The sequence below is a fragment of the Haliotis asinina genome, chromosome 2, assembly GCF_037392515.1.
Source record: "Haliotis asinina isolate JCU_RB_2024 chromosome 2, JCU_Hal_asi_v2, whole genome shotgun sequence".
Lineage (NCBI taxonomy): Eukaryota > Metazoa > Mollusca > Gastropoda > Lepetellida > Haliotidae > Haliotis > Haliotis asinina.
The window spans coordinates 49557590-49701768 of record NC_090281.1 but is presented as its reverse complement, the minus strand read 5'-3'; the positions used below and the strand labels follow the sequence as shown (position 1 = coordinate 49701768).

The window sequence follows — 144179 nt, the reverse complement described above, 5'->3', positions numbered from 1 at the left end:
TCGTCCGAGCAAGAGAGGCTTCCCCGTGACCTCAAATTCCAGTGACTTGCAGATTGACACCAACTTAGTGGTGCTGATTAGTGCTTGTCCCTGGAGATAACAACGGATGTCTGAAAGGTCGTCCGGCTCCATAATCGATTTCTGCTGGACAATCGACGATGTGGAAGCCGCTCTGTTTCTGACACGCCACTAGACATGAACGGAAGAAGTCCTGTGATTCCCGAGTAGTTGTCACTCGTGCTCGACCTGAACCCAGACTGCCCATAACGTCAATAATTCGCTGGTGTTTTCTTGTCAGTCGTCTGATAGTCGAAGGATGACAGACAACCAACATCTCTTACAATATCATGCCAGCAGTCTGCATGCCAATATTATCATATTCATATTGTCATTATCAGCAATGAAATCAGCTGATTTCCCAAGTTATCGAGCAGTTTTCTCAAAACTGCACCTATTGCACATGATGCACGCCTTGGATCGTAGCACGTTGACGCCTAAAATCAATGTATGGTGCGCCCAAAAAGTCAATATTAGCATACGAACAAGTGAGTGAGTTTGATTTTACACCGCACTTAGCAATATTCCAGCTTTAAGGCAGCAGTCTGTAAATAATCGAGACCACACAATCCAGTGATCAACAGCATGAGCATCAACCTGCGCAATTGGGAACCGATGATACATGTCAACCAATTCAGTAAACCTGACTACCAGATCCCGTTAGTAGCCTTTTACGGCAAGTATAGTCGCCTTCTGTGGCAAACATTGGCTGCTTATAACCAATGCTTCACTGCTCTCACACAAACACAAGTAATTATAATATGGATATAAATGGCCATGTGGAGGTTACATCATAGGTACGATACGTTCTTAACACGTTTTACATTTACCTAAATAACGTGTATAGTTTTAGCAATATTACAATCAACGTGCAATGGGGTTCGATTCAGGGGGTTTGACATCGACACCACCACTAACCACCGATACAGCTTTGCAATATATTATATATGACACAATTGCCTGTCAACGAAACACTTTCCTCACGTAACTACATTTTTCTGTTCTTTCAACGTCTTTCCATACTAAGGCTTTAGCTAAGAAAGTTTAGTTTTTGTTGTTTTCACCCCGACTGTCGTCGTCCGCGCTGACATCGTACGTACTCAAAATCATGATAATACTGTACTCTCCGACCAAAGGTGCTTTGTGGATATCCTTGTTCTTCTCCTTGCAGTCGTCAGCCCAATGCCTCTGCCCTCAGTCCGGTTTCCTGAATATGTTGCTCTGGCGATTTACAGCTGTCTTTACACAAAGAGCGGCGGTGCAACATACCCAGGAAACCGGACAACTCTGTCAAATATATTTATTTATACTTAACCAGACCATTCAACAAATTACATATTTTTATCAATATTTTCATTTAAGTCAGCAAGTTAAATGAAATGTGGGGCTCGTTAGTGAGAAAATATCCTAAACCCAGGAAAACTATTTCTTTTGTTTACATTTTTGTTCGTCTTCGCGTGCTTCTGTCTAACCCCAAATATCAATAAGGTCACTTGAATGATTAAAGGTTTATTTCATATATCTCAGTGTCACAATTGCATATCAATAACCTTGTACAGAATGGGTCGTTGCAGGAAACAGCAGTATTACCCAGCGAATACATAACTTCTATATGATTGTAAGAGGCGACCAAGTGGTCGGGTGGACAGATTCATCGACTTGCTTCAGACTTCACCTTATCCCTATTGCGTAGATTGATCCACGCGCTGTTGATCACTGGATTGTCTGGTCCACACACGACTATATAAAGGTATATATCTGGAATATTGCAGAGTTCCATTGCCATTCCATTGTTCCTTGCGTATGGTTGGTGATTTTAAGAGGACGGGGGGGGGGGGGGGGGGGTCACCCATTTTGTTCTAGGCAGATGGGGGATCAGCAACTTTGTACATGTTCTGGAGAGGGATTCGTTGACTTTGTACATGGCAAGCATTGGAGTTCACTTGCTCTGTCCATTAATTTTAGAGGGAGTCATTCAACATTGTACATGTAACTCCATAAAATCATCAAAACGCGCTCGCGCGCACAGACCTAAGCATAAATATTCATTGATAGAGGGACGAGTTTTCTTACAGATTAGGCCTAACGCTAGAGGCGAATGGTGACGAATGAATTTAAAAGATTAACTCACTCAATTGTTTTGCTACTCAACCTAGAATTTGTTATTCAAGAAATAAACGCGAGGCTGAAACGCAAAGCACAGCAAACATTGAGAAGTTTTTCTTAAAATAGCAACCAATAGAAACGCATGTAACAGAACCATTATTTTATTCATCCACAGCCATCGTCTCATTGGCCTGTACCGACTCACAGAACGCGAACCGGGAGACGGGACCCAGCTTATGCAGTTCGTAGATGAGCTAGCTAGCGACATTGACACACGCTTGTCTGCACAAGACTCGCTTGTCTAGAAGTCTTTGAGCTTGTTGGGTATGTATATTTGCATGCATTATTGTAATGATGTGGGGCCATGATGTGTGTTGGCGAAGGGATTGTAAGTTAGAGGACTATTAATATCTGACGATTTATGTTAGACAGAGGCGAGATGCTGGCTTTGTTCTCGACTAGTTAGCAAACTATGATGCGACAATCGAAGCGCATTTGTCATTTTTATTCATACTGTGAGGTCTTTCACGAACGAACTAGCGTTAACATTTAAAGGTCTTGGAATTAATAAGTAAACGTGGGTATATGTTCGCCAAGGCCCGCTAAATACAATGTATATTCATGATGTTAATCATCCCAAAACACACTCGCGTGATAACCTATGTAATACCTATAGTGTATTGGGAAATCAGAGGTAGATAACAAAATTATCATATCTCCATTTTTTTAAAACCTCATGCTACGGGTTCCACTTTAAATCAGATTTAAAGCCATAATAATTTCATTATGTACCTCATTTTCCAACACAGTCTGTTTTTCTCCTAATTATATACATGTTCTTTTAGTTGTGGAGATCTTGACATATGCTCTATGATACTGTGATACTTTTCCATATACTCCAGGAAATCAGTGTGAAAGCAAAGGAAAAAATTGGAAAGACTTCAGCCCATTCCCCCCACCACCCCCTAGCCCTAAATTTTAACAAAGAGGAAACATAACTTTTAGTGACATTTAGAACTCTTTCTGTATGTTAAGTTACAATTAAAGAAGCATGTTAACATGATTAAAACTCTTTTATCAGATGAGCAATTTATTCAGGTGATATGAATTGACTACAACGAAATTTAAGGAGGATACAGGCAGAAGTCGTTCCCAAAAATTAGTTACTCACTGCCCAGTGCTACAGCAGATTTGCTTGTCTTTTCACACTTAACATAGTTTGCCCCAAGTTCTTTATGTTAAGACAAAGGTGGTGCCATAGTGGTTAAAACAACAGGTTTGATTCCCCCCATGGTCACAATGTGTGAAGACTATTTCTGGTGTCCTCCACCCTGATACTGCTAAAGGTTAACGTAAGACATAACTTATGTTAGACATTAGAATTCCATTTGGCGTGCTTTGAAATCTAGTACTTTAGTTAGTCCTTTATTTTTGACAGACTCAGACTTGCGATGCCTCGGCTGTCTAAAGAACAAAGAGAGGAAGCAAAGGAAATGCTAGACAAAGGCTTCTCCCAGAATGAAATTTCCAGAAGAATGAATACATCTCGGAAAACTATCCATGATTTGGCTCGCAGGTTAAAAACCACAGGGTCAACTGATGACCACCCACGCACAGGACGACCTCGGATCATTCCCAGTCGAGATGAAACGTGGCTAGAATGTGCTGACAAGGAGAGGCCATTTGTATGTGCAGAGTGTGGCAAAACTTTCAAACGCTTCAACAGTCTGAAGAGGCATATAAAGACTCACCAGGATGAACGGCAATACAGATGTGATCAGTGCGGCCGGGGCTTTATTAGTGCTGCTAATTTCAAGCGACACATGCGTACTCATACTGGAGAAAAACCCTACATTTGTGAATACTGTGCTCGAGGTTTTGCCGACTTGGGTTCTGTAAGGATACACATTCGTACTCACACAGGAGAACGTCCTTACAAATGCCACTTGTGCAGCAAGACATGTGCAACAGCTGGTAACCTCCATGCTCATATGAAGGTACATAGAGATAAGAATGGGGGAGAGGTACCACAGCCATTATATGTGAAACCCCCGAGATACAAATCTGTCCCAATCTTTCCACAAATGGAACTTTTGAAAGCTAGAAACCAAAAAGCATTGAAAGAAGCATCTGATAATGCTGAGAATGGTGAAGCATTTGATGAAGATATGATTGTCAAAGAGGAGAATGAATCTGATGAGGATGTCCAGGAGAACCACCAAGATAAGGACAGCCTTGAGAACAACCAAGATGAGGCCAGCCTTGAGGAGCATGAATTTGATGACAATCCCCATATGCTCAGTGCAGATGTGTCTTCCAGTTCAATAACCAAATTTCAAGAGGATCGGCCAGCAGAAATTGAAAAAGTCCCTGATGCATTTGAGGATAATATGTATTTGAGTCAACCTAAAGACATGGACTTTCAGAAGAGGTTCTGTCAAGCAGTTGCAGCATCTACTGAATTTGAACTGCCTATTCCTGTTGACCATATCAAGAAAGAACCTGACTTTGATGAAGAAAGAAACTGACCTGTACATGAGTGCCAAACATTGCTCTGGTCATTTATGTCTAGTTCTGAGTGACTGCAATATGCTCTATGGTCTTGTAGTTCAATGCTTGTGGGTTTCTTTGAGGCGCATTACCAGCATTACTGAGGATGTAATCCAGAATTATGCTGCTACCTCTTGATATAACAGAGACATCTGCTGTAAACAGAGCATCTGTTCCAAGTGCAGGAGCAAGCCATGTTACACCAAAAACTTATTATTTCCTGTTTTGTTTTGCATGCCCTTAATGTCATGATCATGGAGGTGACATTTGCAAATTGTTTTCTGTGGTTGTTGAATGCTGCAATAAAATATTTCAGTTATGCCCCTTCAGGCTGTAAAATATTTGTGGTAAGGTGATAGTTCATATGCTGATGAAGAATATCCCACACCATCAGACAAACCAGTTGTTAATGACATGCTGAATCAGGACTTGATTTATTGCTTTGTTACTTGCACTGGTGCAACCCAATGTTACAAAGTGCAACCTACTTATGAGTCTAACCTGAACAAGGTGCAAGTCAGTTTTTGAGAAATAAGTCAACAATAAATCTAACATAAGCATACACATAAATACGTCAGCTCAATTTTGAATAGCTATGGCACCAAAACATCACAGCTATGACAGCTCTTGTGAACCATGATCAGCAGTGTCTTTGTGTAGCTTATGTGCAGGGAAGCCTCCCACGTTTTAAAACACTACGTTGCAACTAGAATTTTGCTGGTGCAGCTAGGTCTTTATCTTACATTGCGCCTGCTGCTAGTAGGTTAACATATCTTTAATGGAGTCTGTGAGTGTTCCATACTGTCAGACAAACATGTGGTTAATGACATGATGAATGTCCCACACATCAGAGAAACATGTGGTTAACGACATTTTGTGGTTAATGACTTTAGTCACCTGGTCATTCGTCTATGCGTCTCTAACAAAGTAAACTTAAGTATCTGTATGTCGTTGAAGGAAAATAGCATTTTGATTGTGTCATTCGGGGATCCGTCTATGCCTCGCTTACAAGGTAAACTATTACATTTCAGTAACTGTATGTCGTTGAAGGAATACAGTATTTTGATTGTGTATGACGTCATAATTGCATCATGGCGACGCCATTGTTCAGGTAAGAAAAGTCGGAGCGGCGCGTGTTTTCAAACAGTTCTCATCGTTTAAAGCCGTCACGTAAACTGTTGCAGTGAAGGTAGGTTGTGATGGTCTCCCCCAGACAATGCATCTCTGATTGTAAACACAGACGTTTCTCACCGAGAGTCGAGTTTTAAACTTGCAACGCCTGCTATGACCTAGCTCACTAACAACGTAGCTGGAACATTCATGGAGACTGGAGAGCACGGGCAACACATGACCACGTGACCTGTCCCAGATGAGCTTCGGACCTTGAGAAAATTACACGAGGTCGCTCTTACAGAAAATATCATTATATTTCAATTGAACAGAGAAATATTCAATGCCCAATGTATGGTATGTTTTACGATTAGAGCAGGACAGATTGTATGTACATACGAAGTTATAAGTACCTAGTTTCAAGAAAATGTATGTAATAAGGCAATTTGGAGTCCACCACACGATGGTCCAGAGTTCAGAAGGCCCATTTATGAATTAAAAATCATCGTTGTTAACACAATTATGTCATCGTAAATGTTATTCCCATTAGTTAAGATTGACTTCGGGCGACACTTTCTAGGCGATACCCGTGAAGGTCCGGAGTAGAACAGGCCGTCAGCAACCCATGCTTGCCATAAAAGGTGACTAACGGATCAGGTGGTCAGGCTCGCCAACTTGGTTAACACATGTCATCGGCTCCCCATTGCGCAGATCGATGCTCATGCTGTTGATGACTGGATTGTCCAGACTCGATTATTTGCAGATCACCGCCATACAGCTGGAATATTGCTGAGTGCGGCTTGAAACTACTAAACTCACTCACTTTCTAAGCGAGTATGTCTCGTATAATTCGACCATGAGTAGGAACCAGGGAGAAACCAGTCGAGGCAGAGAGTACAGAGCAAACCGATGACAACTTAAATGGTAAGTTGTATCAACTGTTTTCAAAAATTATTCGTCTGTTGTAACTTTTGCAATCTCAAAGACTCCAGGAAACTGTCTCACTCGCTGAGACTACTGAAGATCCGAGCTAGAAATATCTTCAGCAACAAAAGTTCAAGGTCACTGTGCCAGCGTTACCGGCACCCCAACATGGCGTCAGGTAAGATCGCCTGGCGATTATTTCCCTCGAATCGGCATACAGTAAACAAAGAAGTTGTCATCAACATTATTTGCTTTTTACTTCTATGCCAACTTCTAAATACTTCTCAAGAATCACCATTTGTTTTGAAGTCATCTGTTCGCATATTCCCCCAGTATACCACCACTTGTTTTGAGTCATCTGTTCGCCTCCACCTCACAATATACCGCCACTTGCTTTGAGATCATTGCTCGCGTTCTCCCCGCAATATACTACCATTTGATTTGAAGTCATCTGTTCGCCTACTCCCCTCAATATACCACCACTTGTTAATAGGTCAGCTGTTCGCATACTCCCCTCGCTATAACACCGCTTTTCTTCAGGTCACCTGTTCGCCTACTCCCCTCTATATACCGCCTCTTCTGTTCAGGTCACCTGCTCGATTGCTCTCCTCAGTATACTACCTGTTCTGTTTAGGTCACCTGTTCGAATATTCCTCTCACCCCACTGTCATCCCAAAGGTTGACGTTCCCCGTCTCCGTCTGCAGCCGACGCTCAAAGCGAGACTTCGCAACATCGCCCACAACCTCTTCCGATGTTGAGCAATGAAACAAAACAACCAATACACTTCGGATTAGAAACGGGTCATTTTTGTTCTCGTTATTGCCCCCAGTACCACGCGCTTGTCGTAAGAGACGACTAAATGATTATCGAGTGGTCACGCTGTGTGAGCTGGTTGATTGTATGTCACCGTACCCCAGTAGCGTGGATAGTTGGTCATACTATCAACCACTGGGTTCCTGTTCAAGACTTAATATCTGCCGTGACACAGCTGTAACATGTCTGAGTGTGGCCCTCAACAACACTTTTGCTGCTTCTGTGAGTCATGACAGAGGATGAAATATAACTGTCACTTAAATTCATTTAAACGTCAATCACGCTTCAGAGGAAATTTGAAGGTGTGTGCATGCACGCAGGTACACAAGCCTACCCATCCCCAACACGTGCACATGCATTCGCACTCAAGGATTTATTGTTGTTGTATGTGTTTGTCACATACTGTGATCGTAAACAGAATCATCTAAGGGCAAAACAAATATTTTTATTGGTGTATTTTGTTTATTTTCACCAATAAAGAATATAGAAAACATATAGGCGATATGAAGGCGATTTGTCTCGACCACGGGCTGACCATCAAGGGAAATGTGAAAGGAACGAACCATACTCCATATAGTATTCGAAAACTGGAAGCATAATTTGGACCACAATTCTACTGCTTTCCAGTGTGTATTCGTCTCATCTATTTCGTAAATACACTGGACCCATTTGCCAACATAGCTTCAAGTCATTTATGATGATGAAAATTATTATTGTTCTGGGTTACTTTTCAATTGACTATCTGTGCGTTGAGCGAGCGTCCTAGCAACTAATGTAATCAAGTGATCGCTGTTGGTCTTTCTATTGTTGTTGGGTCTTTTTGTAAGCTTTAAGAGGCAAATTAAACAAAACATCGAGATTTTTTTTCTTTAAATTTGGCATTTTAAAAATGTTTTGATGTTCTAGAAGTCAGGTTATTGTACCCTGGCTTACGTTACTGTCAATGCAGTTATGTCATACTGACTGTCGAGGTCTCTTTCCCCTTATTGCCATGAGTGAATGAGTTTAGTAATTACGTCCCTTTTAGCTATATCATGGCGGGGGACACCAGAAATGGGCTTCACGCATTGCACCCAGGTAGGGAATCGATCACGGGTGGCTTCCCCTTAATAATATCACGCGCAGCACGTAGAAGGCACTGCCCGAGTTTTCCAAGCGCCATTTTCCAACTGAAGTTGCCTCGAATAGTGTGAGGCGAAGGTTCCCAGGCACAGTCGACAAAGCATGATCTGAACCTCTGACTGTTTCGGAAAGAAAGTTGTCGCTTTTGGAAACGGAACCAAGAGGTGGGTGCACCTGTCACTTTCCACGATGTTGAGTTACTTGAGTAAGTGATTTAGTTGACAGACGCGTTCCAAAAGTTAAACTGAATTCGTACCTTGACCTACAGTCAGAAACGGACCGATGAATTGCAAATTTTATCATTGTTCAAAATTGCCACATAAATATAAACAGTACACGTTTATCATTTACTAATACCCAACAGCTTTCTGATATTCGAACATTTTCCGGACTACACCAAAAAACTGTCACCACTGAAAACGCATATATGAGTTGTTTCCTGTCCTGGCGGGGTAAAACCACAGAATCGGAACAGCCAGTCATGGCAGGGGACATCTCAAAATCTATTCCGATAACCTGTCGGTTCCTTGTCAGTCGTAGTGTCAGAGGGAGTAGTTAAAGGGATAACAAGTGGTGCCACAGTTGCCAGTTGTAAGCCATCCCGAGACCAATAACCTTGTTCAATGATGTTAACAACCTTGTTGACACAGTTTTGCCAAGTTTCAGTCGTGTGTTTGTAACAGGATTCCTTAACCTAAAAGGTCTCTTAATCTGAAAGTTGTGTTTGATGTGACAACATCTCCTTTGACAATAGCCCGTATCATTTCAATGGTGTTAAGGTCACAGTGACAGGTTGGAAGTCGCAAAGTATTGTGACCCTTACTTTTTATGTAACAGTCAACCTTGTAGAAAGGTCACCTTTGTGGGCTTTTATGATCTCATATAGCTTAGGCCTTGTTGCCTTTGAAGGCCATGTGATCTGAAATAGGAGCAACCAGCATGGAGAATGATTAGTCTCCTTTCCCTATTAGCAGTTTCCAACGTCACCCCTTACCACCCTCATCGGGTACCCCCTGAATGCTGATAGTGTGCGAGGTATTGACCCAGGTCTTGTTGACACTGGCTCGAACCCTTCCTCGCTCTTCTCCATTACCCTGAGAAATTATTTTTCAAGCAAACGATATCAGGTCATTCAGAGTACTGACCTGTTCTCCGCCTAAATTTTCTTAAAATGATACCCCAAAGAGTTTAAGTATCGCCAGAGTGTGTACTTTGATACTCTGAGGTTGTGTTCTTTATACAAATGCTATCTTAAAACTTTTCAACACCATGTATTTGTATTCAGAATAGAGTTTGTTGATAGACTTCCTTACAATGTTCTTTGGAAAGTTGTCTAAATGTTTTAATTTGTGTGATTTTGACATGACCCCTACCTGCTTCGCATCGCCCTCACAATGTTTGTGTTCCAGAACATTTGTCAGTGCTCTTGCTGATACATGTACTCTTAAAGCTTTTGATGCCTGCATGTGGAATTTATTAATGGCATAAAATGGTTGCCCCCTTTCAGCTTCAGTTTGGAACTATCATACTATTTAATCATCAACTATTTCTCGTCAGCATTCAACTTCATTTTTCATTAGGCATGTGTATCCCATGCACAACAAGATAGTAGCTGTTTCGTTTCTGCGGAATGAATATATTCTGTACACATTTTAAAATTTTTGTCATATCTAACAATTTTATAGCATAACAGGTATGCAGCAATTATTTATCAATGTATAGTTGGAAATTTTCTGTGCATATTTTACCCAGATACACAGCTTATCTGGGCCTTTTGTGTTCAAGCAACTATGCTAAATAATAACACAAGCCTTATTAAAGCATTTCATGTAATCTACTCAAAAGAAGTACAAAAGAAGTAATTTTTCCTTGTAATTTTTCAAATAAAAATAACGAATTTGGAAGAATTGGATCATCATGTGCGACAGCATGACCCTCAGCCAAAGACGTTAACTGCTCTGTTTGTGGCCTTGAGGGAAGAGTACAAACTCATTCCTAGGCACTCATTCTGGAATCTGGGACGCAGACTAACAACTTGTTTCTGAAATGAACGTATTTTACTGAAAAATCATTCATAGTGAAAAAAAAAATAATATAATGAAGTGGAGCCCTGAGACTTTCTTCATTTTCAGAAACTATGGAAATCTAGACTTGCGTGGGCTTTCTTGGATATATACTGAACATCATTGAAAACGCACCACCTGTAAATTTTGAAATAAGGCAATAGAATCTTTTGGAAATGGAAAATTAATGGTGGGAATTTTGATAATAACACACTAGATCGTAAATAACGCTCTACAGTAAAAAACGGATCGTTCGAACACATCATCGAACACATCACATGAAAACAACAAAATTCATGCACATCACACACGAAGGGCACAAATTGCATGCAGAAAGCATGCTGTTCAGGGGTATAAATGACCTTCGGCACAAAACCGTTCTCATTTTCGCAGTACTTTCGTAAGTAAAGTTTTTTCGCCATGCCAAGATTGTCACCAGAGGAACGAGAACAGGCCTTGGGTATGGTGCAGGTCGGCGCTTCAAGCAGAAACATTGCACGACGATTTGGGTGTCATCATTCGACCATTCTGAGGCTTGCTAACAGATACCAACAAACAGGAACCAGCAGGGACCGGCAACGCCCAGGTCAGGCACGTGTTACCACCCCTCGTCAAGATCGAGACATTGTACGGCGCCATATTCGGGATCGAACCTTGCCCGCTGCCAGAACCGCCAACGCTGTCCAGGGTCGACGTGGTTTGGTCAGCGCTTCCACCGTCCGACGCCGTCTCCGTGCGGCAGGGTTACGTTGTCGACGCCCTTACGTTGGACCCATCCTGACTGACAGGCATCGCCGTGAACGCCGACAATGGGCTGAACAGCATCGTGTGTGATTGTTACGACGTTGGCATGGTGTGGTGTTCTCCGACGAGTCGCGTTTTCACTTGCGAAATGCTGACGGGCGTCTACGGGTATGGCGTCGACGGGGTGAACGTTATCATCAGGATTGTGTTGTGCAAACCGATCGGTGGGGTGGAGGCAGCATTATGGTGTGGGGAGAGATAAGTTATCACCACAGAACCACTCTGATTGTTTGTCGTGGCAGAGTGAATGCCGTTTACTACCGTGACAACATTCTTCAGAACAACGTCGTTCCCTTCTTTCACCAGCATCAAGATCTGCACACATTTCAACATGACAATGCACGAGCCCACACTGCACGTGTTTCGATACAGTATCTGGCTAACAACAACATTCCTCTACTTCATTGGCCTGCATTGTCACCAGATTTGTCACCCATCGAACACTTGTGGGATTACATCGGCCAACGCCTCGCACGTCGTCCGCAGATCAACAACCTTGGGGAACTCGACAATGCCTTGCAGCAAGAGTGGAATGCAGTGCCTCAGGACTTTATTCAGAGACTTATCCGTTCAATGAGGAGACGTTGCACAGCTTGTGTTGCTGCTAACGGGGGTCATACACGCTACTGACTTTCCATTTTGACCCCATCTTTATTTCATTGTCAGCTGCATTAAATCTTCACTGTTTTGCTTGATTGTTTTTTGCTTCTTTTCTTTATCAAACATTGGTCTACACAAATATGTAAAATTTACATAGATTGCTCACTTCTGCTCTTAGAAATCCACAATTTTAGGGGTGGTGCGTTTTCAATGATGTTCAGTATATAGTCTGGTTCATAATTATTGAGAATTTTTCTTCTTACTTTGAGCTATCCTAACACCTCAACTGATTCACTGATACTTAAAACTAAGTAATGGTATAAGGGAGGTAACTCATCTTGGCCTACTGAGTATAGTACAATTAGAGTTACCTCCCCTGAATTTGTAGCAGACGTCATTTTCCTCAGCACTGTCAACAATGTCTGCTGAAGATAAAAGAAGGTTGATTTTTGAGTTGTGTAATCAAGGAACTGATGATGTAAATACACTGGCAGAGAGAACAGGAACTCCTCTTTCTACTGTGTATAGGATTAGGAGGAATTTTAAAGAGGGAAAGGATTTTGGGCATCAGAAAGGAGCAGGGAGACCCAGAAAATTGGACTTCTCAGATCGCGTCCGGCTGGGAATTTTAGCGTCTAAAAAGCAAAGGGCAAGCATCTCCAACATCAGGTATGAAATGATAGAAAGGGGATCAACAGTTGAATCAAAATCTACAATTAGAAGAAATTTCATTGATCTTGGATGGGAGAAAAAGACTGGAATTCTTTCTCCTCTCATGAAACAAGAACATAAAGACAGGCGTGTTGAGTGGTGTTTGGCACATGAAAACTTTGACTGGGAAAATGTGATTTTTACTGATGAAAGCTCAATATGGGTATATCCCAATAATGTGAAAATATGGACAAAGTCTGCGTCAGCACCGTTGTATCGACGACCTAAATACAGCCCAAAGTTTCATGTATGGGGAGGGATATCCTTATTAGGAACGACCCCGCTGTGTGTGTTTGAGGGAAATCTGACAAGTCAACGCTACACTAACATATTAGATAATTTTCTGCTTCCAAGTGCACATGTGTTTTATGGAAATGACTGGATTTTGCAGCAAGATAATGATCCTAAACACACCGCAAAACATGCCAAGCAGTGGTTTCAGGAGAAAAATGTGACTGCATTACCATTTCCTGCATATAGTCCTGACTTAAATCCCATTGAGAACATTTGGGGGATGATGAAGGAATGTGTGAATCAAAAGGGGTTGACAAAAATTGAAGACATGAAGAGAGAAGTGGTCCGATACTGGGTCAGCATAACTCACGAGACACTAACCTCTCTGATAGGAAGTATGCCTACCCGTCTTAGACTGTGCCGTGAAGCTCAAGGAGACTTGATAAAATATTAAATTGTTACCTACACAACATGAAAAGGTCAGTTCACTTTCACAATACATTCAATTTTATCTGATTTGTTCTCGTTTAATAATATGAAATGCTTTAGCTATTCTCAATAATTTTGAACCATACTGTATATACTTTAGGGTCTGTACGACAGACTATATGGGATGCTGATGCGGAGCAACACAACATACTGACTGCTTTGTGACAGTTTCTTGCAGCATTGGACCGTTAATGTTCATTCAGGTTTTCTTCATGACTGCAATCATCTTCAGTTTGTGTACATACGTGCGATTTCTTTCAGCTTTCCAGTTATCAAATGATATCTTTTTTAAAAGGGCACTAATCCAGAGCAATTTCCATGGACTAGTTTTATTATTGTCTTTCTCCAGTGAGTACCCAGATGATATCCCAGAATTCTTTACTGGTTCGTGACCTCTGCTGGGCCACCCACATGCCCAATTGAGAGTAAAAGTATAGATTGATCAGCAAAGATGAAATCATTTTTATTTGATATGTTCATCTCCATTAATATTATTATAACAAGTAAATACATTTTGAAGTTTATCCATCTGCCAGTTGGTTATAGGGTAGAAAATACAGGAAGTCAATGTGCATCTTTTTATTTTGTCTAATAATCCTAATTAGTTTATTATCATACCTCCCTTGTCAGAGGTTTGACAACGTAAATCTAAAACAATTTGTATCTTTAATATCATTTAAACAGAGCTCCAGGTCAGCTGCGTATTTACGTATGTGTTGAAGAAAAGTTGTCATAGTAACAATGCGTATTTGCCCAATACATCAAAATCATGTTGTGGATCATATCATTTCAAGCCAATTGGAACAAACCCTCAGTTTTTCCATCTCAAATTTTTTGTGCTTAAAATAGTCTTGGATAATTGAAAATGCAGTTAAGATGCACGACACGGAATACCAGTCATGGTTTGTTAACCTTTCACGGATTGGCCCATCTATAAATAGTGACCAATTAAAATAGCAGATGTCTTTCTACATCTAATGTAATCAAAGACCTTAATTTGACAGACAGGTTTACAAAGGTGTAAATAGATCAGTTACCTCAGGGGTCGTGTAAAAATCAAAACCAGACAAGAAACACAAGCTGGATAGACTTGATAAGGGTGTCATACGCTGTGCAGTGCAAAATGCAAATATTAAGCTTAGTTATAGGAGCAATGTCAGGCTATTACCTTGTTCGAGGAATGTATCCATCAGTATCCACAAAAATGAGTGATATATAATTCCTCTGCAGATTTCCCAAGTGATGTGTCTTTTAACAGTCTAACATACGAAGACGTGATGTATCGTTTCAGTTTTTTCACATTGCTGTATAGTCTCATTGGTCACCCAAGATAGCACACCTGGCAACTACTTGCATAATGTGCATCATTCTTTAAAAAGAGTTATTTAGTTAGCCAATAATGAGCAATCAATCAATGTATTGGCGGTTAATCCTTTGAAAGAAGGGTGTTGTTTTTACATAGGCACAGATACGACAGTGTGTATTCAGTGTAGATTAGTAAATGTACAGACATAAACACTACCTTTTGACAAATCCCCCATTTAAATCCGCATAGAAGTAATTAATCAATCAGTGTGTTATCAGTTAATCCTTAGATCGATCCCGACACAAGAAAAGCCAAATGAGGGCCCCTGTCGGGTAATCTGAGTGGCGTTACCACTAATTATACTTGTTAAAAATTCATTAACTGAGCATCAAGTGAATGATGACAAATAACGTGTAGGTTTATGCAACACGGATTCCAACCTAGCAACACCAAGTGATTTTGACAGAATCATCTATAAAAACAAGGGTTGTAACTACAAAACTAGGCAAAGCAGGAGACAAAATTAAAACTAAATGAAAGTAGATTGTGAGAACATATAGCTTTCATTTTTCACAACAGCTGTCGCGTTTGTGCAAATCTGTAAACGAAATAGTTTACCCCCTGAAATGTAGATGAATTCTGCATAGACCCTCATATCTATACCTACAATTACGCCACAGAGACACACCACTCTGATTGGTTGAAATTTCGTTTGCGTTTGAGAATTGTGTACTGATGTCAAAAAGGTCAATTTAAGGTAATTGAAGATCGGAATGAGCAGTTTTAATGACAGGGTTTCAGTTATAACGATGTCAGTGAGTGATTTATGCATTTTCACCTCCTAGACTTGTGATCTTTAAAATACAAGATGAGATCAAAGATGCAATAAATGTCTTGAAAACAACACTCACTGCTTCTCCGATAGAAATGGGGCCCAGGTACACCAAAAGGCAAGATGACAGATCTGTATTTAGAGAAAAGTACTCAGTCCTATCTATGTGATCAGCTTATCTCAGAACAGTTGAAGAACACAATTTGGAGTTTCAAATTGTATACCTTGATAAAACCTGTTGTAGTAAATATCACTTAGCCGACCAGATGTGGCTTCTTTCAGATGGTTCTAAGGCAACAGTGTTGCCATCAGGTAAAGGTAGACAGCTGATCATCTTGCATGCTAGTATCTGTAGCAAGGAACTGATCAGGGACTGTGACTTTTTGAGGCCAAGGAATCCGAATTACCGTAGCCAAATGAAGGGGCAGGTATTTTGGGATCGATTCAAACATCAGCTGATACTGCAGTTGGATGAACCAATCATTATCATTTCGGATAACTCCAGTTAAGATATCCGACGTGTCCCTGGTACCATTACACCTACTATGAGCAATTTTAAGGCTCAGTTACAAGATTTTCTCGCTTCCTGCAACGTGCCTTACAGGCAATCAGAAATGAAGCCCCAGCTCATAAAAAGAATCGGGTAGCACATAAAGCCTGTCCAGTTCATCAGTGGCAAAGTGGCAGCAAAACAAAGTTCTGTCTACACCAGTACAGCACTGGGAGCTCAATCCCTATGAGCTGATCTGTGGTACCTGTTTTAATTTCTTGACCAGCAGTGTTACTGACATGTAATATTTTAAGATGGTCCCTGACATATACTGCCAGTGCATTACATGAATGTTATCTCCCTGTCTGCCTGCCGTCTGTGTCACAATATAGTTTTCTTAGAACTAGAAGTTTTTCAATATTTTGCCAGTAATCATTTTGGTTAGCGAAAGGTACATTGTGTTACTCATATGCCATATTAGGTCGAGGTGGTATGAATGATTATATATGAGTTCTAAAAGTTTTTGAATCTGAATTATCAAATAATTGCCAAAATGAAGTTTCCAAGCATTTCTGACATTGCTTTAGTTCGTTATATATTTGTTATATGCATTTTGACTTTCTGGAGCAGAACTTTATGCCTTTCAGTACTCTACTTCCATTTTACTGTATACACGCCAAAACATTTGATTATCGTAACTCGTATTTTAAGAGTATTTTGCTATTGCAATGGATATTGATGAACCTGACCTTTTGTTTTGTATAGTTTCAGTTTAAATTTATTTTAAAACCTGTTACCTATCTGTCTCATAATAATCAATGATTTTTTTAAAGCAAATATGTCGAAAGCTATTTGTCTAGGGGAGATTTAGTTATATATGAGAGCACTGCTGTTCAAGGTGGATATGGCAGTGCAAGCTGGACTTAAATCAAGTACAAGTGATGTATGCATGTGGGAATTCCGCTTATAGAAAAGAGGTGTGTACAAGTTGAAGCTGTCTTAAAATATAAAACAATATAAAAGCCACTAAATTAAATAAAAAGTTAGCAGATGTTGGGCTCTTCTTTGTTTAAGAGTACTATGATGTTTGCTGTGTTTGTATGACCTATTTCCTGTTTAACATGTCTGATGTCTGTATTCCACTTAAGTGTGGCGCACACACGCACGCACACACGCACACACGCACGCACACACGCACACGTGTTGTCATCTTCATCCAGTCTCGGACCAGTGAAGGTCCCAGGGTAAAACAGGGCTTGACAAATATGCTGGTCTACTAGACATTGCACCAGTTAATTCTTTGTTGGACCAATGTTTTGATTTTTCTAGTGCTCCACTATGATAGTTGGAAAATAATTGATTTTTTTTCATAATACCAACCTTTTCTGACAAACCCCCCCCCCCACTTTGAAAGTATATTATCTCAAATTTCATATTTAACATGACAAGCAATACTAGTGTGTCTGTTTAATCAGCAACTCGGTTTACATTGATGAAATTCGAGATAAGATAAATTGGCATCTGAGGTTCCGAATCACTTGTCACATGGCATTCCTTTTCCTGGATTTTGGCTCCAGTGTAAAGAAAACCCAGACCAACAATCAAACTGGAAACTGGCAACAAGGCACTGCAAAATGCTTCAACCTGGCAGAAAAGTTCAAAGGGGTCAGTTAGAACCTGACTTTAAAAGTTTCCATGGTTGGAATATCATGTTACCAACAGTTCTTAGTGCTATGTTTTGTCGACCATTCAGAAAGTATGAGGTTTCCGGTACTTTCGGTACAGATGTTGAGGATGTTCAAAGAAACACTGCTGCAGGTGTGGAATCTTCAAACCTCTCTGACTACTCTCTACTCAGATGATTCAGATCATGACAATTTTAATCTCCAGGAGGAAAGAGCATAGGCCCTTAAGCGAGAGCATATCATTTCCTTGACTATGCCTAACTGTGATGTTCACCATGAGCATGACGAATAAAAATTGTCTCACTTGACAATGTGATCAGAGTGTGTTCACTTAAGACACTGTAATGTTAAGTTAAAGTTGACTCTTAGTTCAGAATTCAAGTTAGAATTGACTGTTAGTTCTGAATTCACTGTTCAAATTTTTGGTGACAACAAAACAGTGTTGAAATGACTGTTTGGCTTGACAATGAGACCAGAGTGTGTTTACTATATTAAGTTAGTGTCAATATGACACTGTAATACAAGTTCAGTTGTAGGTGGCTGTCAGCAAGTTCTGAAGTCACTGTTAAGAACTTGAATACTTGTGATAACTGCTTAAATAGTGTTAAAATATCTGTTTGACTTGACCTGGTTGACCATGAGTCTAGAGTAAGACCAGAGTGACACTATGTGTTTACTGCAACTTACACTTACAGAGATAATATTAAAGTTAGTGTCATAAAGACACTGTAATTTATGTTCATGCAGTTGTAGTTGATGGTTAGGAGTTCCGAGTTCACGGTTGTAATCATTGGTGACAACTGCTGAAACAGTGTTAAAACAACTTATTCAGTGATTTTTTTTTCATCTTTCATTAAAAATAAAGAGACTTGTCAAGCAGATATTGGTGTTTCTTATATAAATTTATTTTTGACAAGTGAAATTTATCATGGACCAGTACTTTCTAATTGGCACTGGTCCTAATGACTATCAGTTGTGTTTTCAGTTTGTCAAGCCTTGTAGAGTAGGCCTTCAGCAGCCTGTGCTTGTCGTAAGAGGCGACTAACGGGATCGGGTGGTCAGGCTCGCTGACATGTTGATACGTGTCATCAGTTCCCAATTGAGCAGATCGATGGATTGTTCATCCAGACTCAATTATTTGCAGACCGCCGCCATATAGCTGGAATATTGCGGAGTGCGGCGTAAAACTAAACTCATTCACTCACTCACTCACTCACTCGTCCAGTCTCAATAAGTGAGGTTCAGTTACTCTTTGGACGGAAGCAGGCAGTGAAGACTGTCAGCTACTGGTTGAGTTCCACTTCCAGGTGTAGATACCCTACTGTGACTGCAAGCTATCTGCCCTGATGCTGTGTTTTTCAAGACCATACCCCCTCTGGATGAAGAAAAATCTGTCAGTGCTGATGGAGAAAAGGATATGAAGTCATTCCCACATTCACTTACAAGTAGAGAATGTAATGCTGATGACTTGTAAAATGACAATTTGGTTTCCCTGAGGCATGAAAATTTAGATGGTCATAAACAGAAGGGACCAATTTGTATTTCATATTTTTCTTAAGGGAGATAATTATTACTGTCAGAAGTGTATATTTGTTGCACCATTGACTTTGACATTTTAGGCATTGTTTTCATCATAATTATGCGATTTTGATATCTATTTTTTTCAATATTTCTCGCAGGAATCTGTTCTTAATAATATTGTTTCATTTTAAATCTTTTGTGCAAAAAAAACAAATGGAATCAGTATTACTACCTGTCAATTAGTCTGTTGTGATATGAACTCAGGAGATTCTGTATCTTTTGGACTAAAGCTTATACATTCCTGGTTATGAAAGACTCCACTGTTGCCACAACATGGTCAACAGTATTATGGCACATAACACCAAAGACCTTACTGAAATTAATCCAATTGCAAGGGACATAGACACTGAGCACTGAGCAGGACAAGGCCCGCTAATGCTACTCAGAACATCCGTCTGGACACCATTGGGACTGAAATGCACGTCTGCTGGAATATTGATCAGTGCCACTAAGGCCGAATAAAAAAATAACATTTCTGATTACACATCTGTAAAATTAAGAGTAGGAAGGTAGGATTTGTATTTTATTTTTTCCCTGTTTATAAAGAATTAAATCAGTTAATTAGTGAAACTTGAGGCTATCATGTCAACTTTCTCTATCAAAATGAGCAATGTCCATCAGCACCAGGGAGGAAACATTAGTACCTGAAAGCTTATTATATTCATACTGCAATGAAAAATATAAGGTGGCACTAGAATTCAAGTGGCGGAAATTAGAACCACAACCTTTATTTTCCCTTGATGGAGCAGTTAGCTGTTCTTGTTGTGGAAAAGGCCATCATGAAGTCAAATGTCCACACAAGCACAGAGACTCTGATATCAGCATGGCAACTAAGCATGGATAAGTTGATGTAGAAGTAACGACATAAATATTGCACTCAAGTTCAGTTGCAAATGTATGTCCTTGATGTAAGTTGTGATTCGTGGTGTCTCCAACTATAGACACGGTGACAGCTTGAACACCTTGTGAAAATTTCTTTCTGAAACATGTTCTTCACAAACTGGTTTCTCTCAGAATTGAGAATTCAAGGCCAAATACAGAATGTGATGCTACTAAAGAGGAATCTGAGAAGTGTTTGTGTCAGCGAGAACAGTATGGACTAATGATTGTGTGTGAGGGTTCTGTTTGTACACATGGTTCCTCTATCCTTGTGTGAGCATTAGGGCTGCAACAAATACACAGTGTATCTAATAGGATATGCATCGCAAATATTGGGTAACGAATACAAATAATTATTCACGAATACATATTGTAGGTAAGTGATTGATGCGCAGGTTGAAACCCCCATGTTGACAGTGTTAATTTGTCATTGTAATAATCAGTGATCACATGACACTCACATTTGGTATGTAATAGTTACGGTCGACAGTACCATGTGCAGCCTTAGTTAGCTAACATGATTTGTACTACAAGGCTAGTACATATTCCATTCTTACATATCTCACTCATGTAAGAGAGGGCATAAGGGCTCAAGTAAACCAAGCTCCATTATGAATCATAATTATTCATTCACATTTGGTTCTGGTGACCACAAATAACTAATAATTGAAGGGCTACGGTTCGATTCATAGAAAATGGAACTTTTTTTCGCAAGTGAATTATAACAGCCTTAGTGAGCATCTGTTTAAAACCAAAAGGACCTAGTTACGGGTTGAAATGTAAACTCCAGTTGTCTATTGAATACACAATGTATTTCATTCTTACGTATTTGTTGTATTCCACCTATGAAAAGGGAGAGTAGAAGACTGAGAGTGGTCTCTCCTGGAAAAGCCTCTCAGGGTATGCCTTGGTGTGCCTTGACTGGTCATGTGACCAGTTTAGTCAATATGTAGAAGTTAAGTCACGTATTCTGTCACTTCATTTGAAGTCAAATAATTGTTACTGGTGTATTAGTACAGGAGGTTTGTAGTAATGTTTCAAGTTGGCATGTTGTAGTTCACTCACTTTTATTCGCAGTGTGCAATGACGAAAGACTAAATTCTATTGATAAATTCTTCTTTCACATATTTGTTTTATATATAAAAGGGAAATATACCTTTAGTCGAGTGTTTGTGATATCAAGTCAAAGTGATAGATTTGATTTTAGGAAAATTGGTTAGATTTGATGTGTGTGAAAAATGACATATCACTGATCTCACCATTGATGCTTGAGTGTTACAATTCTGTAACTACTTTCTTTCTTGTTGATCTTATTTGACAAAACTGGAAAGGTCTGTCAAGCTTTTTGATAGTTTTAAACTGTCTGTATTTGAGGTGTGTGTGACAGTCTCAGTTAACATTCTGTCAATGTCCATGTCATTCCAAACAAGATATCTGAAGAGTAATTACTAATGTAGACGTAAAAAAAAGGCAAACAAATTGACAGCTGATGTTAACATGTGTTCTAGCGATAGTTTTGTGTTTTTTAAAATGGTTGGGGAGGGATGACCGGGGTGTCATTTATTCTTTTATTCATTCACATATGTATTTCTTTCTTTTAATTTATATCATCCCTTGTCGCCCATTTAGCGTGATGCAGGGAATATAGTATTATGTTCTGTTGGCCCGCTCCTACATACGAATTTAAATATCTTTAGAACCATTGACTTAATTCTTTTCATACTTGGTGTCTATGTTAATCATAGCGTAGAAAATGTCTTAGTCAGGTTTGGTGACTTTTATCTTCATTTCAAGGTCACAAGTCAGCGATAATGTTTTACCATTCCTCTCGAGAATGGTTCACTGGATTTGTTTTTCTTCATATTTGACACCAAGCTTCATCTGGATAAGACTCCGGCCCACTCAGTTTCATGGTCCTTTTTGTCAAGGCCTAATTTTCAAGGTCCCACCAACACTTTGAAGATTTCTGCATGGTAACTTGGATGTTAAGCTTGTCAGCGAGATACCTGAAGAACCATACACTGGATTTTCTTCATGTTTGACACCAAGCTTCATCTAAGGAAGGCACAGGACTCTGTCGATTTTGGTGACCTTCATGTATTTTTTAAGGTCATGGCTACACTTTGAAGATTTCAGCATGTTAAAATTGTCAGCAAGATATATCAAGAACGCTTCACTGGATTTTTTTCATGGACTTTGAAGACTTCTGTTGAATGTGTTTTGATAAGCAATTCTTTATTACTATTTTTTCACTCATTTACAATGTAAAGTTTGGAAAATAATTACTATTGTTTAGAAATTGTGAGAAAATGGCAACGGGAAGTCATAAGTATTCAATGAACAGGAAAGCAGTGAAACATGGCGGGACATTTAATTTCATAGCAGATCATTTCAAACATGTGATAATAGCACTGTACACATCTGTGTAACTATTGAAGAAAATATGCATGATCATATTGACAGTATAGTTTATGTTTGCAAAAAGTACATCTGACAGGGCTCCCTCCAATATGTGCTGTTACATGCAACTACATACAAAGTGTAACCTGTTAAGATTTCCTTGCACCAGGTGCAAGTCAATTATTGAGAAATAAATCATGAACATTACAGACATAGAAATAAACTTTTTTCTTTCACTTGGTCTGATTGTATTTCTTTAAAATAACAAGAGTTATAAACATTTGCACACCTGATAACATTTTTAACACATCAGTTTGTGTCAATTTGTTACGATGATACACAAGATATACATCTCATATTGGATAAACTTAGTGACCACAGTGCTGAATAATCACAGTAACAGAAAAGCGCAGAACAGAGCAGTGTCTTGAGACAAGTTTTTTGTCCTATAGAAACTACAAACTGCTCTTGACTTCTACCTTAGCTTTCAAAGCTTTACTCAAATCTCTCTCCAGCTTTCTTGCCATTGCATGTGATCTTACCTTTGGAACCTTTGGACAATCTCTTCCAAGAGTTAGATACTGTTGTCTGTGTGTCTCCTACAAGAGAGTTCCAATACGTATTCACCAAAACTTAGGGCTGGTTTACTATTTTACCAGTTTTAGCTACTAGAACCTTCCTGGCTTCTGTCTCCAATAGTCTGCCAATGAGAAAGAGTCACAGGGTTGTTGGGGACCACTTCTCCACTTTCGCGAGAAATTTTTTCTTCTTGGAATCTGAAATCTTTACTAGCTTGTTTATTGCTGACATTTTCTCCTTGTCCTGTTTGGCACTTTTCTTGACAGAAAAGATTTTTTAAAATCCTGCAATCAAATGTAGTACACTCTTTCTTAGCTTTTAAAGCTTGGCTCACCTCTCTCTGCATTTTTTTTTTTTTTTTTTTTTTTTTTTTGCCAGTACATGTGATCTTGTTTTCAGGAACATTTGGACAATCACTTCCAAGGTTTGACTGGTGTTGTCTCTCCATCAAGAAAGTTCAAATACTTTACCAAAACATTTGTTACGATGGCCTCTCTTAAGGACTGGTTTACAATCTGGCCAGTTTAACCCACTGGCAGAACCTTCCTGGCTTCTATCTCCAATAGTCTGATAATGAGAAAAAGTCACAGGTTTGTTGGAGACAATCTCTGTCAGGTGCATTTGACCACTTCTTTTCATCAGCAAGAAAGTTTTCCTTCCTGGAATCTGAAATCTCGACTAACTTACCTGTTGTTGACATGTTGTCCTGTTTTGCTGTAGATTATTGAAAAATACAGGTGTTCTACTTTTTAATATCTTCATTTGTACAGCTCCTCTCCTCTTAATCTAATACAACACTTAATTCATAAGTCACTTCATCCAAAATGTTTGTGAAATCATTAATACTTAATTTTACCATATCATATTATATTTCAATTATTATGTACATATGACAATACCACAGTATGAGAATTATTTTCCATATACACATTCTTGTCTGGCATTCCTCTCATTCCACAACTTTTGGAAGAATATTAGTGATGTCACTGCGGATTTAGATTATGCTACCGTATGGGGCAGCATGCTGATTTTCTTTGTGGTACTTAGAGTTTTAAAGCTTTTCAGTCTTTCAATGGTCTTTTCAATATGTATTATAGTCTCACTTGTATAATAGTCTCTTCAATTTCCCATTTGTAAATGCTTGAATAGCAAGCTGTGCTCCACATACAGATTGTTCATCTGAAATAACAAAATACAGGGGCTGCAAAAACCAAATCCCCCATGCTCTTGAAATCCAGATTGTTGTGTTGTCACCTTGTCTGATGGCCTGCCTCCAAATGCTGTAGACACAAAAGTAGTGGATCCATTTGGACATATTCCTACAAGAGTGAGTGAGTTTAGTTTTACGCCGCACGCAGCAATATGCCAGCTATACGGCGGCGGTCTGTAAATAATCCAGTCTGGACCAGACAATCCAGTGACCAACAACATGAGCATCAATCTGCGCACTTGGGAACCGATGACATGTGTCAACCAAGTCAGCGAGGCTGACCACCCGATCCCATTAGTCGCCTTTTATTGCAAGCATGGGTTGCTGAAGGCCTATTCTACCGCGGGACCTTCACGGGTCTATGCCTACAAGAACCTTATCAGTGTTGTGACTTTTGCAGTTTGACCAGTTTGCTGCAAAACAGTCATTGGTAACCCTACATTTTCGTAAGTCTTTAAAGACCTTGTGCATAACCCCAAAACTTCCTTCTAGGTCAAGTGAACAAAGGACAGCTAGCTTCTGTGCCAGTGGTGACAGGGCGCTGTTCATCAGATCGCTCACATGTTGCTTTGAAACTTTGTCCCATCTTCCCTACTGGCTAGTGAAAGAGATATTGCAAATACATCAGTATCTCATGCATTTTTCCGGTCAATTACAATCACAGTAATTTTTTCCCCATGGTATTTGACAACAATAGAGGACAGCAAAAGAAAATCTTACACAAAAAGTAACACAGGAGAAAATTTAAAGATACAGTTATGAACCTATAAATCCTTTTAATCTTGGAGGAGGGGTGTCACATGTCTGTAAAAGCAAATTCTCACATTCTCACATCATTACATCATCATGTTTTATTCCCTATTAATCTATTGTAAAAGATGGGATGTGGTTGTACCTGTCTCTGCTCTGAATGTACATGAATCAGAAAAGTTATGTGAAAGTTTTTGGAACAAATCCTTTATCTTCATGGTTTGAAGGTGGAGTAGCTTATCGAAAGATTTAGAAACCCCATGCTTCTAAAACAATCTGTCTCTTAGATAACCTGCTTAATGCTACTTCTTTGAAATCACCCATCCTCACGACCAGTGCCTTCCTGTTTTGTTACTTTGATGGCTTTCTCAATAATGCAACATTACATACTCTTTGCAATCCAGGTGTTGCTGCATGATGTCACACTGGCTTTCAAACTGGGATGGGAAAGGCTGAGAGTCAAAGGCTTTAAATTTGCTTCATTCTGTATGTTGGAGATGGCTTCTAATAACACGACACCTTAGTTGGCTGTTACCAATATGGGAAACAGGTTTTGCTTCCTGTCTATTTGCCCTCTTCCTCATCTGTCCGAACTTAGGAACCCATTATTGGCAGTTGACTGTTGATACAGAGACTTCCATCGTGACTCATGCAAGTCTTTTATTACCATTATGGGAGTGGCTTGACTGTGAGTGATTTTTTCTCCTGATTACCATCTCGTGATTAAGTACATTGAGAACATTTACATCTATCCTACATATATTTACTGTGCCTCACAGTAGATAAACATACATATAGTTAATTGAAGTAAATATATGGATGTAATAACTAATAAACTTCTAATCCCTAACCTCACGCTCCGTAAAAATATTGTAATGATGAAAACAAAGGGAATATTGCTTGTTATGGATGTCACCTAGAAAACGGACATATAAACACAAATGTCCACATACATAATTGGCAGGTGCCAATTGTCAACTCTTAGTAACGGCAATGATCCATGCAAATGGCCAGTCATTCTCTGAAATGTGCCGAGATATTTTTAATGGATACTGCTTGGATTTCAACCCAAAATCTACATTTGAGGAATGGTTGCAATTCCCAGGCAGGTGTAGGAGTGAAAAATCCTGTCCTGGAAACTGATGAGCTCTTGTTGTGATGGTTTTGTTTTTATCTGTTACTGGCAGAAGGGGTGTAGCTTCCAGTCATTCGTCAGTTTCTGTGGGCAGAGGCCTGACAAGTTGACTGTGCTCAAAGGTTTTCTCTGTTATGTTCCCTCTATCATCTCTGTTCTATATAGACAAAACATCCCAACCGATCAACACCCGTGTGAAAGAACACCAGACATCAGTCGCAAAGTCTGACAGCAAATCAACCATCGCTGATCACATCCAGTCTGACTCCAATCATATCATTAATTGGGCCGACATCACCATCCTGGCCAACAACCAAAAGGACTTCACCAAACGCAAACTCACTGAAGCAATTCATATCAAACGTCAAAAGCCTACCATCAGCCAAAATCGAGAATATTACATTCCATCATCCTATGATGCACTCCTCCGGTATGTACTCCTCTAAGCCCAATCAGCTGTATAAACTCGCTGCCTTGTTAAACCATCCCATACATTTATACATCGTTGGCTTCTACTCCCTCCCCCACTGTCTACCCACTGGCTTCATCACCTCAGTCCCCACCCTTTTGTGTTAATTACCTTGTTATCTTGTCTTTGTTAGCCTCACTATATATCCTTTGCCACCACTGTATGTTTCATTCCTTCTTGACAACGGTGCAAGAATCTGTACCAAAACGTTGCACTATCGTAATAAAGAAGTTGTTATCCATAAAGTTTGTCAATCTTGTTTCATTAACTCTTTCTCCGTCTTCCTCTTTTTTCTCTCTGCTCCCACTTCCTCCTTCCTCACCCTCCCTCTCTCCCTTGTTTAGTCAGCTTCTGTAGATAGTCTGTGTAACATACACATTAGATATTACTCTGAATCTTTGTAAATAGTAGATGTGCATTTTAATATTTTTTCATGGGGTATCATCCTTCATGACAAGGAATAAGCCTGGCTGTTGAGATCTTGATCATGTATAACTAACATTGCAGGCAATTTTATTATCTCCATGTTTAGTGCCACAGAGCATACCTTTCTGGATAGTCATGTTCAGTGCCACAGAACATACCTTTCTGGATAGTCATGTTCTGTGCCAGTGAGAATACCTTTCTGGATAGTCATGTTCAGTGCCACAGAACATACCTTTCTGGATAGTCATGTTCTGTGCCACTGAACCTTTCTAGATAGTCCTTGCACAGTATATTGAAGTACACTGTGTTAATATTTCATATTTAAGGCAACCATTTATTTGAATTGGATAACTTAAAATTGTACGGTGCAGCACATTTAGCACTGTGTATATTATCTTAGTGCTTGCCTATGTATAGCATTAAGAGATGTCTAGTATATTAGAACATTACCAATTGTGGAAAGGCTCTGATATTTACAAGCATGGAACTTTCATGATTTTACTTGTTATTTGTCATGTGTTCAAGGGCGTCTTTCACATCCTTATGTTAGGCAAATCTCCACAGCATTAAACATCTGATATCTACAACAAGTGTTTGTTGATGTTAACCTACTCGGCACATGGTATTGCAACACTAATGCTCTATCTTGACTGATGTCCTCAAATAATATCAGTCGCTGAAATCAGATATGTGTCAGTTCTCAGTGTTTGAGGGTTTGCCAGTTACTGCAGTGCATGAAGCAGAAGGAAAAATCAAGTAAGGTCAAGAATTCCATGTTTTATTTGTGCAGGTTGGCCTCTTACTCATCAGGAAGAAGAAATTAAAACTTTCTTGCATCACAGATGAACCTTCAGTCCACAGTTTATTGAAACATAGTTTCAGCATCAAAACATGAAACATACCAGTCCCCTCTAAAGGGCACAGCAGAGCATACTGTCCAGATTTTGAAGAAGGCCTCGTCTTCTAGAGATGAGAGGGTACAGCATTTGACTATCAAACTAAGCCATGCCATGTTCTTGATGTGCTTGTTACATAAACACTCAGCACAGTTCGTCCCGAAGAGGGAACCTACAACACATCTGTCGTCATTGAAACCGAACTTTGCAGAGAATGTCAGTCTAGAAAATGTGGCAAGTCAAGATGTCCACAGCTTTTGATAATGAAGAGTCTCAGGGCTCCTTTTCTTTATGTGTTACTTGTTTTAATAAGCATTTTTTCTGTAAAATATGTTCATTTCAGAGACTAGTTAGTCTACAAGGTAGACATCTGAGAGAATTTCAGGTCTGTCAGTTGGTTCAAGTTCACTGTAAATTCAAATATTTTTTTTGTATGTTATGATTAACATGTTTCAAATTTAAATGAAATCTGAAAAAACATTTTAGAAAGTCCACCGCTGTACCATTACATGTATATAAAATACATGAGGAGTGACATCAGATAAGAAAACAAAACAAAAAATAAAGTCACAGCCTGCAATTCAATCAAACCTGTCACATTTTAAAAAAAAAACATTGTCAAGCTTGTACATCATTTTTGGTAATCATATTAGCTTTTTCAAACTTCATTTCCCTCTGCTTTGAAAAGTTGAGAACCTGTATCAGAAAACATTGGTGGATTCCGTAAATCAAATATGATGTTCAAAATGACTCAGAAATTGAAACCGTCTGTCGTTGGTTGTTTCCAAGACATTGTATCTTTTCTGTGTATAGTCCTCATAGTAATTACATTTTGTTGGTGTGTGGGTGGAGGTGCATTCAATAGAAATATGAGTCGGGTGAAATTGGGTTGAATTACCCTTTAGCAAAGACATGGTATCAGAATTGATAGTCTTCAGCTATTTTACCTTCATTGAAATCTAGTTGGGCACATAATCAAGACATGTTTTTCTTTGTTATTGATATCATATATTTACGTTAGAATATAATTTAGCTTTGGAGTAATGAACCCATCTAGTACTGTTAACCTTGAAACGGATTAGAACAGGTTGCACGTGACATTATAGATAATGTTTCGGTGTTGATTTCAGGACATTATAACAAAATACTTTTGGGTCCTAATAATTTTATCTACCTTCTTTTAAACCGAAAATGACATCACTCTATTGGTCTCAGGGAAAACATTTTCTGTCATGTCCCTCAAATCCGATCTTCATTCCTTGGGCTATCTAATTGCCCTGCGAACCATGCATCATCTTAATAATGTCCCTCTGCTCTGGCACTTCGAATTATTGCTTTTTCTTTGTCTTGCCATCACTGAATATGATCGTACAATAAGACATAATTGACAAATTTTTAACATGTAGTGCCGACACCTGGTTTCAGACCCGTAACCCATCGCTTACTGGCTTGGCGGATTTATCCACTAGGCAGCAAAGGATCGCTGTGAAGTATAAGATTGTTTCTTGGTATGAACTGTGCGATTCACGCAAGTCAGGTAGTGCAGGCAGCAAACATGCAGGGCACAGTTAGCATGTGCAAGGCAAGGGGTGGCATCGGCTGCCAGTCTCATCCCAGTTGATTTTATCAGTGAATACCAGATTTGGAAACTATATAAAGTAAATATCTTCCATCAGTTTGTAAGTTGGATATAACATGACCCGTGGGCATTATTGAAAAGTAAACCCTCTTCCACCGGGAAATGGCATAGTTTTCAACGTGTTTGCCGGTCTTGTTATATCCTACACATAAAAGTTACTTTTGATGGCATTATATATATTTCAAGTCAAGCTTTCATGTATTTTTGTGATCCCATAAGCCAGTGGAAGTCCAATCACAAATATTGCAGGTATGTCATAGCAGAATGAAACCAGACAGTCTAGTGATCAATATCATGAGCATTGATCAATACAACTGGCATACTGTGACTTGTCAACCATGTCAGGAAGCTTGACGGCCTGATCCAGTCAGTTGGTGCTTATGACATGGGTTGTGGAGGATCAGTTCTAACCCAGGTTTTAATTAAACTGATGGATTGTCTTATCTTCGTAATTCTCAAAACTTGGTAACAACTGAACTACATACTTGTAATTTATAAAATATTCGTCAGTTCCATGTCGTCAAGTTTGTTTCTTTTCTGAAGTTAGGAGAAACTGATTATTAATACAAAGATGTACTGAAGCTGTGACAGGACATTCCAGTGCAAATACACACTGCTGTCATGGTTAGAGTATTAAGACCCGTGAAGGTCCCGGGATAGAATAGGCCTTCAGCAACCCATGCTTGCCATAACAGGTGACTATGCTTGTCGTAAGAGGCGACTAACGGGATCGGGTGGTCAGACTAGCTGACTTGGTTGACACATGTCATCGGTTCCCAATTGCGCAGATCGATGCTCATGTTGTTGATCACTGGATTGTCTGGTCCAGACTCGATTATTTACAGACCGTCGCCATATAGCTGGAATATTGCTAAGTGCGACGTAAAACTAAACTCACTCACTCACTCACTGGGTTAGAATAGGCCTTAAGCAACCCATGCTTGCCATAAAAGGCAGCTAACGGGATCGGATGGACAGACTCGCTGACTTGGTTGATACATCATCGGTCCACAATTGTGCAGATCGATGCTCATGTGGTTGATCACTGAATTGTCTGGTCCAGACTCGATTATTTGCTGTCACCATATAGCTGGAATATTGCTGAGTGTGGCGTAAAACTAAACTCGCTCACTCACTGGAGTATTAAGCTCAGCTTATGATCCTGTCTAAGTGACTAAGAACAGAAGATGAGGATATAATATTGTTTAATATTTCATAAAGTTTCTGTACAAAAATAAGGTATCCTTAGCAGAGAAACAAAACATCAGAATGCACTCTACATAAACCACACACTCCTGCATTTTCTGGAAAATTTCACATCTTTGATAATCCAGGTTATGTTGTCATGAATACCCTGCTTGAGATGCCATTAGAGATCAGGTGTCACATCCGAAAATGCCATGGTGGCCAGGGGCGTTATTCATCCCAGAAAGCATAGGTCATGGGTGAAGAGGTTTGGTTGTTACTCTGTGCAAGTTTGAAGTCGATACTAAAGGATTAAAGCCCTACGAGGATGCAGCACAACAACTAAGGACTATTCAAGATGCGCATTCTGATGTTTTTCTGCAAGGAGGAGAACAGAACACATGTTGTAACATTTTGCCATAGGACTGTACAGTTCACACGCAACATACAAACAGGCAGAGACAGTGCCCACTTGGGGCATCATGCTGAACAATTTGGTACTTGTGGCAAGTAAAGGTAGACTATCTTGATGGGTGGCAGCATGAACGCCAAGTCCTTCATGGTATCACAATGCGTACACCATTGATTAGATGTCGGCAAGCAAACATTACTTTGTTGGGGTTTTTTTAAACCACAGATCAATGAGAAATGTATGAAATTGTCACTTTAGTTTGCTACCAAGCACGAAAAGCTGATTTGTAACATGGCCATCTCATTTGACACTCAAAATTTAACAACTTATCACATGGTCGACTCACTCACACGCTATGTACACAGATTGCACCCTGTATCACAGTGTCCTAAGTGGAATAACACAATCCAATAACAAACAGATCTTGAAGCAAAAACAAGTTATGAGAAAAAACATTCAGGATATGTTTCAAGATATAATGGAAGGACTTGAGAAAAAATGATGTAAGTGCATATCTAAGTAAATTTGTGCATGATTATTTTAAGATTCTCATCTAAGGTAAATTCACAAAATTTTAAGGATGTTCCATGTTCAGGAAAATTTATCAAGTGTCAAGCACACAACTATCAATAGGGATATTGCAGAAGGGACCAATAATTTGGAGAAAAAGTATTCCCATGTCTATTACTGAGCCCCAGAAAAGGTTGCAGTTAATCTGCTTAGAGCATCCTGAGATTTGTAGGCTGAAAACAATTCCTACACAAACACTGGTCCATACCAGTGTAGTATGAATTGTACCCAGGACTGAAATACTTTTGGCAGTAGTTAAATAGTGGCCTTCACATTTGATATCATTAATGCAACTGGAAATAGTCCACTGTCTTTAATAATAAGGTGAAGTATGCCACTGGGTGATCAACTTCAGCTCATCTCAGAATCCTCCTCTTGTCCAGGTCTCCCTCGAAGATACCATGGCTTCATCGAAAGTCATGGGAGACAACTCCCTGGTGTGGGTAAAGGGAGGTAACTGGCACAATACATGGATCAGATGTTTTGTGGGGAGTTATTATTTGGACGAATGAGCACTACTGTGGTAATGTTGGTTCCCTTGATTTGAGTTTAGAGAGCTGCCATCTTCCTGGAACAAACTCAGTTGTATTTGGAAAGATTCAAAGTGGAGCAGACATCCACACTTGATTGTGTGGTGAGAGTTTTGAGATACTGGATGTGGAGACAGACATGGAAGCTAGTTGCTCTTCATTTCATTGCGGATACACTGGCGGAAGGCTTCCCATGTCCCTTGTGTGTGCATCAGGTGAGACTGTCAAACAAAAGAAGGAAAGGAGTGCAGGGTTGTACCTTGATATACCAAGCTACAGGTCAAACAGACTCCAGTCAGTAATATCAAGAGTTCTGGAATTACTTCATTTACTGGAACTTTCTATTTCTTTTCCCATAACAATTAATCCTGCAGCTCTACTAAAAGAGAGTGAGTTATTTATGTGTTGCTCTCGGCAATATTCCAGCTGTACGACAGTGGTCTGTAAAAAACCAAGTCTGAACCAGACAATCCACTGATCCAAATCATTGCTCTTCACAAATGGGACATTATGGTGTACCTCTACTAATGATGTTTTCAGAGGAATATAACTGAGCAGCTAAACATGAATACCTCCCATTGAGAGACAGATTACACAGACCCTAAGACTAACAAAATGCATTTTAACCCCTCAATGCAAAGTGCTGGGTATAAATACATGAAGTATTTTCTTTCATAAATCTTTTAGAATAACAATTTTGCAGAATGAATGGAGCTGTATACATCAATATTCCAGTGAATTATTTGATTTGTTTCTTATTTTTGACAAAATTTCAGTTCTTCCACTGTCAACATATAGGAAAAGCTTGCTGTAACATGTATCTAGTCAACAGTTACTAAAACCAGTGTCATGGCATATTTGGTATGGCTACAGATTCTACTGACCCTGGAGCCACGATGTAACCTGTCTTTCATGATAGCTATGAACTCAGGGGAGCTGAGATGGCCATCACCATCAGAATCAAAGATCTGGAACACAGTGTTGACAACATCTTTGGCCAGAGTGAAGCCTGTACACACTCTCACTGCTCTCTGGAACTCATCTGAAACACACCAGTATATGATCAAAGACCATAACAATGATCACATGAACTCTGTCAGCATTTATTGAATAAGTGAAAACTTGTCCACTATATGCTTACCAGCTCGTATTTATGTACGACAACATTAAGGTAGATAATCCATTAAATCTTAAGTCATTCCCAAAATAATCAAGTCTGTTGGTGGTGAATGTTTAACATTCAGGTGAAATATACAAACATGCATATAGCACAGACAGGCAAAGAATCTTAAGCTAAAAGTGAATCTCTGACATGAACCAACAACCAGTATATCCTGCTACAACTAAGGGCTGCAACTCCGTAATGTGTACAACACACCTTGGGAAACTGGCTGTTGGGCATAGGTATACATCTTCATGGCGATAGAGAAATCATCCAGATTGTTCAAGAACTGACAGAACTTCTTGAACTCTTGGAAAGTAATGCCCTGAAATGTACAACATTTCACATTCAGACACCATGCCATGTTCATTCATAAGTGAGTGAGTTTAGTTTTACTATATGGGGGTGGTCTGTAAATAATTGAGTCTGAACAAGAAAATCCAGCGACCAACAACATGAGCACTGATCTGTGCAATTGGGAACCAAAACAGTGTGTGGCTATGGATTGAGATTGCTTATCAATGCAATTCGTTTTTGATAAACTGGAAAGCAATGTTCAGGAGAAAAAGGCCCGCTGAAAGAAATCACTATATTTCAAGTCCCCAGATTCATTAAAACATTAAGGCATTGATAAGGCAGAAATACGCTACCTTATTTTCCGGAAATAGCAATTTCAATAAACATTATTATAACGTTTAACATTTTAATAAATATTACATATTTCTGAGAATCAACCTTTTTTTTTTGTGCATAAATACATGTATCAAAAAAAAATTATCAAACATCAAATTTTTATTGTTCAGTTTCTTCACTGTTTCTCTGAAATGAGGCCCTTATTTAAAGATATTCTATGTGAAAATATCTGCACTCACCAAAGTTTAGTAAATGTCACAATGCTTCTCAATTTTTCTTTCAGTGTCCGAAGAGGAACAATAACCCCATTTATGTCAAGTGTCTCACAAAAATTACCTTCTCTTGCTGAATTCTGTCCTTGACCCTGGCGATACACTCTTCAATCTCAGAACGGTCCAGCAGGGTGTAACGGAGGAGGATGTGTGCAAAGTCCACCTCAGAGATCGTGTTCATGCCCTTGGAAAACTCCAGAAACTCCAGCTCTATGACCTCACTCTGCAGGTTCTCCATAAATCTGGACAACACATGATGAGTTGCCCAAGTTTCTTAATTCCGTCACATCTTATTCCGTGTATTACAGAAGTGTGCATTATACTTACACTAAATGTCAAGGATGTACCCTAAAAGGTCCACAGATTATCACTTCATAAACTGTAGAGGACATGATTACCAGTATGCTTGGGAATTTCAGTTTTGGGTGTTGGGGACCATAACCTCAGTTTTGTGTCCAGGACACAATTTAATCCATCTTATCTACAAACCATCGTATAAGTTTCTGACAAACAATGTACACTCAAATTCTTAGACTTCAATCCATGGATCCCAAAAGGGCTGAAATGACTTGAGCTTATGCACAATTCTATACCATTCAAAAGAACACTTGATGTTTTGAATATGCCATGACTGGTGGATATTAGAGAAGACAGCCTCCTAGCTGTAGTAGTCCTTTTGTTCCAAGCAGTGTATTTTGAAAGCACAACTCACATCATCCATCTGGCTCACCTGTGAAAGTCATCATACTTGAGGACGTCATTTCCATACTTGCCAAAGAAGTGCACCATCAGCGATGTGTCCTGGATTCTCGTCTCCACAGCCTACACAACACAGATGACAATCATGTCAGACCAGCAGCAGCTGACAGCTTTAAGTGTAACACAATCACAGCAATTGTTCTCAGTAGGAACTCAGGCAAGATATGCTCATTCCAACAGTCAGACCAGCAGAGCCAAAAACAGCCAATATGTAATAGCTCAGTTCTCTCTCTTCAACGAAGGTAACATTGAGACTTAAGAAGGGTTCAGGAGCATGAAACCCAGCAAGGATATGGTGCCAGTACTGTATTAGATGCTCCAGTGGAAGATCAGAGGTGCCGACAGTACTTTATCAGACAATAATATGCTCTTTTTGCATTGCATCACAATACCATTCTACCATCCTTATGCTTTATTATAATAGTTCAGGGCAAAACTATACTTTACTACAAAACACATTCTGGGCAAAACTATACTTTATTACAAAACACATTGGGGTAGAGGGGAATTTATTTCCTAAACTGAGTGAAACAATACATCAGTGAACAGGTGCATCATGTGCTTTTATGTCACTACATGAAAAATATGTGTTTTTTGTGCGTAACACTGGATCATTACAAGATGACAGATTCGCTAGAATAATACTTCTCTTTCATCAATATTTGACACACCAAAAATTTGGGGTTGTGTAACTTGGGTCTCAACCCCTTACTTTTCAGATACTTTCTACATCAGAAAAAGGTGATATTTTTCATTGTGTCAGTGTGAGTGCTGAGGTACAGTCCTGTCTAAAGCTAGCTTTCCAAGTGTATTTACTGAATACGTAATTGCAAGATATGTATTGTCCAATTTCATATCTACATATATAGAGTCTATGTGAGGTATTAAACTATTAAGTCTTTCTTTCTTGTGTGTACAATGCAAACAATGTGACAAAGGGAAAACCACTTGGGAATCCCTACTTCCGGCCTTTGCATAACTGCGTGATGCATATTCAAACACTTTTTGACCATCAGCAAATTCATGCACCACATATCACGCATTACATTTTATGTGTGCATAGAAACCACTACAACTATTTTAGTATAAAGTGTTGGGTTCTCATTGCACAGCACTCATTACGCACTGTGCGCACACTGAAACTTAACTGTTGGACATGAGCATGTCTTCACATAACGACTGACCTACCAACAGCTGCAGTTAAAGGAAATTAGTTTCAGGAAATTGGTTTAATACACGAGAAGAGAAACAAATTAGCATTCTTCAGAAAGGTCAGTAGTAGATAATAAAGATCGAATGTATACATGAAAACAAGTGATAGGAGACAATATGGAAGTTGAAATATTAGTACAAGAATGAACTGAACAGCCGCCCACTACATCAATGTCAACAAACTATGTCAGTTAAGTGATCCACAGAATTAGGTTCTATTAGTGAGTGTGACCAAACTTAATAACAAACAAGAACCAATTCAATTCTTTCACATAAATATTAACAATAACATTCAGTTATTATGTAAGTAATCTTATAGAAAAACAGATTAAAAATGGGTATAAGTAATCTCATATATACATGGAATTCAAATACAAACAAAAAACTCAATAATATTTTAATGAATTATTTCTCAGAAAATGAGACATCTGTTTCATTCAGTATGGGCCATGAAGGGGAAGTGTGTGCATTGCAAGGCAACCAATGCCTAGGTAAAACATCTAGTGTCTAAAAGCCATTAAGAAGCACCAACACCACATTGTGTAATCACTACCCGTCTTGTGATTAGTCCACTACACGTCTACAGGTGACCAGAACTCTTGGCACCGGCACCACCTGTGTCTACGTGGTTAGCTATACTTACAGGAATCACTTTGGACAAAACCTAGCAGGAAGAAACGTACATGTGTCTAGGCAGTACCCTCAAAGATGCAATAACCGTCAGTATCCTGATATATGGAATACGATGCTAAAGTGATGGATCATAGACACAGAATTGTGCTTTGACCAAAACATTCCGTATCAAAACCTTTATATATATGTAAAAAAGTAAACTTGTGTTCAGAAATACTGCATGAATTCCAGCTTGACATATTTTCAGACAAAAACAATAATTTGGATCATAATATTGGCGGTATATTGCTATATTGAAAATCTCTAGAATCTAATTCAAATTGTATTCTTAGTCTACATTTAAAACATTCTTTAAACAAAACTTTGAAGAATGACATTCAAAATTCTAAGCAAATGTAACTACAGAAATAAAACGTCACTTAAAATTACTCATACAACATAACTGAAATCCACTGATATAAGATTCTTGTATATGGCATACAATTTAATTTCATAATCCAGGCATATTGCATACGCCAAAAAGTATCCTAGAAAACAAACCAGCTAGTACAAAAAGATATCGAACGTAAGTCTTCCTTTAGAGGTCTGGATACAAAACTGCATGCATTACTATGTCGGGAGTTTGCTAGAAACAGTGGCGCCACCTACTTCCTTCTTCTTTCCTTCGCCATCCTCAGAGTCTGGCTGCTTGCTAAAGACTCGCTCCAGCTGCAATAGTCGGGCAATATCACTTGACCTGTCACACTTGGCATGTAAATGGCACGTTTATTACATGTCAATATCACAGAGCAGTCCATCACTTACCTCGTATATAACATGCTGATATGATGTATATCTCTAACCTACAGTGTATATTTCACACTGAATGTCTGTAGATCATACTTCTCTATTCAGCAGATTATGTATAACATATTATCACGGATGGAAAAATGTTGGTTTATCTAAATCATTAAATCTCTAATATGACAAAAAAACACATGTACTTAAGTCAACCGCATTTAAAAACACTCCAGTTTGAGTGACGATGTTCCTCACAAAAAACTTCACATTCACACTAAAATCAGTTTACGCTGAATGTGACCAAGATCAAATATCACAAACTAAGACAACTAGTGTATCATCTGTTAAGTACTGGTATTTTAAATGTTCAAGTTTCAGGATTTTCTCAAGTTATGGACATTTGGGTCATTTTTTTCAGTAGTGTTTGAAATTTTGTATTTGTACATTTTCGGAGAGTTTAATTTTGACTTAACTTATCTGAACCAAGGAAACAGTGCCGATATATCAAATATAAAGTCAAGTTTAAAAACCCCAGCCAGAAAACCAAAAAGTTAGTACAAAATACAGTATCCCAACATCCCAAAATGTTACCATGATTTTCCAATCCAGCAAATTATAAGCATTAGGGTGTCCCCCCAAAATGCTATCCTGAAGCTGTTCATCCAGCAATACTGCTAAACATGATGAGCATTACAATCACCAGCCCTCTCTTGTAAAATACCACACCAGATGTAATAGTATTAATCCACAGTATATTATATCACAAATATATCATACAATATCACTACAGAGGTTAATTCACAGATTGTAATACAATACAACAAACATGGATTTATTCCACTGCTTCCACAACAAATAACTTATCATTTCATCTGACATAATATTGTTACAAAGGTTTTATATTTGAATGTTTGAGTAGCATTCTTGCACAGGCTCCTTTCTTTTGACTCCAGATCTTTCCATGGGTTTGATTTTGAATGTTGAGTTCTTACATGCATGCCCTCTCCACTGGCAGTAATCTAGGTGAAACCAACTGCAACCTCACTAATGCACATTTCTGTCAATTGTTTAAACCAGGAGTATATGATCTACATACAGGTTTTCATGCAAGCTACATGGTATTTTACTGGGCCAGCTATGTTCTAGAATATGTACATTCATAACCACACCTTTGTGCCACATTTTTCATACACGTATCACTGAAATAGAACATTCCAACGATATTTAGTATCTGTCATATACTGACACTAGACAACTTACCTGTAAGGTATGACTTGTCTGTCACATTGTCTAGCAATGTCAGATGTCAGAGAAGCAATCAGTGACACGATCTACATAATCGATAGCTCAATGACTAGTGAATGGCTGAGTGATGGCAGCAAGGAACAAAGCCATGGCAATCAACATGTGAAAGTCGTCATCACAGTTCCAACTCATCTAGATACAGAAACGGAGGAACAAAATCTCCTGCAGAGAACATTCCTGGCAGTTTTCTAACCATGCTGAAGCAGGGTGTGTAGAATACTCCCAGGAGATATCTGTGAGAGCCTGTGATGCGAACATGCCTAGCTGAGAGAGGTGTATAAAAATCTGTGCCACAAGTATAAACACACCTAGCAGCAACACAGCTTTTCAGACCATTCTATAAGATGAAAATCTTATAGAACATGAAAGTAAGATGTATGTATATACCCACATCTGAAAGATGTAACTATAATTTGATGCAACAATATTCACTTCAAATGCCTACCTGAGAGTCACTGATAATTACTCTTAGCAAAGACAGTGATCTATAACCCTTGCAGAGTCACTGACATGTATGCCAATGAGAAAGTCAATATATACACCTGGCAGAGTCACATACCTATTTAAGTGTCCTTGATAAATACATCTTGTAGAGAGTCACCGACATACTCCCAATGATCAATTGCTGATGTAAATTATATGACATATAGATCTAGTGCTGAGTAAATACAAAATATACCCTTAACTGATAGCACTACAAACACCAGCAGAGAGTTTGTACAGGGTATATATCTGAAGACGGACACCCTCTGATGGTCAGCATGCCTTTGTACGGAGTATCGAAACATGCTGTCTGGTTACGGATTGGTTAATACTGGTCAGTTAAAACACACAGATGTGTAGTGGGTCAATCAAACAAGAAAAGCATCACTGTTAACTGGTGAAGAATAAAACAAAACAAGCATGGCAGGCAACAGAACACACTGAGCAAAGGTTCTAGCAAAGACGAGCAAGCACACCCAAAGTCCCACAATACAAACACCAAGCAACCAAACGCATCGCATGCAGCACACAATACACATGAACCATGCAGGGGAGACGACGGGGGTAAGCAATGGGTCAGTATCATGGGAGAATTGATATACAGGTGATGATGATGCTACACTGGGTGATGACACTAATCAACACAAGTCTGTTTGAACCCTGAAGCTGAAGGACACTCCAGCCCTGATGGATGATGGTGAAGGAAACATGGTCCAAATCTTGCTTAGTTCTCAATGTCAAAATCCGAAATGAAATCTCTTTAACACTACATCTAAATACAACTTTCTGGGTTTTAATTACTTTTCACGTAAGAACAGATAACACTAACAATGATATATCAATAATGAGATGCATTTATAAATGCAAACTTTGCAATTCCTATCTCTTAAATTGAATAATTTCACAAATATTTAAGAGGTTTGTTACAATTTTCCTTTCCTTCCTCCAGATATGATAACTGTGCCCTAAGCTGAGTGTTGTGATTTCAGGGAAAAGTAGTGACTCTAGGGAGACGTACAGCTAACATTGTCTGTAGTCTTTGTCTTTCCCGAGGTACAAACTTTCGCTCATGAGGGGGAAGAATGAAGAAAGATTCCAACTGAAAAAAAAGAGATGAAAGACATTGTGAAAAAAAAATACTGATACCTTCACCCTCCAAACACCTCAGGATCATACTAAAAACCTGACTTTCAACCATCAGCATTAAGGAGTCATATGCAATTACAAAAATATAAAAACAATACCAAAAAATAAATACACGGTTGACATGAAATTTACTTTTGGCATATAAAATGAGATACCAAAATATTAAAAAGGACAAAACCATTACAGTAAATACAATGTCAAGAATGTGATAAAATTATTGTCACTGTAGTCATAGTGCAGTACAACATGGAACAAAAATACTTCCTGGGAACGAAAGACACTTCAGACAGACAAAACCTTGGCACCATGTACATGCAGAGCTTGTAAAGAAAATATACTCTATGTGATGAAGAAGAAATGTAAGACACACTGGGCACAACTGGCTCAGTGCTATGATTATTTCACCATAACAGTTTAATCATTGCAATACATGCAGTGATCGGTGCAGGCTCGTGTGTCGTAGTTGACCCTAAACTGATGCAACTAGACTGGGTCTGTAGCCTCTATGCATACAACTAAAACTGCTGATGTGGACAGTCCTCTTCCCAGTGACACAGTCTCAAGTGAAAAATATCCTGCTGACCATATCATGGAGTTATGTCCCTTTGAATCCAAACACTTTACTTTTCAACTTTCTTATGTCACATAATGTAACAAAGACAAATAATTTGGTTGTTTGAAATTCATTTGGTTACATTCCCATGTCACAAAAAATTGCGAAAGAAGGTAGAACTAAAGTGACTTTTTGATAGATTTCTAATGATGCTAACTCTAACAGTACAAAAAAGCATTTTGAAAATATGTGAATATGATGTATGGCTCAAATTAGTTCTGTTATGTGACGATATACATAGCAAAGTGTCTACCACTAAGTTGGAGGCAGATCTAAAGGGGTTATTGCCCTAGATACCACTCAGTCATTCAGGCATAAACTATCAACATTCATTCATCTTGTGAGTGCATTGAAGAGGCATTTATGATGTAAGTTCATGTGAATAGAATTCGAATTGTCGGTTTCCACACACTGACACTGTACAAACAAAACAAGATTCTTAACCATCTACAAAAATATTGTCATTAAAGTATATTTTCCTGCCTAAGGTGAAGCTTCCTGCAGAATAATGAATGTCCAAGTAAGTAGTGCACTGGTAGGTTGACTTGAGACTGGTGGTATGTACCACTAGTACCACTGGATCAAGAACTACCCAAAAGAGACAGGACCCAGTCTACTATGCTCCAGTCATGTGTACACAGACAGGGACTTCATCCAGTTTCGGTGAGAACTCAATTGGATATAAACCAAGGAAAAATACCACATTGGGTCGGAGGGAGGCTTCAGTGTTTATATAGGGGAAGGTATTAATCTGGTTCAAGTTTATAGGCAGGGCTGAAACAAAACCTCAAAAACACTTGTTAAAGGGCAGAAACTCAGAGAGGTGGTGTCACGCCTCTTGCTGTATTCCTGAAGACCTGTCAACAAAAAATCTCAACATCTTAACCTTCAGACTGAGAGGCTCTGTTGTCCAGACTTGATTATCTGCTGGCTGCCATCATACTGGGCACTGCCAAGTACGGCTTTAAACAACCATTCCATCAGTTGCAAGCAGTTCAGTAAGGACACTGGATCAGGTGTCATACACTTTTGGTGGATTGATGATTGAGTCTTTACAGTGTATTACAATTAACTGTTCCCCTTGATGTAGGCCTCAACAGATGGACAAACAACAAAACCTGTGAAACTATTTGATGTGTACATTGGTACTATTGTTGTCAAGAGTTATTCCCCTTGATGTAGACCTCAACGGACAGGCATACAACAAAGCCTATTATACTACTTGATGTATACATTGGTACTATTGTTGTCAGAGTTATTCCCCTTGATGAAGACCTCAACAGATGGACTAACAAAACCTACTTGATGTATACATTGGTACTATTGTCTTGATTGAGTCTTTACTGTGTATTACAATTACCTGTTCCCCTTGATGAAGACCTCAACAGATGGACTAACAAAACCTATGGTACTACTTGATGCATACATTGGCATGCTCTTTGTCCGAGTTATTATCCTTCATGAAGACCTCACCAGACAGACATACAAAAAAAAAACCTATGATACTATTTGATGTATACATTGGCACTCTCATTGTCAGAGTTATTCACCTTGATGAAGACCTCACCAGACAGACATACAAAACCTATGATAGTATTTGATGTACACACTGGCACTCTCATTGTCAGAGTTATTCCCCTTGATGAAGACCTCACCAGACAGACATACAAAAGCTATGATACTATTTGATGTATACATTGGCACTCACATTGTCAGAGTTATTCCCCTTGATGAAGACCTCACCAGACAGACATACAAAAGCTATGATACTATTTGATGTACACACTGGCACTCTCATTGTCAGAGTTATTCCCCTTGATGAAGACCTCACCAGACAGACATACAAAAGCTATGATACTATTTGATGTACACACTGGCACGCTCATTGTCAGAGTTATTCCCCTTGATGAAGACCTCACCAGACAGACATACAAAAGCTATGATACTATTTGATGTACACACTGGCACACTCATTGTCAGAGTTATTCCCCTTGATGAAGACCTCACCAGACAGACATACAAAAGCTATGATACTATTTGATGTACACACTGGCACGCTCATTGTCAGAGTTATTCCCCTTGATAAAGACCTCACCAGACAGACATACAAAAGCTATGACACTATTTGATGTACACACTGGCACGCTCATTGTCAGAGTTATTCCCATGATGAAGACCTCACCAGACAGACATACAAAAGCTATGACACTATTTGATGTACACACTGGCACTCTCATTGTCAGAGTTATTCCCCTTGATGAAGACCTCACCAGACAGACATACAAAAGCTATGATACTATTTGATGTACACACTGGCACGCTCATTGTCAGAGTTATTCCCATGATGAAGGCCTCACCAGACAGACATACAAAAGCTATGATACTATTTGATGTACACACTGGCACTCTCATTGTCAGAGTTATTCCCCTTGATGAAGACCTCACCAGACAGACATACAAAAGCTATGACACTATTTGATGTACACACTGGCACGCTCATTGTCAGAGTTATTCCCATGATGAAGACCTCACCAGACAGACATACAAAAGCTATGACACTATTTGATGTACACACTGGCACTCTCATTGTCAGAGTTATTCCCCTTGATGAAGACCTCACCAGACAGACATACAAAAGCTATGATACTATTTGATGTACACACTGGCACGCTCATTGTCAGAGTTATTCCCATGATGAAGACCTCACCAGACAGACATACAAAAGCTATGATACTATTTGATGTACACACTGGCACTCTCATTGTCAGAGTTATTCCCCTTGATGAAGACCTCACCAGACAGACATACAAAAGCTATAATACTATTTGATATACACACTGGCACACTCATTGTCAGAGTTATTCCCCTTGATGAAGACCTCACCAGAGAGACATACAAAAGCTATGATACTATTTGATGTACACACTGGCACTCTCATTGTCAGAGTTATTCCCCTTGATGAAGACCTCACCAGACAGACATACAAAAGCTATGATACTATTTGATGTACACACTGGCACTCTCATTGTCAGAGTTATTCCCATGATGAAGACCTCACCAGACAGACATACAAAAGCTATGATACTATTTGATGTACACACTGGCACGCTCATTGTCAGAGTTATTCCCCTTGATGAAGACCTCACCAGACAGACATACAAAAGCTATGATACTATTTGATGTACACACTGGCACACTCATTGTCAGAGTTATTCCCATGATGAAGACCTCACCAGACAGACATACAAAAGCTATGATACTATTTGATGTACACACTGGCACTCTCATTGTCAGAGTTATTCCCCTTGATGAAGACCTCACCAGACAGACATACAAAAGCTATCATACTATTTGATGTACACACTGGCACACTCATTGTCAGAGTTATTCCCATGATGAAGACCTCACCAGACAGACATACAAAACCTATGATACTATTTGATGTATACATTGGCACTCTCATTGTCAGAGTTATTCCCCTTGATGAAGACCTCACCAGACAGACATACAAAAGCTATGATACTATTTGATGTACACACTGGCACGCTCATTGTCAGAGTTATTCCCCTTGATGAAGACCTCACCAGACAGACATACAAAACCTATGATACTATTTGATGTACACACTGGCACACTCATTGTCAGAGTTATTCCCCTTGATGAAGACCTCACCAGACAGACATACAAAAGCTATGATACTATTTGATGTACACACTGGCACTCTCATTGTCAGAGTTATTCCCATGATGAAGACCTCACCAGACAGACATACAAAAGCTATGATACTATTTGATGTACACACTGGCACTCTCATTGTCAGAGTTATTCCCCTTGATGAAGACCTCACCAGACAGACATACAAAAGCTATGATACTATTTGATGTACACACTGGCACGCTCATTGTCAGAGTTATTCCCCTTGATGAAGACCTCACCAGACAGACATACAAAAGCTATGATACTATTTGATGTACACACTGGCACACTCATTGTCAGAGTTATTCCCATGATGAAGACCTCACCAGACAGACATACAAAAGCTATGATACTATTTGATGTCTACACTGGCACGCTCATTGTCAGAGTTATTCCCATGATGAAGACCTCACCAGACAGACATACAAAAGCTATGATACTATTTGATGTACACACTGGCACGCTCATTGTCAGAGTTATTCCCCTTGATGAAGACCTCACCAGACAGACATACAAAAGCTATGATATTATTTGATGTACACACTGGCACGCTCATTGTCAGAGTTATTCCCCTTGATGAAGACCTCACCAGACAGACATACAAAAGCTATGATATTATTTGATGTATACACTGGCACACTCATTGTCAGAGTTATTCCCATGATGAAGACCTCACCAGACAGACATACAAAAGCTATGATACTATTTGATGTACACACTGGCACTCTCATTGTCAGAGTTATTCCCATGATGAAGACCTCACCAGACAGACATACAAAAGCTATGATACTATTTGATGTACACACTGGCACGCTCATTGTCAGAGTTATTCCCCTTGATGAAGACCTCACCAGACAGACATACAAAAGCTATGATACTATTTGATGTACACACTGGCACACTCATTGTCAGAGTTATTCCCATGATGAAGACCTCACCAGACAGACATACAAAAGCTATGATACTATTTGATGTACACACTGGCACGCTCATTGTCAGAGTTATTCCCCTTGATGAAGACCTCACCAGACAGACATACAAAAGCTATGATACTATTTGATGTCTACACTGGCACGCTCATTGTCAGAGTTATTCCCCTTGATGAAGACCTCACCAGACAGACATACAAAACCTATGATACTATTTGATGTACACACTGGCACGCTCATTGTCAGAGTTATTCCCCTTGATGAAGACCTCACCAGACAGACATACAAAAGCTATGATACTATTTGATGTATACATTGGTACGCTCATTATCAGAGTTATTCCCCTTGACATAGACCTCAACAGACGGACATACAAAAAAATCCATGATACTATTTGACATGTAAACATTGGCACTATCATTGCCAGAAGTATTCCCTTGATGCAGACCTCAACAGACGGACATACAACAAAACATATGTTGCTGCTTGATGTATACACTGGCCTATTCCCCTTGATGTAAACCATAACAGAAGGATGAAAAATTGTGACCCAGAAATATCAGTGCTTGTATTACATCATTTAACATCATAATTCAGCGCATATTATGTAAGAAAAGTCTTATTACATTTCCAGTTGTGGTAGCAATGAAAATTACATTAAAATACATACTAAACAAAAATTACATGAAGTCCACTGAGGCTTTATGAACCCCTTAGTACATGAAACTCTACATATCTTCTATTGAGTTTGACTCTTCAGATCCGAAATGTTATCAAACCGTTTGAGATTCATGACTCTTTCAAGAGTTACCTCCCTTACACCATCTCTCAATGCCACCCATCTCCACAGCTACTACAAGTTACCTTGTTGTGAGGTGGCCTTTCAGTGGTCGTGGTAGTCTGTGATAAGGGATATAACAGTTACTGTCATACGTTATTTAGCAGACAACAAGCTCGTCTTTCACACGAGGACAAACTTTTATTGTTTATCAGGTCCAACCTGATCCTAGTGGATTAGCAAACAGGGAAACTACCTGACATTCCACTGGGATCAAGGGACGAAATACCAGACGACATAATGTCTACCTGGCAGGAGGACCCGTGACAGATATGACGCAGCAATCTGTTAACATGGTCTGCATTCTGAACATACTTTACTGGATGATTCCAAAAGATCAGGTATCTCATATTGTATCTCTAAAACAGTGGATCAGCCCTGACCAGAGCCAAGTCATCCAAACCTGTTTTACAAATAGCTGAGAATAATGAGCCAGGCACTTTCTTGTTAGGTACAAGATATTGATCAGCTATAAACAGTTGTTTCCAAGTTGTTGCGGATCAGGTTACACTGAGGTGGTGGGGAGAGAGCTGGTCATGTCACACCTTCTGCCCACCAACAAAGCAGATGTGTAGCCATCTCATACACCCAGTTCACCCCATCCACACATGCAATACAATGACAGACCATACTAGAGGCTTGCTTGTAGATGTTAACTTCACAGGGACAGGTGGCACTAGCCTTCAACTAGTTTGTGTTAGCATCCACAGGGAGTCTGATGTAATTTGTAAGCTTGAAATATCCTAAGGGGGCCAGGGTATTCTAATGCAGGGTGTCCAAATATTCCGGTGCAGGGTGTCAAGATATTCAGATGCTGGGTATCCAGACATTCTGGTACTGGGTATCTGGATATTTTGTGCAGGGTGTCCTGATACTCTGGTGCAGGATGTCCAGGTATTCCGGTGCAGAGTGTCTGGATATTCTTAAGCAGGGTGTCCAGGTATTCTGGTGCAGAGTGTCTGGATATTCTTAAGCAGGGTGTCCAGGTATTCTGGTGCAGGATGTCCAGACATTCTTAAGCAGGGTGTCCAGGTATTCTGGAGCAAGGTGTCTGGATATTCTTAAGCAAGGTGTCCAGGTATTCTGTTGCAGGGTGTCTGGATATTCTTAAGCAGGGTGTCCAGGTATTCTGGTGCAGGATGTCCAGACATTCTTAAGCAGGGTGTCCAGGTATTCTGGTGCAGGGTGTCTGGATATTCTTAAGCAGGGTGTCCAGGTATTCTGGAGCAAGGTGTCTGGATATTCTTAAGCAGGGTGTCCAGGTATTCTGGTGCAGAGTGTCTGGATATTCTTAAGCAGGGTGTCCATGTATTCTGGTGCAGGGTGTCTGGATATTCTTAAGCAGGGTGTCCAGGTATTCTGGTGCAGGGTGTCTGGATATTCGTAAGCAGGGTGTCCAGGTATTCTGGTGCAGGATATCCAGACATTCTTAAGCAGGGTGTCCAGGTATTCTGGTGCAGGATATCCAGACATTCTTAAGCAGGATGTCCAGGTATTCTGGTGCAGGATATCCAGACATTCTTAAGCAGGGTGTCCAGGTATTCTGGTGCAGGATATCCAGACATTCTTAAGCAGGATGTCCAGGTATTCTGGTGCAGGATGTCCAGACATTCTTAAGCAGGATGTCCAGGTATTCTGGTGCAGGATGTCCAGACATTCTTAAGCAGGGTGTCCAGGTATTCTGGTGCAGGATGTCCAGACATTCTTAAGCAGGGTGTCCAGGTATTCTGGTGCAGGATATCCAGACATTCTTAAGCAGGATGTCCAGGTATTCTGGTGCAGGATATCCAGACATTCTTAAGCAGGATGTCCAGGTATTCTGGTGCAGGATATCCAGACATTCTTAAGCAGGATGTCCAGGTATTCTGGTGCAGGATATCCAGACATTCTTAAGCAGGATGTCCAGGTATTCTGGTGCAGGATGTCCAGACATTCTTAAGCAGGATGTCCAGGTATTCTGGTGCAAGCCCAACATTATCCTCCCCTTATTTACACAACAATTTCAGGAAGTAAAAAGAACTGCACCAAAAATTGTGTTTTCCCACCAGGCCAGAATTTTGGCCTCCAACCCATCCACTTCTAAACCCACAAGGTTACCCATGTCATTCCGTACATATTAACTGTTGTCTGTTATTGCGTCAGTGTACTTGTTTCCAACCTTCCAAAGTAAAGCTGCATGCCAGAAAACTTAGATACATGACCTGATTGACTTTGGCTAGCATATGGTTATGCTTCAGAGAGAAAGGTGAGTGAAATTTTCTGTCGTTTCTTACAATATCCAATATATTATCAATACAGTTTGTCCACCACTGTCATCAGAAGCTATTTTGTTTGAGTAGCAATGTTAATAGAACATACTGCAAGATACATACATGAATATACCAAACCAAACTATTCATAACCTATCACATGTCATATAAAGAGTCAGGGCTATGAAATATCATTATGTCCTCAAAAAAGGAAAATTTCCTGCCAACAAACCTATCAGAGTTACCTCCCTTTAACCACAAATCTCCCCCAAACTTCACCAGTTTTTCAACAGGGAACAACACACATCCTTCCTAAGTGCAAGATTCTGAAAATTCTTTTAAACCGGAAGAGAAGAAATTCCCACTCTGAGTGCTATCTCTTCATCAACCTCTTACAGTTGCGTTTATGCAGATTAACATCAAAAACACAACAACTTAGCAGAGATAATTTCCGTCATACCCCACACAGATACACCTGGGGGTCTCAGTCACAAATACCTGTGACAATTGAGTACCAAACAAAGCAGTGTTTTTTTCACCCTCGCTAATTCTAGGCAGTATACATTGCCATGGACCTCATAGGGGGGATATTGTGACTCAAGGTCTTTGAGTGTGGTCATTAAACGGACGGCTCATTTGTCAAAAACTGCTGGAATGTTCAAATTCTGCAAGTAATACAACATTGTGCTTAGGATGTATCTATTCCGGAGTCAGTCCATGGAAGGGTCTGTAATAACGTGCTGAGTACCCATGACAGAACATTTCTTTCAGGGTTACGAATGTTGGGATGTAATTGTCTCAGCGCTACTGTCAAACCTATTCGACAAAGTTCTATTGACCATGCAAACATTTTCAACACTGGATTCAAGAAATCTATAATACACTTGCATGGCAACATACCAGTCCAAAGTCCAGTAAAACACAGTTATGGCTTTTTTACTCTTGGGGAGTGAGGAGTTTAGTTTACACCATTTTTATCAATATTCAAGCAGTATCACAGCAGGCGACACCAGAACTGGACTTAACATATTACCCATATAGGGAATCAAACCCGGGTCATCAGCTTGACAATTGAACGCTTCAGGCTACCCCACCACCCCTGTGTACTCTGACAATGCTAGTGTATTCAAAGTATAAGTATACGACTTTTATACTCCCGCTGCGAAAGTCTTATCCTCCCGCTACGCCTCCGTGACGACGCGAGAAGTGAGAAAAGCGTGCATCGACAAGCCTTTAGTAATGTGCGGTGCGTTGAGGTCAAACGATCAGCTGGTGTCAACATGGCAGCAAGTCGATTCGATGCATGTTGTTTTGTTTTGATTTAGTGAAAACACTCAGCTAGATAAATACGTTATCACATCGTGTCTCGGGAAATACGGGGTTTTATCAGTCCCAGTTACTCGGGACTGATAAAACCCCGTATTTCCCTCGACAGGATGTGATAACTTATAATATCCCAACGGGTCTGATCCTTGAGTGGAAGGAGTTCCATATTAAATGAAAATACTGAAAAACTGACAGTGCTTTTCTCACTAAAAACTTGACTAACAGATTTCATAATTTCTAGTTATTAATGAGCTGACCTGTGAAGATCTTGGTTAGAACTGATGTTCAGTAACTCATGCTTGTCTTAAGAAGTGACATGGAATTGGTTGTTCACACTTGGTGACTTGGTTGATATATGTCATCATATCCTTTTTAGTCTAGAACAATGCTCATGATGTTGATCTCAATCTTGTCTGAGACAAATATATATAGGCCATTATCATATAGCTGGAATATTTTGTTGACTGGGGCGGAAACTAAACTCATTCACTGTCAATCTCTTTAATGCATGGACAATTCAATTATGAACTCCAGGTGTGTCTCGACTATTGGCACCGTGTCTCAAACTCAGATCTGTGTAGTTATCAACATAAGACCATGAAAACCTACACACTCCATTAGAATGAGGCAAGGGGGTTGCTGTACTAAACAGTTCAATTGTTCCCACCCCTGCCTTAATGCATGAACTGGTAACATACTTGTTTATTGAATGATCAATTTTGTTCTACTCATCACATGGAACAGGTTCAGATAACAGTCAATCCCAGTACCATGAACTAGGACAAAGCAAACTACTTAGGCTCTCTACAGGTCCCAGGATGATTATCATATTTCTCATACCATAACATAATCAAAATGAATTTTCCACTTGATGAACAGAACAAGGCAAACCTCCTTATCAAACACAGTCTATGGAATGTCTTCAATATACAAAACCTATGAAATGACACAAAAGCCTTATCATATGAAAGCTATATAATATCGACATACAAAACCTATATAATGCCCCAAACATCCATTAGACACAAAAGTATTTAAAATACAGATGTGACATACATCCTAAGCCAAAAGAAGCTATGCCATTTCCCTGACTTGTAGAAGGATACATGAGGATATTACAAGTATATCCTCAAGTTCTCAACCTTCATAATCTAGGTGTTAATTCTGATGACTAGCAAGTATCTCCCTACAAAGCCCCTCCTTACATTCATATCATGCTGTCAACTTAGATGACCACCAAGCACCTGCCAACAAACCAAATCCCTGGCCATGTTGATCCAGGTGCACAATGAGATGACCTGTCCCTTACTTGGGGATCCATGTTTACCTGCAAGTTCATCCCAACAAACCTATCCTCAACTTGCGGATCTAAGGACACAAACAAGCAAATCCCAAAGACCCCCATCCCCGACTTTTGGATCCAACTGTACAAACGACTTAGCACATCCTAAAGACCCCCATCCGCGATTTGTAGATCCAAGAGTACAAACAAGCACATCCCAAAGACCCTCACCCCCGACTTGTGGATCCAAGTCTACAAACAAGTACATCCCAAAGACCACCATCCACATCTTATGGATTCAAGTGTACAAACAAGAACACCTCAATGATCCCAATCACCGATTTGTGGGCCAATCTCCGATTTGTGGATCTATGCGACCCATGTGATTACCATGAAACCCTGACATGACCATCACCACCGCCCAACACCCCTGATCTACATCATCATTAACTAGTGGATCCAGGTGTACTCCAAGATGACCATTTACCACCTCCCAACAACCCTCATCCATATCATCATCACCACTGACTACTGGATCCAGGTGTACTCCATGATGACCATTTACCACCTCCCAACAACCCTCATCCATATCATCATCACCACTGACTACTGGATCCAGGTGTACTCCATGATGACCATTTACCACCTCCCAACAACCCTCATCCATATCATCATCACCACTGACTACTGGATCCAGGTGTACTCCATAATGACCATTTACCACCTCCCAACAACCCTCATCCATATCATCATCACCACTGACTACTGGATCCAGGTGTACTCCAAGATGACCATTTACCACCTCCCAACAACCCTCGTCCATATCATCATCACCACTGACTACTGGATCCAGGTGTACTCCAAGATGACCATTTACCACCTCCAAACACCACAAATCTACATCATCATCATCATCATCATCAACTTGTGGATCAAGCTGTACCTTGATATGACAATTCAGCTCCTCCCAACAACCCCCATCCTGAGCTGATGACTCAGGTGTACCCCGAGATGACAATCTGCAGTCAGGTGACCTCCACATCTTGTACTTACCACCAGAAACTCCTTCTTGTCAACTATTTGGTTACCATCAGTGTCAAACATGTTGAAGGCGATACGAAAACCAGATCTGGGTTCTGAAAGGTAAAGCATGACTCATTATAGGACACCTAAATACAATCCATCAGCACAGTATTCATCATAATATTTACATTGACATCAGGACAGATTGCATGGTGCCAGGAAAACAAGTAATTGATAGCTTGTGTAGTGCATTACAAGAAGAAACTCAATCAGGATATGTATTGTAACCAATCAATGCTCATTTACTGCAAGGAAGGTGTTTTTTCAAGAATTTATTCCATTCTGAACACCAGAGACAACACTTTGGTTGGAGACCTATTCTGATCTAAATTCCGAAAGAGAGACTCATGTATCCCACAGGAAGACGTGTGAGGTGCTCACATCGCCTGTCCCCACAGTAAGACAACCTTGGTGTACTCACATGGCCTGTCCCCACAGAAAGACAAGTATGAGGTACTCACATAGTCTGTCCCCACAGGAAGACAAGTATGAGGTACTCACATGGCCTGTCCCCACAGGAAGACAAGCATGAGGTACTCACATGGCCTGTCCCCACAGAAAGACAAGCTTGGTGTACTCACATGGCCTGTCCCCAAAGGAAGACAAGCATGAGGTACTCACATGGCCTGTCCCCACAGGAAGACAAGTATGAGGTACTCACATGGCCTGTCCCCACAGGAAGACAAGTATGAGGTACTCACATGGCCTGTCCCCACAGAAAGACAAGCTTGGTGTACTGGATTGGCCTGTCCCCACAGGAAGACAAGTATGAGGTACTCACATAGTCTGTCCCCACAGGAAGACAAGTATGAGGTACTCACATGGCCTGTCCCCACAGGAAGACAAGCATGAGGTACTCACATGGCCTGTCCCCACAGAAAGACAAGCTTGGTGTACTCACATGGCCTGTCCCCAAAGGAAGACAAGCATGAGGTACTCACATGGCCTGTCCCCACAGGAAGACAAGTATGAGGTACTCACATGGCCAGTCCCCACAGAAAGACAACCTTGGTGTACTGGATTGGCCTGTCCCCACAGAAAGACAAGCTTGGTGTACTCACATGGCCTGTCCCCAAAGGAAGACAAGCATGAGGTACTCACATGGCCTGTCCCCACAGGAAGACAAGTATGAGGTACTCACATGGCCTGTCCCCACAGGAAGACAAGCATGAGGTACTCACATGGCCTGTCCCCACAGGAAGACAAGTATGAGGTACTCACATGGCCAGTCCCCACAGAAAGACAAGCTTGGTGTACTGGATTGGCCTGTCCCCACAGGAAGACAAGCATGAGGTACTCACATGGCCTGTCACCACAGGAAGACAAGTATGAGGTACTCACATGGCCTGTCACCACAGGAAGACAAGTATGAGGTACTCACATGGCCTGTCCCCACAGGAAGACAAGCTTGGTGTACTGGATTGGCCTGTCCCCACAGGAAGACAAGCATGAGGTACTCACATGGCCTGTCCCCACAGAAAGACAAGCTTGGTGTACTCACATGGCCTGTCCCCAAAGGAAGACAAGCATGAGGTACTCACATGGCCTGTCCCCACAGGAAGACAAGTATGAGGTACTCACATGGCCTGTCACCACAGAAAGACAAGCTTGGTGTACTGGATTGGCCTGTCCCCACAGAAAGACAACCTTGGTGTACTCACATGGCCTGTCCCCAAAGGAAGACAAGCATGAGGTACTCACATGGCCTGTCCCCACAGGAAGACAAGTATGAGGTACTCACATGGCCTGTCACCACAGAAAGACAAGCTTGGTGTACTCACATGGCCTGTCCCCAAAGGAAGACAAGCATGAGGTACTCACATGGCCTGTCCCCACAGGAAGACAAGTATGAGGTACTCACATGGCCTGTCACCACAGGAAGACAAGCTTGAGGTACAGTGATGGCCTGTCCCCACAGAAAGACAAGTATGAGGTACTCACATGGCCAGTCCCCACAGAAAGACAACCTTGGTGTACTGGATTGGCCTGTCCCCACAGGAAGACAAGCATGAGGTACTCACATGGCCTGTCACCACAGGAAGACAAGCTTGAGGTACAGTGATGGCCTGTCCCCACAGAAAGACAAGTATGAGGTACTCACATGGCCAGTCCCCACAGAAAGACAACCTTGGTGTACTGGATTGGCCTGTCCCCACAGAAAGACAAGCATGAGGTACTCACATGGCCTGTCACCACAGGAAGACAAGCTTGAGGTACAGTGATGGCCTTTCCTCACAGAAAGAAAAGCTTGATGTACTGGATTGGCCTGTCCCCACAGGAAGACAAGCATAGGGTCCTCACATGGCCTGTCCCCACAGCGTACTGGGAACTTACTCTGACCCATAACCACCAACTGGTACCTCATGTTCATCTTATCAAAGGCATTTGATGCTGGCAAGTTGTTCAGTGCTTGTGTGTGATATAAGAACATAAATAATAACCGGAGGTCTTGTTGATCCAACGCTCATTTTTTGTGTTTGCAATCAAGCAATTTATCTGTATTCTATGGCCATTTATTACCTCAGAAACAGCAACTGACATCACACAAATTTACAGAATCCACATATATATTGCATAACAGAACAATTAACATTGAATGTGGCAGATAACAATAAGTTGTCTGCTATAATGTTGCACGGCAAGGATAAGATCCTCATCACATTCACAAATCTAAAAGAGAATATTCTCCAGAAGTAAACATTCCCAGACAAGATGATGTGAGATATTTCTTGCTCCCCATAGAGTAGTGTTTATTGAAATGATGCTTTTTATCAAGACGTCAAGCCTACTGTTGGCAGCAAATCCAAACATTCAAATGGTGGAATTAGCCTATTCCTATGTTGAAGCATTCAGATCAGGCTGAAAACTGACAATACCAGATATCATACTGGTGAGACTGAGGCAGTCTCAGACAAGCACTTTGGAGTTCTACTGGCCCAACATGGCAGTAAGCATCATTGTCTTTGCACTTTTGTGATGTTATTCAAGTACATAAATTTACCAGATGAGTTTCCTCCACTAAAAAGAATTTTGCTAGACCGGGAAGTCTTAACTGAAATAGATTCAAATCGCAATAGCTTCTGGTTAACAACTAAGTGTTTTGTTTAAATTCTAACAATATAGCAGCAGTCTGTAAATAATCGACTAAGACAATCCAATGATCAACAGCATGAACAACTGTGAAAGTCTGACATGTGTTAATCAAGTCACCAAGTTTGACCACCTAATCCTGCATGTTACCTCTTGGAACAAGCACTGGCTCCTGAAGACCAGTTTGTGCCTGGACTTTTAGAGTTACTGTCAATACATACTGATATCTGAGTGTCAATACACAAGAATCTTAATAACCTCTATGAAATACAAATTCCCATTGCTAGACAACTTGGTGATAACGTGAGTTAGTATGCTTTTATGCTTCTTTTAGCAATACTCTAGCAATAGCAAGGCTGGGACACCAGAAATGGCCCTCACACATTATACCCATGTGGGGAATCGAACCCAGGTCTTCAGCAAATGCTTCAAACAGTAGGCTAAGCCACCACCCAGGTAATAATGTGACTGTCAAAACAAGGACATAACCACACTGCCAGCTGAATACCACAGATACATACACGAGATATATGTGTGTGGGGCCAAACTATCCCTACGTACTCATGCACATTCCCACCAATAAAGATAAGGTTTTTCATCATTTAATTGGCTGCTGATGAGTGTTTAGACTAGGCTCCTCGCATCAGATACCATGATGGCTTGGGAGCCTGGGACAATCAATACACCTTGTATCATCTAAGAGAAGTTGGGACATCTTCTTCATCACTACATTCCTCTTTCAAATCTAATTTCCCACAAATGGCTCCCATGTTCTGGCGTAATCTGAGAAACATTTTGATTTCTAACTATCCTGAGATTAAAGCTTCCCGACAGCATGATACCATTACACGGTGCCAATAGACTGTCAACAAGTAAGCCTGATGCAGAACACCATCAGTATATATAGATTACATTCCATGTTATAATTAATATTATGCATCCTTCCATGGAGCAGGCCTTAACAGGATGAGTTTCCAGGAATAGATATTCCTTGGGGGCCCTTTGTTATCATCAGGATCAGTTTTGCAATGTAGGATTACACTTTCTCAGCAAAATATGGACTGTTGTTCTTTTGGGGTCGAGTCCCATGCAGGATTCAAACCTACACTCTCAGAGTCAGGCACCTAATCACTAGTACACAAAGTGAGCAATCTAACCCACTCGCTACTGCTGAGCAGGTGTAATGCCAAACGTAAGAATAGCATTGCACCACTTTCTAAATGGCATTGTGTCGTTTCATACATCTTAGTGAGGATATACACAAAGGGAACTTAACTTCTTTGGGCTATTTTTTTGTCATTAAACTTGCTTCAGTAAAATCCAACAGATCCGTGTAGGAAAGGGAGGTCTCCTGTCCATTTGCTTTCCAGTTCTAGTATTTGAATCTGAGAAGGATGAAGATAGCTAAATGTCATCACAGCAACATTAAGCCGAAGGACACTCTGGACCTAGTTTGGGAATAAAACACTTTAATGCTTTAAGAACATGACCTCTTTGACTACTATTTGAAGAGGGTAAAGATTTATCACGAGACTATCGAAACATTTCCTGTCATACCTCAGTGGAAACATATGATTGGCTAGGTGTCCTGTGACAGCATCAGCATGAGTGAGTGAGTGAGTTTGGTTTTACACCACTTTTAACAATATTCCAGCAATATCTGGTAGTGGACACCGGAAATGGGTTTCATGCTCTGTACCCATACAGGGAATTGAACATCTGTCTAGAGTAAGATCAGACAACTCCTTTACCACTAAGCTCCCCATCACACCCAGCTGCATCAGATATTTCTTCTTCGTGATTATTTGGTTTTTTTGGATGTCAAAAATGTAACATTATTGTGCAGGCAAGCAAAATGTGTCACCTCCTTGGTTTCAAAGATGCAAAAAAATTGATTACCATAAATGAATTCAGCTACAATGCGAAACACAAATTTGTAAAGAATGGATCTGAGGACTTCCCAAAGCTATCAAAAATATCATATTTTCTTTCAATACCATTTCTACAAAGCTATTATTGTACAAGTGTTGTGAATACCAACTACATATGTCTGTCAGGCTGTCCCACTGCTGGTCCCTGAATACCTACCCTGTGTACTGGGTGTACTATTGACTCTCTGTATGCAGATATAGGTTAGACTACAACTGATACTGGGAGCTGAATAACACCTCCAGACAACACTAGTTAGTGGCAATGTGCAGGCTGGCAAACTATATTCAGCCCATGTTTGACATAGAAAATTACCTATTCAGATCTTGCTATTGTTAATCACAATCTTTGAAATGGAAAGTGTTATAAGTGGCCTAAATATCCCATCCACAGCACAGGGACACTTGTGAAAATACTGATGTATTTTGGGAAAGGTTTTTCAGTGTTTTCAAACCTCAGGTGTTCTTACTTTTGAAATTGCTTACTGATTATCTATTGCATGTACTCTCCTAAAATCTTTTGGACTTTTTTTGTCTTAAGCATGGCGTAGCGTGAGCTACACTGTTCCAGAACCTCCATTTAGGCCCTCCTCGTTCTAAGGATGGTGTAGTGTGAGCTACACTGTCCCAGAACCTCCATTTAGGCCCTCCTCATCTTAAGGATGGTGTAGGGTGAGCTACACTGTTCCAGAACCTCCAGTTTGCCCTTCTTGTTTTAAAGCATGTTGTACTCTGGGCTACACTATTGTTCTATAACCTCCAGCTGTTACTAGAAGCTTTGACATTACATATTTACAGGAAAATAATCATAATAGGATAGCTTTGGCGTATTACCTGATATATCTTATATATCTCTCACAACTAGTACTACACTTTAGTAAATCCACAATGTTATAATTTCTACAGTAACTTCTCAAACTCAAAAACACATGACATACATATCATTGAAGCTTAAAGTTATGAAACATATTTTTAAAATACAACTGTCAGTATAGTATTGCAACATATACGGTCGACAGTAATTTGACAATAAAACCATGACTCACAAATTTATATCTAGACTCACAGAAATTAATGCATAGGGCAACCCTGAAAAAGTAATGTGCCACACTCATCTTAAATCCTAGCCTTTGATAAAGCATGAATGCTAAAAACATTCCTTTACAGGAATTTTAACACGAAAACATACTGCCCAACACAAAAGTACCTACAGATACGAATTTTTTCTCAGTTCTAATGATGTTCGCAGGAACAGTGCCCTCAACACACTTGTAATGCTACAACACTTGAAAGTCAAATCTTAAGGGTGGTAGTTACGATGACCATAGTGTTATGAGTGAATCGTGAAACGGGTCCAAGTCTACCAGCCTACATTTACAGTATTGTCCTCACTTCATATAGGATTCTAGGAAATGTATGAATGACAGGCAGCTGGCTTTTTACCTGCTTGTGAATGAGACAGGTAGGAGGGCAATAAAATGGGATCGTCCCAGCCAACTAAATCTGGCACACATGCAACAGGGAAGGCAGGCTACATCAAGTCATGTCAACTAAGCATTTAGTACCCCCTTATCTGCCTGAGAATAGACTGTGTTGCAACGCCTTGAATGAAATGGCTTCACTACTCCGCATTCAATATAAAAGTAATATAAAATACGCTGACATTTACCATCAATGGGTTTCATCTGTGATTTGATTCACGGTGCGTTTCATTCACGGTAGGTAATAAATTGATACAACAGTGTCGGCTTGGTAGGTACAGCACTTATAGCACAGCCACCTTGTTGACAGCACATATCAGTTCCTTTAACATATTAAATAAGCCCAGGATCTATATCACTTTCAGTTGAATCAATAAAAATATACGCCATATAAGTCAAATCGGGGTAAACTTACAAATAAAAAAAAATACTGATATAAAATGATCTCTCACAAGGACCTTAGAACACTTGCTAACATATCCATGTGTGGTAGTGTTTATTTAGCACTTCCCAGGTAGGTCATCGATGGACATTCTCACCTGCTGGGGAGTATATTGGGGTCTGATGCAAGGTGGGAATCCCGGCTAAATATAGACCTTAGCAAGTTCTTGAATTTGACTTTCGGCAATTATTTCACACGTCTAGGCCATACCTTGCCTGGACACATCCGGTACAGGTCAGAACTATGCAGTATCTTGGTAAGCATGAATATGTTATCTATTTTCACATATTTTTCATATTTTAGACAAACTGCTTTTCAATTTCAGGATTGGTCTTATTTTTATCACTGAGTAAAATTGTGAAGGCAGGCACATAATCTATATTTAGAAAATGATTACAATGAAAAGGTAAAAACAACCCAATTGTTAATTTCATTCTAAACACTGAGGATACTTTGTGCACTGTTTTTTAATTCATCACGTGCTGCGGTAACTGTCACAAGATGAAGGTGAAAATGTTTCCACCTCAAGAAAAGCTCTTACATAATTAATGTCTATTATCATACGTCCTATAAAGGTCTGTTACATGGTCTATTGCCCATCAAACACTCAGTGCTGAAGTCAGTCATGAGAACTGATCTGTGCAACTGGGATACAATGAGAGTCTACCACAGTGGGGTTGTGTGTTTAATGTCCCATTTTATCTTTATATACTGGGTTAGTCAATTTTGGCAGTTTATTTCTGGCTCAGGAGTACCCGGCAGGATGTGACTTTTGACACAGTACTGGCTGCATATTCCCCAGGGAGCTGGGAACTATAATAGGGGTATGCTGACCCACTGACTGGGGTAACAATATAGCATGATTAAGGCATGGATTATTGTTCCTAAAATGATTATTATCATTGTCATTACTAAGCATCGGACATCATTTCACAGCGATCAATTTTACATAAAAAATAATAAAACCATGTGCCCATCAAATGGATTTCTGCAAATCCATAAATTACCAAGCTGATAAGGTCTTTAAATGGCATTTACAAGTTCTACACACAAGGAAGAGTTTTATGGGGTGTATTTCTTTATTAAAGAGACATGTATCAGGGTATGTCCTTACTCCTTCATCAGTTGAAAGATGAAGGAGTAAGGATTTACTGCAAAACATTGTGTTCCTCCTCATGATGAAAAAGCCCCAAAACTCTTTCCTCACATTGAAAAGCTGGTAAAACATGAGTAAATCTACAGAGCATTACACTTTATCCAAAACCATTCCAATTTAATTCTTGTCAAATTTAAGTGCATCCATGAATCTATTAGCCTCATTACATGGTCAATTTGTGATTATGCAAACATAGCCTAACCCTGGTGACCCTTGACCTTCAGAGGCCAGTCAGTACCTGATAGACAGCTTGTCCTTTCTACCCAAACAATACCCCACAGCCCTGAATTTCTTTACCTCCCTCATCAAGAAGGTTATGCAAGTCCAAATTGTAGCTGGCAAAAAGCAGGCCGCCCCTATTGTTATGGACACCCGAAGCAAATTAAATGAAGCGAGGCATCAGTTGCCATCCCTTGTTATTTGTTTAGATTGTCCCTAAATCGAAAATTAAAACCTTTCATAAGAAGAAGATGAGCACATAACCATGGCGTGTCTGTGTGACCTCGAGTCAGGAGGGCACGGGGATACACCATTTGTTCGTGGGCAGACAAAGGGATTAAACTGGAACAACAATGACGACAAGCAATTTTTGTTGCTTCATCAGTTCCCCTCCTGGGACCATCTGTCCCGAGAGGAGGTTCTCGTCTGGGACACGCTCCTCTGTTCCAACAATTTGCACAAACTGATTCTGTAAAGGAGAGGGGAAATGCTACCCGACTCAGGCAGTCAGGGCGAAAGACAGGTGTCGGCGGAACAATAGCTTCAATTAAACAAGTACTAATTGTTGTGAAAATTCTGGCCAACTGTGGATTCCAGCGGACATCTTGACCCTCCCATATGTCCACTTTTCCGTGTCCATGTTGGACCACCCTGGGGTGGTCAGGGTGAGTTGATACTCTGCTTTGTCAGCTGATACTGAGGTGGCAGGGATGAGGTCAAACTCTACCCTTGTCAATACACCCTGAATTAGGGGTGAGGTGACGTTTTAAACCTGTCAGGCCCTGCCAGGGCTGTTGGGTGAGTAGAAGCTCTACCACAGTTGAATCATTCAAGACTGGCTGAGGTGGGGGGCAAGCCCAGTGGGGTGAAGTTATAACCCTGTCAGACACGCCGGAGCTGTGGGATGTGTGAAGCTCTATCCAAGTTGCACTACCCAGAGTTGGCTCAGGTGGGGTTGATTTCACATTCTAACCCTGTCACACACACTCATGTTAAGGCACACTGAATTGGTCGAGGTGGGTGTGAAGTCACCTCTGTCCTTGTGACCAGTACAAGGTAGTGATGGTGAGTTAAACCAGTACGTTAACAGTTCTTCATCTTCACATTCTGCTGACAAACAGATGGTGTTGTGAAGTGGTTCTCAGGGCCCTTGTCCTGCCAGACCATCTCACTTCCAGACCAACAAGGGGTTGGTAAATTTGTCTCTTCTCCTCTGATCAACCTTGGGGTGGCATGTGATTACCCTTCTATTATTCAAGCCACCCTAATGATATGGGAGTTATCCTTTTTCTTCCTGATCTGACCACCCTGAAGTTGTGGGGGTGAGGTCAAGCCAGACCATCTGTAGAGTGTAGGTCTGGACAATGAGAGGACTCTCGAGGTCATCACTGAGGACACATCTCCCAACCCTCCTCACCCCCCAGAGGTACTCATGGCTTTATATCAACATCTTTCACTCTATGTACATTCTCATTTGTATTCCCTATTCCACCAATTCATTATGTTACTATGGAACTATCATAAACAAGATGGTTTTTATCTTTACAGACTTATCAAAACTTTCAAATGTGCTGACTTGACAATTTAACAGGGTTATAACTTCACCCCACTGGGCTTGCCCCAACCTCAGACAGTCTTGAGTGATTCAACTATGGTAGAGCTTCTACTCATCCAACAGCCCTAGCAGGGCCTGACATGTTTAAAATGTCACCTCACCCCTTTGTCAGTCTGTTTCTCTGTCAACAGGAGCTGCAGTTGGGTAGCCTAATGTTTAAGATGTCCGATTTTAATGCCAAAGACCCAGGTTCGATTACCCTGATGGGTACAGTGTGTGAAGCCCATTTTGGGTGTCCCCTGGTGATATTGTTGGAATACTGCTAAAAGCAGCAGAAAACCATACTCTTTCACTCACTCACTATGCCGCCAGGCAGGGTTAAAAAAGTATCATCTTTTAATGTCGTTCGATATGATACAGTTTACGTTCTGGTCAGAAGCTCCATCCACAATACCACAAAGGTGGTTGACATCAGAAAACTTTTGTTGAAGGTTTCTGTTCAACTTCCACTGTATGTATTAATGAACAGTCTGACACCAACTTTAGTACAGTTCATCTTCATTCACAAATACACCTGCATTCTGCTGTGGAGGCGGCAGTACTCGAGACGTTCTCTTGAATCAGCTGACACATGTTAGTGATGTGAAACGCATCACAGTTCTCGCTATCAATGCTTATCACAGCTGCAGGCCTCCCTGTCTGAATTCATCATTTGCGATGCACTCTAATGTCACCAGTCTGATTTCCACATACTGAATGCTGTGAGTCATAGATACATTCCTCCCTGCCTCATATGTCCTGATAACATAGCCAGGTCTGTAGACTGAAGCTACCTTAGCCCACCAAACATGATGAACATCAGACACCATACAACAATCTCAGCCCATCTTAACACGATCAACATCACACACTACACATCAACCATAGCCTACCAAACATCATGAACATCACAGACACCAGGCAACAACCTTAGCCTGCCAAACATCATGAACATCACAGACACCAGGCAACAACCTTAGCCTGCCAAACATCATGAACATCACAGACACCAGGCAACAACCTCAGCCTGCCAAACATGATGAACATCTCCGACACCAGGCAACAACCTTAGCCTGCCAAACATGATGAACATCACAGACACCAGGCAACAACCTCAGCCTGCCAAACATCATGAACATCTCCGACACCAGGTAACAACCTTAGCCTGCCAAACATGATGAACATCACAGACACCAGGCAACAACCTCAGCCTGCCAAACATGATGAACATCTCCGACACCAGGCAACAACCTTAGCCTGCCAAACATGATGAACATCACAGACACCAGGCAACAACCTCAGCCCATTATAACATGATGAAGACAGGGATAAACCTGGCTCAGAAAACATGTGAGATAAAATCTCACATGGGATCAAAAGCATGAGATTTTTTAAAGTCTTATGAGATTTAACTGTTCATGATCGTTCAGAAGAAAAAGATAACGAGACAAATAAAACATTGTCATAATCAATTTCAAGTCAAGCAATCCTGAATTGCAATGAATTAAAAGTCTGTAGATCTACTAGCATCACCATTGGTGTCTGCATTCTGGTTGTCATCAAGGTCAACGACTTAACTCTTTCAACACCAGTCAACCAGCGGCATAAACTGCCATGACACCGAGTTCCTAGCAACTCTGAGGTCATAGATGAAGTTTATGTTTATCAAGAGAAAATATCAACTTATAAATCATTATTGCTACTGCATATCATACACCAGTTGAAAGGACTAATCTTACTGTTTGTAAATCTGAAAGTTATTTTTATCATATGTTTCACGTAATACGACTACAACTTAAATAAGTTAATTTGTAATGAAAATGCAGGCATAGACATTTATATGTCTAGATGAACCACGGAGGAACAAAAACCTGGAGCGTTTTTTTCTGTTTGTAACAAGTCATGACATCCCCTTCACTTTTTCTTTCATATGTTCATTTATACACGATCAGAAAATTATTCTAGAAAGATTTCAGAAGTAATATGTATGGTCGTGTATTTCCCGATATCAGTGGCAATTCGCTTGGTAACGTGATACAACAGCATGAAAAACCTCCGTTTTAAAATCTTTGTCTGATAATGAAGAACATGTGAGGCGATTCGTTTGATGGCGGGTATCATTCGAAAGCTCTGAACATCAACAAAATGACAGTATCCTTGCCTAGAGTATTTTCATAGTTGTAAGAAGCGCGTTTATTGGATAAACATTGGTTTCCAATGACGCTTTTTAGCCTCAGCCTGCAGTAAGGATCGTGATCGGTCAAATTCAGACAAGTGACCTAAGTCAGCCAATCAGATAACAGCAATGGATACTGTTCCCCCCCCCCCCCCACAAACGAGAAAGAATGACATGACACGATCGCACAATAACGTTTGAAATAGTAAGTTATAATGTTCTTAGACAATTTTTATGATTACTGTTGTTGCTTTTATTCTTCAGTTTATGTGATTTGTTTAATTATATCCTCTACGCATTGTTGATTTGCTCACTGAGAACTCGGATGTGGACCCGTTGCCGAAGCATGTGTGTGAGAATAGTTTTTTTAAAAAATAACATTGCGGAAAAAGAAAATAGTTTTCAATTCTAACCTTGTCGATAAATATGGCTATCTTAAATGTAATAAGTGTTGACAGGCATTATGAAGAGTGATAGATTTGATAAATGAATCATATGTTAGTTAGGTTCCGAAAAGTATAAATCATTTTGATGCAACTACTGACTGGTCGTTTTTTCGACCTACAGCTCCTGGGGACTGGCGATGTCTTGGCCAATTTTTCGGCCTACGGTGTTGAATGGGTCAAGTTGTTTCTTCGTTTTCATTCGTAGTCTTTAAGAATTTAAAGATTTTTATATCGAATAAGATGGTTTCGTTAGAAGCTGCCCTTTGTGTGACGTTGCAGAACACAACTTCCAAATGCGAACTCTCTACACCGTCGCACTGTGCATAAACAACACAGTACTGCGGGGTTCAGAGTTTGCCATACTCCTTGCAGCGCAGCTCATTTTGTGCAGCACTGTGTAACGATGTTCGGTGTTCCATACCAGAAGTTATGTTTCGAAGATTAAAAATAGGTAGAAAGCAACGGGAATATCTTTGACAGGACAAAATAACGACAAATCCTTTCTCAGTAAAACAGATTTAAAAACTTCCTATCATACAGGTAAGCAGGATGCGATTTTAAATCGCTGCAGGTAGATTTGAGTGCGATTTTAAAGCAACTGGTGCGAGAAAATCGCGATATCGCGGCCCAAGTCAATCCCTGTGAAGATCAGACACCAGACAACCATTTCCCACAAAAACATGATGAACATCTGACATAAGACAACCACTGTCCACCAAAACATGTACTGAGACACCCGAGAACCATTGCCCACAAAAACATGATGAACATCAGACACCAGACAACCATTTCCCACCAAAACATGATGGACAGAGACACAAGACAACCATTGCCCACCAAAACATGAACATCAGACACCAGACAACCATTTCCCACAAAAACATGATGGACATCAGACATCAGACAACCATTGCCCACCAAAACATGATGAACATCAGACACCAGACAACCATTTCCCACAAAAACATGATGGACATCAGACACCAGACAACCATTGCCCACAAAAACATGATGAACATCAGACACCAGACAACCATTGCCCACAAAAACATGATGGACATCAGACACCAGACAACCATTGCCCACCAAAACATGATGGACAGAGACACAAGACAACCATTGCCCACCAAAACATGTACTGAGACACCAGACAACCATTTCCCACAAAAACATGATGGACATCAGACACCAGACAACCACTGCCCACCAAAACATGATGGACAGAGACACAAGACAACCATTGCCCACCAAAACATGAACATCAGACACCAGACAACCATTGCCTACCAAAACATGATGAACAGAGATATCAAACAACCAGGCCACCTTAAGATGAGCATCAAAGCATCAGAAATTAAATCTTAGCCTTGACTTTGACTTCAAGCAGTGACATCTTCACGCCTATGAACATTACTTATGCCAGATATGAATACAACAGCTGGGTGATGAGCGCATCATTCTGAGACTGGAATAAAACATCTTACAGCATAATGTCACTATCAGATGCCACTACAAATAACCTCCCTCAAGTGCTTCAGATGCTTCAGATGAACCATCTGCCATGCTTCAAGGCCAGTCCAAGTCAGCACCCCCATCGCAGTATCACTGCAAATATGTTTAGAATGAAAACGCAGATACTCAAACTTCATTTAATAAAACACAGGAGCTTGCTCCTAATGACAATGTCAACATGACTGCCAAATAGCAGGTCTGTAGAGATAGCAAGGATACCATCACCACAGTTCTAACCTATATACTGGCAATACTTGTGATACACTTGACTTGACCCAGGCTCCAGAGCATATATAGTACAAGCATCAAGTCACACATTCAGGTAGAGTTATACACAAGATGTTCCGGGTCAAAAACAAATAATAAATATTTAAGTTAAGTTCGGAAGTGAGCTGAGATTAAGATACAATATTGAAAAATGCATTTTCTTTGACAAATCTGTAACACCGAATCATATACTAAATGGCTCTTGTATCAAGGGATATTCAACTGAATTAAGCATATTATTAATTAATTTGTTTGACAATTAAAACTAATTCTGTGTTTGTGTGAATGGTGAGTGAATGGTTTCTTCTTTCGTAAAGGCTCCACCTGTCTCCCATTAGACTGCTGCATAACTTCTGACTAAGCAGTTCCACGACTGCCAAGTTTTGACTGTAACAGGGATTCAGAAATAAAATCAAAATTACCACAAAAAAAAATGAAATCTTCAAAAACCTTCATACCAACACAACCAGTTTCAAAATCAAGATATTCTATCAACAACACAGCAGCTGAAGTTGAAGGTGGTGGGGTAGCCAAGTTGTTAAAGCATTCACTTGTCAGCCTGAAGACACAGGTTCTATTCCCAACATGGATACAGTAAGTGAAGTCCCCCGCCATGATATTGCAGGAATATTGCTAAAAAAAAGTCACAAAACCAAACTCGCTCACTAAAATCTAAACTTACTTAATATGTTATTCACATGGCCTGTTACTCAGCGTCCAGACACATCCTTACACTCATCTATGAAATCATTAGTACATTTTGTATATGAGCACCTCTCACACTGCACTGAGAGAGATAAAAGAGTCTATGGTGCCTACTAATAGCTAACTCAAGAAAACTATTTATTCACCAAAGCTGTGTAAGTGGGAATCATGAAGCAATCATGGTAAAAACATTATGTACTTACTGTTTTGGCCGGATTAAACAGTTGTCTGTGAAAAACCTCCTGACGGAAATTTGGAAAACTCTAGTTGTCCATATACACTACTCAAAAGAAATTAACAAACACATAATGCTTTCAAATCACTATATGAGTGAGAGTGAATTAAGTTTTATCTCCCTTTTAACACTATTCCAGTAATGCCATAACAGAGGACACAGGAAATGGGATTCACCCTTTGTACTGTACCCATGAGGAGAACTGAACCCAGGTTCCCGGCGAGCAAATACTTAAACCACTAGGCTATCCCACTGCCCCATATACCTGTATAGGTATCTGCCCCTCATGTTCCTTTTTTGAGATATACATTATTTAAACCTCTTTTTGAGATGTATATTATTTACACTTCTTTTTGAGATGTATATTATTTACACTTCTTTTTTAGATCTATTGTATTTACACTTCTTTTTGATATGTATATTATTTACACTTCTTTTTGAGATGTATATTATTGCATATATTATCAAACTCCTGAACTGTCCCTTCATAGTAGTTGGTAGTATGTTGTGCAACACACATCTATTCAGGATCAATCAGGACAAAGATTACTTTGAAAAAAAACCCCAAAATATGTTCTTTGGTATTTCAATTTAATGTACACGGGTATTACCATGCACCTCTGCTTATTCTGAAGTCAGTTAAATTAGATTTGAAGTTCCTTCAGTGTGTGTTTATTCATCTTATCCTCAAATTTGTATACCGAAATAAATGTCATTTCTAAATAGTTTACGTATTCCTATTTATCTCATGCAAATTCATGACATGTTTAGCTTGAGCATCTTTCATTTTATTTCCTGCCTTCACATACAGTGGCTTTCGCCAGCCCAGCTCTGTTTCATAAACCTTATCCTGAGAGCATCAAGTTGGTATCACATTAAAACCATCTCGTTTCAAATCTAATAGCAACATTACATTTGATTAGGTCATACTTCCAAAACAAGTTCTTATCTTTTTGAAAGTAATTATAGTGACTGAACCAGCAGACAGCTGATGACTTGGTGTTCAAGGAAAGTCCTTTGATATCACAGACCACCACTCTTGATAGGGATATCTGACAGGTCAGCTAGACATCCACAGGAACACTTCTATAAACAAACTCAGTTTCATCAGCTGCCATCCCAACAAATAATTATTTCTGGTATCAAATTTAGAATTTGTGTACATTTCTAGAATCGGTTTCCTTATCAAGGTCACATGTTGGACAATTCAATTTACAGTATAAACAGTGACAATAAAACCATAAAACGACAAATTATCAAATTATCAAAGCTATGCATGGCGGTCAACAGTGCCGATCCAGGCAGTTACTTCATTATGGATGCAATCAAATGGCCTATCAACGGGAAGTTCTTAATGGCAGACTTCTTCAATGGTTGAAACATCATCTTTTCTTTGAACTTTAATGCCACATATGAAGTCAAGATAAGCCTAAACTTGATAAAATAGTACCTAAATTTACAAATGACTACAACCGTGTACAGAGATCCTAATCGCCAGACATGCAGGTAACACTGCCCCCATGCACAGAGGATCAAGCTGGGAGACACTCATATATAGGCAGAACAAAACCCATTCACTTCAATTGTTGTCAGTGAATCGCTTCAATTAGGGCTTAGTTTCATGGAGGTTCTTTCTATAAATTTAAACTCATCCACATCCAATGGCGATTGGATCCCGCTAGGTATTGGCTGCCATAAGACTTCTTGATTCTTGTGGAGCGCCAGTCCGTTTCCATGATTCCATGCACCATTGTTTTCGGAAGGCAGACTAATCCTCTTGGGATTCTGCTGGCTGCTACATGTAATTTCTCATTGAAATCTTTATAAGTTTGCAGTGAAAACATACCAATGAATTTCACTTTAAACAAAAAAGTAAATCAAACGAAGTGAAACTAAGATTGGTAATCCTCATAAGCTTAACGTACCGACTGAACATTTAAATCTCAGAATCTTATTCCACTTAAAGTAAAAGTTTTTCAACAAATGACCATTGCTTCAAATCACTGTTATTGGTTTGTATTACAAGAGGGTATGCACATAAAATGAAACATCAAGAACGAGTAGGATTAGTATACGCTAACGCTCATCACATCCTGCACGTGCATTTATTTCACGTGCTACTGACTTTCGATGTTGATATGGAGAAAACTGTTCCGAAACCAGCAGATGGGTAATTGGCAGAGGGGTTGTCCAATGGTTAAAGGTTTGCTCATGCCATTTCTAGTGTCCCTTGCCATGATGCTGCTGTATTACTAGTAAAAGTGTTGTAAAACCACACACTCACAAAATTGGGGATTTATGACAAAGTTGGGAAGCTCAACACTTGAAAGTGTTTGAGAATAAGATCAGACACTCCAAGGTCACAACCAAATCATCCCTCCCACATGTCATCTTCATTGACTTTCTGGATCTGACACGTGTTTTGGGCATTCCAGAGCATATCAAAATGATACTATCCATACTCAAGAGCCATCATTACCACCAATCTAAATTACTGATGGAAATCCTAAATGAGTCAAAAAGAATAATTTTATGGAACTTTCAGATTATTCCAGCTATATAACCTCGAAGGACATCAGAAATGGACCTGAAAGGTCGTATGTAGCTGTTGTATCGAGCCCAACCTTTCATACAAGGAGAAAAAGTGCTACCCATGATACAGACCTGTTCCGTAGCCACAAATGCAAATCACACAAGTACTTCTGAACAGGCTCACAGAATTACGATATTCAAGCTTGAAATTTGTTATCTTGCTTATCAACATAAAACATTTTCACTTCAATAAAATCCACACATTAAAAGAAGTTTAGCAAATCAGCGCTAGAGAATTTATCATAGATGTGTTGTTACAATAATGAACCCTTGACTAACAGTATCACATACATGACACATGAAGACTGTTGCGAGTTGTTTATGAGGCAGCAAAACAGATTGCACAACTTCTTGCTTCAACTAATTTTCCCAAGAAGATCCACGTAAGAATTGATTTTCAGCCACCCATGACCCTCGTAGAAGGCAACACAGAGTATCAGTGGGGCTGTTTTGCTGACTTGGTTGGTACAGGTTATAATGACTTTACAGTATAAATTATAGCACAGATTGATGTAGCCATTGTCTGGACAAGACTTGATTATTTACAGGCTGCTGCTATCTAGCTGCAACATTGTTCTGTGCAATGATTAACAAGTTCACTTATAACTGATACATCAAACACAGCAGCTTGAAAAGAAATTCTATGCTGTACTATGCTGAAAGCGTGGACAGAGAAGGCTCTAGACCTACATCGTAACCAGACGATAGACAGACACTATGGAGCGTGTACAGTCTAATGCCAGGCAGTTTATGTCTCAGAGAGATCACAGACTAACCAACTGCTTAAAAAAGACGAAACTAGGCAGCTGGGAAAGGCCCAACCTGACCCTCCTGTGTGTACGTTACTGGTGTAAATTATTGTGAGCAAATGTCTATCCTACTACAGTTTGTGTGTATTAATAGTGAGACTGCAGACAGAGAGAGGCTATTAGGCACAAGTGTATATACATTGTCTCTACCAGAGTATATTGTTTATCTCCGTATGTCAAGGCTATATGACAGTGTGTCTGATATCACACATGGCTAGAGTGATTTGGTGAGTTTAGATTTACACCGCATTCAGCAATATTCCAGCTATACGGCGGTGGTCTGTAAATAATTGAGTCTAGACCAGACAATCCAGTGGTCAAGAGCATAAGCATCGATCTGCCCGATAGGGAACCAATGACGTGTCAACCGAGCCAGCGAGTCTGACCACCTGACCTAGTTTGTCACCTTTTACGACAAGCATAGTCGCCTCTTGTGGCAAGCATCGGTTGCTGAAGACCTATTCTACCCCGGATCTTCATGGGTCACACACAGAAGGGACTAGATGGCAAATTAAACTGGATTTGTGTGTGCTATATCACACAGAAGGGACTAGTGAGTGAGTTTAGTTTTATGCCACTTTTAGCAACACTAGCAATATTACAGCAGGGGACACCAGAAATGGGTTTGGAGGCCCTAGCTGGGGAACTAAGTCAGATTTGGTGTGTGCTCTTTCACACATGGCTAGTGGGGCTTGATGGAGACCTATATGGTTTTAGACATGGTGTTGGCTGGAGAATACTGTCTCCCTCAAGACTGTTAGATGCTTTTCAGTGAAGATAAATATCTGTTGGAAGATCCTAAAAGTATATAATGTACAACAACCAAAACACAGGTTAAAAAATGATAAAGGTTCTAGATTCAAAGGAATTGGCAACATGACTTCCATATATGTCACTGGAGTGGGGTAAAAGAGTCTGGCAGTAGATGCATCTGTCCATGCAGGAGAGGTGTCACAGAGGCAGGGCTCTCAGCCCACTATATCAATTAACTTGGAATCACAAGGGAGTGCAGGGACAACATTTGGGTCACGGCTACCAGCAACATGGAGGGATCAGTGCCTTAACAGGAACAACACCAACTTCACACCATTTAGTGAGTAGAGGGTTTCAATAGTCAGGAGGATCAGTTTGCATTGTATGATGTGGGGATTAGATGTTATTCAAAAGTACAACTGAATGACTGCACTATTTGTCTGAAGGCCACCAAACATGTAAAACTACATGCTATTTCTCAGCAAAGATGTTAATATAACCTGCAAGGCAATGATGTAAGGTTGGAGAGTGCATAATAACAACACAAGCAACAGAAAAGGCATTTGAACATAGTTTTTTTAACAACAAAAGGCAGAAATAGGAAAGAACAAAACTGTAATCACATCATAGCTGTCCAGAACAATTACACATGACGATGACGCACAGATCGAAAGGGACCAAATACTGTTGGCTTGCATTGATAGCCGCAATGATGAACTACATGCTCTGAGAGGACAGAATTAATCAGTCATTTGAATGTATAATAATCTTAAAAATTAAATACCAAAGTTTATAAGAGTATCCTCTTGGAAACTTTGTAATAACTTGTTAACAAAACGAAATAATTCAAAACGGGCACTTTACAATGCAGGGCACCCTTTTTCTTCTTAATAATTTCCTTGACAATACATAACAGAACTTTTTTACATTTTTTACACTTTAAAACTTTACCATCAGAGAAAGTAGTTCGACATTGCTTTAAAATGTATTATTTGGGATAAAAACCCAAAGAGATGCTGGAATCTACCAATCGGGGAACCTACAAGCAGGTATACTGTTCTGATAAATCTTCAAATATGATCGGGGCAAACCAGGATTCAAACCAATAATCAAAGGTTTCTGGCATGCCAAAGTGATGCAACTTGTTAGAAAATACAATCACAATATTTCCTTAAGAAAATGCTATCATAATATTTCCTTAAAAAAACACTATCACAATATTTCCTTTATATATGTTATTATACTACCAAACATTTCCATAAGAAAACACTATTACAATATTTAATTAAGAAACTGCTATCACAAAATTTTCTTAAGAAAATGCTATCATAATATTTCCTTAAGAATCTATACAATAATTTATATCATATTATTGAAATAGTGCAAAATTCTCTGTTTATTTACTTGAATGCAACTGATAAACTGTGAATCAACTAGAACATTTCTAATATTTGTTCCTATAAATTCCACCTCATAAATGTATAGCTTGGGCTACAGCAAACCAACAGATTCGACCCTGAGCAGTGTGAGCAGAGAGCACAAGACAGCAGTTACACTAGTGCCAGTGTTGCAGGCAGCACTAGCTTACATACCCTTGCTGACTGTAGAGGATACAACCTTGCCACCTAAATGCAAATAGACAGTTTAGATAAAGACTACAACATCTACTGCAGAGAGAGAACATATAGCATTGTGTATCCATGCTCGTGTTGAGACAACCCTTCAAATAATTAGCTCGTTCCATACTACCAAGTGTCTACTTGATTACATGAGGATCTCATGACAAACAAAATAGGACAATGAGCTACATGAGATTATTGTCAAACTAGCACATGCCTGTACCAGTATCATGATGGATTTCTTACTGTGAGTTTCATGCAAAGTATTCAACATTTGAACAGTCTGTGTATGATGGTTAGCATAATTCTACATGTCTGTGTATAAGCCCAGTCTCCACTAAAGATATCATGCTTTGTATGCCGCAGTAGGAAGCGTAACATGTTTCAATGTCTGTGTATAAGCTTGGTCTCAGCTCCAGATAGCCTAACCCCTAGACTTCAATATGGAGGGTTACAATATCTCCATGTGTCTGTGTATAAGCCTGGTCTCAGGTCCAGATAGCCTAACCCTTAGACTTCAATATGGAAGGTTACAATATCTCCATGTGTCTGTGTATAAGCCTGGTCTCAGGTCCAGATAGCCTAACCCCTACACTACAATATGGAGGGTTACGATATCTCCATATGTCTGTGTACAACCCCCGTCTCAGCTCCAGATAGCCTCCCCTGTAGACAACACTAAAGAGGGTTAAAATATTTCGTCATGTTTGTGTATAAGCCCGATCTCCACTCAAGGTACAAGCCCTGTAGTTTTGCTGTGCAGTGCTATAAAGGAGACAGCAGGAAACCTGTCTTTTGACTGTGCATCAGAGGTAACTAGACATAACAAAACAACACAGTGGGTGTATGCAGCAACATCACTCCAAGACTGTCAGGGATATAGATGACCAGTCTCGGTAAGGCTTCATATACAATGACAATGGTCATAAAAAGGCACACGTTTAGATATTCACTTATGGACAACCATTTACATTTTTCCTGGTGCTTCCTTACAAACAGATGGTCATGTCACATAGTATATGGTTACAATGTCTGAAATAGAGTGAGTGAGAAGCAAGGGTTTGATGTTGTACTACAGATTTAAAAGTTAGTTTCAAGTTCAAGGAAAGTCCAGAGTGTTGTAGGTCTGCATAATTCAAACAAGGAACTGGTTTTGAAAGACAAAGTGATAATAGGGTTTTAGAAATGATTCACAATTATGACTAGAGCATCCTGGCACAGGTAAGGGATACAACTCTGCACTGTAAATTGTTAAGCCCTTTACCAAGTTGCCTTTACGTAACCCCTGCCACTAGTATACTGAAGACCATAGACAGGTATCAGTCATCTTGAATAGGAAATATTCAGCAGGCCTGAAGGGAACGTAACCGTGAAAGACAAAGTACTGCAGTGTGACAAAGGGAGACCTCTCTCTACTGTTGAGATACGACCAGTAACATAAATACAGATGTTCACAGAGGCAGTAGTACACACTTCCTACCAAGAATTTATTATCGGAAAAACTAGAGTTTCACTGGCAGATATACAAGGTCACTGAGTGAACCGCTTGAACTGCTCTCCTCATAATTCTAAGCTGCATGACCTTTTCCACAAGGAGGAGCACTCCCTCATCAGTCATCACGGTTTCGATGTGGTGATGACAATCCTGCTGCATCGTACTGCTACAGAGGTGATCATACAGCATGAGAGTTAAGCAATGAATGGGAGGCAGCTACTACTTCAGGTGCAAGGGTTCCACTTGGAACACAAGTGTTTCACGAGATACGCTTTCTCTGCAAATATCACCACCTTGTTACACACCAAATGTTACTTTCATAGTCTGTCCTTTTCACCACTGCTCCAGACAGTCACAGACAACTGTCCTTGAGACATCTGGATGTGCGTAACTTGGAAATGTGATCTCAAGGATGTCAAGATCAAACAGAAGGATACAATTTATTACCATTTATTACCAGACAAAAGACATTTGGTTGCCATTTGTACTCAAACATATATCACAGATATTTGGTCTCTGATCTGTCTGTCACAACTATGTACTTCCATACAAACTCATTCAGGATTTCAGGAATGTAATTTTTTTTTCACTGAAGGATCAAGTCTGGACCAGGCAATCCAGTGATCAAATTCATAAGCACAGATCCATGCCATCAGGTTATGAAGATAAGCCACATCACTGATCAAAAGCCTAATCACCAAACCAATTTGGAGGCTTCATATGGCCAACAAAGCCTGCAGGAGAGCTATTTTACCTTGGAAATACCAAGACGAGCCATTTTGAATATGAAATATGCCAAACAGTTTTCAAACACAAACAGATGTACTGCAATAGTGACCGAGTGCATTCTGCACACTGTAAGTTGATGCTTATGTCATCTGTGATGGCTGCCTTTACTCATAGAAACCTCCTGAACACTAACTGCCCTGAAGGTCCTGTTGTTGCTGCTGCTGTCCCTGTTGTTGGTGTGTGACCTGGGGCAGCCGCCAAGGTAGTCCAGGGTGGCACCAGGTACCTGGGAACAGGGCCACAACTATATTTATTGTGACTGGGTCAGCTCCAGCACTGGAGGAACACTTGGTGGCAATGAAACCCAGGTTGCATCAACAACAGCCTGACCCCTCCCTGAGCATCTTGTTCCAATTGTCCTAAAGCTGGTGATGCTGATGCAGGCCTCTCTTGCCACCACACATTGGTGATGAGGTAAATTGCTGATCACAGGAAATATCACATGAATGTATGTCAGTAAGGGATGTTTACACACCACCATCATCCAACAACTGTCTGTATCAATATTTTTGAAAGTTGCTTTTCAGATGCAACCCGTCTGGGGCACTTCTCCTCTCACCAAGGTCTGCTGCAATATGACACTGTCAGTCTGGAGGGAAGATTTGGGTGACCACCAAACATCTGGAAGAAGGCTATAACGGATGTGTCTAAAACTACCTTCACTACAGTGGAGCAGACGTCACAAATTAACTACCTTGGAGAAGACAGATTACATTCACTACCTTGAAGGAATCACTGCTAATTGCTACCCTGAAGGACAAGTCGCAAACGCACTACCTTGCAACGAACATTACATATTTCTTCCCTGGGAGCAGACGTCACTCTTAAACACCTTAGAACAGACATCACACATTGTCTACCTTAGAGAAGCAGTCGCACATTAGGCGCTTTGGAACATATGCAGTCGCCATTTACGACAAGCAATGGAGTGCATGGAATACATCCTAACCTCTGTCAATGGCAGTGAGGAACAGAGACAATGTGTTGTTCATCCTGAAGCAGACGTCAAAAGCCATCCCTCACAGGACTGACAAAGAGTGATTACAACATCTAGTGTTAATAGATATCCACATCCCTCATAGAAAGTTAACACCAAATTTTACAGATGCATTTTGTGATGTGCAGATCAGCTTGTAGCAGATGTCAAAAGCAACTGAAGGGGCGGTGGGGTAGCCTAGTGGTTAAAGCGTTCCCTCGTCATGCCAAAGACCCGGGTTCAATTCCCCACATGGGTACAATGTGTGAGGCCCATTTTCTGGTGTCCCCCATCATGATATCGCTGGAATATTGCTAAAAGCGGCGTAAAACCAAACTCACTCACAAGCAACTGAACATGCAACATTATTTCAACATCGTGTTTATTCGACATGACGTCAACTTACTGAATGACTGAGGCATACAGTGTCAGCTTCACATGTACACCAGCTGCTTAGAAGCAAACCAGACATCACACCAGGGCACACAACCTCACCTTGGTGAAAACATGAAACAAATGTTCTTCTACCTTTGATATATTTGTATAGGCCTGGGCAACAACTCTTTGCTTTCACAGTTTATATTGATTGTCATAAACCATATGGACTGTTTGATACACCTTGCATAGCCAAGATTTGAGCTGTGATTCCATATTCCCAAAGGACTGTATTTCACTGCTGTATTTCATGATGCACTGTAACTATGTCTCTTGTAACTGGATCATCAATGTCTCTCCATCAGCAAAGAGACAATTATTGCAAGAAATAACTCCAATAATTATCCAATTTTCTACTTGACCAACACTGAGTTCCTAACATCCCTCATGGTCAGGATTGTCATGGTCAAGTACTGAAGGGCATTAGATTCATCAGCCATCTTTCAACACTTACATCAAATCCTACCCATGATGAAGCTGATATGACCACACTACTGTCAGTGATGATGGAGGCACAGCAAGCTGTGTTAGTGAAACTCATCCACCAAAAAAGATGCACCAGACCTCCATAGCAAAGACACAAAGCAAACCAGCAAGCTCAGAAAACATTAAATCCTCAAAAGGCTATTTCTGAGTCTGTGACTATGCACAAGCCAATGAATCCCATCAAAGGCAATACATCTCCAATGGCATGAAAAGAGAGCTCCTCCCATTCAGGACTCTGAACAGCTATGGCTTTCCAGCAACAACTGTTTACTTTTGACATGGCAGACCTTTTGACCCTCCACACGTGCCTAGCACAGAAACTGCATAATTATCACAAGCAACAGCAATCTGATAGCAGTGCCACTAATTTGGGAAATCAAAAATTCAAATAATTGTCATGTGTAAGCGAGCAAGTGGCCCTGAGTGAACTGTGACTGGCAGTGTCTCCTGTCCACACCTGCTTCTGGTATGTTCCTCCATTGAAGCCTTTATCCCTCTGTCCCCTCTCCTAGTATCAATCACCACCTCCTCCACCCACCCTTTATTCTTCCATCCATCCTAGCTGTTCCTCTGCCATCTTGAAACAATGGCCACAAGAGCCTCACACCAGATGGTTAAATTCCTTCACCCAACTCCATTGTACCATGCACCGATACAGGGTATTATGGTCTTACCTGTAATTGATTTGGACAAGATGACAATCTAGATAAGCTCCCGTTTGGCTTATCTCAACTTTCATGGCATGTCTTCTTGTTACACAATTGTCCCTCTCATCACTTGCCTCATGCCCTACACAGCACCTATCAGTCATACCCCCTACATGTACCCATTCCACAATGGAGAGATTTGATCAGTCTCTCAACCTACATATGCTCCTTCCACAATGAACAGAGCTGATCAGTGTCTCAACTCCCTGCATGTGTTCCGTCCACAATGGATAGAGTTGATCAGTGGCTGAAGTCCCTACATATGCTCCTTCCACAATGAACAGAGCTGATCAGTGTCGTAATTCCCTACATGAGTTCCGTCTACAATGGAGAGTGTTGACCAGACTCTCTGAGATGATCAGTCTCATACTCACAAAATTCCCGTGCCTCCTGTCTCCCCTTCACCTACGTCTGAAAGTGTTAATCATTTAAACCCACATTCAACATTATCCCACCTCCACAACAGCAGCCTGCAAATCATCAGGTCTGAACGAGACAATCCAGTGACTGACACTGTCAGCAACAACACTGGCTGTAATAACATCAGGTTACAAAGGTACCTTAAATGACTATTGAACAGGAGCTTCCAATCCAGTTGGTTACCTTTTACAATCAACATTTTGGGAACAATTCTAACCTGGCACAACTACAGGTACATGAACATCTACTACACAATCATATCATTGTGTATGTGCATGACAAGTGAATTCTACACCCAGAATTCCACAGATCTTGATCACATTTCTCTGCATTTCACTCCAGTAACTCATTTCCTTAAGAAGGCCTTTGCACCCTCTTCTCCTTCAGAGATATTTTATACAATATTTAACCTAAGCCATCTACTTCAATCACTTCAAACGCACTCCCACCAATTCAAAATTCCATAAAGCACCTTTGCTTTACCCCAGATTTCTTCAACAGTGATTTTGTATATTAACATCTATTACCACCCACTTGTGTAGTTGCTATACTCCAGCGACTTGAAATACTTTAATCTCATGCCTTTCATAACAGTTTACCCTCCTTCCACCACTAATACAACATCAACGACCTTCTAGATGACCTCAGGAGTGTTATCCTTTTCCCTACTTAAACCCTTTTTCCATCATTTCTTAAGCTTTTCAACCCACTTGATAAAAACTCCACCTCTTCTGACACCACAGCCCTCTGCACCATGCCTTACCAATAGGCTCTACATTAGCATAAAACAATCTCCCCTTTAATGATGCTTCCATTATTAAGCAGTCAACCCTAGCTCACACAGGTCTGTTCTCATCTGTTCTTTCAATACCATTCTATCGGACCATCATCAGTCCTAAACAAACATTGCTTTGAAACAATCAGACAGTAAAGATTTGATCTTGTTTGAGGACAATGATGCATCCCCTGAGAGAGAGAGGACAAGGTTGAGGACAGATGGTCCTCAGCATCTGGTAGACATCACCTGTAATAACACATTTTACAGCAATGAGTGAGCAAGTGAGTGAGTGAGCCATACATGTTGAACCACAATGTCTTTCAGTAAGTGAATATGTAAGTCCTCACACTTGGTAAAAACTAGCTGTTTTACCACACTGCCTTACAGTGAGTTTTCCATTCCTAAACACCTGATACATACTGCCTGTTATACCATGGGTAAGCCATATTGTAGCCAGGTTTTTGCCTAGGATCATGAAAGTGGATGCAAACTCTCAACCGATAGAGTCTGCAGTAGCTGAGCACCACACATGACCTATATGTTGTAAGAGAGAAAAAATTGCCCTATTCCAAATTGTAGAAAAGTTGTTAGCATGGATTTCACAGAGGTGAAAATAAACTGACTATTTTTTATGTCTTATCAACAGTCTTCCTCCTACAGTGTAAAGAACATCAATGAGACCCTACAACCCATCTCTCATAAAACGGACAATCGCAGCAGTAACAATCTTGGAATCACTATGCCACTGCTTAAAGAAACATGCATAAATACTTTCAGCCATATCAAGAACATATTTCTACATCACTAGAGCCGCTGACAGAATGTTTCATCTGCAAAGAAATTCAGAGATTCACACAGGCGAATAGATGAATCTCGATGCGACGACAACAGGCCAAAATGATTGTTCTAATTGCTTTGGTCACAAGGAAGGCCTTTTAACTCTTCCTTGAATCAATACAATCATCATGCAGAACAAACTTGGCAGAAATTTTGTTTTGGTTGTCTGTACAGGCAATCTGGTGTAGGCTGTCTGTGGGGCCTCCCATACTGGTACCTGATACAGACTGTGAAGAGAAGCATGTGTACAAGGCCTTTTGCCCAGACAACATGGTGTGGTCAATCTGTTGGCCTTGTGCAGACAACCTGGTGTGGTGTGTCTAGGGTAGGCTGAGGCCTTCTGTCCAGACAACACCGGTAGGGTCTGACAGTAGGGTAGGCAAAGACACTCTGTCTAGACAGCCTGGTGTGGTCTGTCTGTAGGGTAGGTTGAGACCTTCTGTCCAAACAACCTGGTGTGGTCTGTCTGTAGGGTAGGCTGAGACCTTCTGTCCAAACAACCTGCTGTGGTCTGTTGGTAAGGTAGGATGAGAGCTTCTGTCTAGACAACCTCATATGGTCAGTCTGTAGGGTAGGCCAAGACCAACTGTCCAGACAACCTGGTGTGGTGTGTCTGTAGGGAAGACTGAGGCCTTCCTTCTATATAACCTGGTGTGGTCTGTCTGCAGGGTAGGTCTGTGTCTGTTGCAGGTGGTGGTACCCACCCGCTATGGTCCTCGCAGACATGGCAGTCAGCTGTATTATTACCCAGTCTCTTTAATTACGAGGACAAATTACAAGGTGTTTGGACAGCCTTGTGAGTGATTAGAACATGAGGGGGTCTCCAGAGTGTGTCTGTAACAAAGGGCAGGTTGTTGAAATATTGAGCGTGTAAGGTGGCCCTTTGAGGACTGTCTCTTCCCTACTACCCTCTCTTCTCCTGCCTGGTCCCTTATCACAGTTGAACGCCTGCTGTCATCCCACGACACCTGAAGCTGGTAGGGAAGTCGTTACTTGATTGTTGCACTGTGAATGTGGGTCTCTTAACTCAGGCCTGCTCATTGACTCCATGTTGTTAAGCAGATTACACAATGAAGTGAAAGTGAACGCATTACCCACTTTCATGATCCCATAAATACGAGGGAAGCTCTCAATTTGTTCACACCTAGCTCGGGGTTGACAAGTATTAGACTCATGGCTGTGTAAACGCCAAGACTTGATTCTCCAAAATGGAGAAGATTAGGGGGTATGGAGAAGTGTTGTAAAACAAATTAGCAAATTATTTCAGCCTTTACAAATTGAGACTTGTACAAACCTTGCACTTTCTACCATCTATGCAGGAATGTACTTTAAAATTCAAAGAGAATGTTTCAAGTTTCCACATACAATAAAGTTCAAGTACGTATTTCCATTAAGATATATACCAATGACAAATAACAAAGTTATTCCTTTTCAACACAAAATGAAAGTATTTCTTTACAACTCACTCTCACTTTTGGTTGAAAGCATCCCTTCCCAAACTTCCAGTTGTCAGTATATCAGACATGCATGAGAACAGGTGTGTTTTAATCTTCACCATGCATACTGAAACACATTGTTGAGATACGCTATATATTCTCCTTTGTACAACGAGGGCAGAGTTCAGCACAGCATACTTGAGGGCATTATTAAGTTGAACTGTTCTCAGGTCTGACATCTGAGTGTGCACACCATTCACATCCACCTTGTGTTTTTCAAACAGGGTTGAGGCAGGGCATGGTGTTGGCGGCCCCTCTATGCTCAGCTTGTGTGTCTCTTTCAGCATCTGTGACATCCAGATTTGTCACTGTTTAGCCAAGTCATGTGATACACTTGAACATAAGATGACGAGATCCCATCGCGTTAAATATCACTCAGACTGCCTGCCTCTAATGCATTAAGTGTGATATAGGCACCCCCAGGCAAAGGTGATTTTGCAATATGAGGCAAGAGTGAATTTGCCCTAGCCAGTGGGATACCAACAAGGCTCTAATGATGGGGCTTGTGATGAAGACCCCTGCACAAGGGGAGGGAGGGGTCCGTTTTTTACATCACACACAAAGATGAGAGATTTATGTCATCTTGGGTGTAAGGTAAGCCATATAGAGAGCCGTATCATGTATTGCTACCTATGTGGTGAGGCTTCAGATTGTAAAGAAGAGATTAGACTGTATGTCTTATCTCAACCGACAATCTCAGGATTGTGACTGCTTTTTTCCACTAGATTACAAAGTTATGCTGCTTCGTGTCTCACTGGTGCAGCGCTGTCAGAGGCCATTTCCCACTTGTGGTTAAGGGTTGGTTAAAGAGACATTGGATGCTGTGGGTTCCTCAGTCTGGGACAATGGCCTGGAATTGACAGACTTACGTCTGATACGACATTCCTGACCCTCAGCAGGACCTAAACAAGAGGCAAATTGATTTCGTCTCCATGTTTTAAAACTTTATCACTTTCTGCATTTGATTGATGTTTCATCTTGGCAAGATAGTGACTTTATCGCTATTTTTGACATTTTCTTCACACAACATCCACCAAAGGATTCAGTATCGAGACTGTTTATCACATTTTGATGATCACTATCTCTTTCTGACACGTTAATAATTCAATCAGTCCACAAGACAGCCGTTAAACATACATCTAATTGCTGACAGTCAATTTATTCTACTTACAAATGTATTCACCACCATGGTAGACCTGTTCAGGAAATCTTTCCAAAGATGCTGATTCTGCTTTGGGAGAGCACAGGGGATCTTTTTTAATTGGAGGTTATCACAACAGGTCAGTCTTCTGTTGGAAGAACATGAATACCGTTGCTAATTTGGTCCAATTAGGACGATCTGTTTTTAAGAGATTGCACTCTAAGGCAATTTAGGCCAAATAAGTCTACTAACCTACACAATGAACACTTGTGTGGAAAGCACACAATAGGTCATGTTTTACACCACTGTTAGTAATATTATAGCAACATCCCAATGGGTGCCACCGTATGGTATCCACAAGGATTGGGAAAGGGAGGGGCCATAGGCCATTTTTCACATTAGAATACAAAATGGACTATTACAATTTTGAAGTTGACTATTGATACAAGGGCAGTGGTCCATTCTAAATTCAGAAAATGGCTAATAATCTTGAAAATGGCCCATTCTCAAAGTTCTCTTTCCCAATCCTTGTCTCCATGTGAGTGTTCAAGCCCAGGCCATTGGTGTGGCAAGCAAACACTTTAGACAGTTGACTACTAAACTCCCCCAAACCTCCTGATCTATGCATGTACGTCTTTGAATGAAGCACAGAATACTGTGGACTTCTCCCAATTACAAAGGTTACATGAAGATGTATTAAAACAGCTGAATCTGAATAACCTGTATATTGCAGAATATAACTTGGAATAGGCAAACCAGTGGTTAATAGAGTGATGACTCAACAGCCAGTCACAGCTGGAACCTGATCCATCTAAGCTAACACATTCCCTGTCCATACTCTCTGCATTTGAAAGGGACCTACTGACAACCTGCAGTGGTTGCCGACTTAGTTGACCCATGTCATGGTATCCCAGTTGTGTAGATCCAAGCTCATACTGTTGATCACCCATGAAGGTCCCGGTTAGAATACTGGCCTTCAGTAACACATGCTTGTTGTAATAGGCAACTAACAGGATTGGGTGGTCAGGTTTCCTGACTTGGTCATCGGTTTTCAATTGTGTAGATCGATGCTCATGCTGTTGATCACTGGAATGTCTGGTACAGACCCAATAACAGGCCACCACCATATAGCTTGAATATTGCTTAGTGTGGAATACAATTAAACTCACTCTCTCATTCATACTGTTGATCACCGGGTTATCTGGTCCAGGCTTGATTAATTACAAATCGGAATACTGATGAGTGCAGAGTTAACAAACCAACCAACCTTTATTGCCTCACCCAGAGACATTGTATCAAGGACCTTGTGAACCTAAGGGTCCCCCAATGTCCTGACCAAGTCCAACAATGAACAGAGACATGCCTGGTCAAACTGAGTCCTTCCACTGATATGAGACAAGCTTAATCAAACAGAGTCCTAACAATGAACATGCTTGATCAAACCGAGTCCTACCAATGAACAGAAACATGCTGCTCAAAAGGAGTTCAATCAAGGATCTGAGGACATGCTTGATCAAACTGAGTCCTACAAATGAACAGAAACATGCTTGATCAAGACGAGTCCTACCAAGGATCTGAAACATGCTTGATCAAACCGAGTCTGAGTCTTAGCTCTGTTTAGGATTGTATTATCAATCAACAACCAACTATCCTACTACAGATACACATCCTACCAGTTCCTAGCCCAAACCTACTACTGATTCACTTCCTACCAGTTCCTATCCCAAACCTACTACAGATACACTTCCTACCAGTTCCTAGCCCAAACCTACTACAGATACACTTCCTACCAGTTCCTACCCCAAACCTACTACAGATACACTTCCTACCAGCTCCTATCCCAAACCTACTACAGATACACATCCTACCAGTTCCTAGCCCAAACCTACTACAGATACACTTCCTACCAGTTCCTATCCCAAAACCTACTACAGATACACTTCCTACCAGTTCCTAGCCCAAACCTACTACAGATACACTTCTTACGAGTTCCTATTCAAAACCTACTACAGATACACTTCCTACCAGTTCCTAGCCCAAACCTACTACAGATACACTTCCTACCAGTTCCTAGCCCAAACCTACTACAGATACACTTCCTACCAGTTCCTACCCCAAACCTACTACAGATACACATCCTACCAGTTCCTATCCCAAACCTACTACAGATACACTTCCTACCAGTTCCTAGCCCAAACCTACTACAGATATACTTCCTACCAGTTCCTAGCCCAAAACCTACTACAGATACACTTCCTACCAGTTCCTATCCCAAACCTACTACAGATACACTTCCTACCAGTTCCTATCCCAAAACCTACTACAGATACACTTCCTACCAGTTCCTATCCCAAACCTACTACAGATACACTTCCTACCAGTTCCTAGCCCAAACCTACTACAGATACACTTCCTACCAGTTCCTATCCCAAACCTACTACAGATACACTTCCTACCAGTTCCTAATCCAATCCTACTACAGATATACCCCCTACCAGTTCCTATCCCAAACCTACTACAGATACACTTCCTACCAGTTCCTATCCCAAACCTACTACAGATACACTTCCTACCAGTTCCTAATCCAATCCTACTACAGATATACCCCCTACCAGTTCCTATCCCAAACCTACTACAGATACACTTCCTACCAGTTCCTAGCCCAAACCTACTACAGATACACTTCTTACCAGTTCCTAGCCCAAACCTACTACAGATACACTTCCTACCAGTTCCTAGCCCAAACCTACTACAGATACACTTCGTACCAGTTCCTAGCCCAAACCTACTACAGATACACTTCCTACCAGTTCCTAGCCCAAACCTACTACAGATACACATCGTACCAGTTCCTAGCCCAAACCTACTACAGATACACTTAAAAACCAGTTCCTAGCCCAAACCTACTACAGATACACTTCCTACCAGTTCCTAATCCAATCCTACTACAGATATACCCCCTACCAGTTCCTATCCCAAACCTACTACAGATACACTTCCTACCAGTTTCTATCCCAAACCTACTACAGATACACTTCCTACCAGTTCCTAGCCCAAACCTACTACAGATACACTTCCTACCAGTTCCTATCCCAAACCTACTACAGATACACTTCCTACCAGTTCCTATCCCAAACCTTCTACTGATACACTTCCTACCAGTTCCTATCCCAAACCTACTACAGATACACATCCTACCAGTTCCTATCCCAAACCTACTACAGATACACATCCTACCAGTTCCTATCCCAAACCTACCACTGATTCACTTCCTACCAGTTCCTAATCCAATCCTACTACAGATATACCCCCTACCAGTTCCTATCCCAAACCTACTACAGATACACTTCCTACCAGTTTCTATCCCAAACCTACTACAGATACACTTCCTACCAATTCCTAGCCCAAACCTACTACAGATACACTTCCTACCAGTTCCTAGCCCAAACCTACTACAGATACACTTCCTACCAGTTCCTAGCCCAAACCTACTACAGATACACTTCCTACCAGTTCCTAGCCCAAACCTACTACAGATACACTTCCTACCAGTTCCTATCCCAAACCTACTACAGATACACATCCTACCAGTTCCTATCTCAAACCTACTACAGATACACTTCCTACCAGTTCCTACCCCAAACCTACTACAGATACACTTCCTACCAGTTCCTAGCCCAAACCTACTACAGATACACTTCCTACCAGTTCCTAGCCCAAACCTACTACAGATACACTTCCTATCAGTTCCTACCCCAAACCTACTACAGATACACATCCTACCAGTTCCTATCTCAAACCTACTACAGATACACTTCCTACCAGTTCCTATCCCAAACCTACTACAGATACACTTCCTACCAGTTCCTATCCCAATCCTATTGCAGAAGCATGTCCTACCAATTCCTAACCTAAACCTACCAGAGATAAATGTTCTACCAGTCCTATGCAAGTGTCATAGACCAGAGACTTTATAGTTAAACTGCATGCATTTTGTCCATTAAAATCAACTGACCCTTTGCTGGCCTCTGTCAAAGACAGTATTCGCTATGAGCAGTGCCTAGTGTTGGACCCTGACCATATGGCTTCAGGATACACTCATCAAAGGACAAGCACTTAGAAAAGCATAGAAAGTCCTTGCATCTCACTTTCTTGGTCTTCTCACATTATGGGAACCTTAACATTCCCCTGTATCTGTGTCAAAATGAAGTGCTGTGGTTTGTACAAGGAGATGTTCACTAGCGACAACCTGGGTGACATCTACAGAATGAGGCAGGACATTAGTCTTTACTTACTCGTCAGCACACACAGAAGAAACAGGTACTCCGTATATGAGATGATTCCTGTAAAACAACAAAACACAAGTCAACATTACAAGTGGAAAATATGGTGGAGATATGTCTTCTGTTCTATAGGCACGGATCCATCCAGATTGATTGTTGCTTAATGCTGCACTAAGCAATATTCCAGCTACATGGGGTTGGTCTGTAAAACATATTAAGTCTGAAGTGGACAATCCAATGACCACGAGCTTGAGCATTAACCTATGCAATTGGTTTGTTGGTTTATTGTTTAACGCAGCACCCAGCAATATTCCAGCTATATGGTGGTTGGGTCTAAATTATCATCTCTGGACGAGACAATACAGTGATTGACAGCATGAGCACCAATCCACATAAATGGGATACAATGACATGTGTCAGCCACCCAATACTGTCACCTCTTAAAACATGCATATATTGTTGAATACTAATTCTAACCCAGGCCTTCAAGAGTGATCCATTCAGAAGTTCAATAGCTTGATTAAGTCACAGCAGTGAGGTTAAATATGGTGAGTTTGTGTATTGACAGGAGCCTGTAGTCCAGACCAATTCTTGTTTGATAGTGCTAGCCTGTCTCCCAGACTCTACAAAGCAAATTAAGGATAGACCAATTTTATGTCTTGCTTTACAGACATCTGTCCTCAGAAAACCTAAAGCCAGTAAAGGCAGGAGAGAAAAAAAATAAAAATCACCAGTCAAATAAATAGTCCTTCTAAGTAATAAAAGCTATTTACTTCTGGCAACTTACAAAGTGCAAATGGGGTAAAAAAAACATTTCTTTTTGCAATTTCTCGAAAGTTACATTATTGGCCAATAAAAAACATAAGGATTTTTGGAATGGATTTTTCTTGTTCTTGAAAAAATACGACCAGCGGATCCATAAACTTTATTCAAACTTTACTCTAACTGAGAGATCTTGATTTCCTCTCCTCACAGAAATTAGACATTGTTATGTTTGCTTACTTAATAGAATCATAATCTTAGATATATCTATTTCTGAACTAAATATTAGGCACATTCCTTGTTACAGGTTTGACACGGATGTCCAAAACAGAACATACTGACACTGAGCAAAACAGTTGTAGTTTTAGTGATGAGCAAAAGGCAACGAAACAACAAGTGTCATGTTCAAACAAAGTTCAATAGGTACACATGCCTCTAGCATGCATTCACAATCGAACACTATCTGTGCACCTGTTGGACAAACACCCTGTTCTATACCATACATGGTTACCCTTTGACAAGCTACATTCTGCACATAGTTTCCTTTCAACACAATCCCAAAATATAACAGACATAAGCTGCATCAACCATCACAGCACTTCAAAAACCAAAATTAAGGTCAGGAACAAACATAATTGTCTAAACATTTTGCAACAAAGGTACCACTTTTTTTACACTAACTGAGCATGGCCTGCACAAAAAACACAGCCCACAAGCTCTTTTATATTTCTCTCTAATGCCTGGTAAGAGAAGTGAAGGTAGCTTCAATAGTAGAGGTGTTCAAGTGGTGTGTATTCTGTATGAGGTCATTAATGTCAATGCAGGTATGCAGACAGTATGCAAGGTGGTGATTCAGTCGTCAAGGTCAGTCGAAGGCCACTGGTTACATTGTACTACTTAGTTTATCAGCCTCAGGAACCAGGTCTCACCTCAACCAAGTAAAACAATCAATATGAAAACATACAATGAATGCGACAAATAGGGGAGGATAATGGAGATGAATTATTTTACACACATTCTGATTGGAATAACAGAAGGTTCACATAGGGTAAAGTGGACAGTTGCCTTTGTAAATTTAACAAATGAATGTGCAGCATGGTGTGTTGACTGTTGCCTTTGTAAATTTGAAAAGAAAATTTAACAAATGAATGTGCAACATGGTGTGTTGCCCATAAAACATTGAGACCACAAGATAAATATTGAAATAACAGTGGACCCACAAACCTAAGATATAGTCAAGGAAATTATCTGGCACCATGGCCAATATTTGGTCCCCAGTCAGCACTAAGAAGGACTTGACAATTTCCCACTTCAAGTCAGTATACTCAGTACGAATTTCATGACTTATATTTCATGCATGAAAGTGACAGTGGAAGAAAATGGAGGCAACTTTAATGTTAACTTTTACACTATTGAACTGAATACTATGTAACAATGAATTTAAACAGTTCTGAAAATATAACTTTTAAGTTTTGGATTTGGAACAAAAAATTACCATTTTTCATAAATTGCCTTGAATTTGATCTGGAATCCAAGATAAAAATTTCTCTAGACTCTAGGTTCAGAAGACTGTTGTTGGAAATTTGAAGGATGGTAGTGAGTGTGGACTGGTTTATGCTTCATTTAGCAGCAATATCACTGCGGGGCAGACTAGAATTGGGCTTCACACATTGTGATCATGTGGGGAATCAAACCCCAGTCTTCAGCGTGACAAGCAATTCCTTTACCACTATGCTACCCCACTGCCCATAGATGAATGGTAACTATGTGAAGTTATTTACTGGGAGTGTTGTCTGTACACTTCATTTTCATTGATTACATCTATCAACGCCAGTCCCCAGTAGCATCAATGTCAAATGTTTATATCAGGCTCATATATTCAAACCATTTTTTTTTTCACTGGCCTGCTGACAATAGCATTACAAGAATAACTTGAACAATCTTGTACACAACCTGATCTATCTATCTGTTTGGAAAACTGGTATACAACAAGGATGTCATCTACCCCTTGTTTTATTATTCATAAAGGCAGACTAGTCAAGTATGAGTGCATGGGTCAGCAGCACATCAGTCAATGTCAGACTCGAGACTGGAAGCATTCACAATACTAATCCATCAACCTATGACACATTGTTTTGCTTGTCATTGAACATTAAAGTAGTATCTACCTTGGTTTTCTTTCTGTAAGCTGTAAACAAGGATCTTCTCTCTTGTTCTGCTACATATCGGGTGGTGTGCATGTCAAATTGCTATTTTCACCTTATAGTTTTTGCTGGCTATATGCCTCATTGATGATACAGAAAACACAAGCTTTTACTCTGCCATGTTCCAACACTTGGAGAACGTTATGAGTTTTACGCCCCTTCAGAACCAGTCAAGTCACTCAGACAAAAAGCATGTTTCACAGAGATAACTGTAATCAACAACTTCAAAAGATGACAATTCACAAAAGCATGCTTTACACCCTCAATAATACAGCAGGTATAGTAATCAGAAAATCTTTTTATTGTGACATTGACATTTCTTCACAATGCCCAAAACCTGAGTTCAATTTCCCAACATGGGTAAAATGTGTGAAGTCCATTTCAGGTGTCCCACAATCATGATATTGATGGAATGTTGCTGAAGGTAGCAAAAATCAATACTAACTTACTAAAGGTGTAATCAGAGAGACTTGCCTTTGTTGGATACAATCAATTTAAAAAAGGTACAATGGTATTAAGTTACTCTTTATTTGATGAACACTGACACTTACCAAAAAAAACACAAAGAAGATTCTCCCAATGTATTTGTAGAAGACATAATATGAACAGTATCCATTTTAATATATGACCATACACAAGAAACTAAATATAGTTAAGTCCTGAAATTAAAAGTCAACAAACTGAAAAAAAGTCTACAATTCATTTTAAAAATGTATGATACAAAATTGTAGATAAATAGCCTGAGGTATCAAAATCAAAGTGTATCAAATCATCAAAGTCCTATAATTTGATTTACTCAGATGTACTGAATCTCAACAGGTGGAAGAAACAATTTAAACAAGGAGATCATCACTGAGTTGCCATAGGTGCTGACAAAGACCAGTAACTGCTCATAGGTAGGCACCTGTCATCTACTTGCAGCCACTGTACATGAACCAGACATCAAGCCAGCATGTCCATATCACTACTTACAATACCAATGGCGCAATCAAAACACTAGTCTAGACCTTAATTAGCCTCCCTAGCAGATAGAAAGCATTGTTTTGGTAGCTAAACCAACAAACTCCCTGATAACCAATATGGGCTATCATTATCACAACATGGGGGATAGGAGTGTGTACATACTGAAAAGCAATCACTCTAATTAAAACAATAGCACTCTTAAGGTAAGAGTGTTTTCACGCCCTGGGTTATAAATCGACTGAATGGCAATGATTGTCACGGCATACAGTAGTAAGGCTGGGATTACCTATCTGACAAGTAGATCAGCTAATCTAGTTTACTGACGACCCACCAGACTGGGATTTGTGAAAGAGATGGAGGTAAGATGGAGATAATTAGTCAAGTTTACCAGCTGTTGTGCAGGTGACTCCTGCTCTATTTCTGTCTAGGTTTATTACAAGGAGTTTCACTCGCAGCCTAGGAAAGTCGTCAGGCAGTGGTTAAAGACATGAGCGGCTCTGTCTGTCTCTGTTCAGTACAGCCTCCAGTTAAGTCTTGATTGGAAGACCCCTAGGGTGGAAGAGTCTAAAAATATTCTGAACACTATAGAGTATTTTCAAATTGGATACAAGAATGCGTTCCACACTGGAACAATCACCCCATCTTCTGAAAATTCAGTAGCAAATTTTGTATCTAGATATTTTTAAGACTGAACAGTTTCCATTTTAAAATCTTGAGAATTAAATATAGTTTAGTCTTGAAATTAAAACTCAACAAAGAGAAATAAAGTCACCAATTCATTTTCAGTATGTTGGATACAAAACTGTAGAAAGCAAGCCCAAGGTATAAAAGAGTATCAGATCATCAAAGTCCTATAATCTGATTTACTCCTATGTACTGAATCTCAACAGGTAATAAGAATGTGTTCCTTATTGGAACGATCAGTCCATCCTCTCAAAATTCAGTAGCAAATTTAGTTATTTAGATATTTTAAAGTCTGAACAGTTTTCATTTTAATATATTAGGAATTAAGAAGAATTATTGAAAGACTTTAACAATAAGAAACCTAATCTATGATATATGGTTACCTGAACCACACCTAAACAATAGTTTAGTACAGATAATCCTGAAATACTCATATCAATATTAGAAATGCATGTGGATATACTGGGGTGTGCATTGTTTGCTCTGTAACCATAGATACCGGGCTATTATTTAGTCTCTGAAATGAACACATTTTACACAAAACATTATTACAAAATTACCTTCATGACAAATAATAGAAAAGAGAAGAGACTTTCTTCATTTTGAGAAACTGTGGTAATCCAGACTTGTAACACAGTCCAGACTTTTATTGTGTGCATTGGGTATATCTGTTTCTGGGTCTGACAGATGACATAAAAACCTAAACCTTTCATTTTTAACATCAGGCTAATGACAATGAAACATATTTCACTTTGAAAATTAAGTACAAGTACAGTATCCCCATGGAAGGAGTATTCTGGAAAAGGTAGAGAACCCTATGACCCAACCAGGCAGTCTGATCATCTGTCCTTCCATGCCCCCAAACCCCTGGTCTCTGTATAAGGTGTGAAGCATTACAGGCTTGTGTCATGTTGTGTCTTCCTCGATTGCCCACAGACTCGCACTCAGGTGCTTGCCACAAAACACTAATTTTTCACACATTTTACAAAGGTGTTACAAGGTTTTGTATGTTGAGAGAACACCTTTCGTCTGACTCTTTTCATAGGGTATTGGGAGCCTTCAGTACACTTGGGACATAAAAGAAACCAATGTACAGGCACAAGGGAGTATTTGTAAACTAATTGCTTATTTATTCGCAACTAGCAGAATGCTAAGAATTTGAATGAAACCTTAAACACATTACTACATAGTTTGGGTTCAGATCTTTGAAGCAAGCATATTCAGATGTCTGAAGATCCACCTTAATATCCGATCACATTTAAAGGCCAGACTTTTATTTTGGGGCGTTTCTGGCCATAAATTCTGGTTGCTGGATTAAATGAATTAAAATCATAATTTCAAATATTTCTTCTGATATTCTCAAAAAATTAAGGTAGTGGTGGTGCACAGGAATAGTCTGTTGTGATTCAACATAAAGTGTTTTGTAATTTTTAGGCTGAAAAGTGAAATAAAAAGCATTCACTGCATTTAAGTTTTAATCACCTTTTCAGTTTTAATACTTGTTAGAAATAATTTCAGATTCTGAACACATTTACATTTTCAAGACACTGACATCTGAAGTTGTCAGAAAAAGCAAGGTTTTTAAGCACATTCACTTTTACCAATACCTGTGGCTTTAAAGAAATATCAGAACACACATGATGTTTCCTATCTTTAAAAAACTACAACCATTATCTTCTCTGGACTGAAAGCCATGAAGTGCCTGGCGGACAGAACTGACAGAAGTTATCACCTAGCTCAACACGTAATATGATCCCAACTAGCATTGATTGAGCTTTGATGAAGCAATAAGAGATGAATGCCATCAGAGCCACTGACAGAGGCTAGGCAACTAAATCCATGCACTAAGTCCAACTTTCTCAAATTCTTTGCACTGAAGCTGGGATTAGAAAGTTGACTCTCTAATTTTGTGGACTAGCAAGTCCGATACCCTGGTACTCATGTTATGCGTGGAAGCCATGATGCAAAGCAGGACTCCTCAACTTGCCGCAGTTGTACAAACTCAGCTTTAAAAGCTGTTTGATTTTGTAATCCCAGTACAAGGCTCTAGATTTCAGGGAGGCCAATCGTCAGTGAGACGATGAAAACCAATAACCAACAGAGCATACTCTGTGAAAACATTTACCATTCCTGACAATTAGTGCACTTGGGAAACAAATACTATGATTTAAGTCGTCTTTGGCCTTTACAAATGTGTGTGGATCCATTCGCATCAGAACGCAACACTCATGGCAAAGTCAGGTCATGGAGAGGTTGAAGGGTTTGGTGTGATATGGACAAGCGTTGATAGCACTCAATCACAAGTAAGTTGTCACCTCCCAGTCACTAACATTGCCTGTGTCAGACCAACCATGTCACTATCGTTCATTTCTGGCAATGTCTTGCCTTTGCCATGATCATCATATCCATCCGTTGTCGCAAAATTCATCAACACAGATGACATGTGAACTATTTAAATTATTACAGTGACATCAGTTTCATCAGAAATTATGGATATGAGTCCAGGGTTTCTAATCACTATGGCCATGTTCCTAATGCTGAAAGTGATAGCTGAACGGACCACATTCTTGTCCCAGGCATCATCCCATCTCCAAACACAGCATCAATGAATCATGAAAACACTTTAAGTGCTAATACTGAATGCTGAAGAGGTAGTATCAAAGTGATGCTTTCTCCACTAATATCCATTACATACTCTAGTTGAGCAGATTGTCTTCTGGGAAATATGATGGGGAGCTACAGGATATTTGGATGAGCAGTAGCAGACGCAGATTACAACCTCATGGTGAATCAGCCCAGCATATTATTTGATATGCACAAGCCAGACATTTGGTCAACTAGCAAAACACATAGCGCAAGCATGGCAGTTTTCTCAGCGATCAATAATGGCTCCACCTCTTCCTCGAAAAAGTTCCTTCCTTCTGGAAAGCACAACTGACCAGCCCTTTGATCCTAATGACAAATACAGGAAGAAGGGGCTTGTATATAGAACTTGGTTGTGATTATCAAACTCAATCCAAAGTTGTCAACAGCAGGGCAAGGTGGACAAACACAGGGTTGCTGAACATACAAATTAATACAAATACACGTTGGTTTCCTTTCAAAGATATTCAAATTAAGTAACCGATTGGTCAAAGGTGGTAAAATGTTTTGATATTTATTGCAACTTTTGCTAGTTAGGGGAGGACAAACAATGGCCAATATTGGGTCTCTCTCAGTTTCAACTGACAGAACAGAGTGTCATGTATTCTTATGAATGATCCCCAGAGTTTCACGTCCTAACGCAGGGCTGGTTCCCACTGGCAAAGGCCTTGACAATCACATGCAAAGCCACTTTTTTTCTTGTGTTTTTATACAATTCAAAAGGACACACAATCAGATTTTCCTCTTTTTAATCACTGGAATGCTGTCTATATAACAAACAGAAATACTATCAGGAACATGTTACATTTGTAATTAGTCTTTAACTCTTTTGTGTGTGTTTTGGTTAAAACTGAGCCCTGAGCATGTGCAGTGGGTTTAGGTGACATCAACTGAAACATTTGAAAATACGCAAAGCTAGCTATGTAAGACAACTGTGCAGTTAACAAATGTGTGCCCAAAAGCTGTCCTTAGGAACCATTTTCAGATGACTATATTAAAACAAATCAAATAAATTAGCTAAGTTTACAGCACCAGATTCAAATTCTACGTAGCAGTGGCTCGACTTCAGTTTGTGAAAGAATAGGGTTTAACACCTATTGTAACAGTGGTCAAGTTACATCACAACACATCAGCTTAATGCCAGCGAAAATTTGAAGTGATTTTGTGTTAGACATTCAATTGGGCCTAGATCTCAGAGCTAAGATAATCCTGTAAGTGTCATCATGCACGTTAACTTATGACTAACCAACTGCTAAGAGACCTTGAAAAATATAGACCCTGATATGGAACTATAACGAGTAAAAACAGGTATCTAAATACCTTATTACAATATATTATCAAAGAGCTATGAAATATTCTCTGCTACCGCATAACCAATTTCTACCTTTTTAAACCATGAATTTGAAGATGAATATATGAAAATTTCTGATCTAGAAGTTGTCCTATTTTCCCACATGTGTATATGTAACTTTAATAGGTCTAGCAGAAACCCAGTCAATTTGTCATGTAACAACATTCTTCTCAGTCTGCAGTGACAATGAGATATGATTTAAAACCTCCTACATACATTCAATCAATTCTGCTTTAACTCCCCATCAAAATTCCAGGATGACAATTGAATTGATATGGGTGTCTAAAACCTTGCCAAATTTCTTGTTTTGACTGTACAGTGTCAACATCATGGAGATGATCAGTCATAAAATGTCATTTCCTGAATGCTGACATTCATCAACATGTAAATGCATGCTGTCCAGGTCATTCACTGAAACTACTTAATAAATCTTTTTATCATATACCCATGCAAACTTGAGATAATAATATGGGGTGCAATAGGGATGACAAGCTCAAATTCCACACTGCACCCCGATATTCTCACAGGCACCCACCGCAGATCTGAAAATTGATAAAGTATGCCCCATTGACTATCCAACCCCCTTACTAAATAACCTGTAAAGGTGCATCACCAAATCACAGCGATCTCTGATTGGTTAATTATGCACACTACAACTTCGCGTGGGTGAAAAAACTTGAGTGTGTTTTGTACACAAAAGTGTTAGCCAATCAGATTGCCGGAGGTCCTAAAGCCTGTCGCTGACATCTAGTTTTGTATACTTCCGGCACAGCAACTCAGTCTTTGGCGACTTCATAAAAAACAAGTGCATCCTCTCGAAAGGCCTGTGTACATGCCTCCCACACACATCGAAAACGTGGACAAAAGCATTTGATACTCGTGAGACTTTTAAAATACGATATATTCAATGATGAATGCGTAACTGTCCAGTTTTCGATCACGTCGCTGTGATTTGGTGATGCTCTTTCACAGGTTATATAGTAAGGGGGTTGGATAGTAAACTGGGAGGTTGGATTGTTTACCGATTTTTGGAACTGCAGTGGGCGCCTGCGAAAATTCTGTATTGCGCCCCAAAATTTTGTATTGCACCCCTGTCAGTTCCACCTTCTCCATAGCTCATTAAAACAGATTTAAGCAAGATAAGAGGGTATATATTAAACCGAGAATGTCACACTAGTGCATTTTGATGTTTTGTATTGAACTCAAAGATGTCATGGGACACTTGTTTCTTCTCATTCAATACACAACATCAAAATGCACTAGTATGATGCTCTATATATTTGTATGAAGCAAAGAACAGAGATTTGACTTGCTGTAAGAAGAGCTAGGGTAATTGATACTTTTAACTTTATAAAAAGTAAAAAAAAACCAAACAGGCAACAGAGAAACATTTTCTGACACAATGTTTTCCTGTCTTGAGTAGGACTGTAAAACAAAAGCCAAAATTATTATGCAATGGACACTGTTAAGATTCCTGACACGGCACTATGGTCCGATCGAAGTCACAGAGCAAGAATTCAATTTTAACACCATACACTGATTCACTGTCGGTTTTATCAATAACGACAAATGTTACCATATTTAATTGATTAAATTCAGAAAAGGGTTTCCTGATGTGTGGCGATCATACAGGCAATGTTGGCTGCAGATCAGTTCTACAATTTTTAATGCATCAAGTTCAGAGAAGGATTTCCTGATGAGTGCCTATCATACAACTCAACATGGCGGCAAATCACTTAGCACCATAAAATAAATGAGGCAAATCACTCGATACCGCATTTATATGTGGTTTCCAAAATTTACTTGACTGAGCAAAATTAAGCCTCAAACACTTCACTTATTTCACAAGGGCTATTACATGACAAGGACGTTATTATTATTGCATGCTTTTGTAATGTATGTTTTATGTGCATGTATTAACAACCAAATATCTGTCATGCTTGTCCAAGACTTGCATAATACATAATTGTTACAACATGAAAATACTTGGCTAATAACACCTATTTCATCCTAGGAAAAAAACTATAAAGGCGACATTGTCCTGGGCCATGAATTAAAAATCTTGCTTTGAAGGGGTCTTTCATATTACAAATAATTGCTTAGATCTTCAAAACTACCTTGCAAATGAGGTTTGGAGTCCTAGTAAAATAACCTGCTTTCTTGCATGAAATCATTTTAACACTATTAACCATAAAGGATAAGCTGTCAGTTCACGACACTGAACACAAGTCGAAATGTGTTTGATAAAGACATCTAAAATTCATAACTGCAACTATTTGTTTTTAATCAGTTTATCAGAAACCATGTAAACCGATCCTGACGAGATCAAAGAATTCACCAAATGGCCATACAATCAAGAGTTTTATGAACAAGCAACAAACCAAATGCTTGGTGTTGATTAATGGAAGAGCTGTGGTCAACATGTCCCTACGAAGGTAAACAGCGCTTGGGCTACAAATAGCCAGTGGTCAGTATGGGATCTGCCCACTGATTGGTTGCCAGGTGCATCTGGACACTGGCCAAAGACAAAGACTATGGTGCTATTTGGTGGTGAACCCACGCCCCTTAACACAATACACCTTTCATTCATTCAAACACATCAAGACAGTGAGCATTGTAGTAACAATGCCCTAGTTTCATGGAACCTGACGGTGTGCATTTAATCTTTAATCATCATCACTATTCAATGCAGAGACTGAGTCTGTAGGCTGTCTTACAGTGACTGGAAGCAATCAAGAACCATCTTGCTATTGCATCTTGTGTCATAGAAACTTGGACTACCAGCTTATCACCACAAGGCTAAAGGAATATATAATCCACCCATTAACACGCTGCTGGTCTACCCATACTGCCAGGTAGGTTTTATCTATTACTAAAAAAATTATCTTCTCCTTGGTCATTATAGATTCCAATTTGGGAAACTGTAAGAAAAGGTGGAATGTCAACAGAATTAAAAATCAGTTCCATTGGTTGATGTGAAATTCACTTATACCTGACGTATTTCATATTTTGTAGTATTTGTATCAGCACAAAACTAAACTGATCACCTTAGACAAAGACTTAACTTTGAAAACTAGCATTTATGAGTGATATGAACCTAGGTGTTGATGATTACATAATCACAGAGACACATTATCAACTTGACCATAGGTAGATAGCTACAGCATCATGACCTTGACTAGAAATTGGCACTTGAGCAGTGATCATTCACTTCCCTATTATAACAATGGTTCTGAGCACTTCAGCTTTAGGCAGTTCATGAGACTGACCAGCAAGGACAAAAACAAACTCTGAAAATTAAAGAAAAACTTTTTACAATTTTTTAGTTGGTTTCACTAGGACCAGAAATGTAAAAATATAATTATGAGAGAAAAAAACCCACTGTTTTCTAAGAAAAAAAAACTTATTAGTTCCCTTTGGCATTACGTGAACCTTATTCATTACTAGAAGTGCTAACAGTAACTGTCTACCTACAAATACAGAAGATAAGTTCATAACAGACCGATTATAATAAACTGGCATATACAACAAACTGTTTCTTGGTCTAGGTTAGATGCTTACAATAAACTGCGATTAAAACAAAATAAAAGGAGTGTTTCTTTTGATTTAATAATATTAACAATAGTGCATATCATACTGCATATAATACAGCCAAATGCACATTATTATCACCTACAAAGGTGAACACCTGCACAAATTAGACATAAGGTACATACTGTCATCAGTAACAGATAAAGGACATAACGAACCAATTCATTACAAACACAACTGATCCTAATACTAAAATAAAATATTGACTGACACAAATTGAAAAAACAATTTCAAGGAAACATTTCTCAGATGGACTGGGTTCAATTCCTCACATGGGTACAATGTGTGAAGCCCATTTCTGGTGTCTCCCCACCATGATATTGCTGGAATATATATAAAAGCGGCGTATTCATGCACATCTTGCTTCTTCATAAAGTACATTCAAGTGCCAATATGTGAATCCCATGTGAACAAATCTATAAAATTGATGCAGAAAATATGAAACTGCGTCCTGTGGCATGCACAATAGTATTCTATGAACAAAATTCTCTTTAAAACAAATAACATTGCTGTTATGAACACAACTATTACATCTATAGTGCAGCACGATGCTTTCATCACTTTGTTCATACTTCATGCATGGACCTTGAAAGTATTAACTGTCTACTGGAGACCCAGTATAGCAGGGCAAGACAAAACCTGTTCTTGTCCTCAGCACTATAGAGAAAAGTCAGGCTAGTTGACTAGTAACAACTTGTGTTTCTTAAACTTCATGTGCCTTTCAGACATAACTACGTGTACTCTTATCTTGTTAACTGTCCATGATACCATCCATACGTGCAAACATGTTTCCCTTCCATAGGGGTCTTTAGCTAAATTACTCATTCTTCTTTCATTGTCAGCCATGCTTGACTACTGTCATAGACCTTCCTGGTGTCTGTAGACCTGTTTGATGAATGACACCAGGTGGTCATTTATTATTGATGGAACACCTCATTACCGAGGTACCTGTATAACAGTAACCTAGTTCCTGCCCCAGCCAGACAACTGGTAAACTTGCTGAAGTCCCCATTCATGCAATGATTATTTAATCATAATTACATTTAGGGGTTAATTTCCTGGATTATATCAATAATTGGAACAAGACCCTAAGAAACACAGAGCAGTCCACTTATCCAGACTTGGTTTCCATTAGGACAGAGTTTCTGAACATCCATGGACTTAATTCTGTACAGACTTGTAGACAGTCAACAGAGCTGGGTGTACAAGCAATGGCTAGTACAACTATCAACAGACAGGATTTTTCGATTCGCATCAAAGCAGACAGAAATTCATCTTTGTTGTTAACTGCACTGGGAATACTTCATAATGTGGTCTCACCTGTCCTAGAGGACTCCTGTTATGGATATACAGAATATACTGATCATTGGTAGTACATACATAACAACATATCTTTAGTAGGTTACAGAGATGATGGAGTTCTTCTGACACTGTGAAGTTGAAATATTACTTTCTACCAAATTATCATTTTTCAGTGATTTTCACAAAACGTAATTATCTTCAAAACTATTTTCAGTCAGCTTCTAGAGTCACTACTCTAAATCATGATGCCACGTAAAAGTCTGTCTGTCTAGAAAACTAAGCTAATTATTGTCCATATCTTTCATAAATCTGCAGAAATAATGATGAAAGACATTTTGGCAAGTAAACTAAAAATTTTACAGAACACACTGACAGATTTTTTCATCCTAGACACTTCCCTCATTTCATTTCATAACTATTTTGAAGAGTGAACAGACACCTTCAAATAAATCCTGTGTATGTATTTTTCACCAAAGTCATCTAATCCAGTAACTATGGTAACCATTCACTATGCATGAAATCATTCAGGTAACATATGGTCCCCACAACTTATTTATCACACAGTCTGTACAAAAAACATACAAGTAAGCTAATAACAGACTTTTGTAGGGAAAACTACAGGGTGTCAGGTCACTTATTCCCTGTGTGTGGTTGTCAGTATCAGGTGTGAAGTTGTCATTGTTATTAAGGACAAGCCCATCAATGGTAAAATCAGCCTTGGTACTGGAAGAGTTAATTTCACCACGGGTATATCTTAAGTCTTGGTGTTAATAGCGTGTTGATAGCACGGCCTGATGTTTATAGCTCCTTGAAGAGTGGGAATACCATTTTATTATGGACTGGCCAGCCACGAGGAGTCTTATTTCAGTGTGCTGACTGCCCTCAATATGTTGTGGGAGCAGACGCGAGGGATCTGAAGAGAATGCTTTTCTCCTCCTTACCTTCTCTGGTCATCTGAGTCCAGTCACAAATTTATTGGACAAAATCCCTGGTGTGACCTCTGCAATGGATTACCTAGAGCTTAGAGCATATCCTATTATCAGAGTTCCATCCAATCAGGAGATCAAGTTACCCACAAGGACGTGTAATTTCAAGATTAGAGCTACTTCAAGATTAAGGGGTAAGAAACTTGCACCTTGTTAAAAAAACATAAACAAAAACTCTCCGAGTACCACAAAATAATGACCTTGCTGTGTTCGAAATTAAGCGTGAAAGTCAACGGTTTTTATCCCAACCCACATATTGAACCTCAGACATTGAGATTTCTCGATTCAAAGACCTCAAGGAACCGTGGATCAATCTAAATTTCAAACCCTGCCTTCATATTAAGGAAATCTGTCATTTCAAAGAATCTTCCCTTCAAATGAGTTTCAAAAAGATCATTATTTAGGTTCGTAGACACTTAATGGAGCCCATACCACCATATCTGAATCATTGATGCCATCAACAGAACTTACAGAATGGTGAACAGTTTTTTCAAAATTAAACAAAGTCAAATCTACCTTATCAAATAATATTCATATAGAGGTTCAGGCTATCATGAAATTTTCAAATGGAAATCCAGCTTGGCCAATAATCAGCTTTAAGCTCTTATACAAATTCTACTTGAGCCAACACCTTCACAAACAAGTGTAGAAATCCAATTAGGGCTTCCAGTCGTAAACCACCCTGAAGCAGAAGCCGGGTGTTAACTGGGGTGAATTAACTACCCTGACCAGTCGGCAGAGAGGTACAGTATCCACCACACCAGGGCTCAGCAGACGGTAACATATTCAATTCATTTTGCCAGTTACGATGCTTAAGTCTCATGCCTGATACTGAGTGTGTAATTAAGAGCTTTGTGTCAGGTCACTTCTGACACTATGCCGAGGTATATTTGTTGGCTAGGTATTAAACACTGGTAGGTTCCTATGTAAATCTATCTGTCAAAGGAAAACTGCAAACCTAGATGTTTCAAAGAAAACATGTCTGAGATTGCTTGATAATAGGTTCAGCTACTGACAGGTCTAGACAGATGGAGTTCTTCGAAAATTTGGTCAATGAGTTTTCAGCAAAGCCATTGTACAAAACAGGCACTTTAAACTGACCAAAATATATGTTTTTCAATTTTCAAACTTGTTTAAAGATGAATGTCCATATTATCGTAAAGGTTTCATTCATACTGAACAAAAAATTCATTTAATACATTAACAAAGTGACAGCTTTACTGAAAAAATATCACAAAATGTGGACACTGTCAAACAAAAGTAAGTAACCTTTCCAAGTATTCGTCCAAGCCTCAGAGTGTGCAGCTGTTCAGTGTAACAGTGGCCATACTATTGGTTCCATTTACAGCTGTATCAGTGTATATCTTCAATTTAAACACTTAACCCATCTTGACAACTCAAGTACATTTTTCTTCAAAAGGCTCCTTGTATTTATTTAATCGCTTAGTAACAGTTTACTCCTTGACAAACACTCCTTCCTTGTCTAAAAGTCTCAACACTGCATTGGTTCTTGGTCTTGGTGTTTCAAACCTGAAGCAAACCACCCAAGCATAGCTTCTTGTGTGTCACAGGGCACTGACAATGTACCTAGTGGCTCTTACAGCCTTTCAAGCCTACTGAAATCTCACACCTTCCCGCTGAATGTATCCTCTTATAGAAAACTCATTGTTACATAGTTATTTTACGAATTACCGCGGATGAAGAGAAAGAGTTTGAGCAAGTTTGAGCGAGTCAGTCGTAAAGTCATAATTGTCACTATAAGGTGTTTTGGGGGCAGGTCTATAATCATATCCCTTGGGTGGCTCGGTGATAGGACCCCGGGTCACAGAGCCTACATCTTGCATCTATCATGTCTTCAGTGATGATATAATATTCCTTCTAATCACACCCTGGTTATGTCAAGTCGTATCCAGTGCAAACTTGTCTGGTGTAATTGTGTTATGTTGGGGCACACTGCTGTCTACATGATAGTTCTGAGATTATATACCCGGTAGCATCCAATACAAAAAGGTTTATATAACCGTAGAATTATCATTGTTTGAGCATTTTAAGATGTTAAGACATTGTGAGATTTGTGATCTCATGCATACCTTTGTCATGTAGGTTGCGGAACAGTTTGTTTGAACCTCTGGATCTGGAGGGTGTCTGTCGCAGCATGCTCTCTACATCTTGTGCTGTCAATCTGATGCGTCCAATACGAGCTGAAATATAGAATACATTGCAAGTACTTGACAAACAAACAAAAAAACAAGTTTCAGATGTCAGTCTGATGCACTGAAAATTCATAGGACCCATAGAATAAGATTAAACACACATTTCAGATCTAACATTTTTTTTAAACTGACACCAAAATTATCAACAAGCTTAAGATTTATAACCAACAAACATGTGTGACAAGTTACATATAACAACATCAGTCAAAGTCATTGTGAAATATGTAGTCCGACACGAGCAGGTTGTAGACTCCTATTGGACAGTTGGCGAATCTACCAGATTTGTCAGACAGTCTAGTGCTATTTATTAACACTGTACAAGATAGTTGTAACTATATGAAAAACACATATATAGGTAATATATGGTAAATATTTGACACAAAACAATTAAACTGGATTGTTTCAATCATTTGGAACAAAACGATATTGCAACTCAAAGATGAAAAGATTTATTAGTTCTTGTGATCTCAAGTTTTCAGCTCTTAACATTATGGGGAGGTGGGTTAGAGCAGTGGATGAGGTGTTTGTTGACGACACCAAAGAACAGGTTTGATTCCCCATATAAACAGTGTAGGAAGCCTATCTCTGGTGTCCCTGGTTTTTATACTGGTTGCTGTTAGTAGCGTTAAACCATACCCACTCATTCATAATTTTGAACACTGCTTACTCTAGGATATGTTAGGTCATCTTTCAAATTCATATCACAATGAAGACTTTACCGTAATAAGCAACTCAAAACATTTTCACATTACCTAAATCCTTCAGGCTTTCCAAAACAACAGTTTTCAGCCCACAGGGTCTTGTTACACAAAATGTGGTTATTGTATCGACCTATGACCGAGAGTTACTGCATTATTTGTAATTTGATGCTAGTAGTTTTATTTTAGTTTAAATGTCTGAAAAAATAAGATGCCATTTTCTCTTTATTTCTTCAGAGATCATCAGATCAATATTGTTGGCATACAAAGTCACCTTATCATATGGTTAAAAAATTTTATAGTCACATATATTTTAAGAGAAAAGAAATTCTCCCGACCAAAAATATACAGTAGTAAATACTGAATAGCAGTCAGCCCCATGTTTACTATAAACAAGAGACAGAGCATGTTGTGCTGATCTCAACTTGAAAGACATACACTAATGTTATTCCTAATATGATGAGACGTGTCACACCTTATCTCATTTCTTAAATTTTTATCACTCTTCTTCATCAGATAGAGTTATCTCCCCCCATAAATCTCCCCACACTGGTGCTAGTTTGTGAACGGCCCTGCATGGAGTTTTAGAATCTTGTTGAAAGGCGAGATGCTTTGTTTGGTTTGCCTCTTGGGTTTTTATATGTTTTCTTGTGATAAGAATGTCGTTTTTCCACACATTCAGAAATAAACCTTTTGATAAATGTATGTTAATTCTGTGGCAAATCTTTTACATCTTTTACCCTGGTAACTAGGGCAGGCATTTCATATTCAGCTTCCAGAAATGTGCTGCAGTAGGCTCAGCCACAAGAATCCAAACACTTGGAGAATGTTCTCATCTTTCCCTTTCAACGCTCTCTCTTACAGAGCCAGTGTTTAAACCCAGTGTTACTGATACAGAGCTGGATATTACACCTCTCTTTTTCACTGCTTGGAGCAAATATTTTCATGTGAGAAAACATTTCATACATTTACAAATAAATATAATTGTGTATGTTTATCACAAATATAGTATAAAATTAACACTTAAATTTACTCAAAAACAATAGTTACTGGCCTAAAATGAAACAACTGCTATGTTTTCTATATCAGTTAAATAGGTTTATATTTAAGATCTTAATCCTTGTCCTTGGATAACACATTTCTGATCCAGGGACTTGCAGTTTTTGTCATAAGAGCACTTTCATATGCTCTTGTTTAGACAATATATTAGACAAGCAAATTATTTTTACACAAAATACAAATACAAACTCATGAGAATTCAGTGAATTACAAATTTACCCTATGTATATCTTGCAAAAACTTCAGTTAATAAATATGCCTAATTGTTGTATGTGTCTTGACATCATTTAGAGGCAAAGTTATATTAAATATATACTGGATCCTTCACTGATTCAAAAACATAAAAAGGTGTTAAAACCCAAAACCAAATCCTGAAATACCTCTATCTTCAAAAGGCTGATTCATAAATGTTGTGTTGTAATCAAAAGTAAACAGCCATGCCATAAGTCACACTACCACAATAGTGCCTGCAACGAGTCGTAAACATACATAGGTATAAACTGTCATCTGTGTAATTGACCATGCATCATCTGACCAGCCAGACCTGACCATTCATTGGTAAACTGGTCAAACAGAAGCCAATCAGTCATGAGACTCTGCAGCTGGCCATGACCAATCACACAATTACTGCTACACCAAGTGGACAGAGAAAAAGGGCCATTAGCTGTGGCCATGGTAAGAATGGACAACTAGATGGAGAGAAACATGTTTCATATGGTTTATTTGTGAGCCTATAGAGACTTGGTGAACACATTTTATGCTTATTATGTTTAGCTAAGGAAATGTAGTTACACTGGTGAAAACTAGCTTCCAAGAAGAAAAATTCAAACTAGCTGTTTTCTAGACATTCCATACTTCCCAACAGTGTATAACACCAGCACTAAAGTGAAACTTTACTAATGCTTTGAGTTTATAGTGCTGGCCCACTGAGATACCATGAAGCTGTTTTAACATGGATGCCCCACTCAACACAATATACTAACCCCAAGTCAACCAGTCCTTGTCTTATCTGATTAATGCCAAACACCAGACAGGGTAACGTGTACTGTCCTTGGCATCTAACAGGTGACCCAAACATGGCCACTTCAACAGTTTACCAAAGCATGAACTTTCAACCCAAATATACCATTTCAAGAATGGGCCAAAATATAGATTTTCAACAGTTGACAAAAATATACTCTTTCAACAGCTGACCCAAATATGCCCCTTACACAGTTGCACCAAATAAGCCCCTTCAACAGTTGGCCAAAAAAAGGCCCTTCCAACAGCTGACTCAAAATTGGACCTTCATCAGTTGACCCAATATGCCCCTTCAAAAGGTGACCCTAACATGGCCCATTCCAACAGTTGACCCAAAAATGCCTCTTCCGAATGTTGGTGCAAATATGTCCCTTCAACAGTTGACCCAAACATAGCCACTTCAACAGCTGATCCTAACATGACCCTTCAACAGTTGACCCAAACATGGTCCCTTCAACAGCTGATCCTAACATGACCCTTCAACATTTGACCCAAACATGACCCTTCAACAGTTGACCCAAATATGACACTTCAACAGTTGATCCTAACATGACCCTTAAACAGTTGACCCAAACATGACCCTTCAACAGTTGACCCAAACATGGCCCCTTCAACAGCTGATCCTAACATGACCCTTCAACAGTTGACCCAAACATGACCCTTCAACAGTTGACCCAAATATGACACTTCAACAGTTGATCCTAACATGACCCTTCAACAGTTGACCCAAACATGACCCTTCAACAGTTGACCCAAACATGGCCCCTTCAACAGCTGATCCTAACATGACCCTTCAACAGTTGACCCAAACATGACCCTTCAACAGTTGATCCAAACATGGCCCCTTCAACAGTTGATCCTAACATAACCTTTCAACAGTTGACCCAAACATGGCCCCTTCAACAGTGGGCACACACACACACATGTTCCATTTTTAACACATCTCTCCCAGCACATTCTACAGGATGACTACAACCTACCCACTACCCTGTATCAACAGACTTTATAACAGGCAGGCCAGTGTGCAGCACTGCTATTTCCCTGTAACCCAGTGACGCCACCATCAATTGACTCCTGGGACTAGAATTCCCTGATGGAGAAATATTTAGACTTACAGTCATTTGTCTAACAGATTTAATGTACCTGGTGAGAAGTAATTAATGTTCTCTCTGAAGGACAGCAAATGAGGTTTCTATTTTGGATTCTCTACTTGAAACACAATGTAAATCATCGTATGCTACTTCGTTCATGTGAAAATACCGAAGAACTGGATTTTGAAAACTATTATCATGACAGTAGACAAACAGCCTTGGTGCAGGTGATGTTTGCTGTCTGATGACACAAACAGCCTCCCTCCCACTCACTGTACCTGTACACTAATCCAAGGTAAAGGAGTAATGAGTCCTGATATGCATCAGACGTGATGAATCTATAACCCGCCCCCTCAGGGAACTACAGACTACACAAGTCTTTCTTTGGGGACTGTTTCCATATGATAATCACTTCTGACATGGCATACAATAATGACAATTCACTGATCCTATAATAATGGAAGTTAAGAGTACATACTTCACAAGGGATATCTGATTTTGTATCTGCATTAAAATCAAAATGGACCAATGAGTTTGAGTGAGAGAGTGATTTTCGTTTTACGTCGCTTTTAGCAATATTCCAGCAATATTCCACGGTTGGGAACACCAGAAATGATCTTCACATATTGTTCCCATGTCAGATCGAACCTGGGTCTTCAGCGTAACAAGCGAAAACTTTAACCACTAGGCTATCACATCACCCCCTAATGAGTGTCTGTGTATAGTTCAACACAACTTCAGCAATATTCCAGTGAAGTAACAAAATATAGTTCACTATTGCATTAACTAAGCCGTATCATCAGTGATGGCACAATGAATGGTATTCGTTGTACGTGTGCCTCAGTATGCAGGGTATCAAACCCAGATTTTCAGAAAGATGATTCAACCAATAGTCACCCAACCATATCCTTATTTGAGATTCAAAAATTGTGATTTCTTCAAACAATTCATTGATCAAAAAATTACAATAGGCTAGCGCAAGGCAATTTTTCACATCAAATTATCTTACGTTTTGAAAGGCTGCTCATACCCCCTACCAAAATGTTGCCAAAGTTGGTTCTGGTTACCCTAGGCTATATACAAAGATTTTAAAAAAAAGAGAGAAAAATGTTACAGAAACAAGGAATCTGTGCCTTTATTTTCATGTTCAAATTGAAAACACTCCAATTTTTTATTTTTTTTTACGTGTACTCAATCTTGCAGGAAATAGACAACATGTTAAAGAAAGCTGTGACACATTTCCCAGAGTAGTGTGATTTAGTTGAATGTTTGATGTGAGTGGGCTTTGGAATGGGGGTAGTGGGAGGGAGGCTCCAGAATGAGTCAGTTACCACCTTTTTCACCAGCGACACTTCACTTCTACTAACTGATTGACCAAAACAACAACAACAAACACTGTGTTTAATTTTCTGCCTGTGTACACTTTGAGTTCGTGGGTGTAGTTGATTGATAAAGGTATCTCGTGAACAAGTCCAGGCCTGTCGACCAACAAAGACGTTTGCTCACTGTCCGGAATCTCTCTAGCCATGTGAATAGTAGGCCCCAAACAAGTTGGGCTGCGAGTTCTCCTCAGACCCCTCTGATTGTGTAGTATGCAGGGATATACCTACTGAGGTGACACCCTTCTGGAGAGGTACGACCATATCAATCACACAACACGTAAGTAAGTAGTTCAATGTGCATAAGGGTTATTTATAGCTCCATCTAACTGGGACAAACTTTCCGAGAATCTCACTCCCTGCTATGAACACATAACCCTCGTCTGAAATCGGGTAAGTGTTCAGCTTGTGTCCACTGTCTCTGTGTTGTGAGCCCAATATTGTACGGATAATTGATAATCAGATTATTAACTTGATTGTCACAACTGAGTAAATTGCACTATCTTGTCTCTGCTCCGTACAGAAGGTTCGACACACGTCACCTGGCCATCATCCAACAATATATTCACAGAACTATCGTAACAATGTGTACCTTAATATCAGCTGAACCAACCAACAGAGCTTCACAAATCACTCACTGCTTACCAGACAACCTGGAACTAGGCTAAGGTGACCCTGACTTTTTTCACTCTAAAACAAATTCTTGAAAACATGAAACTAGTTCTGTCAATAAGCTTGTTTTGAATTCTCATGGGTTCCTATTGACCCTTAAGATATCCATGGCTGGATCTCTGAAACGTAGATCTCCTATTTCAAACACATGCCCACCCATGCCTTCCTGGTTAACACCCCTTCAAACTGTCCCAAATAGCCAACCCAACAATTGAAACAAGATACTTGTATCATGTCGAAGAAATGGACAAAGACGTTAACAAGTGACAATCTGCTAACCATCAAAGCACTATTTCATTCAAAATGAATCTCATGTCATCCTAAATGGAAAAATAATACAACAGGAAAATTCTGAATTTCCCATTAGCTTAGAAGTGCACAGTGTGAGGCTTGGCTAGCTAACAATGTGATGACTTGATAAAACCCATTGGGATCATGTCTTGTGATAAAAAAACACACTACTTTAGGAATGATACATAAATATGTATGGAGAATGATAAAGCCATTTTTACTCTTTATCACTTGATATTATTGGTGTTTTGTTAAATTATGAGATGAGCACAGAATAGCAGGGCTTAAACATAAACATGATGGGTTCTGTATGGATATTCTCTCAACCAATGCTGGAGTAAGTGAGTAGTTTTATTCCACTCTCACCATTTCATCAATATCACTGCTGGCAAGCTTACAAGAGGGTTACACTTCATGTTTACATGTGAAGGAGGGATATCCTTTTTTCAACAACACACATGAAGTTGCAGGATACAACTGGTCTTAAGCAACCCATGCTTAATGAAAAAGATGAATAATTGGATCTAGAGGTGACACTCCCAGACTTGGTTGGCACGTCATCGCATCCCAATTACATAGATCGATGCTCATGCTGTTTTTCACTGGATTATCTGGTCCAGATTCAATTATTAACAGACTGCTGCCATATAGCTGGAATATTGCTGAGTGCAGCATTAAACAAGAAACCAAGCAACTTGACAACAATATCACTAAGAGACCCAACCACGATGCTGGACCCATGCCTACTAAGATTCTTCAAGGTTTGTCTTAGTTCCTTAGTCTTAGTGTTTTAATGTGCGTGTGAGAATTGTGTAAAAGTGAGAGATTTAGTAATTGGGGAACACATTTCATTACATAGGCTTGACATTTCTAATTGTTCCTTTTTTTTTGGATCACTTGACACAAACTTGCTTGGACTGCCATTTAACTTGTATTCCCCTTTAATACTCAAGTGTTAATGCAGAAAGCTGCGTTTTTCATCCAACATGCATAGATTCTGATCTACTTCATTTAAAAAAAGACTTAAAACAGCAACACATAAAAAAATCAAGAAATTTTGAAATGATCCCGGACTGTAATGAAATTTCATGCGCAAAAGATCTGGACTACATATTTATTACTTTATTTCTGCACCCACTCTCACAAAACTTACTGCCAACACTGATCTCTATGGCTACAGTATTGGAAGTGATGAGATCACTTTGTGGAACGAAGTACTGGAATACAAAGCAGGTGATATTCATGTGTGTGTTATACAACACTGGCTAGAGTCAGCCTCCAGCAATTCCAACAATGGTGTACATTTAGATGTGTAGATGTATCAACACATGATAGGTGTATCTCCGCAGGACTCTAGAAATAAGACGGAACTGCTTTCTGAAATACATTATCTGTTGCAATTACAAATGCATGGCATTTACGTAGCAACATGACAATATTCCATGATGTCTGCCCCATGGCACCCTACAAGGCCCAAAACTCCAGGAAGCTATAAAGTGATTTGTTCATGAGCATTTTATCACTAATGTAAACAATAGCCCAGTAGAGCTGTCTTCATTAGAATGTATGTTTCTGTCTGATTAGGGTGAGAAGCATATGGTTGTGGGTAGGTATTTGGCGTAGTCTCCCTCATGCCTGGCTAGGGTCTACACTTAAGACATCAGCAGGCCAATTTGACAGCAGGAACCTACGTACAGGAAATGGTCTACAAATATTGCTCCATCTTTGCTAGTATTGCCTGCAATAACACTTAAACAATGATTTCATGGTGGCAGGCATCTTAAAACTTTGGACCTCCTTTGTCATGAACTACTGCTGAACTTGGTGAAACAAATCAATTAATACCACAATTCCAGTCTTAAAGCAAGTCAACCTTTGAACCATAGGTAGCAATGACATAACTTCATCAAAGTGGGTCTTGAGGGGATGGTATTGCAGAGATATTGACAGATCAGCATCGAACATACCAAAGTACAACAAAATTATCCTCTTCTAGAACTGGACAATTCCAGGAATTTAATCAATGTTAATGGACTCAAATTTCTGCTTCCTGTACACAAAAAAGTTGACAATGGACGTAACGAAATAAACCAGTGCATCCAGAGGGACAAAGATATAGTTAACATGTTGATCAAGTAACAATGAGTTGGTATCGGTGAGTCTTCTACATGATCCCATAGATGATCCCATAGATACTTATTAGATGAGATCTACAGACTGTTCACGAACAACAGTGACACCATCTTTGTTCTCAACAGGTAGCTGTGGCTAGAAGAGTAGAGGGGCCTGTTTCACAAAACTCTCGTAAGCCTAAGATCTTGTAACTTTTCTCGTAGTATTCATACCTGCTATGATGCAGTATAAGAGATACAAATATTACAAGAAGAGATGCGAGATCTTAAGCTTACGAGAGTTTTGTGAAACGGGACCCTGGTTAGTGACGAATGGGTTGAGATTATCCAAGTTAAGTCACAGTGACAGCACATCAATCAATAGTCTCCATTAACACCTTGATCTGTCATGATGACCGTATCACAGATTTAGGCCACCCTGTTCAGTGACCTAGGGACTCAAGAATACATATCATATACACTAAGTCTCATAATTCAACCAGATAACTTTGTTTCTGAAACAAAATTGTTTTCAAGCAGTTGAAAGCAATTTCCTTAAATAGTTGATAAACATGAACTTCCATCACTTTGTGAACACTTAAAAATAACAGGAAGTCATACCAATCTACTTTAATAATAACTGTTAATTAGAATTATACTTTTTACTGCATTTTTGGAAACTTATTGTTGAATGTAACAGCAATCAATCTCTAACTAATCAGTTAAAATCACACAGAGAAGTGTTTAAAATTCCTTCCTTTGTGTTGTATGTATGCATGTATTTTGCACCACAATTTAATTGCCATATCGATACAAGATGGCAGACATATTCTCAACTTTTGTTGATGTGACGAAGGTTCTTTTGTGGTTCTCTAGAGTCTTATATCATCCAGTTTTACTGTGATGAGAAATATTGTTTGGAACTTTGACTACCTTTCTAACATTGACCTTTCCATTTTTCAATCCTCATTTTCAGGCACATTTGCATGATTACATAAAGGTCTAGGTTTGAACAGGTCTTCAGCAACCCATGCTTGATTTAAGAGGTGGTTAACAGGGCCGTGTGGTCAGACTTGCTGACTTGGTAGGTGAATGTATCTGAACTAAACAGATCGATGTTCGTAACATCAATCATAGATTGTCTGGACCAGGCAAACCACCATTATACATTTAGAATATTCCAGAGACCAGATAATGCTCCATGTGTCTGACTGTTTTACTAACACAAAATTATATGTGGCCTCAGCTTCAGGTAACGATATTTGTTTAATATATTTCCTATCAAAAGTTTAGACCCATTAGTGTAAGTGTAGCCACTTACTTCAGTCAACTGTTCTAAACTAGATTTTGTAAAATATTCCATACTGTTCATAGGTACTCTTTACATGTGAACAGAGGTATTGTAAAAACAAATTCTTAAGATAGAAAAGTTTATTTTCACGAGTTCAATTTCAAAATGTAGGGGCTCACATGAACAATATTTGAACATGCTTTACCGCAATTTGACACATGGTCCTCATGAAATTCATCTACATAAGGTTTGCAGTTGGTTAACCGAAGTTGGTGGAAAAATTCAGTGTAACCATCTATATATACATAACATACAGTGTGTGCTTCAAGTGAGTCTAAACTTTTGATGGGTAGTACAATACATTCTGTCTGCTCTTCAGGCACTCTGAATATATGTCAACCATACCAATGGCACCATAATATCACATGGTAAATGAAATACATGGAAAATGAATATGCATCACATGTACTGTTATGGTCACAACGTTTAAAAAGGGAGCAGCTAATGCACTTTAAGAGAGACATGTAGCACACAAAGCCCTCAATAAATATATAAGACTGCAGACACCTGGCTTCTAATTTGTTGGATGGTAAGGATATGGATGAGGCAATATGGCTTCCAGGTGGGTATGATATATGAAGCTAAATGTTTTGTTTTATGTCATGACTTAGCTGAAGTATTGCTGAAAACCAAACTCATTTTTCTTTTATTTTGACCCATCCTATTTTCTAATGCCAATTTTTCACAGTTATGATATTACATGTTTAAGGTGTGGTTCAGCTCCACCTTTCACTTACACAGATCTCTAACGGCACAAGAAAAGCATTGTCTTCATTAATGACACAGATTTTGCAGACAGTCTGCAGCAAGCCACCTCATCGGCTCCCAAGGTTAATCAGACAGTGTTCTCGGGTGCAAATTGCCTCAAGGTTTTTGTGGGCATTACAACATGTTCATTGAGAAAAGTCGGTCCCAATGTTCAAAGGTATTAGAAGTTTATTCTCACACGTGTGTGATGGGCTGACACTAAAACAAGCATGTAGCAGTACAGTTGACTGTGATCACCTCAAATACTGGGACCTGCTTAACAAACTCCTCTCAGGCCGGGGAGAAAGCTTTCGACAATATTGACACAGCTTATTTCTCAGGGTCTAATCACTGCACAATGATTGGGCGTTTAGCTCACAGATTAGTAGTAATGATCTGCCTACGACCAACTTTCACAGGTAGCAGGAGGCTTAAAAGGACTGCTTTTATTATCTGACAGTCATGTTCGCAATATGAAGATTTCCTATCTATAACAGTTGACATTTTAATAGGAAATCTGCCCTTATTTCTGGTTTGACTTTGGTATAATTCAGTCACATGGACACGGATATTCCATACAATACATCAGAGCTACCCTCTTCAAGAAAAGTTGAGTGTCCTATGCTTGCTGTTTATTCATCCAGAGCATGATCTGAGCTTGATTCCCAAACATACAATTCCTGAACAATTCTAGAGGTTCTGACTTCATATGGCTACAACTAAAGGTGTTACAAAAGTCTACACCCTCTTAAACAATAGTTCCTAAATTATAGCATTTTTCAAGGCCTACTTTAACATGTGCTACTAGTAAAACCGCATGAAACTTATTGGGTGTTCGTCGTAACACTAATGTTGAATGTAAGAGATTAAGGGAGTTTTCTAGAATACAAATACCCCCAGACCCCCTTAATTGTTGACATGGCAGTGACTTGCAACATTCCCCCTGTCACTGGTGTGGCTGCAATGAGAATATATAATGTTTAGGTCATTTTCATCAGAGATGACAGGTGAAACAGGGATAGGGTTGAGATGGGTTGAATATACAACTTAAGTAGCAATGTTCCTGTATGTGTGTGTGGTTGCATGTGGCTTCTTGTAATACTCCGGACCAATGCAAGTTCCATAGGACCAGCCTCCCAATATACCATGATACTGTTAAACAAGAATACCTCACTCAAACACAGTATAATAACTATGAGGTGGAAAGTACTTGTGTCGTCCTAAAGCTTGGTAACAACATGTACCATCATTTATTTTCACTGGTATGATATGGACAGGTTTGAAGCCAGACCTTACCCTATCCAGTAGATCCTCTGTTCAATAGGCCATGGTCAAGAGGTCAAAGGATTGGATATGTGTTACAATGGCAAAACATACTGGACAGTTGAACGAGCAGGACAATCCACCTGCAAGGCTTTTGCTTAATCTAGTGTTATAATCCACTTACTGATCAAACTGTTGGATCATAGTGTTCAAACTAAACAAACAAGATTAAGGAGATTATGAAATTAACTTGCATTCCAGACTTACTTAAGCCTCAATATTTGTATGAACATTTATGTATCGTTTACAATCATACCAACACCAGAGTTCAAACTCTCCAGGAAAGACAGAGAATACGGGCTGGCCAGCTCTGAAGGTCCTTCATGCTGTGACTAGCATGTAACGTCAGCGATTTGTCAAGACCCCGGTATGTAAAAATACAAACAGTCTCAAGTTAACACAATATGTCCTTCCACAATGGCATTTGGGAGTAACAGAAAATTAAGCTGCAGAACTCAAAGTGACTTCTATGAAGACCATTGGTCTGTCCTTGCTAAGAATCGTTTGGTCTCCGCTACATGTGTACATAAGTTCTGCTAACAGTGCAGAAACCAAGCACCTGGCACCTGCGTCATCTATCGCCAGCTGTCGGTTGATGAACAGTAGCCATTACGCAAGCTGACCTTGGGGTGGAGGTGCTGGAAAGGCCAGACAAAGAAAACAAGCATCTATAGCTTGGCCTCACCTTGTTGCCAAGTGCACACTCAACCCCTCTACCAAACTGCTACAATGTACGCAGCGACACCATTTCCTAGCTACCTTTATGATAGCACACAAAATCTACATCCACGGTGGCTGGCAAATGAAAATGAGGCAAATGGGTTCCTGCTGTGGGTGTGACCTTTGGTGGGATTCAGACAAGCGACCTCCATGATAGAAGACCATCACTGTAGCTTGACTAACCTAGGATAAGACCTCCTCAGTATGGGTACAGCTCATCCTGATGTTAACATATATCCTCACTTGGCCGCCTGACATTCTGTTGATCCATACCTTCCCACCCATCTTGTAAAATATCAAGCTTTCTTTAAGTCCTAAAAGTTTATCATCCGGACTATGGTGGACATGTTCACAGGCTGCCAACCATTCTATCATTTCCTCAGCTTTTAAACTCTTGAGAGTTTTGAATGAAAAACAACAAAATTAAAACTCATATACATCAATTCTAACGCTTCTTGCTTGGACGAAAGCTTACACAAACCCTGAACCACTTAATCCAAAATGATGCATCAATGTTATCAAATGTTGGTACCAAAATAGACAGATATCAGTTAAAATCAAAAGATCTTAACACCATTTACATTTGTGTCATCATCCCGAAATAACTAATCTTCGTATGTGATCATGCAAGCATTAATTATCCTGGATCTTAGGCTGCTATTTTTACTGCTGCTCCAGTTTTCCAGACATCTCAATCCTCTGATCCTTGCCATGCTCTGGTAGCAAACAAGCTTCAATCCTCCAGTCGCTTGCTTCACCACTTTGAAATTCAGAGCTTGTCTAAGGCCCTTTTGGAACAGTGCCCAAATGCCCTTGTCCTTAAGAAATCTTCAAGTTCAGTCTGAGCACAACCATGAAATCTACACATAAGTATTTAACCAAGCCTGAGGAATGAGGCTGACTCCATCAATCGTTCCATTTCAAAGAAGGCTGCAACACTGACGTCGTCCTAGCAGCTAATCAATGTGTTTGTTTTCTTAACCAAAGTGAAATTTTGTGGAGTAAATTTTGAAAACATGTTGATTTAAAATTAGATCATGATCCTATCCTGTGTAGTAGAGATGGTATGAAAAGTAAGTTTTATCTGAAAGGTGATAAAGAGGTTATGAAGTGCTGCATTTCCTCAATCAGTTTAAACAGATTAAGATAAGAAAATTAAATACAACTTCATCTCTTTCATTATCAGGACATAAAACTAAGGTGAAGGTTAATGGCCCTGTCTTCCATAGGATCAATGAAAATCTCATATGCAGAACATCATAAGCTAGAGATATATCATGACATTAACTCATAACTTTTTAATTTAAACAAATTTCACGAAATGTTTTTAAAATTTAAGCTGTTCAACAAATAGAGTCAATATTTTTATCTAAATGAACATAAAAAAATATGAGGTCAGTATTTTAATACACTGCTTACATGTTACAAAAAGGGCACTGCTCTGAAAATATTCAATTCTGGCATATGTAGAACAATTATGGTAACATAATTCTTTAACAGAGTGATAGTAACTACAAACCTGAGTGAAATGCATGATAACAAATAAAGAATGAATAAGATCAAAGTAATTTTCTAGGGCGGGGTGTCGCATACTTGCGTATGATGCGGCCATTGATAGAGGCATTCACTGAGTTACACTATCATGAATATGTCACCTCCCTGATGTATACACTAATGAGAAGACAGCTTCTGTTGTTTTAGATAGAAGACTGATAGGCTGACAAGATCACATTCTAACATCTCCATGATAGCAGGGATTGGGAAAGGCAGGGGCCATGGGCCATTTAGCACATTAGAATAAAACATGGCCCATTAAAATTTTGAAGTTTGCTATTGATACAAGGACAGTGACCCATTCTAAATTCAGAAAATAGCTAATAATCCTGGAAATGGCTCACTGTCAAAGTTCTGTATTACAATCCCTGTGACACAACGCTGAATTGTGTACAAAGCAGTCACTGCAGCAAGTCTTTGATGTTTTAAAATGTGGTACAGTTGAAAATTGTGTCCATATTCTGGAATTATTTTGTAGTATATGAGTCAAAATAAACTCATAAAATAGTATCTCCTGATGCAATCAATCATTAGCAGGGCTCGAAATTTACATAATTCTGCTAGTTGAACTGATATGTAAAATTCAGACCAGTCTATGGACATAACCTTACAGACTGGCACTTTTACCATTAGGCAGGGGTTCAAAAATATGTTGAAAAGCCACTTGGCACAGGGCAAGTGACTTCACGAAAGTAACTTGTCCTGACTAATTTTCCACTTGCCCTGATTTTATGACACAATGTGTGATGTTAATGTTTACTGGACTATTTATCGAAGAGTGATAATTTCACTCTCTACTACCTTTACTTCATAATTACAGCGAACTTTAATAAGTTCATTATGAGCAGATATGAAATTAAATCCAAGATTATTTGCAGTTTGAAACCGTAAGTGGAAATTATCTGGTAGTCCACGGACAAGTAAGATACCATTATCTGATGGCCCGAAACGAAAACTGACTTGTCCCGGGCATCGGGCGATGTGATTTTTTAACCCCTGTTAGGTACATGGCAACTCAGTTCTTTTTGTATGTGGATCCATGAAAATGTACATTACTTTCTGTTTGTTTATTAATTGTTTATTAATTGTGTAACACCACACTCATCAATACTCCAGCTATATGACAGCAGTCTGTAAATAATAGAGTCTGGACCAGACAATCCAGTGACTGCCATCTTGAGTATGAATCCATGCAACTAGTTGCTTCTTTTGACAAGAATGGGTTGATGAAGACAAATCCTGACCTTGAATTTAACGAATTAATTTCTAACCCTACTGAGGATTTTTTTTTCTTCTAAACAGATTTAGAGACGTAAGTCCACTTGTGGTAGGAATGTTTGTTTTGTCAAAACAATGTAGTGAGAGAATGAGATGAAATGGAGCTGTAGGCTACTTTTCAACACCATCCCATTCACAGAGCTATGTATGTGTGTACATTAATGCTTAGACTCTGAATATATTACACAATGATAGCAATAAACAATCACATTTAAATTGAAAAGAAGCCCCCAACATGATGGGAGATTCAGAGCCTGAGGATATTTAGACTTCTTTTAGCATTGCAGGGTGAGTGAGGGATTGTAGGTAAAAAATGTCCCCCGGGAAAAAAGTACTCTGACAGTGGGATAAATAAGGAGGTTCAGGGACTGTGCAACAGACTAGTATGTGTGTGGAAGGGAGATTTCACTGGTCCAGACAGAAGTGAGCTTTCGAGTACTAGTCCACTGAGATACCATGAAGAAGTTCTAACGTGAATACGCTACTCAACACAGTAAGTATACTGACTCCAAGCCAACCAGTCCTTCTTGTGTCCCCTTAATGATGAGTGGCAGGAAAATATCAAGTACCTTCTCTCCGAGTCCCTTCACTGTAGTTATGTTACGGTAGGCTTTACACTGATATGAGGTCTGGACCAGTTGGGTTTGACTCAGAGTGTCTGTCACTAGCTTGACACTGAATGAGTTCAAACTGCTGTCAAAATTATTCAAGATATCTCTAAGGTTCATTGCAGTAAGTGACTTTTATGCTGCATTTAGATATTTTCCAGCAATGTCATGGTAGGAGACGACAGAAAATGGTCTTCACACATTGCACCCATGTAGGGAATCAACCCCCAGGTTTTAGCATAATGAGCAAACACTTTAAACACTAGGCTACCTCACCGCCCCAGGTTCAACTTCAATGCCGTTCATTTCATTTCAGCTAACTGACCAGCTTACAACCAAGCATTGGTTGCAAAACATATCACTCAATATTTTCAACCAGTTTATGCCTAGAAGAAAATGAGGATTACAAAAACACTAAGTCTTAGGTACAGGGGCATCATAATGTTTATTTGTCAACGTATTTCAAGGTTTCCAAAAATAATCTCTTATTACATAAACTTTCTACAAACATAACTTTCAAAAACTGATATGGTATGAAAATTGGACGGAGTTTATTTCATGGGGTCAAATAATGATATTTAAATAAAAAAATTACCAGGAATAGCCTTCCGGCTATCAATAACAGAGTACCATTCTCAGCCTTCCGGCTATCAATAACAGAGTACCATTCTCAGCCTTCCGGCTATCAATAACAGAGTACCATTCTCAGCCTTCCGGCTATCAATAACAGAGTACCATTCTCATCATGGCCTAGGTCCCCATAAATCTATCCAAGAAATCTGTTGAATCTACAAACCTGAACTTGGCTCCAAAGATAATTTTTAGAAGAATTAAGTGCCATGTCAAATTAGCTGAAGTTACACTGCCAAACAGAATTTTAATTGACTGGTGGTTAAAGCTGCATTGTCATCAACCAACCAAACACTGACAAGAGTCACACTCCTCTTTGACTTTGAGTGTCAGAGCGTTGCTCATGCTTTCAATTACTGGTTTGCTTGGCTCATACACAGCAACATACAGACTAGCCTGATGTATTTCAGCCCTGACTGGAATTATGCCTGGGACTTCATACAACATATCAATCTGGAGTAGATGATTCCAACTTACGTCTTGGACTCTCTTCAGTTACCGATTCCAGAAAGTCCTGTGGCGTCATATATATGTTTCCTTGGTATTCCACAGAGGCAAACTGACGAAACCGTAACTCGCGATGAGTGGCCTTCTCTTTAGTTGGCTCATTTTTCTGCAATCAAAACATAAATATTGCTGACATTGTACTGTGCCTTGCAGAAAGAAAGACCAAATCTAAAGTTTACTCGTTCTAAGATTACATTAATTGAGTTTCATAGTTCGTTTACATATTGGGTATGTTCCGACTGACTTGCACAAGAGGTGAATCAAGCCTTTTCATTATCATATGATAAATATTCTTAGAACATATTATCACCTGATATATATTATATATATCTGGGATTTAAAATGGTATGAAAAGCGGGGTGAATTCCAACCAACAATTTTATCGTTGAGACCCTGCGGGCTGAACGTGTGGAGCTCAAAAATCCACTTAAGTTCCGAGGAGCGTCGGAGTTTAGTGGTGGTCTCCTGCTCAGGGTCTGCCTTGAGCTGAGCGATGATGGTGTATCGTAGTGGTGGTCTCCCGCTCAGGGTCTGCCTTGAGCTGAGTGATGATGGTGTATGGTAAGTCACTCTTATGATGATTTGGGAGATTAAAGAGATGAGCGACAGGTTTGTCTCTCTTGTGTGTGATATCTGCAAAGTGTTCAGACAGTTTGATTCTGAACACCCTTTTGGTTTCACCAACATATAATAGCAGGCAGCATTTGCATTGTTTATTGCCCAAATCACTGTGCCCACCTTGTACCGGTGGCCACCCCCTCCGGCTCTCTCTAAGTATATATATTCCCAGTCATCACTAGCTTCTCCGTCTGATGAGTCCAACTCGGACGAAACCAGTCACCCACATGCTAGCACCTCAGCCCTTCATCACCAATTCCGGTCTCTGCTTTCTCTCCCATATCAGGGATTTGTTTATTCTTTCACACTGGCCATCATACAATATATTTCGTTTCTTATTGATCTTTCATTGAAATGTTTCTTCCTTCCGATCATAATTTATTAACATGGATTTTAAATATACATACCAAACTTTTATATTGGCATTATTTCAACTCCTAATATTTGGACAAAGATAAGCTAAACTTTCTCAACCAAAACCATTTTTAATAGCCTCTGCCTTCAGACAAGTAGCTAAAATCACTGATTAATGGAAACATTAATACCAATTACTTTTAAACACTGAGTATCTTGGATCTCTTTCATGTAAAACACAACTTAAAAAATTAATGTACACGCAAAAGAAACTATGATGGCAAATGCCTTCTTAATTGAATAAGTGCTAGATTCTGAATGGTCGTTACAATCACATCTGACCTGAAAGAAGCTATTTATAATGGATTATTCAATTAACAAGCAATTAACCGGTAGCTTTTTAAAGTGCCATTGTCTTTCACTAAAAGGACTGTTCACACCAGATTGAATGAATTCAATCAAGTAAAAAAGAGTATTAGAAAGTGTTTGTTTAGCATGCCTGATTGTTAGAAATGTTACTTCAACAATATAGGTTGTGCAATGACTTAATACTCGTTAATTGGCTCCAAGTCAAATGCCTTAATTAAACTGTTACTCTAACATCATGATTGAACAAAAAGACTTAGCGATTCCCTTTCACACCTTTTCAAAATAATTAACAACTAGACTGGAGTATGTTCCATTGGCAGCTGAAAATCTTAGCATTTGTTTGATAACATCAACTTTGTTTAGAAAAGACTCTTTGCTTAGCGTCCATTCTTTTACTTTCAAGGTTAGGAAAAACAAATGTAACTTAAGACAGCCAAATCATGGATATCCATTGAGTTTGGTAAAATCCAGAAACTAACTTAACATTCATTTGTCAATGAAAGTAATTTAGGTAGAGGCAGGTCAGTTTATGGTTCCCCTTGAGAATCAAGGAAAACACCCAATGTTCATAATTTGATATTTAGAGTTGAAAATGCACAAACAGTTAATAAGATTTGATAGCACATTAATTCTTAAAATGTTATGTGATATTATTGTTTGCAGACATTATGTTAAAGTAGTTATGAAGTTTGGTAACTGATATGAGGAACCCATACTCCTTTTGATCCCTATCAATGTGTTGCCCTCGGTGCCAAAAAAAAACAGAGGAAAAAGAATCTGAACTGAGTAATTTCAAGTTGCAGGCAATTCTCATTCCCACACAGGGCTCATTATCATCTGAATTAAAAGTGTTTTGAAATATGTTTGTAAACCATTCCCAACATATATATGAGCCTTATATCAAGAGTTCACGCACTGTGGTCTGTCACTCACAAATTTGAAGAGAGAGAAGAAATGGCCACTTGTTTCTGTCCATCAATTATAATTACAATTTAAACCAATAAAGGTGTGGTTTAAGATGAGTTTCTGTGGTTGTGGCTTACAGAGAAAACAGCTCAAACATTCACCCATGTTGGAAAAAATAGCTCAAGATTAATAACCCTGAACACAAAAAGGATATTACATTTCATAGCTGTTAAATCCATCAACACAATCCAGTGTGCTGATACTGTGAAAGAAAGGAACTAGCAAAGCAGGCTGTGTTTTCAAGCAATAAAACTGGGCCATTTTCAGAAGCAAATGTTGAAGTTTATTTAATCCCTACACATCAACATTCTTCTCTTCTGTTTCAGTTATGAATGCGATTATTAAATAACTATTACAGGAACAATCTGACCTCACGTGAGGAAAGAGACACTCCTTATTCCAATAAATGGTTTACCTTTCACTTAGAATGACATATATTTCTTTGCTAAACAATGTTATCAGTTAATGATGTCTCACAAGCACAGGCTAATTATGTATACGCTCATCAGCCCTATTAATGCGTTATCGCCATACAAGGCAAATGGTTTCAAGGGAGATAACTGTGATTTACGTATTCAGCTAGCTGTCGAAAACTGAGAAACCATCCACTCATTCCTTAATATAGCACACTATCTTACACAACCTCCTTATTGCAAAGTTTATATTTGGGACTTTGACTGAGGACATGGCGATGGCATTTCGAAATCACGACCGGCACAGACACTATTAAACCACTTCCCGACAAGACGAAACAAGTCAGCCGCAATGTTTACAAATGAAACTGTTATAAAAACACTGCAACCGGACACCTGAGGGATTAGACATTCACCTTGGCGCCATTATCTGATCTTTAATGAGTATTCTGAAACGAAATCAACTTTAATCTAGAGTGATTTTCACTGCACTGTGTATAAACGGCGAAAGGTAAAGTATGCGAGAGGAATTCTTATGACACCCTCACCTCTGTTTCACGAGCGTGAACGACCGGGACTATGTCTTGTCCTTGTTTATAAAACCAGTGTATTGCTAAGGTGCAACCACTGGCTGCTGCTATCATGTACAAACTCCTCCTTGGAACTGGTTGTTTAGTAAATATGCCCTCCTTCCATAATATAGGCCGCAAACTCCTCAGTAGGTCCCTGCATCTTCTCACCGCAGCCATTTTGCTTGTTAACGCACATGCGCAGAGAGCAGCCTAAGCCGCTACGATCATTGTATCATGAACCATTGGACAGTAAACAGTGCTAGCAACGATGAGCCATCAAACGGTAATTTTCTTTTAATTTCATTTGTTTACCATTATTTCAGTGACATGCGACTTACTTACCACCACTCATGCTGACATGCCACGCTTTTTTCTTTGCGTCCTGCCAGTTCTTAATAGATCAATCGTAACACTGATAGAGTACGTTTTGCCAGCTGTATACTGCACTGATAACTTATATTATTTTCGTGCCTGTCATTTCAAACCATCTGACATTTGAGATTATCACCATGACAGTTCATATTGAACTGAAACATATATAGTTTTCAACAACGACATTTGTGTGTTTCGTTCTTAAAGTATATTCTACTCTTGAAAACAGGAATTAAGTAAAGTGACAATAATCTGATCCATGGATAATAACGACATGTTTCAATACAGAACACACTAAGGAAGAGAAAAACAGGTAGATCGTGAGGTTATCTTGCAGTAACTTATATTAACAAACCGGTCCGTTCGATAAGTGGGTTGCCGCTAGTGCATATATATAGGCTTGTGTAAACTTCTGCCTGCCCAAGTCGCTTTTGCCTGTAGGTAAGAGAGCACAGGGTTGGAAAACTTTTATAATTACATGAAAAATTCTCAACTCCTGTGCAGTGGTCCCCAAGTAAATCATACGTAAACTAACTGTAGCTTCACATGAGATCGCCCATTTTCATTACCACGGCTCATTAAATGTTTTGATGAGACGTTAGTACATCGTGTGTGTCAGTTTTGCGAGATGTTCGCTTAAAGCATTGGTATCATTCCTCCTTGGTACGCGTCTCCTGCTAAAAAAACGGTTATTTCTCCTGCGGCGCTGAGTTTACACCGGTTCCAATGGAACTCTTCGAGTCGTCTCAAGTCCCGTCTCTGTTTTTACCCCTCGTGCACTGCGTGGCTGTTGAAACCACTGGGCTGGTTCATTCATGAAGCGCTCGTGTGTGGTTGAACAGACGAATCAACGGAATGCGTTAATCCAGTTACTGAATCGATGATAAATCACTTTAAACAGATAACGCTTATCACATTTTATTGTGTCCTTGATTTTTATCTCATAGTAAGCTGTGAAACAAATTACCGTTTTACCGTTCAGCAATAATTAATGCACTGAATATGTGTTTTCCCAATTTCCATTTGATCGTGGTTGCAACGATGCACACAAATCAACTTCGTAACGGGGTTTTTCTCTAAACATGTATTTATCAGCTGTGTAAATATTACATGTATCAAGGTCTAATAGCTTGTTGGAGGGAAGAATGTGTAAGCGAAGTTGATTTGTGTCCGTTTCACGTGCGCCCAAGAGTGACCAACTGTCATTGGCGTTAGCTCCCTCCTCCCCCACCCACACGCGCCGATGGTGGTACTTGAGGGGTAGGGTGCGGGCACATACTCAGGTGTGGCCCCCATCCTGACTGTCTTTGTCAGAAGCTCAAGCAGAGCGGCTTGAGGTCGCTTAGTCTCAAACCCACAGGGACCAGTGACTGTGTTCTTTGTGTATGTAAGTACAATCGCCATGTAGATACTCAGATACTTATTTTTTACAACTGACTTTCAAAGGAGATATACCGTTGACAAACTGATAGATTATTGTCAGTCTAGATCATGTCTAGACAGGTTTAGGTTTTAAATGTTCTCTTTCTCCTTTTCCAAATAAAATTAAATTTTAATATTCCATCGTAATCGCTCTAACGCATTTATTGTCCTGGGAACTCGTCATTGTCTTCCAACATCTTAAGAAATGTCTGTGTTAAAAGCATTAGTTAAATTTAGTTAAAGTGAAGACTGTATTTAAGGGATGGAGAAACACAAACAAAAGCAATGACGACCTGAACTAGTGCTTTTACAACCTCTCACTCCACGACAGGGTTAGCGTTTGTGATTGAAAATTTCATGGTTCTGTGAGCACGTGTGGCCGGCTGACGTTCGGCCAAGACGAGACAGTTCACATTCAGCAATGAGCACTATTAATGGTGTCAGCTATATGCTGTCTGGCTATCGGATCCCTACTGGGTTGTGGATGCCATCTGTAGAGTAGTGCTCTGTGGCCGCCTGTAGTACAACTGTTTTGTCGCTCAACATACCCGGTATTCACCAGTGTTCCGACTCACACTCCGAACGTCCTCACTGTTCACTGACTGCTGTGGGCGACGAGCATCCATTCGATTACATTTAGACTTAATAACTCAACGGCAGTATATAGGTAACTCCACGTGTATGTTAGAATGAAGGTAAGTCTTCCAATTGTGTTAGTAAATTCGCGGAATTGTCTTCAAATTTTAATAGCAAATTATCAGTCCAAAAATGTTTTTGGTTGCTGCTCGATCTCTCCGACGTTTACACAACCCTCACCGTCAGTTTTTAACTGTGTCAGCTGTTGAAGAACCATTAGGACTGTATGATGGTTAATCATCTCCGATAGTTTTTTTTTTTTTACATATTTAACGCTCGCCTGTTTCTATTTCAGATCGTCGGCAGAGCACAGTGGCCCTAGGTGTGTGTAAGACGTTCTCATGGGTGCGATATTGGTAGACGTGTACCAAGAAACCAATGGAGAGATAACCCACATGGCGGACTCAAGTGACCGGCCATGTTATAAATGTGTTATCCTCTGGAGAATGCTTGGACCAGTAAAGGAGTGTTACCAAATTTCAACAACGAAAAGGATCCGCTCAGAACCAAAGCGGTGTTTGTGAAGATTAACCTTGACAGTTGTGGATTACATTTGTGTGGTGTTCTACAGCTTTTATTTATTTATATATATGTATATGAATGTTCAAAGTATTCATGTGGTGGATATACCCTGTCATGTGATCGTTACCATACAGATTCTGGATAGGAGCTCTCTGAAGAGCTTTGCTCCATCCCACGTACCTAACTTTGATTCACGCACGCGAAGTGCATGGGATTCGTTGGTTTGCCGAGGCAATGAACTCCTTGTGTTTTTATGTTTCTATTGTTTGTTGTATGGTTGTCACAGAACAGAGCGGAACTGCATATACAAAGCCTAAACTTTCCGAACCCCCTATACCAAATTCACACCCTAGGTATTGGCAGGATTCTGTGAGACAATTACACCTGCAGAGCAAAAACAACTGGTATATTGCGATTACGAAGGATGGACATGTGTCTGGAAGTCGAGAAAAAGGAGAATCAGGTTAGTGGTGTTTATAATCTACATTCTCTTACATTTATACATTTGCGTATGATTTGTTCGTTTGTACAAACGGTATGACATCTGTCTTTATTTATTTGCCGATAGTGACAAAAGAATAGGAAGTAGTAGTGATCCCTGTCTAACACCACGTCAGAATGTTATTGATGAGGAGCCCCACAAACACATCAAACATGTTTGTCATAACATTCTTCTCTACGATTAATTTATATCTTCCCGAAACATCTGTGTTTCTCTGCAGCGAGTGTAATATGCTGTATAGAACATGTTCGGCACGTTTCACTTTCGTCGGTGTTAAAATTATTGTCATATCATAGTCGGCCAGTCCGACGAATTCCCCCATGAGTGTCTATTGCATATCTGAGCACGTTAAAAGAAGTCTCAGTGGTTATGTTCTCCTTAAATTCCAATTTTATTTTGATCTGCCGAATAAGTTGCGAGTACGCTAGTCTAGAAGTGCATGTTTCTGAGATGATAACGCTGACTGGCATCCTTTGAACGTGCGTTTCGCGCACTTGTCGTTCCAAAAGCAGTAGTTGCATGCGCTTAGAGCTGCAAAGATGACGGCCCACGTGTGTTCAACATGTCCCAAGATAGACAGGCGCCTTAGCTTCTCTAGGTGCACCGCTAAACAGTCTCATTTCTATTTCATCTCTCTTGGTTGATTTAATCTTTGACCTACACTGATGCGGATGATTTGAGTAAACACACGTTGAATGTATTGAACGCATCGCATAGTACATTGTTGCAATGTGATATTCATAATGCATGTAATTATAACGTGCTCGGATTTACATGTGCTAGAGAGTGTACCTTCATTGGTTATCCACCTGTAGGTGATGCTGATAGTATTTCATACATGTATGCGTACACATCGCTCTCCGGTTTAAAGGATAATTAACTACAGACTTCTACATGACCAGGTCGTTTCGATCAAAGATATCATTCATATTTTACGAACTTATGATTTTTACTGATTGTCATGCACCTATACGTTTTTCATTGTTTCGTGGACACTTATTTAGCTTGTGAGACGATGGGTCCGTAACGGACGAGTGATTCTGATCCGAGTAAGGGCACGCAGTGCTGTGTATTAACAGGAGTAAGTGATGTACGTTCGTGAGCCTTACCCCCTGTTTAACCTCATTGTGTAATGCATGACAAATTCACTTTGAAAGTTCAATGAACTCACGGGACCGATATATACCTCACAGAATTGTTTAGTCGGTATTAATACGCGAAACGTACAGTCTCAAGTGCCTAAGCATTTCAGCAACGTGAGGCAAAGTTAACGCCAATCTCTCCTTTGGAACCTACCCGCTTAACATGTAACTCGCATATGAACCGGGTAGACTGACTTGTATAGTCGCGACTAAGTGCAAATTTTCTTAGTGGGTGGTGTACCTGTGTTTAAGAATTATTTTCACACTGCCGGTAAGCTAATTACGGGTTACAGTGTGATTTGTGCCAGTGCATATACCCGTCTCATTACCGTACCCTGAAGTACAATATTCACTGGGGCTTTTGTCTGGTGCTATGTCGTTCTATGTACTATATCCCCGCTCTGTTTCCATACATCATGGACCAAGCTAGCGCCTCGTGGTGTCTAGGGGCTTTAAGCGACTAACTGCCCGTCGAGCCCTTTAATGATGGTAGGGCTGCTCGTACCGTATTGGCGATCACCTTTGTCAAAGAGCGATCGTGCGGAGTAAAATAGCGCCGATCCTCTTCCAGTTTGCCATGTGATGTGCAAAGCTCCTGTTTAATAGACATTTGTGTGGAGCAGACGACTTTTTCAGCTATCGTGAAGCAAGCCTGGGCGCGTCCTTCTCATGTGTTCGGAATTAACGATAGTGTCACCTTTAGCGGATATACGATACGGCTGAGTTCTTGGTCCATCGACCACGTTTGTCGTCGCGATCTACCTGTCACAACGTGCAACATTGCTGAATAAACCATTAAATGTTTGACAAATAGAGTCATTAAACGGAGTTGCCGAAACCCTAAGATATTTGATTGAAGGTTCCGTTAGGTTAACATGGTCTGTGAATCATGATTGGGCGAAACTGATGCGATTTGATAGCAATGTCTCCGAGAAACGTCCCTCTGTGGGTTAAAACACCCGATTGTCAACTGTCCACTATAGCCATTATAATTTGATCTGATACTTTATGTTCATAATCAACGAACTGCCATGTCATGCAAAGGTAGGTATTGCTTCTGACCAGCAACAGGATCAGAAATCAGTCCACATTACCACGATGAAATTCCACACATCTTTCAACCTAATTCAAATATTACATTAGCTGCAATTTAGATTTTACCCCTCTCCCCAACAGCTTTTATTTGACATATCATTGTGAATCTCATATCCGTGATGTGAAATTTACCAATGCTTGCTTGAGTAGTCAGGAGTCATTTGGTGTAAAACTCACTGAGAACTAGACGGCTCTTTCAAACAGGTGCCATCTCCGCCATCCCCCAGCTATTAAGTAATGTCTAACACACTCTCCAGGAATGATTTCGCAAAAAATGCGTGCATTATGGATTCATTCAGCCGGATTGTAAGTGATATTGATATTAATACTTCTTCATATCATGTACGACTACTGCCGAATGTCTGACCGAAGGGTCCACCAGACTGCCCCGGCCGTGCTTTGTTTTCCGAGTGCCCAGAACCGATCTCGGTTTAGTTGTCAAGTACTATAAGGAATCTGTGTTATTAACTCTCAGCGATAACGCGAGCGTGTTATGACGCTGCAACATGATAGTGGATAGGCGGCTATCTGAATGCAAAACCGTGGTAGACACATTCACACTCTGTTGACGATCAGAATCACTATACGTGCCAATGAGTTATGCATGCACAAAGTCTTAATCATCCCTTACGTATCCTTCTGAACGATGTGCTAATGATTCACGCCAGTAGAAACTAAATTCAATACTCTTCAAAACATTACAGCTGTCAGTCAGTCCCGGTATGTCTGGCGTTGCAGCCAATATGTTTGGTAATTGTTTGCTTTCCTCTCAAAGGCAAAACACCCTGTAGTTATTTTTGTATGGATTTTTCATTTTCCTAAATCAGCGGAGTACAATAAAGGTTCGATTTATACAGAGTGGCTATTTTTGGTCTGACTGGTCTTTCGTGGTGCCATTTTGGCAATAACTATTGACAGGCGAGCGCTTCAGGAGTTCGTATCGCCCGTAGCCGTCACAGTGCAGAGGTAGATGTCGGACCCGTCTCGTTGTAAGAACCCTAGAGACTTTGACAGCCCTGACCAGGGCATTTGACTCGGACGGCACCCAATAGCCTACGGTGGATTATCAACCGTGAATAACTATCACGGCCATGGCAATCTCTCCTCAGTGTGGTCTGCGAAATTCGCGCACGATATATGATGCTTTGTCTCAATGTTTCGCCTCGACGTTTGAATCTGACGCTGCCCTTGCGTTACGCGCCGTCACGGAAAGTCGTCGCCCTCAGGGCAACTGGGGCAATTATGGGATAGTCAATACACAAGATCCTATTCACACGATCTAGCTTAGGATTTGGCTTCAATTTGCCCAATGAAACAGATTAACTTTAAAGTGACAGTATCTGACCCACGTCGAACCTCGTCTCGTTTTAGGTCGCGTAAGTTTGCAAGCCTCCCACGGGGCCTTGTTTGGGCCACAACAATCAAACCTTGTCTAACTCTTTGCTGGGTAAAATTCAAACGCAGAAGAATGTTTCCACCTTTGAATGAAGTACTCAGAATCAATTAATCAATAATTATTTACATCCATCGACAGAATTACGCCGTCTTAAAATAGCCTATTCATCTGTTTGCATGTAAATACATTTTGTCACAACATTTATGGTAATAATAAATTATTGATTATCCGTAAAGTCTTCAGAAATAAAAACTGGCATACCGGATATCGTCTGCTTGCATTCATTTACGTCACGTCACGTGCCTTTCGGAGCAGACGTTAAATATTACGTCATTAAGTACCTTATATCATGTAATCGATCAAAATCTTGACAAATCGATTCCGTACGGGCGTGTCTTAATGGTTGCACCTGTCAGATCTGTGACATGAATCGAAAAGTCGCCTGTCATTAGAAATACGGAAGCGTTCTTCACGCAGTGAGCAAGCCGTGACTAACTAGTCCCATAACTAGACATCGGCAATACAAGCTTACTACATTACTCCAATGTGGGGCCGTGTCATTTCGGCACTGTAGTATTCAGGGTCACACTCACCCCTTTGGGTTAATTTTAGACGTCAATTGCCAACTGAAATAGCTTTATTCGCTGAAAACACTCTGCGCTAGCATTCCTACAACCTTTTCTTCGATTGGTCGTGCATTTCGAATACTGCAATACAATAACTGAGAAACCTGATTCGAATATGTTTCATGTACACACCTGAATTAAAAAATGTTGCTGAATTTGACCTTGGACGTATCTGTAACCTGTTGTCAGTACACGACTTTCGATGCAACCAGAAAGCAAGGCTGAACGTAATACACGCTGACTTAAACCACCTCCTGATGTTACATTAATGGGTGTTATGTAAGTGGTGACCCTGTGGGGTGGGGTAGTGGCTAGGTTATCTACAGCTTGCCTGTAATGGTAAGCGCCCGGACATGGCCTGAGAACGTGTATACAGGGCCTGTTTACTTAGAGAATACAAACACAGCCTGTGGCAATATTATCAGTCATGACCAACTAGCCTTATTGGTCAAGGTAACCGTTCCGGCCTTATTGGCTTGTGTCGTGTTCTATTCCTGAGAAACATTAGCGTTTCCTTGTTGATACAGTGGTGTCAACAGACCTGTCGGTTTCCGTGTTGCACAATCCGGAACACAACAGAGGCGATACTCAAGGTTATGTAGGCGTGGTTGTAACATCTTAATGAAGTTGGCACACAACTTACCTTCTTTGTGTCAATTTTGCATTTTCATACAAGACGTCAGGGACAGTTAATCCAAAGAGCTGAAACACATCTCCCGTAGAAATGCACACCTCGCGGTACGCGTGAGTCACACATATGTCTGATACTTCTCCCATTCAACCTTTAAGTAACTTGAATTCTTTAACTCCAAGTCATCAGTTGGGAAACTTACTTGGAAATGTAACAAATTACCAATCTTCTTACACGAGCTGTTCAAACGGACTGTTCTGTTCCACGCCGGCTCAACAATATGTAAGTAATTGTCTGTATGTATAATGACAGCTCATCTAATGACTGTACAATGTATTTGGGGTGATAATGCAATCGTCTATTTTTATCGATTACAGAAGTTCCTAATCAGTATCATACACACATCATGTTAGCAGCTTGTCCATATCAAGCAAGGGCACGTACATATCAAAGGGACTGTCGATCAGGCGTGCACCTTGCGTAGTTAGACGTGTTGGTTACGTACATCAATAGCGCGTGAATTTCATTGTCAGCATATTGGATATCAGACCACAATTTCTACTATCATAAAGGATAGAATACCCTTAAAGTATAGAATTACGGAGATATGTATTCATGGTGTGTCAGATATCTTTCGCTTGTGAAACTAAACGTATGAAGGTGATTGCATACTTTGGTTACAAATGTCGCGAATAAGACACTGAGTGATTGATCGACTGTTTATGATCATCGATGGTTATATGTATGTGTGTACACAAGTGTCTTTTTGTCCTACGACCTTCTTATTTTTTGTTATGTTGTTATGCTGTCTCGTAGCTCCATTTTCATAAACCTGTCAGGATATGTTTGTATTGACGGTTTTAACGTGTCAGGATAAAACAGTTTAAACCGGAGTTATGAAAAGGGGTTGTTTGATTTCTGCTTTGAACTCATTGTGTCAGTTATATACTTATAAATCCTTGTCACTATTGTACAGTCGAACCCCATTGTCTCGAACTCGGTTGAGACGAATTCTCGGATGTGTCGAACTGACATCTCTGTATGTTGCTACTTATGCTAGAGAACGACCCCAGCCACGCTCCCGACCCACAAGGCATTCGTAACGTTACGACCTGTCGTAACTCTACATGTTATCGTGGTCTTACGAATGCCATAGCACTACCAACGCTCAGGGTTCCGATACACAAACGTTTCATAGCGCTACGATATTCGTGAGCCTGTGGTAAACTATAGGGTTACGACGGGTCGTATCGTTAGGAACGCTTTGTGAAATGGGACCTAGGAGTATCGGCGGACAACTGCTACACTAACCCATGTAGATGTATGGAGTGTACAGGGATTTTTTTACCTCAATAAATGCTTCTAAGTGCACACCGCAGTAAGCTTTCCAGGAATGTTCAATGAGATTTAGTGTATGGAGCATGTTGGTGGCAACAAAGCACGTAGGCTTGCCTGTCAGTCCCGTCACATGACTTTTCTTATTTGATATATACACGTAAGCTCTTCAGTGTGCGGGGGAGATATTTGTCATCAACAAATATAATTCTAAGTGGGAGTACCCGAGCCCACAGTGCAGATACCTACGCGTATTTCTCAAACTTGATTTGACTTTTTTTCCGTCAGTGAGTGATCTATACGATCAATATTTCATATATTCTCACGTGATTTAGTACACGGTCGACCTCGCATATATCCTCGACGTAAGTACCGATTTATCACGAGATTACGGCTTCTTGTCTTGTCTCCGGATCGGAGAGATAGTTGAAATTAACACCCCAGGAGCGATCCCCGGGCCAAATGGCCATGTTGTCTGATTAAGTGAGACTTCGTAAACACTTATACTTAATCACTCGATACGATTGATGTAAGTCCTTCCACAAACAAACATGTCAGCTTATTATGGATTCTGGCTGTTCAGAACTACAAGGGCTATCAAAGATCGAATGTCCTCGAGTTATCTTGGTTCGTCAACTGACCCGAACAACTTCGAGTGACTGACAGCAAACGTACACGCAACGGCATTTATAAATACATACATGCTGAATACCGCATTTGACATTATGTATCGTGTTATCAACGGAACATGATAAGATAGTTAACCGTTTTCGTATCGGTCCAATACAATGCAGGATGTGTACTGAATTAACGGAACTGATCCACACAAGGGAGATAACCCCAATCATGTATATCAAGGTCACATGGTCGCATGTTTAGGTGTTAGGAACAATGAGCACATTCAGTTTATCCGTGTGTAAACATTATCAAGAATGCCATTCATATATATAAGAAGAAACTGAGATGTGTGTGAACAAGCGGGCACAACAGATGATTGTGATACTCGTCTGTATGGACACGAACACTGGCCATTTGTGCTTAGTCTTAACCGAACTTCCGCTTATGAAACAATCAGATGACACATTGCTAAGATTTACGACAAGAGCTGAATTGTTTTCTACCTAGTTTATGAACTTGCAAAATGTTTCTAAAAAGTAACCGCCGTTTCTTTTTTTCCAGCTGTACTTATCATGACAAGCGGAATCAACAAAACTGTTGCCATGAAAGGGAGACACGCAAACAAGTTCCTGTGCGTGAATAACGACTCCAAGGTGTATGCAAGTGTAAGTATCACGTAAACACTTCCGTTTAACAGTCTCCAGCTAAATGAATTATAAATAAAGCTGGGTCTACCTTGTGCATTTTACTTTTATGACCACCTTGTTTTTTAGTGCTTGAACGATAATCTACTCAAACGGATCTTTCAAAGTTGTTACCTTCTTAAGTCTAAAACATACTTTTCACATTTGATATTTCATTGCTTGATCAGGTAGCCTAATGGTTAAAGCCTTTTGAGTACAGATGAACCTCTTCCTTCTCATTTCCAGTAATTAGTTAGTAATCAGCTGTTGTTTGTCTCCAGGATACGCCGAACGAACGCCACTGCTACTTTGTCGAAGAGTACAACACTAACGACTACAACATGTACCGTCACTCCTTTCATCGCCGTGGCGACCGGAAGGTCTACCTCGCCATTGACGACGATGGCACTATTAGGCTCGGCAACTCAACTGACAACATGAGAATCTATTTCTTGCCGCTCGAACCAAAAAAAGACTCTGTGTCAACCCATTCATCTTTGGTGACGACAACTACTACGGTGGCGACAACAACTCTTTCAACGTCTACGGTCCCACCTGTAAAGCGGAGACTTGAAAGAACTCGTAAACGCCGACGGCGGTGGTGCAAACTTTTAATTAGAGGTCGTTTAGAAAAAAAGCCTGATAAATATAAGGACAGGTGTAAACATGATTGTGAAATTCTTCATAAAATGTTAGACAATCCAAAGCGATACAAGAGAAAATGTGAGAAACAAAGAAAGAAAAGGAGAAACAGGAACAGAAAGAAGCGAGGTCGTGGTCGGGGCCGTGGATCACGTGGCCGCAGACCCACCCGCCATGACCACGACAATAAGAAAAGGCATCGCCACCACCGTGGGAGGGGACGTGTGCGCCAGAGGACTGTAAAGACGGCGTCGTCGCAAACACATAACGACAGCGTTACGTGACGTGACGTCATGGTCAATGTTGGTAATTAAATGTCCCCTCTAAAATGTGCTATGAAGGAGTCAAGTTGTGGCCCGGAAATGGTACTTGACTTCCGGTCCGAGACGCAAGCCATGTGTGATAATTTATTGTGTTTGATTGTCATGGAAACGAAGGGATATGACATGGAACAAAAAGACTTCGTTTCTTGGATTGTGTCAAAGAACGTGTTTTGACACAATCTTGTACAAAACCGTCCACATCATACTGTTCTTGCCGGCCACGTGTCTGAAGCCAAGGTGGACATTCTACGCATGTGTGAAGTGACGTATTTTCACGTGACATCTCTACGCTGACATGTGACTTCATGTCACCGACCCACAGAACAGTGCGTCAGTTGGATTTGTGTACAATTATGTAACATACTCATACATCGCCAAAGTCACCTCATACTTAAATCATAATTTCATTGAAGTAATCGCCATGCTCATTCTGCGCCTTTTAAATTTCACCTGAATCTCTGGAGGAAAGAGATATAGTTATTTTCCGAAAAGACATTGAACGTGCAATAACCGAACATGCTCGACATACTATTAGCTGTATTATTATATTATATTGTACATACCATGAAAAATCTCTTGTTATTTTTCCATTGTATATTGGAAGTAATCCGCAGATTCAGTGGTGTATTTTCATATTTAACTTAAATATTACAATCAAACATTTTCACGAAGAAAAACACCCATGCAACCTTGCTTCGAACAGACAGAATCTGAACAGGACGGAGGTGGCTCTGTCGTGTAAGTCGCCGGAATTGGTTATGCAGGGATCAATCCCATCCCAGAAACCACCAATAGCCGATCTGTCAGCCGCATATACTCGGGCTCGTGGGTGTGATCAAGTCTAAAATGCTTTGAAAGTTTAAGAACTGCATCACTTGGGGCTGCTTCCAACATTTAACATATGCACCAAACTTTAACTGGAATACCATACAAAGTCCAGTGGTTAAAGCGTTCGCTCGTCACGCCGCAGGCCCGGGTTCGATTCGCTATTTCTGGTGTCCCCCTGCCGCGATATTGCTAGAATATTGCGACGGCGGCGGGAAACTAAACTCACTCACTGTACAAATCATTGGGAGGAGTATGGGACACTAGAAGCTACTTGAGAGTGGTTTTATGACAAAGGAAGAATTGGTTATGAGATCCGTGGAGTTGCACATCAATGCTGTTCGTGTCGGCGTCCTAGCGATGTACTGTTTCTCCTGTATCCCAGCCATATGGTGGCCGTCTGCGAATAATCGTGTCTGTACGAGACGATCATGTGATTAAGAGCATGAGCATCGATCTACACAATTGGGATCCGATGTCTTACTGTTCAACATTGATGCAATGCGCAATTGTTCTTGCATTAAGTGGTTGAAAACCGACGTGAAAGATGAAGAAAGAAGTACAATCATCGTCAGATGTAAGAGGCTGCTTTCAGACCACCTAATTAGAAAAAGTTAACTTGTTAAAAAACATTCATGATTCCTTTGTCTTTCGGATAATTACCGGTCCTTAATGAATAATTTCATGGACAAAACCGATTATTTCTTTGAGCAAGGTTTAATCGTGGTCTTAACAAATGTCAAGGTCACCGTATCAAACCAGAAATACATATCAGGGCCTCCTTTCACAAAGCACTCTGGTGATCGTAAGTCACTAAAGTAAGTTAGTGCAATGTTAAAGAATGGGAGTTACGTTAGCCTGAGTAAAGGTTGCTTCATGAATGGGGCCCCTGTTCGATACCAACGGATGGATAGTATAAACTACTACTATAGCATCAAACACAAGTGGACATAGCCGACCATGCTGCATTTTGAAATCTGAACTACTTTTTCACATCCACTGACACCAGTGTCGTTTCCATGTAGAATTTTTCTCCAGTGACTATTGTTTTACGCCGCTGAATGCAATATTGCAGCTAGACCACGGCGATCTGTATGTTAGTGAGTGGCGTGACCTACTATTCCCTTTGTCGGGTAGACAGGCCATGCAATCAACCAGGTCATGTTTTGATGTTGGCCGGAAGTCACTCGCATAATGCATCTCGGTTCTGCAATCATGTGACAAAACACAACTACAACACCTGCCTTGACTGTGCATGATTTTTGAAAGTGTTGTACAAAACGCTTAGTTTTTATGCGGCTGGGTTTGGGGGTTATTAGGTTTGCACAGAATGTGCTTTTTAAATTTCCTGCTACACTCTGCTGGTTACACAGTTTTAGCAAGAGCAGAATCACCCGACGTGTGTTTCGATGCCCGTTCAATTAAGACCCAACTTTTCACACAATACATTTATACAGACAAAAGTTGAAGAAAGCGAAAGTTGATGGTGAGACTCGATTATTGGTTTGGCCAATAGCAAGTGCCACTTGTGTCTTTCGAATTAGCCAGGTAACCCTTAATAGTCGAGTACACTATTGGGCGTCCAATAATTGGCGTCCATGCTGACTCTGGAGTACGTTGACGTAATTTGAAAGAGAACAAATCGCCAATTAACTGCCTGGTTGGTCATGTAATTTGAGGGGCGGTGGGGTAGGTTAGTGGTTAGTGGATCGGAGGGCAACAAAGTGAGAAGCCAAATGTCTGGCTTCCCCGGCAGTGATATTGTTTTAAAATACTATTAATAACCCCCTCCCCTTTTACATTAATCACTCAGAGACCGCGCTAGAGTTGTGATGGTTTTCGCACTCTTTGGTAATATGCTAACCGAACGTTTGCCGGGGGTAACAGCTGAAGGTTACTGCAGTCAAGGGGATGCCTTTTGTCTACATTCTCCATCTATTAATTTATGAATGAACCATCGTTTAAAGATTACTTCCACTATCAAGCTTGGGATAAGTGAGCATGTTTACACGTCGCTTTTTACCAATATTCTACCAACATAACGGTGGGGGACATGGAAATGGGCTGTACACATTTTATCGTTCTGGGGAATCGAACCGGGACCTTCAGCGTGACGAGCGGACATGTGAAGCATTAGGCTTACCAGCGCCCCATCCAGATTGGAAGAATGGACGTTGGGTAGAGACGTAGCTAAAGCGTTCGTTCTTCATACGATGTCTCACATTCTGTTCCCCAAATACGTACGAGCATTTGGAGAATGCGAGAAGCCTTCAATGCGTGAAGCAGCTTAAAACCAATCACTCATGTATATGAAGAACTCCTTCCGTGTGTTTGGTGGTCCAGACTTACAATACGTAATGCAGTTGTTCTATTTCACGTCACTGCATAAGGCTTTCACAACTTAATGTGGCTGTGTGATGCACTCACTCACTCGCTCGCTCACTCAATCAATCACTCACTCACTTGCTCACTCACCCACCCACCATGTACATGTGGTGAAGTCACGCGGTGGAAATAAAACCCTTGCGTACCGAGGATGTCGCCAGATGTCGTAATCATATCATTTCATTTATGCATGAAACAACATTATCAGTGGTATCAACTGCCATTTGTATGAACATGAACCTCAGTATAAACATCATCACAAGAATACCACACTTCAGAAAAAGCAGAAAGACTTCCATAGTCGGCTAGCGAAACATAAACAATGGACTTTAGTAACAAAGTCTGCCGGCCTTTGTTCATCTTTGTTGTCTTTAAACACCCTAGGTATCACCATAATTTCTCCATATATTCTGTGTTGACAGGGAATTAGTTTCCGCAGTCTAATCTCGAAGCCCTGTAAACACAGTCCATAAAACAGTATGCATCTTAGAAGTCAAGGAGAGGGTATATAACAAAGTCCAAAACTGTACTTCAATGGGGCTTTTTTTCTCTGAAATGCGCGTACTGTGATACACCCACGTGTGTCATAAAGATCTGCACAGGTAAACACTGGGTGGCTTACCTCGCCCACATTCGCCACAACAACAGCGGCACTAAACAGACGAGAAATCGACGCGAGTTGGTGACAGTCGGACGAGATTTGGCCGTGACGGATGGAAAGAAATGACAATAAACTGGAAGTCATAAATAATTGGTATTAATGTATTTGATGTCAGTATACGAGTGCACCAATTTTCTGTCAAGGAAATAATTTACTTTCAAGCACATATATTTTTTTCAGCTGGCCATGTTTAAGTAAATCATCCTACTTCTCACTTCCGAAAACGGGCCTACCGATCTCCTTCCCAGCTGGTTGTACAGAGCTGTAACACTAAAGAGACTAATGCATTCTAAACCATTTGATTTTGAGGGGTTGGTTTGTTGTTTAAAGCCACACTCAGAAATATTCCAGCCATATGGCGGCGATCTTGACCAGACATTCAGGTGATCAACCGCATGAGCATCGGTGTAGGTAACTGGGAAACGATGACACGTGTCAACCAAGTCAGCGGGTCTGACCACCCGGTCCCGTTAGTGACAGCTTACGGTTGCTGAAGACCAGTTCTAATTCGGATCTTCATTGGTTCATCTTTTCAAACGCCATGCAGAATGAGAGAATGATTGCGGTGGACGTCACATCGCTTGTAACAATATTGTAAGAATATTGCGTCCAAAGATAGACTTCATTTTTTGTGTCCACATGAGGAAGATAACTCGTAGTTGCAACAGGACGAGAGAATGCTTAACCCACTTGGCTACCTATCGCCTCTCATGCACTTGAACGCTTATATACGTATGTTAGGGAATAACATTTTTAAACAGTGCACAATGACCACGATATTATTTGGTGTGAAAATCTGTCAGTCGTAATTAGTAAGGCTTCATGAACAAAACACATCTTCACGTTATCAACTTATCGGCGACGAAAAAAACCCAACCCTTATTGGAGACAGAGTTTGACTTTATAAGTTTATAAGATCTGAAAATCCCATACAGGTCATGTCATGTGAATTTTTAAACATACAATTAAGATTAAGACTTTTAAACTCCCCTTCAGTCAGACCTGTACCCCAAAAACGAAGTTTATGGATTTGTTCCGAATGAAAGCGATAAATGCCGTGTCATCATATTTTGAACACATTTTATTCACGTTGTCGTATCTGGGCACTACTTGGGTGGAGGGGTAGTTAGTGGTTAAGCGTCGAGAAGCCGGGTTAGATTTCGCATATGGATACAATGTTTCGAAACCCATTTCTGTGTCCCCTCGCCTTTGTCCTGAAATTCTGTTAAATGGTCATTGAAACTCGGCTTTCTGAAGTCTTGCAGTTCCAAATTCATATTTTCGAATCTGTATACCACCCACATATCACAAACTAGCATGCCTGTGTTTGAATTACGACCAATATGTTCATGTACTTCTTTAAACTTTGACGGACCAATGGTTGAGCCCAGTCATCTTCCAGCTGCTTTTCCTCGTGAGAAATATTTGTTTTAAAAAATTCAGTTACATTCCTTGTAACGCGATATTAGTATAAATTTGGCATATGGCAGATCAATGTTTCTATCCAACAGCCTCCGTATGTCGCATCAATGTCTGGGAATTTCTATTAAGTTTGCCAGAAGACATATTTCCATCTGTATATTCATAACTATCAAAGCTTGCAACATTTGCAGAGCAGACGACAGTCTACACATCACGCGGTAAATACCGAATGCTCACTTTTTAAGGTGATGTCAAAGAATGATCTTATTACTCTCGTTTAATCATCACATATAAGCGAACATCTACAAGATGGCGCGTGATGTTCGCGCTCGTGTTTTCTACCGGTTCGCACGCGAGGACCGAGACCTTTAACTTCTCACCTTCGTCTCTATCAAACAGATGGCACGCGCGATTAAATTCAAAACGCCCTTTCAGTGAGTTGTACATTCTGATACAGGGATGATTAACGTTGACAAGGCAGATCTGCACAAAATTATAGTTACAGGAACAAAGGGTTGGCACGCGCCATCTGCTGAGAGGGACTTCTTCCCAACCTTGTGCGCGCTGCATCGTATATGAAAGGGCCCGTGCCTCTGCGGCTCATCGCAGACGGAGGACAATGGACTGATGCGCTATGGTATGTGAACAGTGAACAAACAGATTGAATGTAGGCTCTCTCTGCTCACATACCCACCTGATGGCTCGGAGTATTCTGGCCAAGTTGCCCCACTTACAGACTGACAGCCTTGGTCCGACATCTTGGTGAGGAGGACGGGTCGCAAACGGCACACTATCCATATGGACAAGACCTGGTATTTTACCGGGTGGGGGAAGCCAGAGGTAAATCGGTGGAACCAATTTAGTGCACTATTTTAGAATGGGCAACTTCAAAGACTTGAGATGATTGTATCCCTGGGTATGATCTGTTGTGGAAGGTGCTCATGTGAACATTCACGCAAACTTTTGATTTGCCCAATTGGAGGTAATTGGACAGACTCTAAATGTTCTGGTTTGGAATTGGTCCCACTTAATGGATCGCATAGTGGTTAGGTTTACGACCATTTGAAGTGCTCGGTTGTTCGGCCGGGTTCGAATCCCCAAATGGGTAGATTGTGTGAAACCCATTTCTGATGTCCCCCGATATTGCTGGAAATTTGCTAAAGAGACGCTCGCTCACTCACTCACTCACTCACTCACTCACTCACTCACTCACTCACTCACTCACTCACTCACTCACTCACTCATTCACTAACTTACTCACTCCACGTGGGTACATTGTGTGAAGCCCCTTTTTTCTGGTGTGGCCCGCATTAATATTGCTTGACTATAGCTAATAAAAAGCGGTGCTAAATCCAACTCACAATGGATAAGGTACTCAGGCCCACTCACCTGGCCCCCGATCATTGCACCCGGAATGTGTGGATCGTTCTCACAATATCAACCACTGAAAACGGCTTAAAACCACAACCACGCACTATTTCTGCGAACTGTGTCGTTTTCATATGAGTTAAGACGGTTTCACGATCTTTAAAACCACGCAACGGTTGACGTTGACAGCTCTGTTCGGTCAACTCTGGTACAAGTCGGGTGGCCTGTTTCTGGACAGAGTGTGGACAGTGACTTTTACTAAGACGTAACCACTTTGGGAACAATGATATAACCTATAGCTATCCGTGGTCTAAAGACTAGAACCGTCAAGTACAGTACAGTTCGGTACACAGCAATCCACCATCCAATCATCTTTGTGGAAGGATGAGAATCGGTTTCTCATTTCGTTCTCAATGTATCATATAGTATGTAAAGAAGTAATTAAAACAGCTTCACAAAGACTTTAACACAAACTGATAGCACTGCTTCGATGGTAGCTAAGGTGTGTTGAACATAAACTAATTTACCATTTGTCCTAAAGCCACACATAGCCAGACCATGCCGAATTCATGTATTAATAACTGCAATAAATTGATGTGCGTGAAGACTGTTATCAATATTAACGAGCAATCTTTCTAGTCTTTGACTTGATAATGTGTAGCGAAACGTCACTCTTTCTCAATAAAAAAAACCTGCTGTCCATTAAATTTCTCATTA

General features: G+C 40.0%; 3 protein-coding genes across 14 annotated transcripts in view; 2 read left to right on the top strand and 1 right to left on the bottom strand.

Annotated features, from left to right (window-relative positions):
• The window catches only part of LOC137273862 (zinc finger protein 782-like), a 7965-nt gene extending 2913 nt beyond the window's left edge, over window positions 1-5052 (top strand). Inside the window, exons 3-4 of the mRNA XM_067806753.1 lie at window positions 2339-2487; window positions 3602-5052. Of these exons, the coding sequence (XP_067662854.1) occupies window positions 3615-4691 (1077 nt within the window). The 5' untranslated portion in view covers window positions 2339-2487; window positions 3602-3614 and the 3' untranslated portion in view covers window positions 4692-5052. The remainder of the gene's footprint in view (window positions 1-2338; window positions 2488-3601) is intronic.
• A 25997-nt stretch (window positions 5053-31049) lies between these two features.
• LOC137273861 (calcium uptake protein 3, mitochondrial-like) lies at window positions 31050-125052 on the bottom strand. 10 transcript variants are annotated; one of them, XM_067806743.1, is made up of 14 exons: window positions 124833-125044; window positions 121535-121670; window positions 104403-104513; window positions 87839-87886; window positions 73957-73989; window positions 52930-53012; window positions 40816-40896; window positions 37878-37937; window positions 37240-37260; window positions 35356-35447; window positions 34690-34867; window positions 33937-34045; window positions 33443-33600; window positions 31050-32779 (listed from the first exon to the last, which is right to left on the bottom strand). In XM_067806743.1, exons 1-14 carry the CDS (start codon window positions 125031-125033, stop codon window positions 32705-32707), a joined length of 1386 nt encoding a protein of 461 aa, XP_067662844.1. In that variant the 5' UTR covers window positions 125034-125044; the 3' UTR covers window positions 31050-32704. The 10 variants fall into 10 exon arrangements, with proteins under 10 accessions (XP_067662844.1, XP_067662846.1, XP_067662845.1 ...); XM_067806745.1 differs by lacking the exon at window positions 73957-73989 and having other exon boundaries at window positions 124833-125052; XM_067806744.1 differs by lacking the exon at window positions 37240-37260.
• LOC137273865 (uncharacterized) lies at window positions 109901-137373 on the top strand. Of its 3 annotated transcripts, none has more exons than XM_067806759.1 (4): window positions 109901-110052; window positions 127582-128271; window positions 135715-135818; window positions 136118-137373. In XM_067806759.1, exons 2-4 carry the CDS (start codon window positions 128043-128045, stop codon window positions 136760-136762), a joined length of 978 nt encoding a protein of 325 aa, XP_067662860.1. In that variant the 5' UTR covers window positions 109901-110052; window positions 127582-128042; the 3' UTR covers window positions 136763-137373. The 3 variants fall into 3 exon arrangements, with proteins under 3 accessions (XP_067662860.1, XP_067662858.1, XP_067662859.1); XM_067806757.1 differs by lacking the exon at window positions 109901-110052 and adding an exon at window positions 125079-125139; XM_067806758.1 differs by lacking the exon at window positions 109901-110052 and adding an exon at window positions 127171-127345.
• The last annotated feature ends 6806 nt before the right edge of the window (window positions 137374-144179 follow it).

Bases quoted from the DNA above. Each gene is read 5' to 3' on its own strand.
- LOC137273865 (XM_067806759.1), top strand. From the start codon at position 128,043: ATGAACTCCTTGTGTTTTTATGTTTCTATTGTTTGTTGTATGGTTGTC. The intron at 128,272-135,714 runs GTTAGTGGTGTT...CTTTTTTTCCAG, and splicing joins TCGAGAAAAAGGAGAATCAG to CTGTACTTATCATGACAAGC. The intron at 135,819-136,117 runs GTAAGTATCACG...GTTTGTCTCCAG, and splicing joins ACTCCAAGGTGTATGCAAGT to GATACGCCGAACGAACGCCA.
- LOC137273861 (XM_067806743.1), bottom strand. From the start codon at position 125,033: ATGGCTGCGGTGAGAAGATGCAGGGACCTACTGAGGAGTTTGCGGCCT. The intron at 37,938-40,815 runs GTACGTCTCCCT...CGACTATTGCAG, and splicing joins GACTACAGACAATGTTAGCT to CTGGAGCGAGTCTTTAGCAA. The intron at 34,868-35,355 runs GTGAGCCAGATG...TGTGTTGTCCAG, and splicing joins AAGTATGATGACTTTCACAG to ATTTATGGAGAACCTGCAGA.